The sequence below is a fragment of the Apus apus genome, chromosome 13 (genome assembly GCF_020740795.1).
Source record: "Apus apus isolate bApuApu2 chromosome 13, bApuApu2.pri.cur, whole genome shotgun sequence".
Lineage (NCBI taxonomy): Eukaryota > Metazoa > Chordata > Aves > Apodiformes > Apodidae > Apus > Apus apus.
In genome coordinates this window covers 11,753,387-11,897,565 of record NC_067294.1, presented here as the reverse complement: position 1 = coordinate 11,897,565, position 144,179 = coordinate 11,753,387, and the positions used below count along the sequence as shown (strand labels likewise).

At 38.7% G+C, this 144,179-nt stretch overlaps 1 protein-coding gene across 1 annotated transcript; it reads left to right on the top strand.

Moving 5' to 3' along the window:
• Nucleotides 1-94,404: 94,404 nt before the first annotated feature.
• ATP10B (ATPase phospholipid transporting 10B (putative)) lies at nucleotides 94,405-143,590 on the top strand. Its single transcript, XM_051631563.1, has 22 exons — nucleotides 94,405-94,679; nucleotides 95,665-95,859; nucleotides 106,494-106,698; nucleotides 108,687-108,772; nucleotides 111,302-111,408; nucleotides 115,978-116,109; nucleotides 118,067-118,194; nucleotides 119,338-119,590; nucleotides 120,522-120,757; nucleotides 126,188-126,367; nucleotides 126,900-127,482; nucleotides 128,004-128,107; nucleotides 128,846-128,972; nucleotides 130,449-130,633; nucleotides 133,918-134,230; nucleotides 135,390-135,466; nucleotides 136,002-136,127; nucleotides 137,470-137,670; nucleotides 139,069-139,149; nucleotides 139,259-139,363; nucleotides 139,813-140,000; nucleotides 143,095-143,590. Exons 1-22 carry the CDS (start codon nucleotides 94,405-94,407, stop codon nucleotides 143,588-143,590), a joined length of 4,383 nt encoding a protein of 1,460 aa, XP_051487523.1.
• Nucleotides 143,591-144,179: the final 589 nt, after the last annotated feature.

Sequence of the window (144,179 nt, the reverse complement as noted above, 5' to 3'; positions counted from 1 at the left end):
CCTTTTGTTCTCTGTAGCCTAAGAAAATTGATGGTTTGTGTGTTTGATACAATTTAACTTCTGTCAAATAGGCCTTACTCTTCACCAAGTAAGCACAGTACTTCAGCATTAAATATTTTCCTCTATGTAAAATAGAACATAGCTGAGTTCTGCTACAGAAATTCTACCTTGGAATAGCATCACCATTCTAGCTCAACCCTACAAAACCACAGGATTAGATGCTTCAATCTTAAACTCATGCTAGAAAGCAAAGTAAATGCTCTGAAGTCAGTGTGATCCCTTTCAGTCAAGACACATCACAGAGTTAACAAAGATTTTTTCATCTTTTGGCCATATTCGGGCAAAGCACTTTGGCATATGCCAAAGTCCTGTAGCAATGTCATGTCCAACACTCTTGATTATTTGTAGATAACTAGCTATAGTTTCACTTGTCTGAAATATTTTTTTCGCTCAAGGCTGATCACATCGAGCTGATTTATTTATTAAGTGATTAACCCTGGTAGGCTCTTAACTTGAACAAGAGCCATAGAAATACCTTCTCTTCCTCAAGATTTGCAACATACAGGTTGCAGGTTGTGTAAACGATGCAAGGCTGTATTGCATCTGTGTTATTTTCAGATCACAGATCTCCCTGTTGGACCCTGTTCCCTATATTGCCTATAATGAACGCACTGTGGCATTTGTTCAGGGAGCTGTTGTGGAATTGCATTTTAACAGATCAATATTTGCATACAGATTTGCAGAGTATGTCTTGTAGGGGCTAGCAGAATTGATGAGCTTCAAATTTGTTGTCAGTGCTCAGCTTAAGGTATCTTCTTTAAGTGACAAATCTAAGGTTCTTTCTAATTATGCTCAAATCAGGGAGTGAAGAGGAAGAGGGAAAAAACCACTATTTCCACTGTTTTTTTTCTTATTAGTCATTATATCCTAGTGAATTTTTAACTGTAAAATTTCCTTCTGTCACAGCATATTTGGACTTTCTTCTGCTATTTTAACAATTTCCTGTTTGAAAATAATGAGTTTGCTGTTTTATTCTGGGGTAAACATCACTATTTTCCTACCTGATGGGACAGGCAGTTTTCTTTATTGGCAGAGTTGCTATGAAACTTTCTCAATTTACTGTTTGTAGATAAGTCTGGAGTTGTAAAGCAGAACCTGGTAGGGAACAGCAAGGAACTGTCATTTTTTTTTAGACACTGTAGGAAAAAAATAATGGAAATGTTATTCTTTGCTCGTCTTGTTATGGTCAAATTTGCTGGGTTGTCTCCTGAATACTGCTTGAGATAGCAAAGCAAGCACATTAATTAAGGCTACAGTAAGTGATGAGTAAGTTATAAGTAATTATCTTGAAATTCTATGCCGTAGTTTATGAAAAGATGTCATATAGCATTTCTTCAAAACAAATAGCCTCAGTAACTATTTGTCCTTATTTTGCCAAGTTTGTTACATGGTTGAACAGCCTGATTCTGGCAGAACAAAGGAAATGCAACTAAAATGTAATAATATACTTATTCTACAGGTTTGGCCATGTTTCTGCATTTGTAGAGGATTTAATGCCCATTAAAAAGGATCCATCCTAATGCTGATGTAAACACCTGTGGCTTTTGTACAATTCTGAATGTTCTTGTTTGCCACAGTGCTGCGAAAATATGATGGAAACCCACCAAAATAGAAAGTTCTGTTCTCTAGTCCTCTGCCTGTTTTCCATTGATTCTCAAACTGTTTGGCTATTATAGACCAACAGGTACAACCACCATACTCTGTTTTAAAGGTGTTTATAGTCAGTAAATGTTTTTTTACAGGAAGCCATGGAAGCTAAAACTGTAATATTTTGTCTTTGTTATGAAGGATTTCCTTCCTTGTACATAGTACAAATACTACAGCACATGCAACATGCACATAGGGTTAACTGCCCTGACTGATCCAATCAGGCAGCCCTATCCATGTCTAAATCATGCACATAAGAATTTTTGTTTCATTAATAAAGGAAAATAACTTTTTCTGGCTTTTGAAAATCAAGCTGAATGGTCTACAGTAAGGATAACTTCACAAACCACCAATTTAAAATTGTGAAAGCTTAATTTTGTTTTTATAGAAACCCACTGATTTGGAGGTGTTTCTGACAGGAGGCTTTCAGTTCTTAAAACTGTCATTCTTCCTACAAGTCCCAGACTTTCTCCATCTTCTGGAACCAGATCTCCTTAAGAGTTCTTTCTCTTTCTTTTTCCTTTTCCCCCAAGCAAGTTAATAAAAGAAAACAATGTTTCCAGGATATTTTTTTTAAGCATTTACCATTTATTTGGTATTTAAGCATACCATTTACCAGCTCAGACTAACTGCCTACTTATTCAGGAAAACAAACAAACAAGCAAACCACAACAAAACATAACAAAAAACAAAAGAGCTCTTGATAAGTTTATTACAATACTAAAATGTATCTGTTATATGTAGTCTTCCATTTAGGGATGTTAGAACAGAACCATAGAATCACTGAATAGCTTGGGTTGCAAGGGACCTTAAAGATCATCTAGATCCAACCCCTCTGCGTGGGCAGGCACACCTTCCACTAGACCAGGTTGTTCAAAGCCCCATCCAACCTGCCCTTGAACATTTTCAGGGAGGGGGCAGCCACAGCTTCCCAATGTCTTGCCACCCTCATAGTGAAGAATTTCTTCCTAGTATCTAACCTAAATCTTTTCCAGTTTAAGGCCATTAACCCTTGTCCCATGATCTCATAAAAAGTCCCTTCCCATCATTCCTGTAGGCCCTTCAGGTACTGGAAGGCTGCTATAAGGTCTTCTGAGGGGAAAATTTTTCTTCTTTCAAGTACAATGTTGCTAAGATAGTTCTATCTAATAATATCAGAGACCAGGAGTGTTTGGGTATTACAACATTAACTAGGTGTTGTTAACAGTTAAATTCCTCAAAGCTCTGAGCAAATATTAACAAGTTCATGTGAGGAGTTTTAACAGCCACTTAGTATTTGTTTCTGCCTACTGCCTTTGGACTTGAAAACTCCAGTGTAATTTTTTTATTTCTTTTTAAATAAGGCCTTTTTTGGTGCAAAATTCCTGCTGAAGCCTACACATCATCTGATTCTTCTCTGACATATGGGAAAGCACAGCCAGGCTTTTGGTGGGGCTCTAAGTCATCACCTCCCTCTTCATCTCATTACTTCAGGCCAAGAATCCAGAGAGAAGAAATAGTAAAGAGAATCCTTTGAGCTTGTGTTTGACAAATGGGGAATTCCAGGAGATGCTTCGTTTATAGTCACAAAAAAAACACTTCAGTTCATGTAGCAGCTTTGATCTATTGGCTGCCAAGCATAGCAAGAAAAGAGGTTAAAGATATTAGAAGTTCCAAACTCCTCCTTTCTTCCCTCCTAGACACCACACACCACTTTATAAACAAGGGGAACTTTTGCAAAGTATGCTAAACTGCTTTTTTAGCTTCACAGTTACTTTTGAGCCTCCAGGGTGGAAAAAAGATCTCTTTCTTAGTTCTGAACAGCTAAGGAAGCTCTCCCCAGTCCTACTTTCATCCTGTATTCTAATGAAGTTGACAAGGCAGGAATAGGAATAACTTGTGCCTCTGACTCTGGCTGACCTGCCCTTGCTAATTGTGGATGGAGGTTCATCTTGTCATTCCAAGCTGTCAGCAGGTAAGACATTTCTTTTGTTCCAGTCTCATCCTTGTTTGTCCTAGGATTTAGCTATGAAACTGCCCGAGGAATGGGACTTTGTGAAACACATGAATCATTTCATGTCTTTTTTCCAGTTGGAACCAGAAAATTGACTATGAAGCTTTGCTTTGCATTTTGCAAAATGTTCTGGGCTTCCTTTTACTGAAACTGAGTTAGTGCAGCTGCTTAATTAACTGTTACTAAAATCCGAGAAACTATAAATCTTTATCCCAGCAGGAACTGCATTGAGATTAATATTCTCAGTGATGAAAGGGAGACAAGCTATTGTTCCACAGCAGGATGCCTCCTTCTATATGGACAGATATTGCACCTTGTTATTAATAGTAATGCTTTGCTGGAACTGGTATAAACAGATTTGTTTAAAAAAGTAAAATACAGATTTTCTAATTTTTAAAATGTATATCTTGCATATAACTTCAAATAGAGGATTGTTACAGATTGGAGAAAGTGATGGTGTCCCCATCCAAGGATATTATCATCTGAAAATGTGACCAAGCCAACACTGTCTGGGTTTGACTTGGTTCACAAAAGTAATTCTTTAATATCACATTTTAAAACAGGCTAGTAGTATATGGGCTTAAATTAAAAGATCACTGACACTTCTTTCCCAGACGTGTATTTGGACTGATGACATCAACTAAGAAGTCTTGAGGAGAGCATTATTGATTATTACACACTTCAAATAAGGTACCCAAATAAGCTGACACTGTCCATTCATTAAGAGTCTCCAGAACTTGCATTTGTAGGTGAAGCAGCAAGTTCCTTTTTAAAAAATTATTTAATTCATAGGACCATTGTATTAACTCAAATATCTTTTCCCAAAAATATCTTCTCTGGAACAATTCTACTGTTTAAGAAAAACAAATAATAAAAAAAAATAATAGGCTGTCACATTTTTTAGTTAAAAATAAGCCCCTGTATTCCAACTAAAATTTCTGCATTATTTTAGACTTGCAAGTTTAACTGTCTGCAATCCAATTTTCATCTACTTCAGTATTTTTAAAAAAATAATCACCAGAACTCAAATCATGCTTGCTGTTTTTCTACCTGGAACTGGTTGTCATTGTGCAAATCTTGAAAATGTAGGTCTGTAAGAATCCCACTGTAACAAGATTGCTTACTTGACTGTATAGCTTCCATTATTCTGAGCCAGTTTGTGCTGTGCTTTCAGATAGAAATTGGTATCTTAGGTTCTTTCTCATAATTCTTTCAAGAGATATGAGCATCTACGTGTCTTAAAACCAGAACCTGGCTGCATTAAGTTGTGTTCTTACATATGGCTCATATTATAAAAAGGTATAAGGGACTTTGTGGAAGACAGCTAGCTGCTTTCACACATAGTGTTATGAACTGTTCATTTCAAACATCTCTACTGCTCTGAGCTGGGCTGTTGTCAGAAGGCAGAGACCACATCTGTAACTGTCAAGTCTATGTATTAATATGAAAAGGAAATTCAGGGAAAAATACTGATATTCCATGCAATTTCAGATGTCAAGCTAGACTTTTTTATTTGTCTGATTTTGCAGAATGGTTCTATTATTGCTTTTGAATGCATTTTTAAATACACTGGAAATAAATAAACAACAAAGGAAAATATGCTGCTAACAGCAATGGTCCTAAGCCTAAAGTGAAGTCAATCTTAGCTTCACTTTCTTTTTAAAGTGGAAGGGACTGAGGTAAATCTGACACTGATTTTATCAGCAAACAGCTGGCATTAGCATTATGCACTTCAGGACAAGGCCAGGAGAGGAGACATGTTCCTTCAGTCAAATCACTGAATTATTTGCACCAATACTTAACTGTATCTTGTGGTGCTTCAGGCAATTACTTGTGAAAATATGACAGGAACATTCTGATCTGTGCATTCATGAGAAAAGTTTCCTGGTAGGTAAAAATTGGAGCCTACTAAGGCTGATGCAATAGACCGTATGTCCCCATGGTAGGTGTGTTAAAAAGTGTAAGTGCCTACTACAAAAAAGTTACTAATGACACAGCACTGTGTAAGTCTCTTGGCAAAATGTACTTGGGGGGAATGTGCCAATGAAATGCAGAATCTCTGCAGCTTAGGTGTATGGGGAAATAGGACAAATAAGCCTCTAGTCACTCAGCACATATCAAAATATGTTGTTTGGCTTGAAGTCCTCTCAGTTGACATGGTTGTCCGACAATACCTGAGAACATTTTCAAGATTCATTCTCTTTTATGCTGGCAATTATTTATCTTAATTTTATTTTTTGTAGATTTTTAATCTATTTTATTTTCATAAAGCTGATCCTTATTTCTTGCAATGTTTCTTGCAATGATAGGGGTCCATGGATCCTACTGTTAACCATAGATCTGAATGCTTTCCCTTTCTGCTATTATAAAAAGACAGACTGGTTCTTTCCATCTTCATTTCAGGCAGCCCTGGAAATCACGGGAATTCCCCTTTGCACCTTAGTGCATGCATATGTACTGACTTCTTTGAAGTGCATTATATTCACAGATTTCTGCATGAAGCAGATGAAGAAGCCCTTCATTTCATAGTGGAGGAAACGGAGGCATCTCACATAAGCTGTCCACCTTGCTACTTGCATGGTAGGCCTAAAGCTAGAGCATATGCATGTCTAGTTATTGTAGACCTATTCAAGACACCTGAGCTTGCCACCTTTAAAAATTATGGCAGGATGGTGAAGTACTACAGCAAAACATATAGTACTTATACTTTTTCATGCCCCAAGGTATCTTCCTTTTTATCACCAGTTTGTTATACTACTGGTTATCTCCAAGGTGAGTCTTTGGACATCTTGTCATTTTATACCATCTCGCTGATTAATGCTGATGGCAAGTAATATATTTTGGTTTGATTTGGCTTTTTCGAGGGGGAAATATGTGAATTCCAGTTTCATCAGCCAGAGAACATTTTGTATGGGCTTCAGGACACATCTACCTTTCAGCTTACTGGTATTAACTCTGCCCTTTTGAATTCAATTGGAATTGAATAAATGCATTAAGTAGTAAAAATCCTTACCTTAAAACATGCTTAAGGATGAGAGATAAAGGTCCCTGATTCTGCTGGTTATCTCTGGCACACTTGCTGGCATTTAACATTACCACTGTTCCAGACGAAAATCTTACAGACAGGAAGCAGAGTCAGTTTGCTCACCGTTCATAGATTAGGGGCTTGATTTTAAAAATGTAGATGTATAAGTTGTAACTTGAGGAACAGTTAAGAATAGCGTGCCCTGTAGAGAGGCTCTAAGCAGTTACAAAGGCACTAAATCAATTCTGATTCCAAAATAATTTCTTGTAAGTAGTGAGGTACACGGACTGCATTTCACCATGATTTCTTAACCGTAGGCTATAGTAACTAAAGCAACTTTTTAATAATATTAACCACTTACAAACAGAAATATAATTTAGCCTATTCTAAAATCACCTATTTGATGCACCACAGATGCTATTACACAACAAGCTCCATGCTAATGAGGTTTTTTTCAATTTCATCTTACAGAAATTATGAACTTGGTGGGGCTGAGAGTAAAGGAAATGACCAGAGGTGATTTTTGCTTTGCTGTTGTAGCCAGAAGTCAGTTTTCTAACAAAAAACTGGGCTCATACACAAAGGCATAATACAGGAAAGATTTGTATGCTGTAGAAGAAACACGAAGAGGGAAGAAAGATTGTATGGCATATAGATACTACACCTTGTAAGCACCAGACCTAGCAGTTCAGACATTGGGGGTGTTTTTTTAGTCCCTGTGTACAATTGAATGCTGAAAAAGCAATACAACTGTGCTGTAGTTTTCAAAGGTAAATTTGCTCACTGAGAACAAATTCATTTTAGAAATACTAATAGGTAGTTAATATTCAGCTGAATATGCAAATATTAATGAACAGTGCAACAGTATATGAAAATACACATAAACAATTGGCTATATCCTGAAGACAAGGAGGTTTTAATGTAACATGTATTTCCTAAGCATTGCAATTGAGAAATGCTGTCTAATAACTTTTAAAAGAACATCTCTGAAATCTTGGTGTTCACTAAGCAATGAAGAGGAGTATTTTTCCATAACAATGTCTAAGCAAGAAAGGGCAATGATATATTTCTCTGAGCATTATCAGCAGTCTGTACAGTTGACTCAAGCAGCAGTCAGTGTCTCAGAAAGACACTGTACCAATTATTTCTTTCAACAGTATCGATAATATATCCCATTTATTAACATTTCCCTAGGAATTCTGGCTTTCCTGAAAACTGGTTCCAGGATATTTAAAGCTGGATTTCCTAATGGAGTAGTATGTGGTCTTTCAGTTAGACATCCTGGGAATTTTAGTATGTGTAAGTGATCAACACCTTTTGTTGGAGAAAATTTCCGAGCACCATCAGGGAACCTGAATAAGAGTCCTCTCACCTATAAAAGACAAACTTCCTGATTCTGTTATTTATGCACATTCCTTTAGCTACTGAGGCATGGATTTTGGTGCAAATTAGTTGACTGAGAACTTACTTTAAATGTGTGGATAATTAAGACTATTTTGTGCATGTTTCAGTTCAACTTTCTGTGTGCTGGTTATGATGAAAATAGAGGATTATCCAGAAAATAATTTCCTGTTGGAATTTACCTGGCTAAATCAGGGAAATAAGATGTGATAGACTTTTTCAGTGGATAAACAAAATCAAGTGACTAAAATTTATTTAAGCAAAAAACACAGAAACAAATTCATAAGACACAAAACCCAAACAGGATTGTGGTTAGGCAGTATAAAATACAATCTGGGGATTGTTTTTCTTTTTTGTCCTTGTCAACAGAGTGATTAGCACTAAAAAAAAAAATAACACTGAGGTAATTTGGAATTACTGAAATACCAATTTCAGGTACTCCATGTGAATTCTAATTTTTGGAATTTTTAGACATTTAAACACAAGTATTTTTGATAATGAGTTTTCTTTCTTAGATGCAGTGGAATTTAAAAATCTATAGATCAACTTTTCAAATACTCAGATCTTTCTAAATTATTTTGTGCTTAGAAGTACACCTGGTAAACCACTCCAAAAAGTCTTCCAAATCTTGAGTCTTCATTAGACAATGTTGTCTTTGAGGGAGAATCTACCCTGATTGTAGAATCCTACTTAGGTAAACCATATTTTTTTGTTTTTGAAATGCCACTCCTAATCCTGCACTGATTCAGCAGCTAAGTGCATAGGATACATGTTACCATACAGACAATACGATATTGTCTATTTACTCTACCAGAGCTCTTGCCTCTCCTCTATTCTTGCTGTCTTTCAGTATGTCCCTAGCTCTGCTTCCCTCCCACACCTCTTTTTACTTAATCTCTGTTAATGTCCATGTCTTCAGAGCCGTGAGGATTTTTCTTATACTTGACAAGTTTTCCCAGGGGCCATGACTACAAGAAAAGACAAGAACCTAGACTGCTGGATTATTTCCAAAACTGTGCTTTAGTTGAATAAGTCATTTAATTGCTCTTCATCTTCCTTTAAAATGGGCATAACATTTTAACTTTGCAGAGAAGGTCAGAAGAGTTGCAGAAACTCTGTATGAATGTTTTGTACAAAGAAGATCTCAGCACAGTACAAAGAAATTCTATCTGAATGCTAGAAGCTGCTTTCTGTCCAGAGTTTAGCACAATATGATTTTTCATTTCATTTATATTAATGCAATGTTTTTGGTGGAAAGGAGGTAGTTGAATTGAAATGGTTTTAGAAATAGGAGAGCTATATTTGCTGCCACCACTTATGTGTTTCAAAGAGGAACAACCAGGAACAAAAGGGAATCTGGAAGTCAGTGGATAACTTGCCTTTATTCTGACTAGTTTGTAGGCAATACTTTTGTTCTGAAGTTGAGTTTTTCTGTGCTTTATTTTAGGTGGGGATTTCTTTGTTTGCTTAGGGGTTTTCTTTTGTTTGGTGGTTTTGGTTGTTTGTTTGTGGTTTTTTTTTTTTCATTTAAAAAATGAATGTGAAGTAGCACCCTACTTTCTTCAACAGCTTTTTAAAAATACTGGATTGAAATTTATTTGCACTCTGCTTTTCCAGACATATTATGTTTTGTCCAACTAGACATTCTTGGAATGTCTTAGAGAATTTTTTTCTCACATCAAATTATTCTTTGTGCTCTTCTGTGCTTGCAGAATGAAAAGATGGTGGTTTACTCTGACAGCATTGACAAGTATGTTATAGGGGTGATGAAATTTCCTCAGCAGCCTTCAGTGTAAATTGGTGTAAATTGCCTCCTTGAAGGAGGCAGGGCAGTTAATTTCAATAGAAGTGCAAAGTTAAATGAAACCCAACAGTTAGTCTACATTTATGCAATGATTTAAATTGTCTTATTGACAGAAGGTTGTATTTGTAGTTATTGCACTTGCTGTTAGAAGGAAAAAAAAAGCCTGCTTTTGTGCATATCAGAGCTCATTAAATTGAAAAGATTAATTAAGCAAGAAACTATAATGTCCCTTCAGAGAGTTTCCAAATTGCAGGAAGATTCAGAGCTGAGCTTTAGCCAAGACAACTTGATAACATTTTTTCTGAGTTTTTAAGCTTACAAATTACATTGGTGGCTGTATTTGACCTAAAATAGATCTGAAACTGGACTGTCTTTAATAGAACACTGGTCTGAAAGTTAAGACCCTTGGCTTTCATTTCTACTTTTTCACCTGTGACTTGATTGTTGCTTTCTCTGTGAGGTTTAGTTTTATTCTGCCATTGAATTCCTGATAATTGTCTGGAGTTTGTATGCAGTTTGTATACACTGACTTGTATGACCATATTATAAACAGTAGTGGCCCAGTTGTTGGGTTTGAGTGGTGGGTATCAAAGTTACAGTCTGAGCTGGACCCTGAATGAGCCACAAATGTGGCCTGTTTTCATGTATGTGCTGGTGTTGGTGTTTTCCTCCTATATTCTATGGAAGCCCAATGATATGAAAGTCCATGCTACTCAAATTCTGCATTGAGCTGAATTTGGAGATTTGGGCAATATAAAGAGCAGGTCATTGCATTTAATATTTTTAAGTTCTTTTTGGGAGGGTTTTTTTTCTTTTGCAAATACCTTTGCAAAAGCTATTAATTTCAGCATAGTATAGTAACAAGAAATTTAAAATATTAATAATTCATAACTAAATGTATTCTGCCCTACTTAGTATTTCTAGTACTGATTTGTTGAAGTTTGTATCCTGACAATATCCAAATCAAACCTTTGTTGTTATCTCCTTTTCCCCCACAACAGTGTTTATGAGTGTAGTGATGTTTCTTATTATCTTGCTTGTTTGAGTTCCTAATATTTATTTTGAAAAGCACTGCCAAAGGAAGCTAAAGTGTGTTTAGAGGGCTGGGGTAGGGCTGTTTCTTTCCATCTACTGATTTGTTTTATCCTGTCATCTTTATTTTTTCTGTGTATTTGGTAGGGAGCAGAAATTAATATGACAGTGTTCTGTTCAACAACCACCACTGCCTCAAGCTGTTTCAGCAACTCACCTTGCCAAAACATTTTTTCTTTCCAGTTTTGTCTCCTTGAACAAGGGAGGAGGTTTGGGCCAGCACTTACCACCTAACAGTTACTTTGAGAGTAGCTGGGTTAGTAACACAAGGTGAAATATATTGATCATCCTGAAGTGGGGCAAAAAATGTTCCCAAATTAATAAACAAAGAACCCTGCAAACACACAGACTTCACCAAAATATTTTGGTTTTATCTCTGCTGTGTCATCAGAGTGTACTTTAAGTTAAGTTGCAAATGTTGCTTAAAATTGAAATTTATCATTTAAATCAAGTCTGTATCTTATGATTCCATCTTTAATTTTTATTTAGTGATTGTACTGAACTTAGAAATGTGTCACAATGGATTTTACTTTGCAAACTGTTTCTATCTGAAAATTTCTCAGAAGTGGTAAAAGAAAAATGAGTGGAAAATATTAAAGCACCTGTAGTATGATTGAATCATAGAATGGTTTGGGTTGGAAGAAACCTTAAAAGATCATCTAGTTCCAACCCGCCTGGATGGGCCCCAACACCTTCCCAACGCCTCCCACTGGATCAGGTTGCTCCAAGCCCCATCCATCCTGGCCTTGAACACTTCCAGGCATTGGGGCATCTACAGCTTCTCTGGGCAACTTGTTCCAGTGTCTCATCACCCTCACAGGAAAGATAGTTTTTTTTCCTCATAGCTCATGTAAATCTCCCCTCTTTCAATTTGAAACCATCACCACTCATCCTCTCACTATAAACACCTGTAAAAAGTCCCTCCCCCGCTTTCCTGAAGGCCCTTCAGGTACAATATAAGGTCTATTTGGTGTCTTCTCTTCTCCAGGCTGAACAAGCCCAAGTCTCTTGGGCTGTCTTTGTAGGTTCTACAGCCCTGTGATCATCTTCATGGCCCTCCTCTGGGCTTGTTCCAACAGCTCCATGTCCTTCTTATATTGGGGTCCTCAGAACTGGACACGATACTCCAGATGGGGTCTCAAGAGCAGTGGAGTAGTGGAGAAGAATCACCTCCCTTAATCTGCTGGTCACGCTTCTTTTGATGCCACCCGGGACATCGTTGGCTTTCTGGGCTGCAAGTGCATGTTGCCAGCTTATGTTGAGCTTTTAATTGACCAGCACCCCAACATCCTTCTCCTCAAGTCTGTTCTCAATCCATTCTCTGCCTGGCCTCTATTTGTGCATGGGATTGCCCCAACTCAGGTGCAGAACCTTGCACTCAGCCTTGTTGACCCTCATGTGGTTTGCAAGGGTCCACATCTCAAGCTTGTCATGGTCCCTCTGGATGGCATCCGTTCCCTCCAGCATGTTGACCTCACCACACAGGTATCATCTGCAAACCTGCTGAGCGTGCACTTCACTCCACTGTCCGTGTCTCTGACGGGACGTGAAACAGCACTGGTCCCAGTACCAGCCCTTGGGGAATACCATTTGTCACAGGTCTCCATCTGGACATTGAGTCATTAACCACAACTCTTGGGTGCAACCCTCCCGGTAATTCCTAGTAGATGAATCCTTCCATATATTAGTAATTTTATAAAAATAAATACATAAGTAGCTATTTACTTTATCACTCAGGACTGGCTTGTACTTGTGTTGAAATCTTCTGTTTAAATATCATCTTGCTCCAGAGACCTCAAAATCCTGTTTTTCAGAGAGAGAGAAGTTGTTTCATACTGGTTAAGACGCAAGAGGTTTACAAGTGCAGCTGAAAATCTACAGTTATTTGCAACTATAAAATTATCTACTTTTATGTTGTAGAGCTTCTGACTCACACTTCCCCCAGCCTGTGCTGCAAAGGGAGAAATCTGCCCAAAGCGTGTCTGCTAGGATCCAGTGACAGTCTCATTCCTCCTGCTGTGTGATTTTTAATGTGAAGTCTGATGTGGCAGACATGGTTTAATGAGAATTCTGATAATTAATTCAAACTTAACTGTTGAAAACTAACATTTAGGTAATTAAGTGAATGTGATGACATGACTATTTGGTTGATGTAATAAAGAGCCAAAGTGCCTTTCATTTTTTTTAACTAAGTATTTGAATTGGAAATGTTATGCAATGCAAGCAATAATATTTTTTCAAATTTAATTTTTAATTGCAACCTGAGTTTACTAAAAAATACTTGCAATGCTTCTAAGCAGACACGTTTCAAGATCAGACTTAATTAAAGGTAGATTGTCTACAAGTAAGTCTTTGGCTATGGAGATAAAAACAGCTAATTTTTTTTTTTTTTCTGTTACTATATAGTTATTTTTAATTGTACAGTTCATTCCCTATCCACAGCATGAAGTCGCAAGTCATTAACAGATTTCAGTCTTTCCTTGAAGTGAACCACCATGGGTTTATTTAAAAGTTTAATCATGTTCTATCTCTTATTACAGTTTCCATAATTTTATATAGGAAAAAATGGATTAATGAAGTCATGATTAGCACCAATTGTTAACAAGTAGTACTTTAATGGTAGTCATTGTGCATTATAGAGGGTGGTGTTGGAAACCTTCTGCCTGGTGATTGTGAACAGCATTTAATTAGAATCTAGCCCTGGAGCACAAGGTGGACCTTTGCACTTAATTGCCTCCATTGGCAGCTCCTCCTGCCGGCCGTCTGGGGGCCAGGTGGGACATGCTGGGAACAGGGAGGGTAAGAGGTGCTGCTGCTTTGAGCAGAGCTGATCCTCCAGCTGAGGACTATTGAGCCAAGGGATCCAACAACCCTCGCTTGTTTGGTGTAACTTCGACAGTCCTCCTTCCTTCATCTCTCTAGTTGTATGAATACCATTGCTTAAGGTAAGCAAGGCCTGTAATAGAAGTGGAATTACTCTTTCCCCCCCCTATTACATTCTCCATCATTTTTCTTCACCAAAACAACTGTGTGGTTCCAGGAAGGAAAATAAAACTGCCAGTGATAGGTTACATTTTGTCTCCTAAAATCAAATTCCCTTTGTTTTAATGTAAGAACAGTTAGGGGTATGCTAAGCTGTCTTGTAACAACCCTTCTCTAACACCAGTATGCTGCTGAAAGAGAAGAACTGGAAACTGTTTTCCCAGGGACTCTTAAGCATGCTCTAAAAGAAATCTCAGGTTCTTATAGTAAACAGTCCTTTGGATAATTTGTCTTTTTTTTTTGGTCTTGGAATATTTCTGGAGCACAGATTTACAAGCCATATATGGTATAAACTTCATGCCTGTGTTAGTAGTGCTCATTTGAATAGGCAGGAACATTAGGAATACTCCTGACTTAGAAGTGGAGAATTTGGTGCAACTCTAAAGGCAAAGCCCACCTCATAAGTTGTTGGGTTCCTCACAGTTAAAAAGGAATTTTTACAGGTAAATCCAAAATAGAAATAATGATTTAGAGAGTAGAGGTCTTGGGTGATGGTAGGGACTTGAAAACAGAGCACTGCTTTTCAGATAGCATGTTTTTAACCTAAATGCTGGAGGAAATGCTCTGGTGGCAGAGCACTTTTGGTTAACATAAATGGAGACGTTTTGAGTTGTGTCTCTTGAAGCAAGAGAAATATTTCAGAAGTGAAAGGGATAGATGCTGAAGAAAAATGCCTCAATTAACAGGCTTAGTTGTTATGTTGTTAGATGGGGTGTGAACTATCCATTTAATTTTTCTCTGTTTTTATTGCTGTTACTGCACTGAAAACAACTACATGATGTTGTTAGCTGTTACTTGATTAGATTAAAAACAAAAAGATTTAGTGGGATAATAGTGCTAATTATAAGTGTGATTCTGGTAAATCTGGACCTAATCTTGAAAAAACAGTAATTGAAAACCAGAGATCCCTTCAGTCTGACAACCTGCCTCTTACAATGCCCAGTGCTGCAGGCAAAAGAGGCAGGCAAGACTACCTCAAGCACTGCCCTGGCCAGTATTTCACCCTGCCTAACAAATTCCTGGAGTCCTAAAATGTGTCCCGTTTAGAACTGCAACAACTACTAGAAACATCTATTATATCCATAAGTCATGAATTAATTATTTTAAAAAGTCAGTAGAAAACTTCTTCTTGGGGAAGGGTCAATCTAAATAATTCCAAGGCAAGTAGTTTGTGGGAAGTTTGTTCAGTGTAGTTCTCAGCAGCCAGTGCTGATGCTGCTGGCTGGCTTACCTGACTAATCCAGTTTGCAAATTCATCTTTGTCTCTAAGCATCTTTCAGTTTCTCTCTAAGGTGATACTAATCCTTCTGTGTCACTTTTGAATATTAAAATTATAAGAAGTTTTAAAGAAACCAGGGAAATGGGCCCCTCCCTCTTAGTTTGACTTCCCTTGTTCCTTCAGTGCAGTTTCTGCAGCAGGCCTGTCCCACGGGCAGGGTCACTCTGCCCCTGTAGCACAGCACAGTTTGCATATAATAGGCCTTGAGCTTCACTGAGTTGCACAGTGAGGGGTGCAAATTTCCTCAGAGAGTAATGAGCAGCAATTGGGCCAAGTGGATTCCCCTGCAGGCCCTTGCTCTGGACATCAGTAGGTATTATTCTAGTCCAGCAGTAGTCAAATATAACTTCAAAAACTAGAAGCATTCGTTACTGGGAGAAGAGGCAAAAGCATGGTAGGAAAAAGCAGTATTTACAGATGTAATCTCAAGTTACAAAAGATAGCAGATTGTATTCAGAAGAAATCTTACAGCTTGAAAGAGGGAGGTTAAAGGAATGGCTTGGAATAGAAATCAGAACTTCAAATCAGAATTTCTCCTGCTCTTTTATTTCTCTGTAATGAGCAGACTTTTTTCTTTTTTAAGATTATTTGTAACTGGGATACAGAATAGGTCCCTCAAATCAAAATCTTTGTGCAGGCACAAATGCTGAAGATCTTGGGGAAGGGAGGGTTGTGTCTGAGGCTTGTGCTAAATGTAAATGAATCGAATGAATATTTGCAGGCTGTTGTTCAAAAGCTGATCTGGAATTTGCTTTGAGTTCTCTTCCATGAAGAAATTAGCAGCTGCTTTATATCATCAAATTTAGATTCTTAAAAACCAAAAATAAGTTATATTTCCCTTTTGATGTTTCAAGCAAGGCTGAAAGAAATTCATACATTCACGGTTGCTCAGCCTTTCATTTGAGTTAATCCCAGACTGTTGTAATGCTGTTCAGTTTTGGAGACTGTGAATGTCTGGTTCTGATTCAACAGCAAATTCTATGTGGGTGTGGGATTCAGTGTCTCCCTTATCTCAGGTCAGAGCTTACTGAACCTGGGGCTGAATCCCAGCCTCTGCCCCTGTCAGTGTTCATGCTCACTGTTGCTTTCAAAAAGGGATGATGAATCGATGTTAGTGTTTAAAAAGTAGCATTTTGATAAAATTCTGTAATAGGAAAATCCTTTATTCTGTTTTCTTCTTGCTCTACTGGAGGAAAAAATAATAAGCTTAAATGTTCATCAAATATGGCATGCACATTGAGCTTAGTTTGTACTGTGTAGTTGGTTTCCAGCCATCTAGAGGGGAAAAAAAGCCCCAGAATATTTTTTTTGTCTTAGTTAATTCCTGTCATCTTTCATTTGTGGAATTTTGTCATCACCCTCTGGTGGCAAGTGTCTGAAATAACCATCACTCAGCTGCTTTAGACAGAGTGGGGGTAAGAAAGAAACCTTTGTCTACTCCAAGGTGAACGCTTGAAATCACCATAGTTCCTGTTACAAATATGTAAAGCAGAATAGACCTCTTCTGGAGCTTAACTTTGACATGAGAGAGAAGGAAACGTTGGTTGGCGTGAGAGCTGTGGTTTGCAGTATCCAGTTTGCAACAATGTCAGAAAAAGACAGCAAGAACACCAGCCCTTGCAGCAGTATCTGAAGGATGGGACTGCAAACTTTCATGCATCCCAACTAGCCTGCAAATTTAGCAGTGTCTCCAAAATCAAACACTACATATGAACTGTCAGGGAAGGAGGTGTTTTGTGCATAAGAAAATGAATTATATCAAAGGGTGATTTTTAACGTGCTTATTTTAAAATTTATTTGTAAGGTATAATACTGCACAGTCTGTTTTGTATAGCCTATATATATCAAGGAATTCATTGATAAATCAGAACCTACTTAGTTTTGTATTTTTCAAGACACAGTGGTACAGAACAGGACACATTGCTTCCTACCCAGTGAGGTTTGTATTTGAGCATTATTAGTGTCGTCTGTTAATAAGAATAATTTTGTGAAACTCATCTTTCAGTGAGAATCAGAGATAATAGCACAGTTTCACTTTTCCAGTCAGCTCACTCACTGCCTTTTCAGGTCTGTGCTAATACCAGAATATTTGAAACACTTATCCATTAAAACTGTTCAGCAAACAAGATAGAAACTTGGAAGGCCACCTTAAAATGTTGCAATTGATTAAAGGAATAAGTAATATCTTAATTATTACTGTCCTGGATAATTTAACAACTTCAGTTTTCTGGCTCCCAAAAATCATAACTTGAAACACTTGAGTAATCCTCTCAACCTGAATGTACCTTTTTTTACTCTGGTCCTATATATATATAGATATATATATAAATATATATCTATCTGAATGTGTTCTTTGGTCTGTGCATTAGTGCTCCATTTAGTCATCAGCCCTTTGTCATTACAGTTAATCTCCCTGTGTGTAGAATATAAGTAGGTGTTCTATATAAATACACTCTCAAATGGGAACCGGGTGATGAACTTTATAGCTGACTAATCAGAACCACTGAAAGGGGATAAGATATGTTTGACATCTGTGAGTCAGCATCAAGATGTGCTCCAAATGCTATTGCAAACAGTGAGTTTCTGGGCCTAAAAACTCAACGTGCTCTCATTAGCACTGTTGGAAATTGTTCCCAAGGGTTGTTCTCAATTTGTATCACTTATGTGATTTCAAACTATGAACTGTTCCAGGGAACTGCAATGTTCACTGATTTTTGCACTGCTTGATGAACTTTCCATTTAAAGGTTTCCTAGTGTCGAGGATGGTGATAATGCACTAAGTACTCCTGAAATGTTTAGATTAGAAAATTCTACTCATAAAATGCCCCCTGCCCTGCTTAATGATCTGAGGGAAAAAGCAGAGACATAAGCAGAGACAGTCTGATGGGTCAGGGCCCAGATTCACCTGCAACACTTATCTTCATTAATCGTGTTTATACTGCTGAAAAAAGTGCTACCTATGAAATGAGGTGGCTTCATAGGCAAGTTTGTTGCCTGATTCTCAGAGTACTTTAGATGGCTTCCTATGTGCAAATGGGTGAAGCCTCAATGATTAGAAAGTGGCTGGAGATGCAGCAGTGGATGTCTCCAAGTGCTGATGCTGTGCTTGGCTTAGCTAATGAGCTCTTCACAGCCTTCCCTACACGGAGCATTTGTTTTCTTGACAAGTGAGTTTCATGGAGCTTTCATCTGGGGCTGAATTCAGTATTTTAAGGAAACTTTCACAGAAGTCCTATTCTGTGTTGTCATTGTTACTAGCCACTGCTGAGTCATGCAGCTAATGACCAGCTCATCAGCTGACAGGCCATTCCTTGTTGCTTACAAATATAAAAGTCTAAATGGACAACAGAACTGAAGCTGAATTCAGCAGGGAGGCTGGCCACAGACAAATTGAGAAAGTTCAGTGGTGGGGTTTTTTGTAAACAAACTTCAAGCTAGAACAGGTGGTCTGCCTGTTGTCACTGGTTGCTCTTTCCTACAGATTAGTAAAAGAAAAATTATGGGTATACACAGAGCTTCAAAGGTGATATGCACTCATGTTTGGAGGTAACTGGCTGACTCTGTTCCTGAAGTGTAGGTGACTCCAGATCTCCCTCAGATAAAAATCAAGCCCCCATAGTGCTGCCCTTAGTCTTTTAGTCTCTTACTGGTTTAAATGACTGCTTTCCAGAAACGGAGATTTCCAAAAGACTAAGCTATGTAATGGATGGTTACAATTCCACCCATCATTTATTTGAACACACCTTGTGAGCAACATGAATAAAACATTTGCAGTTTTAAGCTCTGATGCACATTCTATGCAAATATTAAGTTTGTTGTTACTCTATGCATGCAGAGTAGCACCTTGCTTCATAGTGATACTCCCTGAAACAGATGGGTGATCATAAAATAAATATTTTCAAGCATAATAAGGGTATTTGGATGTAGCTACTGTGTTAGTGGAGCACTTGCCAAAATTTTTTAAGCAGCTGATCCTAAAATATGGAAATCCATGGCTTAGGTTTGTAGGGAGAATTTTTGGAGGTGCTGGGACTTTGTGGTTTGTTGGGGTTTTTTTTTATCGTGAATTTCTTGGGGGTTTTGTGGTGTTTGTTGTTGCTGGGTTTTTTACTAATTCAGGTAATAGCTGAAGCAGATAAAATATGTTCTTAGTTTTCAATTGGTTATTCCATTTCTGGACGCTGTTGTTCAGATGTGTTGCAATTAAAGATCCTGTTGGAGCGTGTCTCATTCTATGATGCGCTCTTAAAAGTACCATTAGTTTAATATTAATCTCATTGTTCGTTATTTAAAGTTGTGAAAAACAAAATGAACAAGTGCAGAGATAAAAATTAGATGTTTTTTTCTATTGTTGCCTTCTTTCAGCATAGTTTATAGGGAGGATGGGCAGGTGTGTCAGAGAAGAAGCTTAAAATTCATTCTTCTAAGGCAAGAAGCTGAAATAATAGTGACGATTTAACAAGCAAGTTTCAACACTAAGCTTGTCAGTGGTAGGAGAGCTTTGAGCAGAGCATGCTGCACAGGCTGGCTGCAATGCTGGCTTGCACAGGAGGGCAAACAGGTGCTTTGGAAAAGCTGGTGGGCAATTACGTGGGTGTGATAATGAGGTATTGTTTTGGTTGTCACTGTTCTTTTTCTGACCGCAAACTGTTGAGATTCACACTGTCAGAGGACAGTGATTGTGTAGCCAAAAAAACATGGGCATGATCAAATTTGGTGTAACTTGATTATGATATGCTGCTGAGTTTTTGATTAGCAGGTTATGCTTTTTCATTTCACTCCAAACAGCATACTAGTTGCAACAGCTTCATCATAAACATCCAAGAGTTATTTTTTTTATAACGAAAGCCAATGGTCTGTGTAATTTACATCATGGCTTTGCATTTCCTCCCTCTGTTGACAGTCAAGTACACAGGGCTTTACTAATCTCTTTACGGGGATTTATAAATGGTCTTCTGTCTTTCCTTGTTGCAGGTTTCCAAGCCACATGCTTGGCTTCAACCTGGGGGTTTGGATTTATCCAAAAGATCAAAGCAAAAGACATCTAATTCATGACAGTCAGTATGACTTGTAGCCAAAGTTTTATAATTTGGGAATTTCCATGGATACCAAAGGGATATAGCTTCCCAAATCTCCTTGACATTTTGTGTTTTGGACACATTTTAAGCTTCTTTCACAATCCTATGCTGAAATAGCCTAGCTCGGCTTTCCTTTCTAAGTAAATATACATTTCTTACTTGATTTGCTTATTTTCCCTTGTTATGAATTCTTTAAGACTTGCACCTCCCTGAGACATTCATCTGTCTTCTGTTTGACTCTGTTAGCAGTCCAGTATGATTATATGTGATAACAAATGACTACTTACGTGAACAGAAGTTAAAAGGTAGGTAATTTTCAGATGAATCCTATTCCTTCCAAAAGATATAAACAAAATGGTGGGTCACGGAAGTATGACCAGAAAATCTTAGGTTTCTGAAAACATTTTCAATTTTTTGGTCATGATGTAGTAGCTATGTAGCTAATAATTCATGTCCTACACCTAAGACAGAAGTTTGTCATCCTAAGAAACTGTGTGCTCTGAATGTATTGAGAAACATCTAGCACCTAAATATTCTCCTGTGAGAAGTGTCTGTGACAAGGTGGCAAAAGGATTCAAGAAGGGAATTTCTTTCAGATGTAGACTCTTCATTTTTAAAAGGGGCAGTCAGGGTTATTGTTTCATTGTTAGCAAGGTATGAACAGAAAGGACCAAAGTGCACACGTCAAGAATAGTAAAATAGGTTAAACTTCTCAGAAGCCTTGTGCTTTTAATTTTAAGTAAAGGAATGTAAAAAATGCTATTAAAATCTTCACTTAGAGATGGTTAAGACTGGAAATTGCAGTTGCCCCTCCTGTAACCTTTGGTGGTCTCTCCAATATTCTTCTTTGTCAAATGTACTCAATTTTATGAGCTCATTATTTTTCCTGTAATAATACATCTTCCTTATCTTCTAATTCACCACTGCTCATAGCATACTTATGATGCATGCTCACATCTGCTCTGGCTTCTCTCCCTTATTTCAGTGCAGGTCTCCTGCTGCAATTGACACACTTGATGCTTTGACACTATTCAACCAGCCTTCTAGTGCCTTTTGCTAACTTCCACAAGTCTACCTGGTTCAGGGAAATATTTCTTATAATGCCTCTGTTTTTTCTTGCTTCTGATTAATTTTCTCTCCTTCCTCTCCACAGTTGTTCTCAACAATCATCAGGCAACTGGTCCAAGGTGACAGGAGTAAACTTTTGCTTGAAAAAGCAGCAGTGATTGGGCACTTGATGCAGTTATCAGCAACAGCTGGTCTTGAAAGAGAACCATCCTGATAGACTTGGGCAATGCTTTTGACAATTTCTTCCCTTGTTTTCTCTTTCACTGACCTCAATAACCTTCAAAAAGGCCACAAAAATACCCACAAAAATGCAAAATTGGGTCAAATTAATGTTGTTATCTTGGTGTTCCTATTCTGCTCATTCCCACAATCTGAAGTATTTCACCTGTGGTGCTAGACAATTGGTAAGGCACTGGAAGGCAGGTTGTCTTGCTGGGCCAGGCAATGGCATGCCAACTCCTTTCTTTTTTACCTAGCACCCACTAGAAGAATCCTTTCAACCCCAGAATATGAACAATGCTCCTTTTCAAGTCAGCACATCTTGGACTGAAAGGTACAGGTGAACATCTGGTCAAGGTGAGGTCAGGTATCTGTGCAGGAGTGTCAGGGTGTGTAGCTGGCAGGGATCTGCATGACAGAAAAGCCAGCAGCAGCAGGCTGCTGGTAGAGCTTGTGCTTCCTTATGGGATTCTCCCTGGACTGTAGATACGTGGTACAGGTCCACATCCTTTGCATGGGCAAAAGGCTGTGGCTCTGTGGTTCGTCTGTACAAGGCAGAGGCCTGCAATGGGACTGCCATATAATGCCTGAATTGTGAGAAATGAGGGATCTGAAGGTGTTTATATTATAATGGTTTCACAGATGAGTGAGCTGAAAGCACTTCTTATTAGGTTCACATCTAATGTTTCTTGCCTCCAAGTAACCTTATCTTTGCCAGCCTCCTGCTGTCCAAATCTTGTTCTTGTTCTGGGAAGGGTGAAGTATTTTCCTGGATGCACCTTTCCTATATTGTCTCTCAGTTAACTCATGGCAATAAGACAGAGTTGACCAGCTTATCTTAATATCAATGTTTGCAGATATGTGTTTGTTTGAAGCAAATGGTTTCTCTCCAGAGTCATTTCATGAGCCTGATCTGAGCACACTCTCCTTCCTGTTAACATTGCAGACTGCTGATGCACAGCTCATTTCTTTCAAATGTCCTGTTGTAATGAAACGTGCAGGAGGTGAGTCTGCAAGCAGTCTTTGACTAGAAACTCCAGTTGTCCTTATTTTTTTAATAGTACACCTATTAGGCTTGTTCACACCTTTAGAAATGGAGAGAGGCAGGATTTTTCTTCCCAGAAGGCTGCAGAGATGACAGGGAGTACTTTCAGCAGTGACCTCTTATACCAGAGATGATAGTGTGATGTTTGTTAATTCACTGTTGTGATGCTTTAGGCAAAAGCGAGGGGTAGAGGGGCAAGGAATCTATTCAGTAGTGTCATCCTCTGTAAAAAAGATTATAGGAAATGCTTTATTATCATTGCTCACGATCATTGCTTGCTGGCTTTCAGAATATAAAAGTTACGTCAAATGCTTTCAGGAGACTTGTAAGAAACAGGTCTTTACTCAAATAATTTACAGTCATGGAAAGCTCTCATCTGCTGGTGTGCATGTGTATTTTCCATTTTTTATTGTCCTTTTTAACGGAGAGGCAAAAAGAAAATAATCAGAACATTCTTTGTTGTCAAACTAAGGGAAAATAAATGGGAGAGGAAGACTTCAACATGAGTAGGGAGTCATTATTTATTTGATTTGTTGAGGGGAAAGTTCAGATTATTATCTAGAGTGTTGCAAAGCTTTGCCTGTCAGCCTTGATAGATAATGAGAAGCTGGTAGACATCCAGAGGGAAAATTGCTTTGAATTCTTGCATTGAATTTTACAGTGTGCTCTTTCTGTTTGAATGACTGGAGGTTCAATGTGTGTGTGTATGGTGAGCTGTAACCAAAACTTGCCCAGTGCTTGGGCAACAAAATCTCTGCATCTGTGCCTGTGCAGAGAGCTGGCCATTGCAATAAGGTACCAGTCTGTCTTTCAGTCATCTCTCTGAAAACAATGGATTCCATCCAAAACCACAAGACTGGTTCTTGTGTCAGACTTAAATATTGCAGTAGAGTCCTCCTGTCGTGTGGGGTTTTTTTTGGGGGAAAGCTCCGACCTCTTAAATAATCTAATCTTGTCCGATTGTTTACTTTTGCCAGATTTTAACTCCTTTGTCACAGACTTTGAGCTGTTTGTGCTGAAGCTTTAGAGCTGTTTATTACAAAATAGAATAAACAGCTGCATTTCTTGCTGAAGATTGGTAGTATATTAATGGTGTGTTTTCCAAAGAAGTTAGAGAATTTCAGCTTCGCTCTTAATTGAAGCTTTACTTATCATTTATCAGAAATCATTTTGCTAAAAATAGAAACTAGTTCTCACTGGGTAAATTTCAACGGTTTCTAATGTTTTCTTCTAATTTCTTTATTGATTTGATTTAATTGTTATTCCAGGGATTGCAGGCTCTTCCCTATGACCATTTAATGACTTCTACCAATGCTTTATCACACTTGCTTTGAATTTTAATGATTCAGGAGATGGGGAGTTTGAACAGTCATTACTTTCTAGGAAGGAAATTGGTTTTCATTGGTTAAAATTTATTGAACATGCTGTTCTTCCTAACCCTCGAAGATCTGGATGTGCTGCTAGTGTTGTTTTTTTTAAGCTTTTCAGTGCCTTGACCAAGTTTCATTTAGGCTTGAGCACTATTCTGAAGGGTCTGAGAGATCTTGGTAAGAATCATTAACTGACATGGCTAGGTTACTGTATGCTTGATTTTTCTGGGTGACTATCCATACATACCTTCTATCTCCTCCTACCATAGAATCCAGGTTTTGATTGTCAAGCAGGAGGGGTGGCAAGGGGATGATAGCAGATTTTATCTTTTCATGTCTTGTAGCATGCTCTTCCCACTTGTGCTCTGTTGCTTGTCTAGCTTCAAGTCTAGCAGACAGAGAATAGCTTTAGTGTTCCATACAGACATGGCTTACCATAATAAGGTTGTTGTTTTCTGAAGTCTGTAAAGCAATAAAATACAACTTTCTGACACCATATAATCTCATTGCACAGTCAGCTGTCTTTGAGACAAGATTTTTTTCTACTAGTAGATAAAATAGTTAATTGCCATTCAGAAGTAAACAGCTTGTGGCTGGAGTGAATTCAGCCACTCAGCTGCATGTGTGGGTTGGATCTTGGTTTTTGTTTGTAAAATGGGAGCAGCATTCTTCTGACATGGCATGTTGTGAGAACTGATGACAAAATGTTGCAAGATCTTTTGAACAGAAGTGATGAGTTTAAAACAAACAAACAAAACAAACAACAAGAAAAAAAAAACATGAAACAACAGTCACTTAAGCACACTAATGCTTTCAGAAAGCCTGTAATGGAGGTCTTAAATTTATTAATTTATTTTCTTTTTCCTGAACAATTAATTGGGGCTTTTCTTATGGGCAAGCTCTGCTTGCTCACATAAAAGCACAGGCTAACTAAACCCCCATATTTCTTTCTCATAATGAACTAGATGAAGAAAAGAGGAAGGGAGGCAGTAAGAACGGATAGAGAAAACATGGTTAGCTCTGACACAAATGGATGGGAGGCCTGTTTGGGAAGACTGGGGTGGGTAGGACTCCATTTCTTCCAAGGCAGACTTAAGACTACTGTCTTAAGTACTGTGTTACATTTCACCAAAATTCAGGATTTCAGCTAATCACCTTTGGATGTCTATCTCCAAGTTTATCCTGCAGCTTCAAGAAAAAATGGGATTAGAGCTTAGGGAATAAAAGGAAATTTTTTCTCTTCTATTTCTGGGGTTTGCACAACCTGTTTGCATAGCAGAATGAAAATTGCCTAAGTGATTCTGTTTGTGGGAAAATTCCAGAGTATTTTGACATACTTTTCAAAACCAATGAATTCAGTGATGAGCTCTTCTTCATAGCAAGTTACAGATATCTCCTGGGTGACTCGGATAATCTAGATAAGTTATGAAGTAATTGTAATTTAAGTTTTTCATTCCAAAGAGTATCAGAGAATTGCTGTTGTATGCACAATTAAAGTAGGTACGGGTGATCTTCCAGGCATATATACTACCATTTAGTGCATTTCAGTGGTGTTTCCTTGCAGCCTTCTGATTAAGTTAGTGTAATTCTCTGTTTTTAGGACCAGCGATACGATGGTTTGTGTGCCAGTGTTGCACTGCCAGTGTGTTTGCTCTTGAGACAGATGACTGATGGTTTAAAATGACTTAAAATGTTTCTTCCATTTCTGTGTTCATTAACAGATTATACACAGAAACATCCTTAGATACATACAAATCAGATTCATCAGCAAACCTGTGAAATATACATTTAAACCCATTAACTTGATGTAGATGAATAAGCCATAAAGATGACTTATTACTCCAAATTGCCTTTTTATGATCGAACTAATAGTCAATAAGAGTGATTATTTTTCAGGTAAGAGATTTATAGGCCTCGGTTATGGTGTAATAGCCAATATGCATGTAAAAAAATCAGATTGAAAAGTCTTTACTTGTACATTCTTGTGTCCTTTAGGCATAGCTACTGAATTGGAATCCATATCACAAAACAAACAGGGCTATAATAATCATAAATCAAAGAAACTGGAGGGGAAAAACAGGTGTCACAATCTAGCAGTTGACTTATTTTCCACCCACATCATGCTGGAAATATGGCTGGTCTGCTTAGCTGAGCAAAATATTGCCTTCAGCATTTCTTCACTCAGGACCTCCTGTGCCTTAGTGGTTTAGCTCTTATTTTGTAATGGGTTAAAAGCAATAAGGGAGCTTGAAGACATTCTGCTGGGAGCAAGCTGATTCTATAACTCTGTAGGTTGTATTTATCCATTGTTGCAGTGATTTGTAGATGTTACAATACCAATTTGCAATTTGCCATCCATGTAGCAATTTACGAGTTTTTACAGTTTCTGTGACTTTGGCATTTGTCTTCTCTCAGTTTAAATAATAGTGAAGAAGCTCAACTTCCTAAATTAAAGTTGCCTGACTTTATAATTAAACACATAATGAAAAAATCTATTATTCTTGGGGCTATAATTTCAGCCTGTCTGCAGACTCAAGTTGATATTGTCATATCATTTACTCTATATTTATTTGCTAGCTGTTTTCATCATTTTAAAGGAATCTCCCTTCTGGTTTCCCAGCTGATCTCTGACTCTTAATATGTACAGTTGAGGAGAACCTCTGCAATAATAACAGTTAAAAATGGATTCCCACTTTCTCACTTTTCTTCACAAAAATATAAGCTATGGTTTAGCTTTGGATTCAAAGCTTGAAATGTAGGTAAGGGAGCTGGAAAAATCTGTAAATTTTCGAAGATAAGAGGTGCTCGAGCCACCCTGGTAAAGAGCAATTTTCATGCTCTTAAATACATTCTTAGCCCAGTATTATGCATTTTAATAAAACAACGTAAATTAAGGTTCATACAATGTTCCTGGAGTCTCCACTTTTCTCAACACTTTTTGACAGGTATGATGATGATCTGACATACTCTGTTGAAGTTTCATTTTGACTCCTCGGGAGAGAGGCAAGTACACCATGGAAGAATAGTCCTGATGTTTCCTTCCTTTTTGACACTCTGCAGTAGACTGTTGGCAAACTGCTGTTATAGTAATCTTTTCCTTGCACATAGTAAATGAAATTTAGAATTGTCTCTATGCAGTAGCAAGTGAATTGCATTCTGTCTAGGGGAAGAGTCATTGCATGGTGAGTGTGTGGTCAAGGCCATTATAAAGTCCTAATTTTTGTGGTCTTTTTATACAATAATTGCTAGCATTATATACTTGGATTTAAAGCTATAATTTGGCTCATCATTGTAACCTTAAAATGGAGATTTCTCTCTGAAATTTTAAGTACTTTTAAGTAACTTTTTTCAGGAGCATCTAGAAGTTTTCTGTAGATAAGAAGTTTAACATGTAGATGTCCAACCTTCCACTGTTCTCAAGTCTTGACATTATGCAGCCATGATTAACAAGTGATTCTAGGTTATTGATAAATGATCAACAACTTATCAGTCAAATAATTTATTTTGTTTTCTTTTTAAAATGTTATTGTAATTACCCATAATAGCATGCACTGAATGTTAATCTCATTTGAATTGACAGCCCTTTATTCCTTTTTATATATGCTTTTCTTCTGATTTGTAAATGTTTCTTCTTATTTTGCAACCTATTGCTTCATCAGAATGTGGTTACTAGATCTTTTATTTTTCCACTGATTTTATATCCTTTGGGATAGTGACTAAATGTTCCACTACTAGGGAAACAAAGAACTGAGTCTTAGTACACAGGGGGAAAGGAAGGTTTGAGATCCCTCTCCCACTCTGCACCTCATGTTCATAGAGTCGCCATGGGGAGTTGCTGTGGATTGTTCAGACTTCTCTATAGAAATACATCTCTTTAGTTTTACCTCCACTGGTGAATGAGACCTGCAACACCAATTGGAGGAAAGATGACAGACAAGATACTATTCCTGAATTTTGGTGTCTAAATAGAGATAAATTTGCTCCTTTCCAGGAGTAGGGTACTGAGAATTAATGGTTTGATTGTAGTGCCTTTCTGGACGGGCAACATAGCTGTGAAATTGCTGAGCAATCAGCTTACATATCTAAGAGTTGCAGCATGTTTCTACAGTCACTGATAGGACATGATAAAGTCTCACTACTCTGTCACTGCTTCTCATCTGATGAGAGATAAAGATCTGATTTTCAAGGTTCCAGAAGATTTGCTAAAATTCCACCTATCCCCAGAGACAACTCAGGCAACATTTTGTTTGGGAGCAGGTCAACAGCTGTTTAGTTTAACAGCTGAAGTTAATTGTAAATATGTATGTGGCAATTTCTAGGTGAAAAAATATCTTAAATAAAGTACTGATATGTGTTGGGTGTGGTGGTAAGTTGAATATCTGTAGCAATTGCTTCCCACCAGATGGGCTGTAAGGTTGGTGTGCTGGGGCTTGATATTTAGGACATGTAATCTGAAGAAAACAGGAAGGTAGAAAGCAAGGGGCAAACTGTAAAGTAGAAAAAACAGAGTAATGAAAACAGGAACCTTGTTACTGTTTTTCTGCAGTTCCTAAATAACTTTCCTGCAGGGGACGGATGCTTGTTCCACAACAGATGAGGGAGATATGAAGGGGAATATTTTCACTGGAGGGCCAGAGCTGTCCCTCTACAAAGAACATAATAGTTTAAGTGTGATAGATTCTCAGGTAAGAGGCACAATGAGTTTGCAGAAGCCAGCCAAAGTCCATGTCGGGAGCAACAGCTGTGTTAAACAAACTGCTTTCTGCAAGAGTAATACAGATTTCACATTATTAGTGTTTCATATCCCAGTGATATGATGTGTGTGTCTTAAGGGGCTTGCTGTCTAGTGTGCAGCTCTAGTTTGTTCCTTGTTTTTATTAATTCTTTTGATTATGTATGTTATAACAGACTCTGTCATCTACTGTACTGAAACCTTTGGAGCCTGGTAAAAAAGGGAATGTGCTTGTCACTGTGTTTCATGAATACAACTGGTTTCTTCATATTCTCCCGAGAATACAGAGAGGCAAGACTTCACTTTCAGCATCTGTCTGTTATTACTGGCATCTGGCCGTCCACGTGCACATTGCTGGTAATAAACAAGATGCAAACATACTGCTTCATTTGTAGAGTACTCTCCCTAGTTAGCTTCAAGCTTACTCTTCTACCAGCTGTCGCTGAATTTAATAGTAATGATTTGGCCTAAATGGACTGGTGATTGCTACCTGCCAGAGAAGCAGCTGGAAGAAATATCAATACTTCTTTTTCATTTTAATACATGTGCATTTTTTGCTAACCTGTTTTCTCGGGTCAAATATGTGATTGACTCATTACAGGGCTGCATGATCACAACTGGGGACTTCATCAGTCCTCAGCTGTTGTTTACTAGCTATACCATGTCAACAATATTGGATACCATTTGTTCCAATGGTTGCTGCTCTCTTCAGGTATAAATGCTCATTAATTGTGCTTTCATTACTATTTCCCTATTCTAGCTCTAAACCCATTATTTAAAATTAAGTTAGTTTTATTTTTCATGTTTTTTTTCTCTGTTTCTACTCCATCTGCCCAGGAAGCTGGACTTCTCTGAGCTTGAGATCGCTCTAACACGGTGTATCTAGACATGATTAGCAGTTTCACCAAGTCACAGATTTCTGACTGACTAGTGAAACAGGTAAATTCAGCCAGGCTCCTAAGAGCCTGTCTTCTTACTAAATCAATTACTGCTCATTATTTCCTAACAAGTCTTACACCCATTGTATTGTGAGTTTTGCCAGCACTCCATGTTTAAAGAATCCAAGGATTTCTAAGATACTTGGGGCTTAGTTTGTTTATAATATTAGATACAAAACACAAAAGAATCAGAGCGTAACAGCTTCCAACTCATACACACAGAATGTAATGTAAAGAACTTTACATGTAATCCAGTATTTCCTGTGTGGCTTCTCTCCAGCAAAGGCTGATTCAGTGGGTTAATCCCTGGCTCCACATGCTCCCCAGAGCAGCCTGCCTTGCAGCAGTACTCCTGTGTCTGCTTCTGTGGGAGTCTGGAACAATGACTCAGGTGGTGCGCTCTGCCTTCCTAAAATCTGCAAACCATAGAGGTACCATGTTAAAAATGTCATTGTGAGATTGGAAAATGATGTATGCTTTGGTGCTTCTTCATGTCATTACCCTTTGATCAGAAGTAAATTCGTTTGTATTTTAATCTTATCCTTCAAGTTTAAGGCTCTGTTGATGCTGTTGAATGATATGTCACCAGGGTTTTTTTTTGGCAGTGGTTTCTAATATCTGATACAAAATAAATTCAGCAGACCAGGTCTTTGTTACATCTTACTTTCTTCTTGAACTGTTGGTGCATTTCCTTACAGCATGAAAAAAGTGTTTTTCTTTTACTACCAAACAAATGTCTCATAATAACTGACCATTCTGAAAAAAATCAATCAAACATGAGTACATCACCAGGGAATACACAGACTATAACTCTGCAGGGGGCATATGTATAGCTGAGAAGGGAAAGGAGCAGGTGCAGAAAGAGAGAAAGGGCAGAGAGGACAGGCTTTTACTTAAAAAAAAATGGACCTTTTTTTCTTTTCCCCCACTTGAAGCTGTGTGCAAGATTTCTCTTTATATGTGTTGGTTGTTTTCCATAAAGAGATATTACACCTATGCCCAGTTATTTCCATTGAAAACCATTTTTTTTTCATAAAAACTTAAATTATTGTTACTGGAATAGCCCACTGAATATCTGATTATTTGCAGCCACTAAACCAAGACAAAATTTTGTTTAATCTCAAATTATCAGCTTGATAAAGGAATGACATTTTTGTATTTCATTCAGGATTTTAGACTAAAAATTTCTTCAGGTTCTGTATCTAGTAGCATATGAAGAATTAAATGGCTGACTTTCTGCTGGAGGTTCATGAATGGGGTGGTAGAACTAGAAAAAAATTGGTTTTGTGAAGAATTGCACAAAACATTTTTATCTAATGTGTATTTGGTTTCTGTCAGTACTCCAAAACTTGTGGAATTCAGGCAAATGACTCAATTTCTACCTTCAGTAGTAAAGTTGAGCTACTTTGTTTCTACTGTGATTTCTTTTCAAAAATGATCTGCTTTATGATGCATAGCACAGTAGGAGTTTTCTATTAGTTAGGGCCCTTAAGTAGGATTTCTAGTAATGATTTCTGTGCTCTTGTGTTACTGAAGTAAAGTAGGAGTGTAACCTGAAAATTGGAATTGAGAGCTGCATAGGAAGTTGTGAAATGAAACTTACATTGAAGCTTTCATGGAGGATTTGGAACAGGGACTCTGAATGGCTTTAGAAAAGTTTGTCAGGCTTTATTTCAGCCTCAAAATTTTTGCCAAGGTTTTTCTGATGGCTTTAGAAAAGTTTGTCATGCTTTATTTCAGCCTCAAAATTTTTGCCAAGGTTTTTTCTGATGGCTTTGCACGGCACATTGAGACCCACCATTTCCTGTTCAGTTCAGAACCCACTGCAGGGGTCCCTGGCATGGCTGGACCCGTTAACCTAGGTCAGTCCCCCTGGCAAGTACAGTGGCTGCTTGGCAGCCCATACTACCTGTGCCCTTGTTTACCACAGTCATGTACATTCACTGTTTGTTTGGTGTTTAGTGTAACAGAAGGTGTAGTTTCAACTTTTATTTTCAAACTTATTATAATGAAGGGGATGTTTCAGCCTTCAGCCAGACATCTGTGCCTAGTCCTTCACCTCAGCTCTAGGGTGGACATCTGCACATTCATTCTTCATCTTCACCAAAGGCACTTACTTTATCCTTATGGAGGTGAGATTTAGAGTACAATTCAGAGAGAGGACCTCCCCCACCTTTTCTAGTGAGGTGCTATTTTATTATCCTAATTCCCCATCTGTTCATTTATAACAGCTAAGATATGCCTTCCACTGGCAGTCTTGATTAGACTTACTCTTTGGTTTAATATAAAAGTTTCAACAAAACTGTTAATGGCACAGAATTTCTTACTGGTTTTTATTTTCTCTCTTGTTCAACTGCTGAATGCAAAGTGAAGGGGATTAATTCCTTGGATTTGGAGGGATTCGACGTGCACATTAACAGGAGAAAAAGAGATTTCTTATGCAATAGTTAAATTAAGGGCATCTTAACTTGTAAAATTCATGCCTGTCATTTTACTTTTCCTTTGACAAGATTTTTCCTTAGTCAGATTACACAGCCTGATATATTTTCCTTGTGTCCTATTTCCATTCTTCTCCAGCTTAGAGGAACATGATTATGAATGCATCGTGAAGTCCAAAATGAGAGGCAAGGAAGTCCTACACTTCCAGTTAATTTTCACTCCTTTTCTTTCCTTCTGGTCGTTTCACTCTCTCAACTGCATTCATACTGGTTTTCCAAGGATAGTCCTAGAGTTTCACACAGAGGGAAGGGAGTTCGCATTGTCTCTCAATGTAGGGAACCAGTGTGCTGAAAACACTTTCACAAATGTTGACATGTTGGCTATTTTTTATTATTATTTCCATGCAAAATAATAGCTAATACATGGCTAGTTTCCTTCAATACCATTAAAATGCTCAGAGAGGGAAGTGAGTTAAATGTCTGGTAGTCTGGGGAACCATTTTCAGCATCTTCACATGTGGATTTAGGCTCAGTATTCTCAGAGTCAGAATGCTCTGAGACTTCAGAAAAGATGTACAATTGAACAAGAGATGACAGATATTCTGGTTACAAATCATAAGGGAGTCCTTACAGAGACTTTAAATAGTCATAAAGGTTGGCTGGATGCAGGGCTATTGAAAATCTAATTGCTTCATACTATGGTGATGCTGATGGAAGCTGGAGACAGAGGTTAAGGGCAGTAGCTGGTCCTCAGGGCAAAATTCATAACTTTGCAGAACAAATCCCAAGTATGTCATGCCTTGTTCCATACATGGGATTTGCATTAGTCTCTGGATCTGATGGTTGGTTGGTTTGTGGGGTTTTGTTTTTAGGAATAATATCACTCTCCCTGAGCCAGTTAGGAGGCATATTATTTTGTAACTGTGCTAAATGGTAGAATCTGTAAAACCAGATGTTGAGTTTTGACATCTGTTCTAGGGAACGGGTACAGGAGACACTAAATCTCCAAAAATTTGTGTTGTGTTACTCCAGGGATAACTTCATGTCACCCAGAGCAGAATCTCTCAACATGTTAGAAAGAAATTAATGATGAAACATTGGTCTTTTACACTAACCTCAGAGGAACTAGCCAGTGTGACTGCAAGAAGCAACTTTGCAGGAAGAGTGCAACTCCTGCTAAGCCAAGACTTGCTGTTTATTTTGAAGACAGAGCAATAGCCTTCATAGTGCACTGTATACAGATTAATTTATGGATTTGGAGAAAAGTCTTTGCGAAAGTTTCACCTGACAGGCTTATGCTGAAGTTGAAAGCTGTAGCTAGCCAAGGGAGGACATAAGAGTGGATGCAGAGGACAAAGACTAGCTTAAAAAAACCAGGGAACAAGCAATTGCTTGTCAGAAATGCTGTTCTAAATTGGAGAGAAGTATTAAGCAGGTTTCCCAAAGGGGATAGTCCTTGAACATAGATGGTGTGTAATGTGTATACATAACTGGCGGAGAGAGAGGACTAGTTAGTTGCTGATGAAACTGAATTGGGAGCAGCAGAGGCTGTGAAACAAAAAATAAGGGAGACTTGGAAAGATTTCACACTGAAGTATGAGCCCTGGGGTATTAAATGGGCTTTAATACAGACAGTTGCATACCATGATAGAGCAAAAAGGAAAAGTGTTAGTAACATAAAGTTCATTTAAACTGTAAAAGGATAAAATCCAAGGGATATAACTTGAACAGCCTGTGCAGGATGATGCGAAGAGCAAACAGAAGGCTTGTCTTTACTTCTGTCCTTTTCTGTTGAACTGACTCGCATAAGTAGCACCAGATTGTTTTCTGTATTTACATACCTTATTACTTAGCCCACAGAGGATTATTCCCAGTCCTTTTCCTGAAACTATTTCCAAGTATTGGAGAACTGGTTGGTGAAGCAGTTCTAACCACAGATTTTCAAAGCAGTAAGAACTGGGGCAGTTAGGTGATAAAAACTGTCTTATAGTCCTTTTCTCCATTTGTAGGAGTCCAGTTCCATGGAAAAAAGTGACATTTTGCAATATCAGATTCAAAGTAAAGAAAAGTGTTTTGTTTTTTTTTCCAGGTACTTAGGTTTTTCAGCCAAGTTCATGTTATGTTTGTGCTTTCTGGCATTGTTCTGATATACAAGCACAATGTTCAGATGTTCTGATATACAGGTGTGCTGTTGGTGGTGGGGGTCTTCTTTAACTGCATCTGCAGAGAAAGTAAAGTGTCTCTCTATTACACTAGTGCACTATCTGATTCTCCTCTCTGTGGATATAATGTGAATGTATTGCTAAATGCTGCTTGTCCAGTTGTAGACCATGTGTTGAAAAAACCTGAACGTAAACAGGCCTGTTTGTACCAGAGTTGGTGGAAGAGTAAGGGACAGGAGTCTGGTCTGTCCAGCCCTTACTGCCATACCAGAGGTAGGCAGACCCTCTGCATGGTCTGTGACAGCATTTCCCAGCTCTGTCCTCAGCCATGCTTGTGTGTATGATTTATATGCAGCCTCATCCCTTCTTCTCATACAGATGCATGGGTAGTGTTGAGACTGTTCCCAGGGACAACAGAAAACAGGTGTTGGGGCAGTATGTATCACCCAAAAAGCTCTTCCCCGTCTCCCCTGATGAAAAGACAGAAAGCCAAATATAAGCTTCCTGGTGCCTGAATCTGACCAACAGAACACAACTGGCCCTTGGAGTCCTTTGTTGCTGAGATGAAAGAATCTGTAAATCCAAAGTCATTGTCCCTTTTGTTACAGCTGACTTTGGTGACTTTCAGGCCTGATTTTGCAGTATTTCATTTTTACACAACAACCCAGAGGAGCATTGTGCATGCCTGCACAAAGGTAGCCCATTTTTTCCATGATCCCCTTATAATCTTGCATAGAACTGTAGCCTTCCATGGCTGCTGGCCAGGTGAGACTCCAAAGAAATCAGTGCAGTGAAGCAAAGTATTTCATTACTCTTGGTAGTGCAGTTATATTTTATTGTTCTGTCTGTCTTGACTGTCACCTTGGACAGCTTTTCTGGCTCTGGTGGTTGTGGTTTAATCATGGCTGCTGGGACAGACACAGGGTTGTGTATAAATTAATGTGGTCAGCTTGGAGAAGGAAAAAAAATCAATAGTAACTTCAGATATTTTTATTTTGGCTTTTGAAATGGACTGGCAAGAGGTTTTGGTAATAATTTAAATTGCATCTTGGAATTATTTTTAATTATGATTAGGACGACTGCTAAATTTAGCAAGATACAATTAAATTCCAGTTTATTTCATTTGGATTTGTTGCTGATGATCAGTTATGCATGACGTGTGTTTTTAATATTCCTTAATCCTGAATTAATGGTTTGGATAATCAAATTGTATTTAACGTATTAATAATTTTTATCTCAAAATGCAAATAAAAGTATGCAGTTCTGAGCTGTGTGTTATAGTTGCCCCATCATTACAGATGATGAACCCTAACATTCTGCCATTTAAAGCAGCTTTGCAACAGTTGTAGAGCATAATTTCAGAAACTCACTGGAGTTTAAAGGCTGCTGTATGTCTTGGACATGTCTGTGTTTCAAAGAGAGGAGTGGTCACTCAGAGAAAAGGTGACTTTAACCTCTGTCCTGCCTTGGACTCTATGCTGAATGTAATTCAGCTTGGCCTGAATCTGGTACCTACACTGCTGCCACTTAATATCACATTTAAAAACTCTTGTCATCAAAACTGCTGCCATTAAGAACGTATGTAGTGCCTCCAGGAATGCCTCTTTTAATTTAGTAGCCAGGACAGTTACTAGACATCTGTTTGGTTTTCTGCATTCATGGAATATTTTTTTTTAAGTCATGTTTTGGAAAGCTATTGCTTGGAGCATAACAAGCTTATGTTTTCAATAATTAGTGTTCAACATATCACTTCTTCACAAGCTGTTCTTATCTATGTTACTTTCATGGTGGCTAAGAGCTTTTTTGGGGATGTACTTTGTCTATGCACAGAGCTTTCAGGGAGCAATTACTATGATAAGGCACTGTTATCTTAAATTCTGAATACTGATACAGTTTAACTTTCCAGTACATTTTGCAAATAAATACAGTAATCTGAAGTCCCAGTGCCTATGAAGCTCTTGTTTGGAATAACTGGGTGTTTCAACTGAATGAAGACTGATATTGTGCCTTGTGTCTTTACATAATGCAGACAGCAATAAGCATTACTATAAAGACATGCATTTGCAGATCTTTCTTTGCAGAGCAACAGAGATCTCACAAAACGACACAAATGAAGATTGCTACATCCACAGAAGCATCCTGCATGTTTGGCTTTTCAGTGTCTTCCTTTGCTGTCTTACTACGAAAAGCATCCTATCCCTGCAGTCCTTTTAACTGAACTATCTCAGTAATCAGAAAGAAACATTTGAGCTCTTCTCATGAGAGTCTGTTGAATGGCTAGACCTTGAACTTAAAGGGCCTCATCAAACTGCTGTGTTACTTATGTGCCCTTTGGGAAGTCTGACCTACCAGATGTCTTGAATGCATGTACTTCAGGTATTAGATTTTGGATGCCATGCAGAGCAGGAGCAGAGGGAACTCTGGAGCCCTCCAAGATCTGCTGCAGTCACAATCAAAAGTGCTTGTTCCCTGTGGCTCTGGTCTTCTTCCCAGGTTTTTTTCCTCATTACTTTTCTCAAGATTCAAGTCTCATAAAAACTTATTATCTGTCAAGTAGAACTAAGATATTAAAGTATTGCAGCACCCAGATTTAGCCCCCTGAGTAGTAAAAGAGTAAAAACAAGAATGCATGTGAAAAGAGAAAACAGCTAATAAATATATTCCAGTATTTTGACAGTCAGAAATAAGATTATCATATTGCTTTATTGACTAATTCTGCTCTAATAAAGGAAGCTCATTTCAGTTAACAATTGCATGCAAGTTTATCTATTTTTTTTCCCCTGCTCCATCAGTCGATCTAATAAAAAGTAAAGAACTTCCTGTAAACATGGCCTAATTTATTCTTAAGTCATGAACACTAGATGAGTACTGAAACTGTAGGTTTATTGAAAGTACTAGATGTTTTAGGGAAGTATATGATTTATGAGTGATGGAGCCTATATCAGCGGAATATCAAAACTTGTTTTTTAGTTGCGGGGTTTTGATTTTTGGTGTGGTTTGTTTGGTTTTTTTAAACCCTTTCCTTCATTAAAAAAAAAAGTACACAACCATAACAACAAAATACCCTGAGATTTATGGCTTGATTTTGAATTTAAAGAAACAAGCTAAATCTTTGGTCATTTCTCTGTTTTACTTGGTGTTTTTTTTTAAGGAAGTTTTTTAAAATCAGTGCTATGTAATATTTTTGATGCCTGCTTTGGAGAGAGGCTTAACATGGGCTTTTTTAGCATGCCAAAGTCAGAATGAAAAACCCAAGATGAATGACTGTTAGAAACTGAGGGACTTGACTTCCACAGATGAAGCCCTCTGGCACACACCCCCCAGTGCATGGTGTGGTGCTATCCTTGAACTGCACTGAGAAGGAGCCAAGAAGCCTTGGATGCAAAACTCAAGCACTTATTTAACCAGTAAGGCTATTTAGTTGTTTTGTAATGCAATCTCTATTTGGAGAAAATCTTTTGCTGTTTCTTAGGCAGACTGCCCAGAGCAGAGATATTTCTACAAAGAACAGCAGGTGGTATTTGGGGTTTTACTGTTTCTTTACATATTGTTCTTCCATGAATAATATACCATTCTTCTGAATAATACTAATTCAAAAATTTTATATACTAATACACTTTCTTTGAATGTTTATAAGCTCTTCAGTAATTGGCATTGTCAATCTGTTTATATTTCAAATGAAAAATGTTTGATCCTTTCTTTTAAGCTAATCAACTAAAGCTTACAGCCTCCTCAAAACTCTGTTTAGCTAAGAAGGGCAGAATCAAGTCCTGAGAGAGTCTATGTTAAGTCTGAGGTCCCTTTGCAACAGCTATAAAGGTAACTCCTTGAATGCTTTGCCCCCTCCTTGTGCCCTTTTCCCCTAATCCATATGAAGCAAGTGCCTTGGAAAAAAAAGATGGCAACCAGCACTAGGAGTCATCTTCTTTCATCAAGGCCAGGTGCTGCTTCTTGCCACACAAGCCTGTTTAAATTAATACACCTGAATAATTTCCAGGCTCATTTAGCTCAATCAAGCCATATCTCAATGTTGTATTCTGGTTTCGCAGAGCAATTATATTAGTCATTCATGAGGAGCTGTCATCTGAACTGATGCAAATGATGAACTGCATTATTGCTTGCATCTCTAGTTGTAGTTTTGCCACTTAATTTCGGATCTGTCTGTTGCCAACCTGGCTAGCTCAACTGTAAGGCACCAGTTAATGAAACAGAGATTTTAATGGAGAGACAGCTTGTGGCAGGGAGACTTTGGTACATCTTAAGTAGACAAAGCAATGGCAAGAAGCATTGAGACTAGGTCCTCTGAGGTCAGTGCACAAGACCAAGGCTCCAGAAAACTCGATCTGTTTTTCTTTCTGCTGTCATTTCAGAGCATCCCTTAATTTTGTCAGCCCTTTCCTTCTACCTTCCCTCATCCCCTGCTTTGTCTCTTGTAGGACAAGAATTGTCCCTTTTTGTACAGGGTGTCTGGACTTTATTGAGACCTCAAGGCACTGCTGCACCAGGAATAAGTAACAATCAGATGGGAGAGGTTTGTGCCTCGTAACCACTAATAGAAATGAACTTCTCATCCTTCTTTATCTTCTTTAACCAGTATATAGAATCTATTTTAGGCTACAAATTTTGTGACTCATTTGCATTTCTGAGGTCAAATTGCTCCAAACCTCTGCCATTTTTTGAATCCCAAACATCATTTAATATAATAAAAACATACTTCAAAAATAATTTAAGCTGTCTTTTAGCCACACTGCCTGAAGTGTTTCCACCAGATAATTAGATTAACATCCGAGCATTTTTGTCCTTATGGCTTTGAAAAGGCAGAAGCATGGCATTCCAGACAGATTGGATTTTATTACTGTTCTTAGGTTAGAGAGCAGCAAACCATAAGACAAGAAAACTCAAAATGGTAAAATTTCTATCAGTACTCCTGTCCTCTTTCTCAAATGATTCAATCCTGAGCTTATTGTTCTCTGAGAAAATTGTCTCTGATGTCAGAATCATTAAAATTACCATTAATGGCATTTAGTCACAAGACTAAGTTTGATATATTAAACCTCTTTTGCATATGTGGTTTTAGCAAAGGTTTTAGCCTCTGAAGAGAAGAATGTCTGCAGATGAAGGAAAATGGCTTTTGGGGTAGCTTTGGTTTGGATGTTCTTGAAATAATGGGATTCTCCCTTAATATAATCAAAAGCAAAAGCAATTACTGAATTACTAGGAACGTTTCTGAAAGCTGTTTGCCTATGAGATTGGTGCCTGTTTCCTGAAGAGAGCATGAGGGGTGGCGTGTTTAATACTCCTTGCACAGCACAGAATATGAGGAGTGCTTGACTGTAAGGGAACATAACCAAACCAGTCTGTTTTATTTATAAAATATGTTTGCCTGTTCCATTGCTCTGTGTAAGGTTTGTTAATGAAGAAAAACATATATTTAAAATTTTAAGAATCTTTTAAATACTCAACAGGAAATAGGTTTGAATAAAAGGGTATTTTGCAGCAGGGACAGATGAAACAGTCAGGGAAGCAGGAACAGACTTGACTCCTGTGCTTTTGCCTGACTCTTGTACATATGTGAAAGAAAGAGAAAACTGTTGTTGCTGCTGTTAGACTGGCAAAATAGAAGAAATTAACCTTTGTTTCATGTATTTTCTGTTGTGTAGGGAGACAGGCTCAATCCTAAACGTTCTGTGAAATAGATTTTAAAAGACAATCTTGGTAAAAGTCTAGGCTTTCTGCATACTATAAAACTGTATTAACTTATCTCCATCTTTCTCCCATCGTCATTTAGGAATAGCCCTAAAACCATTCCTTCTTTGCAGTTGTGTATGTTAGGTGCAAGTATTGCTTTCCTTATTGAAACAGACTGTAGTGAAATTTAAGCTTAAGCTTGTGATGGCTGGGGGGAAGCTTGCTGTCCTTAGATGTCTCAATACCTGTATTGCAGAGAAGGGAAGAATTTAGTAAAGGACTGTTAAATTTACCTTTCTTTTGCTTCTTTCTTTGAAACAATGAAATTGTATCATAAAAAGCTTTTTAAGGGAAAGTAATAAAGCCTTATGGTATTATTACACATTGTGCTCTTAACACAATATGGCTTTTTTTTCTTAATCTTCTATTCAGTGATCTTATCCAGGTTACCTATATTTTGTATCTCACAGAAAAGTATTTTGCTGATTTTCCATTAGTTTAGATGGATTGTTCGCTAAGATTCAGATCTTTGTTGTTACTTAGCCATATCAAACAGCCCTTTCTTTTTAAACAAAAAAAGGGTTTTCCTCACTTAGAAGATCCTATTTAATCATAGTTTCAATCACATGACTAACTAAAATCTAACATTGCCATCTAGTGTCCAAATACTGGATTATTTACACTTGTTTAGTTCAGTGGTGCCCAATAACCTTTCTGAATATCATTTGCAACTGCGAGATGCTCAATTGATAGAAATGTTGTTTGCTTCTAATGGTTTCATTTCAGTTGTCTTTTTTTTTTTTTCCAGAAGAATAACTTTGTGCCTAACATCATAATAACAGTGAGTATTTTACAATGAAGCCAAAAGTCTCAGCTTTTGGACAGTTTCAGAAGGGTTGTGATCAGTGTTGTGAAGAGTCAGCTGGGATGGGAAGTGCAGAGAAAAAATGGTGCTGTCTTTGCTCTTCCTCTTACTGTTTTGTTAGAAGCTGTTTGAAGAGTTGACATCAATTAGTGTTTTACCACACAGTCTGATTCAACTGGGGAAAAAATAAAAATCACTTGGAGAGGGTTCACTGGCACTTGTGTGACAGGAATGGTCAAAGTTACCCTAATGAAACAAGAAGAAAGGAAAAACATTAAAGAAAAAAAATATTTCTGTTTCTGTGGAAATAATGCGTTCAGGATACTGAGAAGAGTAAACTTCTGCCTCTACATGCAGCTTGTGTTAGAAGATTGCAGTCCCGTTACCCTGAGGGTGTATGTGCATTGAAATGAAAGTCAGAGCTTTGTAAGGGAAAACTTGGAAATTTTCATGCAGCTGTAGCTACCCAAAGGCTGGGTTACAAGTTCTTTTCTGAATACAATGAAGTATCATGGGGAAGGTCCATTTCTTAATAGTGACCTCAGCTTGCAGAACTCATTGCCTATGGCTCTGAGCATTCTGGCTGGTAGAATAAGCATGCTAAGTGTGCTGCCATTCCTAGTGTAGGTGCTTGTAACATAAGCAAATATAATGAATGGTAACGTACCTCTGAGAGATTCAGTTTAGAGCTGTTCACTTCTTCAGTGAAATGAACTGCTGCACTGAAAACTGCCTTCAGAATTGCAGCCTGATAGCCCCAAGCTGACTGTCAGACTGTACGTGTCTCTGCTGCTCCATTGCTCCCCCATGGTTTATTATCTTTTACGTATTCCTACCGTTAATTTTTCTTTTCCATCTTTCTTCAAAACAAAACATGAGCTGAGGTGCCTTAACCACCTTTTCAAGAGCACTTTCTTTAGGGTCTGTCTTCCCAGCCTGTGGCAAACAGGAGCCTTTAGCTCAGCCTTCCTCCAGCTGTGCACACCTGCACTGTGGCTTCAGCGGGGCTCAGCACAATGTTAATTGTGGACATCAGCTCCCCAAATATTACACTCTTTCAATGTAACTGCAGAATATTCCGCAGTCAAAATCTGTGGTGTGGTCATAAGTCATCGTTATAACTTCATTTTTGCTAGAGCTGAGCTTTATGGAAACCTGTTTTGCCTGTATTTTTAGAAGATTTCTTATTACTGCCATTTTCCCTTCATAAATATAGATCAATAGATGTGAAAAACAAAAGAGGCATCTCCCTTAATGAAGAGGTTGTATTTAATAGTGTCTCAATCTTTGAAATTTTATGTAAAAATTAAAAATTGGGAGGAAGTAATTCAGGCATGGTTGTTAACATCCCTATAGGCCTGTGCACTTGTTCAGTTAAGAGTAACTTCACTTCTCCGCAGTTTCGTGAGCGCTTATAAATTGCTCCAGTGGATGTTTTGTTTACTATTTTTTTATGTAGTGCTCATATGGTTCTTATTCCTGCCTAATGAGATAATACAAGATCTAAAAAGATACTCAAATTTGCTAAATCATATTGCAAGCTTTGCTTGCATGCATGACTAAAGCAATTTTGGTTTGTCTTTGTTTGGTTGGGTTTTGTTTGGTTTTCCTTCCCCTGAGTGTTTCATTCTCTGCTGTTCAGTCAAATCTTATGTAACTTTTTTAAGCAAGCATCATTTTGTGTGTTCTCATTGCTACAATATTTAATACTTAGTTGACATACAAGTTTGCTTATTTGTAATGTGTATATATTGTAGGAATGTAGACAAATTAGCTTTGCAAATTTCTAATCAAGAAAAACTATTTAATATAAGAAGTAAATGTTGCATTTACCTGAATTGGAAGCAACTTTTTATAAGCAATATTTTTTCATTGGCTTTCTTGCATATATTAGCAGTAAGTTTGCATTCCTCTGCACTTTAAGTTACTTCAAATACCCATGCCTTATGGTATGGAGAGTTCTGTTTTCCTCATTTCAGCAGCAGGCATTGGCACTAGGGAGGTGAATCTATTCCTCCAGAAGCAAAGATCTTGCAAACTCATTCTCAAAGTTAGGCAAGTTGCGAAATCACTGTAAGGTATAGACTTGTGCTGTGAGCTCAGATAAGGCTCATCATCCATACATAGCTACAACTGTCATGGGTTTTTATGGGAGAGAAAATCCCCTGGGTCACACTGGTTCACATTTTAGGTGGAAGAAAGGCATTTGTAATACGGGTGAAATCAGCCAGTAAAAAGTTTTGTATCAGAGGTCAGAGAAACATAACAGCAAGGGAGTTCACCCACTGACCAGCCATGCATGTGTTCTGCCGGGCACTAAATAACACCAGACTCTGACATTAGTCATCTAACGCATAAGTCAGCTGCTATCCCAAGACTTGTCAATTAACCAAAAGCAATGCCTTCAGCAGCTCTGCTGGGTGATCTGTGTGGGATGTAGCTGGAGCAAGATTAGTCCTTTGCATTCTGGTGCTCTCAAAGTTGCCATAAATAGCATGTGAATTAGCCCCGCATCCCTTGGCATAGCTACAGATTCTCATCCCAAACAAAATGATATTAGAATTGCAAATCATTATGAATACTATCAAGCAATCAAAACCTGATATAGAAATATATGCAGAGATAAAGCAGATATTGTATTATCCAAGTTTAATGAAAAATGCCTGTTACTTTTGTACTCATACATTCATTTGATCTATTTTTCAGGCTTTTTGTGATGAAAAATCTGAGCACAGTGACTCATGAAAAAAGACTATTCTCTGACCATTTTCCTTCATAAATATCGGTTGCATATTGGAGCCCATCTCTATTTAAAATCAATTTACAGAAAGAAAAGATATGCTGGAGTTACTTTTGTACTGTTTGTCTTGCAGACTTTATTAAACACCTCCAAATGTTTAATTTTCTTTTTGCTGGTAATATTTCCTGTGACTCTCAAAAGAGATTTCTACATGACAGTGACAAGAAGAGGATTTTTTAATATTATTTTTTTCTGAAATGGAACAAAACCCAAAACACTGTAGAGGTTGTTTGGTTTTTTTTTTGCAGAATCACAGAATGGTTTGGGTTGGAAGAGACCTTAAAGATCATTTTGTTCCAACTCCCTTGCACGGGCAGGGAAACCTCCCACTAGACCAGGTTGCTCAGAGCCCCATCCAATTTGGTCTTGAACACTTGCAGGGAAGGGGCATCCACAGCTTTCCTGGGCAACCTGTTCCAGTGTCTCGCCACCTTCACAGTGAAGAATTTCTTCCTAATGTCTAATCAAAATTTCCTCTCATCCAGTTTTAAGCCGTTACTTCTTGTCCTATTCCTCCATGCCCTGGTAAAAGGTCCCTCCCCAGCTTTTCTGTAGGCCCCTTCAGGTGCTGGAAGGTCAACCCCTGTAAGGTCCCCCCAGAGCCTTCTCTTCCCCAGGCCCATCTTTGTCAGCCTGTCCAATAAAGCCTATTTTAATATAGGTAAAGGCATTTAAAATTAGTAAGTCTCTAGGAAGCAACTGTTAGTGCCATTTGAGGAATGAGCAGCTTCTGTGCACCTGGCTAACTCTTAAAAAGTCAAAGATTTGTTATTTGTGAGGCTTATTGTTGTATACATTCATGTAAAAATTATTACAGCTATTTTAGGAACTGTTTTACCCTTTCACAACAGATAAAAGAAATATAGGTTGACACTCTGTATTATTAACCCTGAGTAACATTCCAGCAAGATACAATGTTAGCAGCTACCCATTTCTGTAGTTGAGAAAAAGGACTGCAAATATATGATTTCTCAATCTTTTAACAAAACTCTCAGGTGCACTGTTTCAATCAGCTAATCTGTCCAATTTGCATGTGTCTTTATAAGTACTTCTCATTTATTAGGTTCTTAACAATAACTTCCAAACAAGTTTTTCAGATAGTTACACTTGCATGACTCAAAGTCACAATATTTACAGCCCCTTGTCTCTTATGATGAGGACATTTACAGCTATAATAACTTAATTGCAAACATTTCAAAATAGCACATTATGTTCATTATTAGGTTAGTGCTCCTTTCACCAGCTTAGAAAATCATCCTCTCCTTTTACACATAAACGACCATATTTCTATTTCCAAGGTGGTATGAGTTTTGCCTCCTTTTTGAGTATTTCTGTTTCTTTAGTGAAAAGCACAACACATATCTAGGCCTTTCAAAAACCTTACTGATTTTTATTGGTAGACCTGTGTTAGAAATAACACCACAGTCTTTATATAACTGTATTCATCCTACTAACTCTAACATGCACTAACTGTGTTAGTATAGTTACCCCAGCACTATGGAGCTCTGTGGTATTGTCAGAGTTTGCATATTTTGCTGCTTTATACTAAGACTGTGATATTTTGCTTAAATAAATGTAAAGCTAAGCTGCTTTCATTTTCAGCTGTTTTACATTTGACTGCCTTTTGAGGTCCTTGATACTGTCTTAGTGGGGCTGCCTGCTAAGCATCCTTGGGGAGCTTTGACTCCTCCTTTTTGGAGTGTAGGGCTAAACCAGTTGTTTTGCTTAACCAGACTGGTTAGGTGTTTATTTCTTTAAAAGATGAGTCAGAAATTAATAGACAATATGAAGGTAATCATAGGAGATACTGATATTTCACAAGGCTTGATCACTTCAAAATACTCCTGAACCAGTAGACAATAGCTAGGCCAAGTAATTTCCATGGGGGAAAATATATCTTAAGGTTGTGTTGAAAATTAACATACGAGAGTATTGGCTTACATGAGTTTTGGTCTTTGTCTTTGGGGTGCTGTGTTAGACACCCAGGCCTGGAAGGGTAAATAGTCCTGACTCTTCAGGGAAGCAAAGGCTCTGACCAAGGAGCTCTGACAGGAGTGAATTCTGGTCAAGGCACTAGTCTGTGAACTTGCCAACTGAGGCAGGAGGTTGTGTTCCCCTCTTACAGCAGCTGAACATCATCAGAGAGATGACACCAAGCAGGTGGAAGTGGCAAGGTGTGGATGGGGTATGAAGCTTGTATGGGGAAAGACTGGGAAAATACAGACAAAACATCTATTTTAGCAAGATCAAACTGTAAGATAAAAAATATATAAAAAGCATCAGTGAAATAACTTGAATTAAAATTAGTGTATTTCAATTATGGTTCTTCCCCAGCTGGTTCAAGTCAAAACTTTTTCTTCTCTCTATGTCCATCCATCACTGGGTTTCATCTTCTCAGCCTTTAAGAGTTATCCTTTAGTTATTTTCCCTCAGGCTATATCTCAGTACATAACACTGTCATTTATTCTTTTCTAAAGTGTTCTATGGAGCTTTCCTGCTGCCTAAACCCACTGATATGACTAGTTAAGCACTGTTTGCTTAGCAGTTGACTAGACAACAATCTTCTAAGTGACACTTTAAAAGGTATGACTGATGTGAGTGGTTTTCTTTAATGGCAAACAATGACTGGAAGATCACAGAATCACAAAAGTACCTTGGTTGGAAAAGACCTTAAACATCACCAAGTCCAACCAATCAAGATATTTAATGCACAAATAGCAATAGGTATTAAATATCTGGTTTAGTTAATGTGATCACTGAATTCCAAGGAAAAATTATAAGAAATTCTATACCAGCTCTATTTCACTGTAGCACCTAGCATACAGGTGAGAAATGGTTAAATCTGTGCAGATGGGACTGAGGAATTTCCATTAAAAAGAATAAAGGTGATCTGTTACTTAGCATCTGGACTTGTATTCTAGATTTCTCAAGAGTCTCTTCTTTTAATGTTGAACAAATAATTTCTCACTGTAGTTCTATATTCTTATTGTCTCATTCTCTTGTTACTTTGTTCAGTGAAATCATGTATTCATTCAAGGAGGAGCTTTTACATATTTTGATGTTACCTTTCTTCGCACAAGAAAGGTCTTACTGTTTTAAGTAGTTTCTTGAGGTCTTACAAAGAAACAACTGGTGTGGTGACATCTTGCATGTTCAGTATTAGACCTTGCAAATCTGTAGCAGAAGTGTCATCTTTACTGGCAGATGAACAAACAGTCATCCAGAAGGCAAGTAGATATAAAAGATGTGCAATCTGACCAAAACAAATTATGTTCAATTTGTTAAACATAAACTGTGTTGGTAAGTTAAGATTAACCTTAATTATAAACTGAAAGAAAGAGAGAAAAGGAAAAGGAAGAGAGGCAGGCATTGCTGGCATTGGCAGGCTTTTATTTTTTTTACCAGAGTTTTGTCCACTCCAGTCAGAACACAGTGATGGTGATGTTGTTTGATGCCAGTGAGTCAGGCTGGTCAAACATCTTTTCTCCCATAATAGCTGGAGAGCACAAGAACTCCTGGAGTGGCTAATTATGAAATTATCTGTCTCTAAGGAAAATTTCTCCTTAACTGCATGAGCTGGCTTATTCCCTGAAGGAGGAATGTTTTATATTCCTCATATAATTATGCAAGGGAACTTAGTGCTGAAAGAGATTTCTCTTTTTTTTATAAAAGTAGGTTGATGTAAAAAAATTAAAATCCATTTTCAGAAGAACTGTAGGCACAAAATAAGTAATGTGGAAAGGAGACAAAAGGTGGGGAAAAAAAAATATATTCTCTTCCAGATTTTTAACTTTTATTTCAAAGGGTGGCTGTGCGTTGAATATATTTTCTTTCAGAAATGGCTAATAAGAGTGTATTTCATATTGACTGTGGGGGGAAAAGGAGAAATCGAGACTGGAATTGCATAGCTTCTCTCATGCCTAAAATCTAGACTTGCTAGGTCTAACCCACTATAGGCTTGAACCAGCAGGGTAAAAACCATTTTCGGCTAATCTCAAACATGACAGCTAGGAAAAAAAGTCACTGATTTCTTCTAGCCATAAAAACTCTATTAAGTTTGTAGACAGTAATAGAAGTTAATTGAGTCTTGCTGTCCCACAGAGACCATATAAAAGCATAACCAGAGCTGAATCAAGACCTTTGTGGTTTTGAGTGTATCAGTTTGCATAGCATGGTCTACACCCTGAGGATGGGCTGAAGTTAATAATTGGTCTAATTAATTAATCAGATGTCTGCAGAAGGGGCACAAGCCAGTGTTGCCTGTGGTCCTGAGAGGTTGTTGTTAACATTAAAATAGGAAATCCCACTTCTCTGGTCAGCATTGGTGACTCCCAAAAGAGAGTGAGCACTGTCTTGCCACAGCACTGAGCAGCAGTGTTGAAGAGAGTAGAAGTTTCCAGCTTTTTTTATGCTTAACTTGATGCTGCTTCTGTGATTCTTCTGTGAGAAACCCCTGGGACACAGGAATGAGCCAAGTGCTGCTGCAGGGATGACCACTTCAGCTTGGGGTGTTTAGACAGGCTTTACCTTAGGGCAGAGGGAGGATCTTGTAGCAAAGCCAAAGAAACCTTACTCATAAGCACTGATACAGGATGTAAGATTCACAAGGTTGTGACAGATCCAGTCATAGCTGGGAACATCAGAAGAGTTTGATCACTGCCTATACTTGTCCATAGGGTTAGGTCATCACTTCTGTTTGGCTTTCAGGGGCCTGGATGGTATTTTAAGAAGGTGATTGTGTGGATCAGCATTTCAGAGAGGGTAGAATGTTTGAACAGAACAATGGAGGCTTGGCTGGTTGTTGGGCCCTGCTGGCCCACCTCTCAAGACTACCATTCTGCTATCATGTGTTATGACCAGACACCAGGAGCAACATAGGCACATCCACTCATAACTGCCTTGCTCCAGCAGGTGAGAATGATGTATGTGTTTGGAAACAGGATTAGGAAACAGTCGATTAGTGACTACACCCAGGATAATTATGGCATTAAGGAGGCATGCAGTGTCTTAAGCAATAGAGTACATGTAAGAAAATTTTATTTGTAAAAAAACCAACCACCACTTAACTGTCATACATGCAGCTCAGAACAGCTTTCACAAGAAGTTGTAACTATAATGAGAACAATTGCACTTCTAAAGAAAGGGGTGAAAGTCTCTTCAAAAGGTTTCAGCAACTACAGGGCTATCAAAATGCTGCTTTGCTTTGCAAAATGTTAAGTTGGCACACATACATTATTTAAGCAATTTCTGAAAGCCAAATGTCTGCAAAGGCACTGAGATTGCATATAAATTCTGAGGTGCTGGGGATAGTGCTGGAGACAGGTACAGAGCAGTGGAGCATAAGAAACGCAAACTGAATTGCAGAGCATACAAGCAGCATTAAAGAAACGTACCTCAGCTTCTAGTCAGTGAATCCAAACGTGTTGTACGTTATGCAGACTGCTTAGCAATTTGCATAATTATAAACTCCCCTTGAAACAGTAAACATTACTGCAGTATTCAGTAATACAAAAAACAACATTAATATGCATTGGTGATTTGATTTTTTAATTTTACCAGGGTCTTTAAAAGCACTCAGGATTTGGAACAGGCAAAGTAGAGACCGTTTCAATAACAAATAATCCATATTAGAAAGAAACAGAGCATGAAAAAACTTCCTGTTCTAATATAAAATAGTTGTCTTGTTGACTTTTGAAGCTGTTTCTGGTAAAGTTTTATTTAACACTTCAGATATATTCTTAAACTCCTCCAAAGAGTAATCCATTAAACCATAGACTGCCAATATGTGAGCGGGTTCAGAAAAGATTATTGCTCCAGATAGCAGACAGTATGATTATGTTAAGGTACTGTGCTGTGTGGCTGTGGAGCAGAGGAGCTGAATTAGCAGCAGAATACTAATGTGGATGGTACTTCATGGAGGACTGCAGAAGAGCTCTTTCCAGGGAGATTCAGGGAAGAAATATAGTTTAAATATGAAAATGAAAGAGTACTCAAGGAGACAGGAATAAAAAATTAAGCATTATATTAACAAAACAAATCAGAATACTGATTTGGGAACTTTTGTCAGCTTTATGCCTGGTTCATATTTCTAAGGAATGCTTGGTTTGGGAAACAGCTGGGGAGTGAAGTGAAACAGTGAAAACTGTTGTCTCGTATTTCCTCAGGTAACTTTTGTAATAGCTTCAGGTAGATTTGAAATGTTTTGTGGAAACAAGGTGGAGGGTAAGTGACCACACTAATGTAAAGGTTGCAGAGGAAATTCAGTGCCAATGTTAGGTACTAAGAGGTGTACCTGGCAGGCAGCCACAGGAGACACAGCTTTATAGTCATGGAGCTCAGAGCAGTGTTTCTCAGAGGTTGCCTGTGGATTCCCCTTCAAGTACTGAAAGATGAAATAAGGAAAAAATAATGCAAAGATGGACTGCTTACAATGTCTAAAAAAAGGGGTTCAAAGGGATGCATGGCAGTTAGTAATGCTGGTGAGTCAGTTCTCTGCTTTTGCCCTAAGCTGTTAATTGCAGGGCTATTGTGTGAATATTGAGAAAAGCACTGATGTGTTTGCATTTGCCTCTGTGAGGGTTTTGAGTCACACTTCGCCATTCCCTGTTTCAGAGGAGTTGAAATTCCTTAATTCCAGTCTTTAAAAAAAGCTTTTAGAAATCAAATAAATAAAGCAAGCATCAAGCATACAAACAACTATCAAGGAAACAAAACAGAAACTGAGTTTCTATGCAAAAGAAAAAATTGCCCTAGCAGAGAAAACTACCTCTTTTTTTTTCAACAAGAAAATTGACGTAACAAGAAGTAATATGTAATCTTGCTTGCTTTCTGTTCCCAGCAAACAGAAAAGCTGCTAGCTCAGGCAGTGAGGATCCAGTTAATTTCCTACATCCTCAGGCCAATTAGACAAGTTGAAAAATCAATCTTTGTCAGTCTTGTCCATGGGTATGAGTTGGGCGGGGGGGAGTGGTTGTGATGGCTAAGAGCAGTTTGCTTCAGAAAGATAAGAAAGTTAATGCTGTATTTTCCTTCATCTGTGCAGTGATATTATTAAGATTTCCAAAAGGTTCATTTAAAATACTCTTTTTACAAAATATAGAAGACTCAAGTCTCCTCTTTATTTTTCTTATCTATTTGCAATCTTCTTATTAGTGTAACCCTTAATGAGGTTTACCTGCAAGTGATCACTAACTGACTAAATCCACAGTGACACCTTATTTGTATGGTAATTTCAGGAGGATTAGGAGGGTGTGGACTAGGAAGATGTACCAATATTTGAGTTCTATTGTATTTCTGATGCTTAGTTTGGACAATAGCTCAGTTTCTTGTTCTTACCATCTTTTGTGGATGAAGTTCTGTGCAAATCTTACATGAATTTAAACTTCTGAGCTATTGAGCACTAGTTAATGCAGATAGTGAAGCTGTAGGGCAAGGGCTACCAAACTTCCTGACCCTCAGACCCATTTTCTAGATTGTTTGCTGTTGCTGATGTCCATATCCTTTTGTAAGTTTCTTTGTGTCCCTGTATTTTACAGACCAAGACCTTATATACCCCATTGTCCCTATAGCCATCACTGTTCTCAAACAAAGGTAATTTTGGCGGATTCCTGCTATTATGGTTAATAATTGAAGACCTCTGGGCTCTACGGAAGGGTAAGGTTTTGTTTGCTCATTAATAAGCACACGTATCTGTGTTTCCATGTTATTTTCTACCAATCGACTTTATCTTCCCTTCTCAGAGATGTGTCAATATTTAGATAACATTGTTCTGGGAATTGCCTGTTCCTGTTTCCTCAGCTTTTGCCAACCTCTGGTTCAGCAGCCAGTGCTCACTGTCCTGCCCTCCCTCACCTCTGATTACCAACACCCTTGAGTTATTTTGCACTTGGGCAGATTTTTCTCCGGTGTTGTGTATGAGACAGATACCTCCAAACAAATGCAGTAATTTGAGGTTATCTAATTCTAAATGGTCTCAGTCATTCTGAGAACACTCTTTTAATAGTTTCTCCACCAACTACAAAACTGAAGATAATCCAGCATTCATTTTTTTCAGTTTACAAGGGCTAACAAAGGTAGGTGAAATTTTACTGGTGCTATACACATGTAAGCAAATAGTACAACCTTTACATTTGCAGAATAGCACACGTGTTATGTTTGCTCTCGGGCTGCACCACTACTATTCCTGCCTGGAGTTCTTTGAAGCATCAGTTAGAAGCCAATCAGCACTAGGTTTTCTCCCTGCTTCTTGTTTTCAGTAAGCTTTTTAATTATTTGAGTTGACATCCTGATAGAGTGGGCCTGTTTTTTGGAAGTGCAGACCTGGACCTGCCTCTCTGTGTGCAGGTTGGGCTTGTGTGTGTCTGTGCTGCTCTCAGAAAAAATCTTTGGAAAAGTTGAGAGTCTTTGCTAGGCACCTAGAAGTCTCATCTTGAAATAAACTTTAGGTAATGAGTAAACCAGGGAGGTTGTTTTCAGTGGTTTAATAGAGTTTATATGCCCAGATCAAGCAATGTAAGTAAGAAACAATTAAAGAAAAACTGATGTTTTCTTGAGTGTTCTCCAGGGTGCCATCAACAACCATATTTTGCTGCCTGCAGTTGGTCTGTTACCAATTGTTACCTTTTACCACAGGTATTCTTTTATTTCCCTTCCCATTGTTTTAGTTAGTTCATGAATAAGGAGAATTTAATTTGCCTCAATCTTAGTGCTATTGCATTTTTAAGTAATTGCAGCTGATATGGGACTATCAGAGCTTAGCATATTGTAATATGTATTAGCTGCTCCAGCTGGCTCTTGTAAACAACCTCTTTCAGTAATATTTCATTTCTATGCAGCTGGAGGTTTGCCTGAGCATGCAGCATCCACGTTTTGGCCTATAATAGTTAAAACTACCTTTGAAAAGCAGAAATTCAGGAAGATAATATTTGCATATACTGGGCAGTGTTCATGGTCCTGTCACACTGAAACAATTTTACAGCCTCTTATTTAAAATTAATTTGTGGATTTGTGTCTGTTCTGGATTGAACAGCAAACTGCCAGCACTTGCTTAAGAAGCATCTGTGGAGCAGGTAAGGATGGAGTTTTTCTCCGAAGCCATCCTCCCCTATCCTCCATCTCTCTGCCTCTCCTCCTCCCTGTGTGCACAGTGAAACTTGATTAGCATCTGTCAGAAGATTATACATTGCTGTCCTCAGAACTGGCCTTTCTATACTAAGTGTACAGCTTGCTGTTTGCAAAGTGAAGTGTGGGTGGATGCTCTTTATTATTACTTTTGACTAAGTCATTATATTCTTTATACCAAAAGGCTGCTCAGATAGTTCCACTAGGAATTGCTCATAAAACCAGCCAGCACAGAAAGTGGAGAGCTAATACAGTAATTTTCTACCTGGTCTGGAATTTAATTAGCCAGAGAGAGGTTTGGGGAGCTCTGAGGCTTCCTGAGCAACGTGGCCAGTAGAGTGTGGGCCTCCTGTGTGTGTGTGTGTGCGCGCACGCGCTTCCAGGCCAAACTCCCCTCTGATTTAAGCCTAGTCAGAATTTTTTTCTGGTTAGAAAGAAGGGAGTTGGCAGGTTTTGCATATATCAAGGCCAAATATCCTATTAAGTACATGCACTTCTTCTCTCTTAATTAGCCTATTGGCACATTGAGTAAGCTTCTATCAAAGCATTTGAGGACATGAATCACTGCTTTCAAGCACCTTCGGCAACAGACGTACTCAGAGCTGGAAATTTGACCTAAAATAGTCCTTAAATTACATAAATCAAACAGATATAGAAGCTGTAGGTCGTCTACTTGTAGTTTTGCAGGATCACAGGTTTTATGACTTACCATTGATCATATATTCTTTGTGCTTACATGGTGTCTTGTCAAAGCCTCTCAATCATTTACAAGCATTAAACTGTTCACTTGTTGTAAGGTAGGTGGAGTTTTATTTGTTTTGTAGAAAAATGGACAAAACAGGAAAAAAATAACATGATAATATGTAAGCTTATTCATGTTGAAAGGTTCAGATGCTGTATATACTTCAAAATCACTCCTCTTCAGTGCCTTTTTGAGTTCTGCCTTTTCTCTGTTCCTGTGTCAGACCTGCCCAGGACAAAAAACTGGTATGTGAAGGTCTTTCCTGCACTGGTCTCTTCTCCTTGATTGTCTCCCTCTGTTATATCTGCTGAAGTTGACTGGCAGCTGGCATGGCCACCAATTTAAAATCACAGAATGGTTTAGTTTGGAAGGGGCTTTTAAAGGTTATCTAGACCAACCCACCAGCATTGAGCAGGGATGTCTTCAACTAGATCAGGTTGCTCAGAGCCCCGACCAACCTGGCCTTGAACATTTCCAGGGACAGGGCTTCTAAATTTACCCAGATTTTAGAAAACATGTAGGTGGTGTGACAGCTATGGTTACTACCACCAGCGGTGTGATAGTGCTAGGAAATTAAGCAAGATGTAGACACAAAAAGTGAGAATACAAGAAAAGCAGTTATATTTACTAAGTAGAAAGTGCTGTAAAAGTAAAAGCACTTGTGAAGAAGCATGTTTTCCCTCTTTTGTTTCATTGTATTGTGATAGTCTCAGAAGACACAGGATCTATAACAAGAAATTTCATATTTTGACTATATTTATGAGGAAAAGCAGTAGTCTAGTCCTAATCTTTTTTCAGTGCTTATTGTCTGCAAGTTGTTGAGAGTGACCAAAGCAATAGCAGGCAAAATGGTTAGTTTAATAAAGTATGTAGGAAATCTCTGGTAGTGTAATCTGACCCTGAGGATTGTTGGAGGACTGTCTTTCCTAGAAAAGCATCCTTTACATCTTGTGCTTGATAGCTTATACTGTTTCATGAGTTGGTTAGTGATTTTGTCTACCTCCAAGACTAAAATACCAAATAGCTCAAGTTGTTGTACAATGTGTTTTATTTGCTGTTTTGGTTAGCAGCAACTCGTGTGTCTAATCATCATAATGATAGGGGAAAATTATTTTTTTTACTCTGTACTGTGATAAGGGAACATGAGTATTGAAGCTGTTGTGGTTTGTGCATAAGAGCTGCAAACAAGATGGTTTGAAGTAATGTCTGTGTTGCCCTTGCTGTTGCAATCTGCAAAGACTGGTCAGTTACTACTACTCTAGAACTGACTAATAGTATTTCACCTTAAAACTCACCACAGTCAAAATAAATGTTTTTCAGTACAAAAGCAAGTAGGGATTGTCTTCTTTGGTAATAGGTGGAGTTAAATGAAGTTTAGATCAGCTCCTGCAGTAGCACTGGTCATTTACAAGCTGATGAAAACTGTAACACAACCTTTAACCAGCTCCCATTTTAACTTGGAGCTACATGCATATCCTTTCTGCCTCTCTGCAACTGAAGCTCTTAAAAGCTAAAGGCACTCCTATTTGACATGAAAAACAGGTTTTTCAGTACAGTGTTTGTCCTTAGCACCTGCCTTTGCTACCTGTGATGCTCTTCAAGTAACAGTGGACAGGTTTCTAAAGATTCAATTCCTGAGCAAAGATGGATTCTCAGTGCTGTCCATAGCAACCAAGTAATTCAGATGTAATTTAAATGCACAGCCTCTTTAGCCCACTGCTGCACAGAGTTTTGCAGTTACACTTGATAGGTGAGGGGGAGTGAGCCTTGGTACAGCAGTTTTAGAAGTTGCTAACCTCAGCTCTAGGTTGCTGCCATGAAGAGGAATCAGCAGGAAGGTTCAGAGATGCTGCCACAGAGCAGTGTCCTGGTCGGAGCTGAGCCATGAGCTGGTGCCCTGAGGAGCTGGAGGTTTGTGCACAGGCATGTGTTCGGAGAGGAGGGGTGGTGACCTCTGGCAGAGGAGCCAGGCAGAGAGCTCAGGGACATGACCTGCTGAGTTACCACTGCAAGATTTGCCAGTTGTTTTCAATCAGTCCTGAGCCAAGAAACGTGAGCAGAAGTATCAAAAGTACCTGTGTGATTTGGGAGTTTTTCTCTATTAAACCAACAGCACAGGCTGGTAAGGGGATGCTGATATGCCTTTGCTGGCAGACTTTGCTCCACCTACTCAACTCAAGTCTCATCTGAGGCAGAGGCTGCACGGTAGCCATGTCAGCAGACACAGAGTCCAGGCTGTTAAATCTTGTGTCTCAAAGGGGCTCATTAGCTGGGACTCAGATTTTTTTGTACACATACCCAGCTTTCTGCTTTGAGTTGATTCACATCTAGTGAGCTCAGTATATGGGTTGGGTGAACTTTTATCTGCAGAAGAAAATAAGTAGGCAAAGCACAGTCATGGAGTCACACTGACATGTGTGATGGTGCTCATCTTTGAGCCTGTGATGTTCTGCTGACTGCAGCAAGGGAAAGAGAAAAAACACATTTAAGATTACATTCTTGTACATGGAAGATTTACAATTGAAAATTACCAAATGAACAGGACAAGTTGCTGTAATAATCCTAATGATCTGGTAATTCACTGCTGCTCTCTTATCTCATCAAAAGTTAATTCTAGAAGTAAGAAACTGTTTAAGGAGTATTTCTTTGTATTTCCTAGCTCTAAGAGTACTTAGCTCACACTAAAGAACCAAACAGAAGGCTGGTGCTTCTTGGCTTTTTAGCTTGAAAACTGTTCCCAAAATATTTATTGTCTGAGACCATAGTAATAAGACCACAGCTAGGAAAGCTTAAAGATTCAAACTTTTCTAATGTCCTTTTACAGCTTTTTTAATGCCTTCTCCAGTAGTACTGGAGTGGGTCAGAATGCTGTTTAGAAGATTAACAATGACATTTCTTTTCTTAGAAAACCTTATCTTTTTCACTCGTAATTCATTGTCCTATTTGTTTCTGTGGGCCTAACCATGAGCAATACACTCAAAAGTTGTGGGTTTTTAAAGGAAGAATAAAGTTAAACTTGCATTTAGTGTCTGGCACTGGGATTCTGCAGGGGGAAAATCAGATTTTATTTGCTCTGTACTGATGACTACTGTCAATTCTTATAAAATACAGGTTGCATTTGGCATTTAGTCTCAGAAAAGAAAACCAAATATTTTAACTATCTCTATTGCTCTACTCTTAATTTTCACTTACCAAATTTTATTAATGGGAAAAAAATAGTTGTCACGAAAGAAACATTTCTGAACTTTTTGCGTTTATTCTTTCCAACAAGCTCCTTCTTACAGAGCTGAGATATTTTTTTTTTTCAGATTGTCTTATTTGCTGCTCTTTGTGTTGATAAAAAAACTGCACTTATTTTATCTAATTAATAAAATGTTGATTGCAAGGGGGAAAAATACTCTGCAAGAAAAGATATCAGTGATGCTCTTTTCGATACTGATTTCTTATGACAAAAGTGAGAGAGAGCAAGCCTGTATATCCATTTAGATTATTAATTACTCTCCATTAAATAACCTTCACATTTGATGGCTTTTTTCAACTACAGCTGTGAAACTCTGCAGGTTTTAATCACTGTTTCAACCACTTGGATCAGAACAGAAAGGAAAATTCTCTTCCTGTGAAAATTTTTCCATTTCCAGTCTTCCTGTGAGTCTTTATTATAAACAAAGAAATGTTTTTAAATGCTGAGAGTCCAATCACGAGCAACTGAGACATATTTTTTTTTATCCTTTACAAAATGAACTTTAATGAATTTTTAATGTTTTATCTTGTTGTCTTATCAAACGTCATTCCCGTTTTATTTTAACTCATTTATTTTCTATAGCACAGCATGCATTCAAGACTGCTTATCTAGAAATGGACAACATTAATTTTCAGAGTTTCTTAATCCTGCAGCCATATGATATCCATTTTAGTGCTGATCTTTCAACCTCAGTATTTGTGGCATAAAGACTTGACCCAAAGTGAAGCTGGCTGTGAAGACAGAACTCACACTTTCAGTCCAAGTGTCTGGATGGCAATCTGAAAGGTGTGCTTGGCCACTGCCTTGGTCCAGCCATGAGTGGAGAGATGGAGAGGGAGGGGTGGGGGTTGGTGGTGTCTGGTTGCTAGTCGGAAGACAATTTCTGCTGTCTTTTCCATGCTTGCCACTGTATGGCCATTGAGAACAACTAATCTTGAGAGTAGTCGAGTTCCGTCACGGGGACATCTCTGGGCCTGGTTATTCAAAAGAAGACAGAGACTTTTGGTTTGGAACTATAACTTATGGTCACATCTCAAATGTATGAAAACATGCTCTTGTTTTCATGTTTCAAGGCTCAGAAGAAAAAAAAAGTACAATTAAAAACTGTGGGAGATTTTATGCATGTGTGCAAACATATCAACACACTTACTGTTTTTCTTATGGAAGGTCTTACGAGGACCTGAATTCTAGTGGAGTCCAGTTTTGATTGGCAATATGTTTTTTTTTAATAATATTATTATTAATTCATATGGAGCATTCTCTGGCGACAGAATTACATTTAGTGTTACTTAAGGCATTTCTCTGTGGTCTAGATGGATTTAGCGGTTTCCTTGTGGTCTCCCAAGACAGCCTGAGACTGATGAACCCCTTGGCTTTACTTCAAGGCTAACATAATCCTAATGATATTTATTCAAGGTCTGATGGTTCCATTGAATATGGCATATCAGTCAACATAATGGAGAAATCAGGAAAATATTAAAATGAGAAGATCCTTTTCTATTCCTATCCTGACATTTGGATGATTCTTCATCCACCAGACTCTGTCGTAGTCCTTCGGTAACGCGCTCTGCTGTTTTTCCTCGTTTTCCATCTCAACCTGAGCATTTCCAATTTTGCAGCTAGTTTCCCATGCCTAATTTCCGAAACATTCTGGAGCCTTTGAGTGTATAATGTATCTTTCAGTTCACAATATCTGTTCTGCCAGGCTGCTTTATAACCTGGTACTTTGTAAATTTTGTAAATTTTATTCACTGTCTTACTCGAGATTATTACCACAGTGAGCAGTTTCTTCCACCACCTTCTGTCACAGGTTTTGTGCTAACTTCTTAAGAGTTTCTGTTGTATTTTTCCACGTAAGTTGTTAAAGGATAAAGAAAATAGATAAGCTGTCACATTGTATACTGTGTCAAGATGTCCTCATTTAAAATATCTGACTGCATAGTACTTGGAACATTATTACTGAATGTATTCAGAATGGTGCTTTTGAAAAAAAATCAATAATGTAAAGTATTTTAAAACTATAAAATCAATAATGTAAAGTATTTTAAAACTATCATGGATAGTTTAAATGCAGCTTCATAGACGGCTGTCAGAAAGGAGTAAAATAATGATGCTGACCACTAAAACCACAAAAAATAGGGAAGCCATGAGGCATACTAACTATCCTATAGTAAACCTAGTTCCTTAAAAACTATTTCATAGTGATCTTGCTGTTCTATTTTAATAAATAATTGAATTTCCAGAAGGTGATGACAGATACAGAATTTTAGAAAAATACTAAATGTGTTTTAAACATCACGTGACAGTGAAGAGATATTTGGCACAGTATGGAACAGAAGAGCTGAAGTCTTTGTGAGAAACACCCAGGGCATGTCCTTTGGGTGAGAGAATAGGAATGAAGTTGTACTGTCAACGCAAGGAAACCAATTTAAAGGAAAATAAACTATTGAAAAGCTGCAAGCAAAGCTTGACAATGAATGGTTACAATGAGAGAAGTTCAGGACTGTTGTGGGCAGTATAAGTGGTAGAATGTATCCTAAAGGGGAAGCAAGACAAGGTTGTAAAAAAGTTCAGGTAAGGCTACAGGCTCTTTCTTACTGTCACACTTTCTGTTTACTGGAATGTTTTGCAGTCATTCCGTCAGGTACCCTGTACTTCAGTGCTTCCTACAAGTGCTATGAATTACTGAAGATGAGGTAAAACAGATGTAAAGTTCTCAGCACAGAGAATGTGAAGCTTTTCCTTTTTCGAGTGGCTTCCAAAGCAGTATTACCTTAAATGTCATAGCTAGATCGTGTGACTGCAGATCAATACAGAACAAAATCACTGCTCATAGACAAGGTTTCTCTTCTGTTTTCCAAACTGAAATTAGGAAAATAATCTATTTCGTCCTTCATGGCTTATTGCTCTGGTTGACTAGTTGGGTCACATTATGTTTAGCACAGGAAGCTTAATGACCCATGGTTCTAATTTATAAGCAAGAAATTAGGTTTTTAAAAAGGCTGTCTGCGGAGTACTCTTTAGATTTGCCTGCCTAGACCTTCTGCCGGTCAGATCATGGTGGCACATTTTGATATCGCTTGTCACTGCTTATTTGTTTATGCAGTAGAAACACAGTCCCTAGAATTAATACCCTTATAAACAAAAGTGCAGAAATGCTTGTATTCGTTTCTGGCTCATGTGAAATCTGTCCTTTAGTTGGGTACATACACGTATTTTTTCCAAGGGGGAAAAAAGACGACTTCTTAAATGCTTATTGACCCAGTATTTGATGTGTAAATAGGAGATGGAAAATTCTGCTCCAGTGGAAAAAACAAAACAAACAAAAAGCATTTAAAACATCATGGTTATAGGTAGCCAGAATCCATTCTGTGCCATCATATTGCCTTTTGATTGCTTTTAGCCTTCGTATTTTAAATGGTATTAATACCTCTTAATACCTCAAGTGTGTTTACTATGCAATGGAGGAGCTGGTACCCAAAGCTTAACACCGTGACTGCATTTTGTATTGAATTTCTCATTAGTATTTTCTTTTTGCTGAAGTCAAATTTTAAACAGCCTCCTTGTAACAAAAATGAATGGGCTTTGGTGCTTGCGGTTTCATACACCTAAAGAATACATTTTACAATTGTATAGTAATGATAATGAGTCCTCATTAGCTGTGGGTTTTGGTTGTGTGTTTTGTTTGGCTTTTTGAAACTACATAGATATAGGAGATGTTTTCAAAATGCTCAATCCCTATGTTACTCTTGAAGACAAACTGCTAAGGTCATAACAGTGTTTCCTCTTGCCAGATGGAACCTAAAAAGGACTAAGCAAAGATACAGGTAAACAAGGCAAGTTTTATGTAAGCCATGTCCTCCTCACTTTGAACATGAATGTATGAGTCACAGACTATAACAGAAGTGAGATCTGAAAGAAAGGCATTTAAATAGTTCCAACTCTAAAATATTGAAGAATTTCTCAGTCTTTGTGTTGCTTTATCTACTTGTTTTAACTAAACTCTATAGCTAGTTTAAAAATTACCGAAGAAATATAAATCCCTGATTTGAAACTTGCAAAAGAAGGAGAAAAAGTAGAATACTAAGGCCCCAGGTCCTGTTGTTTTATGAAGTAGCTCCTCTGCAGTACTCTCAGTGCTTAGGCTATATTCAATAAGTCTTGCATGTGTCTTTGAAAGTTATTTATATTGTAAAGACAGGATCGTAGATTTAGTATTGTCTTCGATATCTGCACTGACACTTGAGACTGTTGTCCTCCCCTGATATCTAGATAAAACTTTGATTAACACACATGCATTAAGGATGAGTTTCCCTCTGTAAAATGAGGATAGATCTAGAGTTCTAAGGCAATTCCAGCTTGGGTATCTGCAGGCTGTTGTACGTTTCAGTGCTCAGCACTTGCTCAGAGATCTTTATTTTTCTAATCTTTTTTATAAAGAAGAAATTGCGACTGAAATCTAGAATGTTGCCTTAGGGGCAAACGTGACTAGAGTTCCTGTATTAAGGATGGAGAGGAGGGCTCTTCTCCTAGGCTGCTGTTTTTCTTGAGTTTGCAAGACTGTTTACTCATTACTTGTTTGGAAAATAATGAACAGTGATTTTCCTCTTCATGTGCTAAGTGATGCTATATTAAAGCACCCCTCTCTGCCCTATCCCCCCCCGCCCCGACATTTATGTTGAGGATGTAACTATTTTTAACATTAGAATTTTCATAAATCTCTGTTGATACACAACTCTGTAGGACCAGTCCGTCAGAAGTGGAAAATCCAGACTGATGCAGCTTCCTCTTGTCCCACTGTCCATGATAGTGGTCATCCTCTTCATTGCGTGCATGAGCTAGTTATTAATTGGTCTTGCATTTTTCACAACAGGAGAAGATAGACAACAAAACAACTTTTAGCTTTGTTTGGTACTTGAGGAAGTAGCAGCAATCTTTGGATCCAATTTAATTCTTTCGTAGTATTTCTGTATATAAATTTCTATATAGAATTTGGTTTGTTAGTAATTGCATTGTGTGTTTCACCAGTTTCTGTCCATGTCTTTGTGTTCCATGCTGATAGAGGAGAGCAACAATATGCTGTACAGAAAATCACAGATAGCATCAAGAACATACCCTATAAAATTATGCATGTTGATTAGGCATTGACTTCTGCTATGGACTATGAATGCTCATAGTTGTTTGCATACCTGCAGGCTATTGATATGCAGAAACCCAAAGTATCTTGAGAATTTCTTTGCAGATGGAATTTAATGATCTAAATTAATATAGCAATTGTGCAGAATTTATTGAATTTGAGTGTTGTAAAATTTGTAAGCTACATAGGTTCTATGTACTTAAAAGCTGCTCGTTACATAAATAACACTTTCCCATTCTCTTGATTTTCATAATCAATTGAAAGGTGAAGGGATAATCTTGACAATATTATAATCTTTGAGAGTGGAAAAGATTTCCTTGAAACCCACCTTGATTTATTATAATGTTTAAGATTTACAAGGGACTGAAATGGTTATACATTAAGAAAATATATTGTACAGCAAACTCATTTTGGTTAAGGTGCACATGAGGAAAGTCACATCAAACAGAGGAGAGTGAAGTTCACTCGAAGTTCATAATTACTGTAATGAATTTGTTTGGTTTAGAGTTCAGTTTTATTCACAGACTCCAAGCTAAGATGCATTCCCACATCTTTGTAAACTAACTGGTTTGTCCTGCCTCTAAGTACTAAAATAAGATCACTGCAGAATCCTGAAGTCAAGCATCACTTTGACAATTTTCCGTAGTAATGTTGAAATTTCATGTTCCAGGATGTATGATCCACTGTCATTCTATATTGCTCTCCCTTATCAGTAAAGCCCTCTTTAGGGAAATGAGCATTGGGAACAAGACCTGTGTTTTGTGTTAGTGGCTTCTCCTGTCTAAGTTACATCCATGTGTTCTCATTTTTTCTCATTTTTCTTTTGCTTTCAGGTACACTAAAGGGCTGATTTAAAAAAAAAAAAAGTGAGAGAGATAATTTAATTATGTATGGGGGAAAAGATTAAAAAGTTATTTTATTCCCAGAAATGCTACGTGCTCTGCTGCTTAAACTATACATCCTCTTTGAGGTACTGATTGTCCTTGCTAAGGACAGCTTCCTTTTTGCATCCACTGATCTCAAGGGTGCCGCGTGAAGTCACTGATTCCTCCCCTTCATCTTCTCCAGCAACAGATGAGGAAGGGATTCATTTGTGTAAGCTGCAGAGCTGCAGCCAGTGTTAGAGCTGTGTCATTGATACTACAAGACCCTTTCTGTTGTGGCATGCAAAATCTGACACATTGCTGCTGAGAGGGAGGGAGGCTGAAACCTTTCTGCTTTAGAGTTTTATTTAAGTCTTGATATCTGGTCTTGACTGTGAATGTTTATTTGTTCACCTATAGGCATCTGACATAACGATTTGCAGGACACCAGAAGGTGTATCTGGAGATGTGGCATACAGCCTGTTTTATAGATTGGCATTGTCTGGAAGAAATTACACCTTGTGATTCATACCTGCTTCCCAGTTCTTTTGCTTTCATTGTCTCTATCAGAAAAAATTCATTCCACTCAGAGACTCTAATTGTTTGCTTGAAAAAAACCCCACACAGCACACGCTGCAGTGAGTTTGTCATGGGTTTGTCACTCCTGAAATAATTTGGCTAAGCAGGTGAGATGAATCAAAAAATGAAGCCAGCATCAGTATATACAGATTTCTACTGGTTAGAGAAATAAAAGTGGGATTAGAATAGGAGCAAATGCTTTACCTGACCGGAGTCAATTCCATGCAAACCGCAGAGGAAATGTTTGGAGGGGTCAGAGCACATCTCTCACTGAAGAAATTAGTAGCCTGCTAGCTGTGAGCTGTTTTTACAGCTGGCCAAAAGCATTGACTGTAAACCCTGCTTCTTAATTGCTCATTTGGCAACACTATCACTGTGAGATATTGTACAACCTTCACTATAATAATAGTTAATCACATGCATAAATGCTACATAATTAGTGCCTGGTATTAAGGAAATCCTGCCATACTGTGTGACCACCAGACATGATTGAGTGACATTGCACTTGCTCTGCTAATTTTCTTTGGCTACAGAAAACTCTTAACAGCAGAAAAGATGGATTACACCAGATTTTTTTTTGATTTTTTTTTTTTAAAGGTGGTGGGGTTTTTTGGCCCCTGTGCAGTCTCTGACATTCTGCTCAATTTCTGAATAGTAAAGATTCCTTTTCAGTTCTGGCCTCTTTGTTAAGAGGATGAGACATTGAGTTTACTCTAAGTGTATTAATGTATCATGATCAGGCTTTTTCTCAGTGGCCTGGAAATCTTGAAGACCACCAAAGCAGCTGTAGTAACAGAGTGTGTTACATCACATCCTTGGCTGATGTGATGAGAGGCTTCTTCTGTGCTGTGAGTCCACTGTGTTCTGCTGCCTTTGTTTGTTGAGCTGCTGGAAATCAGCATAACTCAATTTTGTCCATCGTCTTGAACAAGTTGTCTTGCTTTTATTTCTGTATTTTCACAATTTTCTCCTCTGCCACCTTGAGGTTACGCCTGTTTGTCCCTAAGGATAATAATAGGAAATAAAAGATGTGTCTTCATTTTCCTAGTGACATAGAAGGTGCTACCATTTGGCAAATAACCTTCTTAAGTGTATTGCTGAGAAATTTAGTATTTTGTTAGTGACAATATGAAAAAAATAATTTATATGAACTCTGGTTTTGGTTTTGCCAAACTGGTTTCCCAGTTAGTGTATTTCATAAGAGCATCAGAAAAAAAGTGTTGGCCTTTCTTCTTCGGGAATGGGTACAGACTGTCTCACCCATAGGAAAATAACACATGCTTCATTGTTTATGTTTCCTGTATCTGCAAGGAGTAAGAGTAACAGGATTAGAAACTTAAGTCTGGTCTCATCATAAGTAGGGTGATCCTCTCCAGTCCCAGGAGAGTCCCGGACAGCTCCCTCCCTCAAGCATTGCTCTTTTACAATTTCTTCAGTGCTGTGTCATTCATTCAGCTAATTGGACAGTTTTAACTAGGTCAGTCAACTCATACTCTGGATCTGTCTGGCAAAAGCAATGATAGATGTAGGAGTGCAAACTGAAACATGTCTGATTCTGGCTTTACCCTTTGATTTATTGTCTGTTAATGCAGAATTTGGCTTCAGTTTCTGTCAAACCAAGTGCTGTAAGCCAGAGCCATACATGCACAAGCAAAGAAGGGTTTCAGAAACAACGGTGCAAATTTTGTCTTTCTGTCAGTTGTAGCTCCTCCTTGGCATGTGACATACTTATTGTTTGAACAATTGATTAATAAAGAGAAACAGCTGTTGTTTGATCTAGAAATGCAGAATACTCTTGCCAAAGCAAGTAATGTGCTACTGAGAAAAAGGGAAGCGCTCTGTGATCACTGGATATTGCAGCATAAAACTGTCTACAATAATAGAATATGAATTGCAAAATTCATAGTGCACAAAAGGAGAATCTTGTTATAGGTCAGGATAAATTCAGAACAGATGCCCAGCAGTGTGCAATTAATTAAATGTTATTATTTTAAAATTTTGAGTTTCTTATTAGTCCCTGATGACATAATTGGAGTAAGAAGTAAAGCCCCAAAGATCTTGCAGTCTAGATAACTAGTTTAAAAAGTATCAGTACGGGCTGCAAGTCCCTTGATAAGCCTGTGACAGAATGACAACTAGGAAAGGTCTCTCAAAATACAACTCGGTGCAGGCATCACAGTTTTATACAAACTTTCCCACTACTGGCAGCAGGCTGTTAACAAAAAAAAAAGGGCCCATGTCTTCATCATTAGATCACAGCCTTGGGAACAGAAAAGAAAGAAACATATATTCATTTTCAGATCTTATAGACTTACTCCTTTTCTTCATATTATGTTAATAAAAATCTAACTAGAAATGTATTGCTCTTCCCTCCCATTGAACTGGAACTATTTCATGGAAAAAAATGAGCCAGGAAAGGGAACCCAGAGTTAAAAAATTACGTTAAAGTACAAAGGTTTTGGGAGGAGAAAGCAAGTCAATTCTTTGCTCATGTTTCATATCTTGATCTTTCTGATCTCCCCTTTTCTGTTGTTGTTTTTGGGAAGTTTTTGTATTGTAGTTGTTTTGGGTTTTTTTTAAGCTTCCTGTTCCAAACTATCAGTTCTGCTCAGCACAACTTCATTAATACATTTAGCGTTCCGTTTCAAAGACTAGACTTATACCTTCCGTGTCACTGTGACTCCCCTGAGGGATTCTGCCTTTCCCAGGCTAAATGCAGATTTGTAACTAGTGTCAGCTTCTCCATCACTAGAAACTTTGATGGTCTCTGCTTTCCATCAGTTCCTGTAACAGTGTATTTCTTTTACCCTTAGGGTGTGTGGTAGCTCTGAAGTGTCATGGTAGCTGTAAAGCAACTGACCAGCCCACCGAGTGCCTGGGGACAGTGATATCTCTACAAGACCCATGACTTATGCTGTACACTAATATGAGAATGTGCTAAATCTCTGGCTACCAGTAATGATAAATTCACTTATTTAATTGGCCAACGGAACATACCTTGTGTTGCTGTAAACCTGCCTTTGACTTGGGATCTACTGTCCTTGTCATACTGAAGTTCAGCTTGTCTGACATACTCATGTGCTATACCTGAGCGTTATTATATCTGTGTTAATATTTGTCAGCTTGTGCTTTGGAGGAGCTACATTTAACAGTTAAAATGCTTAACTCTTCCTCATCTGAAGGCTTGTTTTAAAATCCTGGTTGGATGGCAAAGGAACACTAGCTTGACTGACCCCACAAGTCTGTCATCTTATCTCATGTGTGTTCACCAAACAGTTCAAGGTCTCCAGCTCTTTGAATAGAGTTGGGCAGATATGCAGCCTGCACCATGAGTGTTTTTGTAGGTCCTGTGCAAAGCTGGGTGCAGCATTGGAGAGGAAAGTAGCAGGAGATGGCACAGCCTCCTGTGTTACTGCTTGCAGTGTTGTCAATCCCATGAGTAAATGCACTCCAGCTTTCTAGCTGATACCGCGCTTTGAATGAGTTATTCTGTGTCACTGAGTGACATTTCAGGAGGCAAGTCAAATGTGGTAAAAATAACTATCTCCTGTCATTTAGGTTTATGAATTTGTATTATTTTTGGCAGCAAAAAGATGATTATTTTACTGTAGGATGGGTAATGCTGTATACAGTTCTAAAGGTAGGGTGTCCCCATGCATCAGCTCTTGATTTGGAGCAAATATTTTTGCACTGTAAAACTTTTCTCCTGTTGTAAATAATTTCTCAGATGATCCCACCAATCAAATTTTAAAGATTTGCATTTCATTTCAGAGAAATGCTATACTTAATTTAAGAAGGAAGAAGATTTCCTCTTTTTTTTTTTTTTTTTCTTTTGGATGGGCAGAAATGCATGCAGTACATGCAGAATCATAGAATGGTTTGGGTTGGAAGAGACCTTTAAGATCATCAAGTTCCAACCTTCCTGCATGGGCAGGGACACCTCCCAGTAGACCAAGTTGCTCCAAGCCCCATCCAACCTGCCCTTGAACACTTCCAGGGAACGGGCCTCTTCAGCCTCCCTGGGTGACCTGTTCCAGTGTCTCACCACTCTCACACTAAGGAATTTCCTCCTAATGCCTAAGGTAAATTTCCGCTCTTCCAGTTTTGATCTATTACATCTTGTACTCTCACTCCATGTCCTTGTAGAAAGTCCCTCCCCAGCTTTCCTGGAGCCCCTTCAGGTGCTGGAAGGCTGCTATAGGGTGTCCTCAGAGCCTTCTCTTCTCTAGGCTGAACAGCCCCAACTCTCTCAGCCTGTCTTCATAGTAGAGGTGCTCCAGCCCTCTGATCATCTTTGTGGCCCTTCTCTGGACTCACTCCAAGAGCTCTGTGTCCTTCCTGTGTTGAGGGCTCCAGAACTGGACACATTCTCCAGGTGGGGTCTCACAAGTGCAGAGTAGAGGGGCAGAATCTCCTCCTTTGACCTGCTGGCCATTCTTCTTGTAAATGCATAAGCAAATGGCTTGATTCACATCTGATCTAAACACAGAAGAAGAGTGCACCAGATGGTAAAAACCTTCTGCTTTGCAGAAAAGCAGCTGCAATTCATCCTTCATGTTCCTGAGGATACTAGTTTGTAGAGCTAAAGCCACGTCAAAAGTGAGTGGAATTGGCCCCAGAGAGGGTGCAGCCAGCATGCGGAAAGGAATATGAATCAGCTTTTTCTAGTGGAAGTTGTCTTCTCTGAATCATTTAAGTTTTTGCAGAAGCAAGTGTTTACCCATAGGTGTTCTGTGCAAATATAGTCTATGGGGTTAGCATCAACTGAAAAAGCATTGAGAAGCTGGCAGAAGAGATGACAAACCTAACAAGGTGTGCAGCTTTAGGCAATGCACAGCAGCAATCACAGCCGTTCGTTTGTTCATATCCATGCAGATGATAACAAGTACTTCTTATTTGTCTTTATTAACAGGGAGCTTTCATCTCTTTCCTGCAGAGTGAACCATTATTTTCTAACTCTAGATGTATGGTTTAATAAACTTTTACTTCACTTGGACACTACAGTGGCATCTAATGTGTTTTCTAAACCATCCTCTTTGAAAGGCTTTTAAAACTTACTTTATATTTGTTCTTTGACATAAAAGACTTTTTTTTCCACCTAGCTCATAATACATGAAAGGCAGAAAAAGCATAGGTACCATAATAATAGCCAACTGAGAAGTTTTGACAGGAGATGACAGGTTCTTTCCACTGAAAGAGCACAAAGGTCTTCATAGGGATTTATACTAATCTTGTTTAACAAGTTGATCTTATATTAAAGACTTCACAGCTTATACATGTGTGGTATCCGAAAACGCTCTCAGAGACTTTGAAAGATCCTCATCAAGTTATCATCAATTTATGAAAATGAATAAAGAAAACCTTTTTTTGTCTTTAAAAGTATTTCATAAAAATGTCCACCTTGATAAATATATAGAAAGTATATATATATATATAAAAATATATAGAGAAAGTATATAGTCGTATAAGATAATAGTGACTGACTTCTGTTACAGTCACTCCAAATGACAGACAAAAAGTGGAGAAATAGTTGGCAGTGCCCTGGCTAATACTCTCCAGAGATGATATTCCTTTTTTTCTTCTGTTATGTCTATTCTTGTTTTATATACGTTGTCTTATTTTCACAAGATCTCCTAAGGTGTCTTTATTCCAAACAGTGAAAATCCACACTTGTCCTTATTTTTGGGCCATCCAAAAATAGTCTTAATAATTTGCAATGTTGTCTTTCAAGCCTTTTCTGTATAATGAATTGATGTTGGTAGACCTCACTGTACCTTAATTTTATTGCTTCTTTTTGCAGTAGAGGAACTGAAGTAGATTATCAACATCTAACTTTAACAAAATATTTTGTATTTATCAATATCCATTCTTTTCAAAACAGTTGTAATAGTCGTCTTGAAAATAACAGTGCATCACTACCAGAATATGGTGCAGTAGTGGAGGTTTTGGTTTGTTTTTTTTTCATTTGCTGAGATTTTTCATGTGAAGTTATCCAGCCAGGGCAGTCCATATGTGCTTTTTTTGAATACTGTATTTTTACTGAAATTTGTCTACAGTATTTGAGCAGAGTAAATAATGTAGATATTTTTTCCATCTCTGCCAGAGAGGGGAATAAAAGACAACACCAAAGTTTTGTTAAAGTCAAGTAGTCCTGGAATATAGCAAGGAATAGATAACTGCAAGTCATAGAGTCTAAGTGCCTCCTACAGCCCACAGAACTTCTGAATTGTGTCTGCTCTAGTGCCTGGTTAACTTTGTCCAACTTAGGTGCTTGTTCACAGCTTTACTTTAAATCCTTGTTAATTTAGCTCCCTTAGCATCTAGTGTTCAAAGTGCTTAATTTTCAGGTGTTACAAGCTGCAGTGCAACTATTACACTTAGCCTCAAAGAACAATTTTTCCTTTACATTTGGGCCTGTTTCTTTAGCTGACCTCAGGCTGTCCATTGCTCTCTTACCTCCATATTGCAAAAAGTGAGGAGAAGGCCTCTCTTAACTGTTTTACTTCTGAAGTGCCTAAGCAGATACTTAGGGGTTGAGGGAAAACCAGGAATGCTTGTAGTGCAGGGTAGGTGGACAGGTGAGGATGTTGAAGGCAGTGCCAGATCCCTGGCTCTAAAGTTCCTGAGTGAAACTACTGAGATGTGTGATTTATTACAGCCCTTTTTTTGCCCAATTCAGACAATGCATATTGAATCTGTCAGTATGACTCAAAGTGCTTTATTTGTCTTACCTAAAAAAACAGTTATAGAAGGGAGTTGATAATATTTTTTTCTGAACTCAGCTCTGCTTCGTCTTCCAGTAAATACACTCATCAGTTAACCACTACTAAGAAAAAATGTCCAGTGTATTATACATAACAGAAAAGACTTATCAACTGTTTTGTGGTGAAAGACTTGCTCTCTCTCATCAGCATGATGCCATCTCTCCTGAGAAGATCTGACTACCACGCTTTTGTATTTTTTGCCATCTTTAAAACATTCTTTTAGACTTCCATCAACTCGAGAGTGCGTGTGATGGCAGCAGCCTGTTCTCCCGCTTCTCCTTTGAAGTCTGTTTAGTTACAGTCTTTACAGACATTGCATATTTTCACTGTTCTGGAAGGTTCTTTCCTTTTCAGCTCCTCAGCAAGGGAGGGATGGGGCATGCTTTGTGCCAGCATCTCCAGGTGAAAACCTAAACTTTTTTCCCCCCTCAAACAGTTACCTGTGTGCCATACCTTCGCATCCACTGACTGTCTCATTTTACACCTGGAGACTCCTTCTCTAAATACCGTTTTGATGGGTCTACCCGGACCATTTAGCTAGTTTTTTAAACTCTAAAGACATTTGACTCCAGCTCCCAGTGTGGGTGTGATAATTGCTTCCCCATTGCTGTACTGAAAACTTTCTGAGCATAAGATTTGTGGCAGTGTGTTTGCAGAAGTCAGGCTCAGAGAGGAACCTCTTCCATCATAACTCTTCCTGCCTACACGCCCTCCCTGTCTAGTGCATGCTCCAAGCTGTCTTGCTCTTTGTAAAAAGCCTTGGGCAAGTGGAATCCCAGGAGACTGAGCTGCCCAGATTAAGGTTATACTGATTGCCTAGTTTGCCAAGTTGTCTATAATAATTACGTTCTTAAACTGGTGCATTTTCATGGTTAATTTGGCTGGCAGAAAATGAAGAAGCTATTTTTGCAGCATATATGCACCATATGAATATAATTACTTGGAAGTACTGCAGACTCCAGGATTGGTTTTTACTTTTTTTTTTTTGTTAAATTCCTAATGAGCCTGAGCAGGCTGTGCTGTTGCTGTTGCCTGGGTAACAGATCAGACCTTTACCTGGCTCGTTCTGTTACACATGGAGGAATACATGCTATTTCTGATATTTGGCCTCTACCGTAACGTATTTTATGGAGATAGGAAAAGTCAGAGATTGTCTTTAAGCCTGACCCTACTGCATGCATCAGGCAAAGTGACCAAGCAATTGATTCCTTACACAGAAGAGCTGTGTTTCTCTTGCTCCTCCATCTAATTGCAAATTATGTCCTGTGATAACAAGCGTGAGTACAGCATCATGGGTGTCTACACTGAGTCTGACTGGACTTTCAGAAGCAGTTCTGAACCACAAGCATGGGAATTGCATATTCTTTCCATCCACACAGTCTAGAAGTCTGCAGGGACCTCACAGAGGTCAACCAAGGCATTTGTGGCCCCTGCCTGCCTTGCTGAATAGGGCTGACTCTGCAGAGCCCTCAGAAATTTCACTTAATGCAGACAATGTCTATCTGCTTTCAGTGTTGCTTCCTGCAGGCAACATATCTTCTCTGTGCAATTCAATGAGCTGCTTGAAATTTCTAAATTGCTTGTCCCAGTAACCTTGGAGACTACATTCCTCCTACTGCTACAACAAAATTGTTGGAACTAAAGTTTAGTGGCCTTTGGAGCAGCTGCAAGGCTGGTTTCTCTGAATGTTTGAAAAAGGGAGGAGATTTGAAGGTGAAAATGGCACGGTACATCAGTAGCTCCTAGGCATGGTAAATAGGAAGGGCAATCCAGTCCCCAGTGATGAATTATATTGCATATGGCTTGTACAAATACAGGAGAGAGGTACTAGACTATACAGAGGGGGGATTATTGGAAAACCCCACTTTTATCAGAAGGTAGAAAAGATGGATACCCATGTTAGGAAATGTTAATTTAAATTTTACTTTAGCTTGCTCCTAACTTACAAGTTTTGGCTGAAATAAAGGCTAGAATATTAACAAGTACTGTTGTTTTTTTTCCTGTGGAATAGTCAAAGAAAATCATTATGCAATAATTATGCCAGAATAGGTTATGCAGCTAGAGCCCTAATGGTAAATCTCCTTGTGTTGACAAGTTCACTGGCTGCCAAATAGACACAGAGACCTAAAGTTATTGCTGCCTCTTTTTGCTGCAGGATGTCTCACAGAGGGTTTTCATAGATGAGGACTGAGAATATGAAGTGGATTTTGAAATGCTTAATTTTTTAAACAGTGGGAGGTGTGATCAAAGAGCTGAAATTTTTCTTCCAATTCAATCCACAAGATTTCAATCTGCTACTTAAGGATAAAATCCCTTTCCTCTAAAAAAAAATTTAAAAATAATTTAAAAAAAATTAAGAGAACTGTAACTCTGAAACAGCTTTATCTGCAGCTTCTCCCAACTGCTTGATCTGTCATTTAACCTGGCATTTTTGTTAAGTGCTGTTTTCCAGCTGTACGTGTAAAACTGTGATTGTGTTTTTTAAGTTATTTCAGTCAGTGAGCTTGAGGACAATTGTATTAGATTACATGTACAAAAGATTTTTTCTTTTTCCCAGGAGGATGAACAAAGTGTCCACACATGACATAAATCCACTGAGACACAAAACTTCACGTCAGAATAACAAATGGGCATCCTTGCTGTCATCTTCCCTTTTACTCAGGGCTGTGCAATGAAATCTTTGTTTAAAGGGCCGTTACTGAGCCTTGTGTTAACATGTTTCAAAGCAAAAAAAAAAGTTCTGTGCAGCAGAGTACCACAGGTGAATATGTTGACAGATGCCCAGGGTAAATGAAGTGGCAGCAGCTCAGAAGATGAGTCTGCCTGCAAGTTTGCTTTCATCACTCAGCAGTGAGGCACCTTCTTCCTCTAGTCTTTGGGAGAGCTTGAGAACTAAAAGGACTGTTAGGGAGCAAAGGTTTCACAGAGAAAACAGGAAAAGGTCTAGAAAGCTGCTATTCTGTATCTTGGTTTCTCATATCTATTCAATTTTCTCAACTCTGGAGAAAACAGGAGGAGTGTATTTTGAATAATCCCTAACAGGTTTCTGCAACACATTACCTAGAAACATTGATGAAAACTCAGCGTCTTCCCTTTAAGTTTCTTCTAACCATATTTGCTCTGTCAGGTCACTTATGGTGACTGACTAATCTATGACAGATCTCTTCAGAAAATCTACCTTCCTGGGCAAGGTAGCAGATTGTCAGGAACATACTCAAGACTCCATTCTGGGCTCTGTTGCAGATCTGCCTAGGAGTTTCTCAGCAAGTGCCAAGAACACTTGGAAATAGGGCATATGGCTTCAGTGATAGTTTCATGATCTCCTGAAAGGCCTGGCAGTAAACTCTGCAGTATACTCTCACCACAACCTGTAGAGCAGCCAGACAGGCTTACAGATGTCCTGTGAGCTTCCCATGCAGCTTGGAGGCTGACCTGTAACATCTGCAGCTCATTGTTAGCACAGATTGCCAGCCATGCCAAAAGCTGCTGCCATTTTTAGGCAGAGGCTCCTATTCCCCTGGTACTTAAAGCAAAGCTCCTGTCCAGTCACGTTCCCTGGGCCACTTCTAGGTGGCAAGGTTTAATGTAGTGCTTTGTCTAGGAGTTTTCTCTTGCAGTGCCACTAGCAATCTTTTGTTCCTTTCCTTTTGAAAGCCCACATAAAATCTAAAATGTTTAAACTGACTTCTCTGGCTGTGTTGCCAGCTGAAAGAGTATCTTCCTTTGCAACCAGGAGCCGGAAAATGAAAATATCCTAGAATGTTTTGCTTCCTTGCCACTTAGCCTGTTCAAACCCTTATGCCATCCTTCAAATAAAATCTAATAATAAATCACAGCTGGAATAATTGTTGCAGAAAATCACACAATATAGTGTTCTGTATTTGTTGCTTGTATTTTAGTGGCATGGACACTGTTAGTTTTAGTGGACTTTATAGCAGTTCTTCCAAGTAACGATGATGGGTAGCATCCAGGCCCATTGACATTTATGGGTCAAGCTCCTGCAATAGTTGACACACCAACTTTTCCTTCACTGACAGTGGGTCAGTGACTGCATCAACCTGGACTTTTGTCCCTATGGCCCAGGATCCAACAGCACTGGTAAAGACAGAGTCATAGTCTTGATTTTTGCTGATAATTTTTTTGTCAGTTTTGTCACACTTTGTTTGAAGCCTGCTCCAAGCTGATGTGGATCATATCGTGACCTGAGTATACAATTTCAGATTGGTTCTGTCCCTTAACTGAGCTTTCAGTTAAACTTGTAATCAAAAATGTAGCAGTTTGCTTCATAAAAGGCTGGTTTTAGTTAAACATAATGAAAATGGTTTTGTCAAAGGAGTTGCATTAAAGACATTATTGCAGCTGATTTCTGAATGAAAACAAGTATCATACTTTGCTGGATGTTCAACTTTGAGTAAATCCTTGAATCCAACAAAACTGCACTGAATCATTCTCCCATAGATTAACTACTTTGTGTTGGAAAGAACATAGGTGTCCCACTTCTGATGCAGTACCTAATTAAAGACATTCTGTTGAGGTTAACAGTCCTAAAACATGTATTGCACTAATAATTAAAAATAAGGGCACCTTACCCATAATAAACTAGTGGCTTATTGCAATTCAGCTCTGGAAATATTTGCCTTTTAATCTGAAATTCTGCCTTGTCCAATTTCAGGTAGCTCTAATAAAAGAGTTAAGTTACTTGAGTAAAAAGATAGTAGCTCTCAGATCATGCCCACCTCGTCCAAATAATCTGTATTTTGCAGTTTATATTGTGTGTCACTGGCTTGGTTGTTTGAAGCATGGAGAGCAAGGTGAAATTGATGAGACTTCTAAATGTTTTAATCTGTGCCATCTCTGGACAACCATAGTGCTACAATAATAGTGGATGGTGCTGTTTTTTCTAGGTCTTCCTGATATTTAGGAAAGTGTTATTTATCCTTTGTTGGATACTTACACCTTCTAAATGTATATACTTAATTTTAAGTGTTGAGTTGATAGGCTTATTTCCCTAGACAATTTACATAATTAGAAGAGACAGGCCCTTTGTATAACCTCAGATTCTCTCAAATGAGCCCTTGCAGGACTCTCACCTTTTTTTTTTTTTTAGCTGAAGAAATATTAGAATTTGAATATAGATATTAGGCTGTATTTCCATAGAGCTATTACAATCACAGGCAAGAATTGCTATCCCTCTCAGACCCCTGGTCTGCATGTTTCTAAAGTTCTTAAGTAAGTATCTGTGGTGGTTCTGTCCTCGGAGATATGAAGAACTTGAGTGGACAAGGCCCTGAGCAAGCTGGTATAACTCTGAAGTTGATCCTCTTCTTGTGTGGGGGTTTGGATCTTTAGGGGTCTAATGTAAATTATTTTGTGATTCTAAACTCAACAGCTCACAGTACAATCTCACAACAGTTTCTTTTAAATCTCAGTTCAGAAATAGGTTCATCCCCTGAAGCAGGTAAATTAAGGAGAATCTCTAAATCTTGTCTGTTTATAAATGACATAATTATTCTGATCTTGATAGCAGGAAATGTGCTTTCAGTGTCTCATACATTTTCCTTTATGAATCTTTTTCACTACTGCTTTTCAATCTCTAACCATTCCTTGAGAGAGACAGAGCTGAGAAACCAGCAAAAATCACTTAAGCTCTGTCTAGTAAATCCATAGGGAAAAGAGTTCAGGAGCTGGGGAGAGGTTTACTTGCTCTACTATTTAGTATGCAGCTATATTGAAAAGGGCATCACAGACCACAGCACTAACTAGGAGATGTGTTCTGGATGAACTCAGGCCTTCTTTCCAACAACCAGTGCTGCTAACATGGGTAATATGCTTGTCTCCTCAAATGAGTAGCACAGTGTGGAGAATCCAGTAGTAACACGAAAACGGGAAGAGACCGTGTGCTTAGAGGGTTGCAGATGGCCTGTTAAGTGCAGAGAGCACACCTTTTGTGGGTCTTGGTGCAAAGATCCAGTTGGGTTGGTGCTTGTTACCAGTTTCAGCAGCATGTCTGGAAACAGAAAGTTACTATGAGCCAAAGCACAGATGTAGGCAGATAGGAACAGAGAGGGGAAGTACCCTTCTGCTGGAGCTGTCAGAGCTGTGTGAGGTTCCCCAGGGACTGTATAAGTAAAGGCGCTGGCTGGGTGGGAGGTTTGAAAGAAAGCCAGATGGCTGCAATTGCTTGCAAGAAGGTTGATATGGCAAATGACTTTTTGTATCTCTAATGTGTGAAAAAGGTTTTGCCCTTGACTTGAAAGTAGTAGAGATTTTGTCATGCTGCCCGATACTTTTCTGGCTCTTTTTCTGGCTTTTTTCTTCCCATACAGCAGGGTTTGCTGTAAGCATCATGCAGATAGCTCATGAGGTACCTAGAGCTTAATCTGTGATCTGCCTAGCAATCCTGCCACTGCAGATTGCAGGGATGTGGAGTTATTTAGATTGGCAGCAAATGCAGAGTTTAGAGAGTTGTGTCTATCTGGCTGAATTCCAAATGGATAATTACATTCTGCCTACCTAAGTTCCCCTTATGGCTTTTCAAAATCCCTTGCTTTAAGCTGTTAATATGGTGTTGCTATCTGCTCTTAATTGGTAACTACCTTCCCCTCTACAGGCAGCTGCATCTCAGTGACAAGTGAGGTGACCTGGTATGTATTGTGATGTCCCCATCATTAAATTCCAAGTCCATGTAGTTTTTCATGCACACCTGATCCCAGCTGCTCTCACCCCGATGACAGATTTCTGCAAAACATACTTGTGCAGTAGTCACCTCTGGTTTACCTAGAAATAGCCATTTTTTCAGAGTTCTTTTGTCATACATTTACTTTCTGCTGTTTTGGCAGTAAGTCATTGTTGCCTTTTTCTTCTTTTTATCATTTTTTACTATGTGCAAGGCATCGCTTGCTTGTGTCCCCTTTGGTTAAGGTGACCTGAAACTCAGCAACGAGAAGAGATTATTCAGGAGCTGGAGAAGCTTCCTCGCTTCCAGAGTCTGGCTGTAGTGATGAGCCATAACAAAATCAGGCACGGTCAAGTAGTACACAAGTAGGTAGATCAGTATCAGCACTGTCAGTATTGTAGGGAATTTTGTCCACCCAGTGGCTGGATCATCCACTTCATGCGTGAATCCCATTTCTAGGGTCATTTGAAACCTGATGCTCAGAGTACTTATCATACAAAGCTCTGAAGTGGTTCATGCCAGGTGCAGGTATTGAAGGCTGAAATTATACATGTTCTCCTATATTTAAGTGTATTTTGGCAGGAACCTGAGTATACATTCATGTGTTTTATGCTTTTTTAGGCTTGCCACCAGTCAGGAGACAGATTGTTCTTTATTCCTCACATAAGGTAATGCATGGAAGCGATGAAAAATGTTAACCTGTGCAAGGCAGACCACATTATTCTTGTGGAAAATGTGTTTTGAAGCCATTTGCATCCTGTCTCTCCCGTAGCTTCCCCTAAAAAAGAAGGAAAACATATCCAGTTTAGGAGAATGTGTTGCTCATTGGCAAAGAAAAGAAAGTGGAACAAAGCCTGTGGAGTACATGGGTGAGTTGCAGATTTGTTCTCACATTTTGAAAACAACACCATAATGAGCCTCCCACTTAAAGATCTGTAGTAAAAAAAAAATAGAATCTGTAACGTTTCTGCTAATAACACAACATTCCAGTCACCTTGATAATACCTTCATAATGTTTATGCTCTGCAGACTTCATGAAAAGAGGTAGTTGCTTGAGCAGCACAACTTCAAAAGCCTGGTTCAGGAGAGGAGTAAATCTGCTAGTTGTATCAGCCAGTGCACAACAGCATGACTGCACTTACACCACAGCCCCTCATTCGGGGGAGGATACCTCGGGTGTCTCTTCATAGTCTGGCTGCTTGTTTTCACAAAAGTTGTGGAGTGTAAACATTTCTGAATTGGAGCTAAGTTGATACAGAATTTCTTGTGAGGGAGGGAAAAAGAGGAACTATGTACAGTCTGATGCCATAACTGCACATTTCCCTTTGCATCCAGGCTAAAAAGAAATGTCTCCAATAGCCTAGTCTTGCAATGCTGAGCAGTAAAGCTGGTTTTGTTCGCTCCTAAACTTGTTAAGAGGTGAGTCCCTCTGCCTCTGGCCCCTTTAAAATGCAGTTTAGTTCACAAGCACACCTGACTTTCCTTTAACAGTGACAAATACTCAAAGTTCTGAAATTGTAGTGTCAGAAGAGATGAGAAATCACCACTGCACCTATATTTATTTTTGAAAAGCAGCTCTGTTATATTTAATGTATCCTAAACTATTTTTCGGACACTTAAGTCATGCACTTGGCTCATGAATTGGTTCAGCTTCAGTTTGAATTTTCTTTAGACAAGCTGCAAAAGACAACGGCAGTGCTGTTCCTAGCCCCTGACACAGCAGGTTGTGTCAGTCATTCCATATCTGCAAAGCACACATACTGATAACCACCCACAGGCCTTTGATCTGACTCTTTCAGCTCTGCCGTTAGGACAGTGGTACAGCTGCTAAGGGATTTATTGGTGTTTAAATGTGAAGGGTTCAGCTAATTTCCCCTAGTGATGAAACAGCTACATCGAAGCTAGTTCAGCTACAAGCAGATAACCACTGCTTTGATCTTCCTGTGGTTCTTGTAGTACTTAGAGCATCTGGTTGTTTTTATGTTGCTAGCATCAAAGCACTTTTATGGAATGGTAAATATTGTCACCATGCTACAGATAGGGAAAATTATCCATCAGGAAAGGAACAGTGTAAGTTATACCTCCCAGTAATATGTATTATTGAGATCTGTACTCTGGTCCAGTGCTACAACACTATTGTCATTATTGTCATTCTAGTTTTCAGTTTCAGGTTATGTTCACATTTCTTTTTCTCTTCCCCATTTGTTTATCCTACTGCCCTCCTCAGGACCATTGGAATTGTATTTGAGTGTGGGGAGAAGTGCTGGTGCTCAGCCTCCCATGTTACTTAACTTGTTCTCTGAGAGTGCCTTTCTGGCAGCAGGCAGTCCTCTAAACCTGATTACGTGATTGAATATTTTACAGGACCTTTAATAATGAGACCAGTAGAATTGGCCAAAACGGTGCATCTTCCATTTTGACTAGTGGGTGAAGCTAAGATTTATTGGATAGAAATACAGCCTTCCTGCCATTAATAAAACTAAAGGTTTATCAGTAGTGGTGCATGGCTGTTTCTCCGTGTGAATTTATGAGGGCATTTGGGAAGAGTTGTTTTTCTTCACCTGGTTCCTGTTTCGTCAGAGTGAATGATGGTCATGCTGCTGCTGGCTGCAAGGCAAGCAGAGAGCAAACAGTTCATCAATGTACTGCCTGCAGGAGAGCTCTTCATGTGCAGAGCCAAGAGCTCTAATAGAGGGAGCAGACAGGCAGGGTGGGCAGGCTGTAAAATAAATACATTGCTACTTAAACAGTTTTCTTCACTCTGTTTATACCTCAGTGGCTGTCTGGTACAGTCTGAGTGAAGATATTTTCAGCAGAGGTGTCTGAGCTTTTTCTTAGGCAGTTCTGCTCATCTTCAATGTGTCATGTCAGTCATCTGCAGCCTTGGCATCTGTTCTTCTGTTAACCTCTGCAGTGCTGCATAATGAGAAAAAAAAAATAAATCTGGGCTGTGAGCAACTAATCAACTTACACAACACATACCTAATTTTACTTCTACTCTTGCACACTGTATGAGAGGAAAGATTCTTACTATTTTTTTTCTTTGTTTCTTAACACCATATATGTCAGTCAGGAAACTAGTTTAGTTTCTCTAGTTCAGAAAAGGCCACTTCTAGTTCCATTAAAAAAATAGGGAAGAGTGTCATAAATTTACATTTGAACCCTGAGCAGTGATTTCTTCTTTCTATAAAAATCTGTAGGATTTTCCCCTAGGTACAAGACACGGGAATATCTCTTTGCATTAAAATATTAATTTATTTCTAAGAAATGGCATCAGTCTAATTTAGTGTTGTTACATGTGTAGCTGGAACAAAATAATTTAAGTCTTTCTTTAAAAATAGGAGTGGCCTTCAAAGTCAAAACATGTAAACACTGAAAAAAAAAATAGGAAACAGAGCTTTGAATCCACATTGTCTGCCTGATATATGGCTTTAAGTTATTGTGCCTGTTAGAAACATGGCTGTGAATTTGCCAGGCTCTATGGTTTATAAGTTAACCAGCTGATCTGGGTTAACCCACCATAGTCTGCACAATACTACAGTTATACAGGCAATTGCTTTGGATCTCTGTGTGGTGAAATCCTGTTGGGATGGACTGCCAGGATCAGAAAGTTGTTCCTGACCTGAATTTTTGTCCTTGCTGTGACACTTACAATGATTTTCCTGTTTACAAAATGGGTGGTTCATTTCGGTCGTCTAATCTTTACGACGGTTACTCCGTTAATGATTGCAAAACAGAGGGCTTTAAAATAGGTGGTAGACTAATTCTTATCCTGTTCTTATGCCCATCAAAGCCAGGATCCGTTGTTTAAAATTTGAATACTCTGCCTGTTCATTGTATCTGTCACTAGTTATCAGTTCAGCTGTGGACTTTTAGCTCTTCTGCAGTAACAGGGTCTCAGGGGCTTTGAACAGAGACAGCTGAAAGCACTTCCCAGCTGTGCAGGTGGAGGGCAAAGCAGACTTGACTGTATATTGTGGTTTCTGTTAGAAGGAAATCTAGTCAAGGGAGCGTGGATGGAGCCAAGATATACTTTGTTACATCCAGGGTCTGGGAAACTGAAGATCCACATCTGCAAAACCTCTCCCAGGTGTGACAAAGATCCTCAATGATCAGTTAGGGTTGTGCAAACCTCTTCCCATGCCTCTTCACTGATAAATCTCTAAAATACATTTATTTGCGTATTCTCATCATTAGTGCTGCTGTTCTGTGGGAAACATCTACATACAGCATAGTGTATGATAGATCTCTTAAGGAGGACTGCCTCGTGTTCCACCACTGATCCCAAGAACCAAAAGTTGGCAAAGCTCTTTGCTTGTTCTCTGCAAAAGGTGGAGCTTCTTTATACGATAGTCTTGGAATTTTCTTCCTTTCAAATAACTGTAAGAAATCACCCTAAAGGTGTCTGTATTTGCTTTATACCTGTATTTTATGAAATTAAGGAAAACATATTTTAAGAGAGACCCCTACTTTATCTCTTGGTGTCACCAAATCAATAATTCCATCAAGCACAAGCTTATACTCAATACAGAAACAGTTTAATAAAATAATTGGTCAGTGTTAATAGAAAATCAGCCTATGCAATCTGTGTCCCTGGCAGCTACAAAACTAGTAACCTCGACACTTCAGTTTTAAAAACAGCTCACTTTTCTCTTACCAATAGAAATACAGCTCCTTGGTAAAGACTGCAGCACCAGCTCCCATAGACAAGATTGCTAGGATGCATGTATTTCCTTTTTAAGAAATAGAAAAGGAGGATGAACGCAGTTTAAGGGTTTTTAATCTGGCTCTCTGAATTTAGAGGAAATTAAATTCCCCTGTTTTCAGCAGGTCAGCTAGGCTTACATAAGATAACTAATAAATGAGCAAAATTCCAGGAAGCTAGACTGACTGCTTCACAGGCTCATAGTGTTGCCTGTTCAAAACAAAGCTGTTAATTACACTTTCCATCTTCCACTTCAGGGTTAGAGCTAAACCTAGCTCAGCTAATAACTGGAGAAGGTGGCTGAGTCAAGTACCACATGTAACAGCAGGTTGTAATCAACTTCAGTGTGAAGATATAAATTACAATCAGGTGCGTTTAAAAACAAAACCCATCAGTTTGAATTCACTGCACAAGTGGATTGCTCTGACAAAAACACAACCCTTGGATGCAGTGGTAAAGAAGCTCTTTCACGTGCCCTGTGGGACCCATTGCAACACTTCAGGTTTTGGTAGGAGGGGTTGGCTGCAAGTCTTTTATGCCAACAGTATGAGCAAGAAGAGGATGATAAGAACTTTTTGTCCTTTGGCTCATGATCTAATGCAATTTCGCTGGAAACTATTGTGTGTTAAAAGTCAGTCTAGAAATATAGTAATTTAAACATCAGACTCAAAGAGCATTTATGCTTACTAACACTTTCTGTTGTGTTTAACTTCAAATGTCATCTCCTTTGAGTTATAATGAAATTGAGTACTTTGAATAACTAGTCTTTCAATTTGCCTCAGAAATCAGCCACCATCATGCTTTAAAGGCAAGGAAAAAAATAGTTGTCTTTTTTGTTGAAAACAAGCCTTGGCTACAAATCACCAGAGTGACTGTATGCTTCATGTTCTGCTTTTTAATTAGTTTCAACTTGATTTTGTGCCAGTCTTTATGGTAGTATTAAGTTCTCATATACCACAATCAAAAATAGCACTCAGGATGGGGGAGCAAATCAGATTTACATGTGTTAGAATTTAGGTTCTGAAACTGTTTCTTGGATATTTTAGAAATTAAGATCACACTATCAGAAACATTTTAATTTTTTCTCATTTCAGGCATTTCTTTAGAATGTTTTCACACTCTGTTACTTACCATCCTGCTTTAAAGGTACACTTCAGACCTAAGCAACCTCTATCAGAATTAAAAATTCCTTATTTCCATTTGTTAGGTAAAAATTAAGAGCCCAGGTTTTGATAATATTGATCTCAGATATTGCAACTAGTATTGAGTGAAGCTGAGGTTTAGAATTAGATTTCTTAAATTTCTTTTGGCTTCGTTTGCTGGTCTGATATAATTTGTATTTCATTCTGCCTCTCGTTTTTTTGGAGTCAGTCAAATGATTGCTCATTATTATGATGTTTTGCATTCACATAAATGACTGCACAAGATGCAAAGCAAAAAAAAAAAAAGCCCAGGGAATCTTCAGGAGGACAGATGTATATGTTGGCTTTTTACCTTAGGGTTTCATATGAGGTTTCAGACCAGTAAAAAGAATTTTCCAAATGTACTGTTCGTTACCTTATAACAGATTCTGTGTTAAATCTTGTAAAATGTGATATAGACAGAACAGAGAAAATGTGATATGGATAGAATAAGTTAGTTGGATACCTTTTTAGGAAGACTAGCCTTAACTTGGCGTATTGTACGTTTTGGTCTTTTAGATTTTATTAACACAATGTTGTGGAGAAACATCTTGTCAATAAGTCAGATTTTCTACTATATTTTTTTGTGGTCTTATAAAACAATTTCTGTTATATCATTCTTTTTTATCGATCTAGTTTAATCAAATACAAAAATGTGCTTCCCAGTTACATTTGCCTGGAGGAGAAAGACAGAGTACAGAAGGAAAATGAGATGGGATTGAAAGGAATCTTACTACTGCTTTTAAAAAGGAATAAATGCTTCCAAGGAGCATTTCACAGTATAGTGCTGTTAATGCATTTTTGTGTTCAAATTCTTATATGGAAATCTATGGTCACCAAGGAAAGGTGTGGTTGAGCAGGAAAGGGAGATTAGTTTCCTGTAACTTAACCTATCTCCATCCTCCACAAGCTGACATGGTCCTCTCGGCTCTGGTGCTCTCTGCCAGAAGGACCTGTCTGGACTGAAGGAATTTTCATGTCATTACTCCAAAAAGGTACCTGACCAAACCAGAACAGCTTTATGCTGTGTACATACCTGGTTCACCAGCCCAGATGTTACTGGACATTCCTTCAACAATACTGTGTGATTAGGTCCCAATTAAGCTTTCCCTTGATCTTTGATTGACATGGAGCTGTGCCCTACTGAATTGACAGTTATTTTAGCCTCTCTATTTTTTCATTCCATTTCTTATTAATAAGTAACTATTCTCTTTGAGGTACTTCAGTTTAATATTCAGAGAACTGAAATTAGAGCCAGCACATTCTGACAAAAAACTAGTTGCATAAAAGGTTTTTACATATAAAGGATCTTCTGGTCAGTTTCCAGATTATTTTCAAATTTTCTGCTTCCTTTTGGACTTTTTCAGCATTGCTGAGTTCCCACATGAACATCTGCAACATAATTTTGATCATAAGTGCTTTATAATCATACACTCTATAAATATTAGATTGTCTTTTAAAGGCCACTTCACTTTGATTTTGAATATTAAGTGGAAAACAAACAAACAAAAAAAATTATTATTCAGACAATTGCTCTAATTTTGGTGTCCTCATTTCTGGGCTAAAATTCAACTAAATTCTGCCATTGCTGGAGTTTTCAATACATGATCTTGTAATTAAGCAGTCTGGATTGAAACAGATACTAGTCTCCTTTGCAATAGCTGACTCAAAAGATTTCTGAGTAGCCAGATGAGAACACAAGGGAAAATTTCCCCAACCTGCAGTAATGAAAATGCTTCTCATGTGATATATTAAAAAAAAAAAAACTCCACACAAAAAAAACAACCAAGAGACAGCTCTGCAAAAAGTCATCCATCCTTCCCCCTCAGACTACAATACTGGGCTGGTGATGCATAACACCAGTTTACCAGGAAAACCTTTTCTGACTAAGTGCGCTTCCAATACAGTGGGTCTCCAATTTGCCTCAGTTTACCTAGCCTTATCCTTGACTTGCCTCCCTGACCTGGCCTACCTATCTCTCTCTGCTTGCTTTTTCTCCAGGATCTGGCTGGAGATGGCTTAGAGAATGCCTGTGCTGGTTGCCCCCTGGGCTGTGTGTGCTGGGGAAGTTACTTTCCTCAAGCAGGGTTGCTGAAGGTATATTTTATTTCTGTTTTGGAGGGCTTATTGCAGTCCATTACTCCACTTATGTTTTTAGACTGAATGGTTTAGGCCCAACCAGAAAATTAATTATTGGGCCTAAAATTCTTTAATATTTTTTAAATCCTTAAAGGTGGAGTTTTCTCCGCAGTGGAGAGATGTCAGTGTTGTAGCACCCTGGTGACATCAGTTGCTGCTGTTTGGCTGATTCCTCGTGTCTTAAGTGCTTTTATAGATAAACGAGGCAGAGTCCTCAGATGCAGAACTTGCTGTCTACCAATAATTAGAGGTGACATGTCAAAAGAATGAGTGAGAGGCAGTGTAGCATATGCATCTTTTAATTTTTTTTTTAATCTGGGTTTTATTTTCTGATAACCAGGTAAGGGAAAGAATGGAGATGTAGTTTTCTAGAGGTCAAGAAGGAGGTAGGTCTGCAACGGTTTTAATTTTACTTTATTTTTATTGTCTTTATCGATTGCCCTTTCTTTGGTGAACAAAAAAAGAATTAAATGTCTGCCTGTATGTAAGAACTTAAATGGAGGCTGTTTCCAAAGGCCAGTGATACCTACCTTGCTATTGTATATAGTTTCATTTAGGTCACTGTATGTTCATGTAACACAGAATTTATTTATTTTTTAAGTGAAGTGTAAATGTGAATAAGAGTTCCTATATTATGGCTCATATATTTTCCTGATTAAGAGGAATAAAGGCCTGGTTTCAGGAAATATCTGTATCCAGGAGAGTACCTTCATGTATAGCCTCAAACCTACACACATGCCTAGATGTGTAGTTCTAACTATTTCTTACAATGACCAGTCTTGCTTTGGCACTGCCCCATAGCCTGTAGGCTCATGTGTGGAGCTGTGCTTACTTGTTTGAAAAGACATATGCACATTAAACACTTTTAAGATACATAGTGGATTTCACGGCTCACATCTGGGCACTAAACTTGTAAAAGCAACCTGAAGAACATCTCAGTCAAAGTTATGAAAACCACAGATGTGGCTGCCATTTCAGGCTGATGTCTCCAAGTACCATCTTACATTTTGGACTTTGTAAAAGCTCTGTGCAAGTGTCTCTTCCCAGCATCTCTTCAGCTGAGGATGTGAGAGAAGATAATGCAATTACTGAGTTGGAAGATGGTAAAGATGTAGTAGCTATCTCTGCCTACACTTGTGAGAAGTGCAGTGGGCCCAAATGTAGTGAGAATAGATGACTGTAGTGTTTGGGCATGCTGACAGCAATGGCACTCACTGCAGCCAGCCAGGTAATTTTAGTTCAGCTCTTCCTTTAAATGAGTGTGTGGTATGGGAGACCAGAGCAAATTCCCTGTGCACAGGATGAAGCTAAACACAGCATCCAGATCTACTGTTTGCAAGTTGGCAACTTCCTTCTTGAATAACATCTGATAATCATCCTTGTCTGTATGACCTGTATGTCAGCATGTGCTGAGAGCACATCTATTTTGAAACCAGCCATAATAACACAGCTGCAGCTCTGCAGATGAGTGTGCTGCCTGAACATGCCTCTGCACTGCTCAAGCTAAAGGAAAGTTCTGCATCAGGCACTGAAATCTAGTCTGTCCTTGGAAAAAAGTCTTATAATTAACCTATTATTGCATTATTTTATTTATTCCCCAAGGAAAGAAAATCTAGTTGAGACATGAAAAATGTGTCAATCTAATATAATAATAGAATAGTGAAGCCCTGTGGTCTAATGACATATTAGGTTTATGAAAAGCTCTTTTCTGTTTATCCCACAGAAACACAAACTTGCACTCAAAAGATTATGTAATTGTTAATCCATAATACATTTCTCCTGTCAGTTCAATGACAACAGTCTGCAATGACCAGCCTATTTTGAATGAAGCAGTTCTTTGGAACACTTTTTTTTTTATTTCTAGCAACTTTTTTCATACTGCAAGTATTCTCTCTATAATATAGTTAGAGCATAATTTTAGGCTGTGGTTTGTATCCTGCTAATCAATGTAATTGCCTTCCTCCTTCTTACCAATCTTCTTTCCTTTTTCCACTAATCTTCGCTGCAAAGTATTTTCTCTGAACTGATGTTACTGAAGAGGAATTTCTGTACGGTATCATCAAAAAATGAAAGAGCTTCCAGGCAGATAATTGCAAAGCAGATAAAGAAGTTTGTGGCTGAAATTTCTATAATGCTCAACTCACTTAGTAATGTTTATCTCTCCTGCCAAAACCTCTGGAATGGCTCTTTTGAAGGGATGCCACATCATCCATACAGGACAACAAGAATAAAAATTGTTGCTTCTTTCAATTACAAAATACAAGAGTTTTGGATTAATAGAATTAAGTATTAGAGGGGACTTGAGTTATTTAATGCCTTCTTGCCTTAGAGGCTATGTAGAAATGAAAATATCAGGTGAAATCTTAGAAGGACGTTTTCTCAGTTGCAGTGTTTGATAATGCAAACATCCCTAAGTGCTACCACTGCGTTTTCTCACAGTACTGATTTTCAAAAATAAGTTCCACCCTGTCTGAAATTTAGCCCTGAAGTCAAATTTTCAAAAATAGCCAACCAACATTTGAAAACAAGATACAGACCTTGTCTTTCTTTGATATCTCTGAAAGTTGCTGCTTCTGAAGTTGCTTTTGCATATGCCTATGAGCAGGTTTTTTTTTTAGTGTAGATCTATCATCTTCTTTAATAAACAGCACAGGAGGCATGGTTGTGTAAAGGCTTTTTTGCATATACAGGAAAGGCAGGATTTCTCTTTCCAGCTTCTGAAGTCCGGGATGCAGAGATCTGCAGCTGAGCCTGTCATTTGGCAAGAATGAAGCAACCTCAAAAAAAGAACAAGTTGTTCTCTTGCCGACTTTCTGATGAGCTTTTTCTCTACAGTCAACAATACCTTTGTTGAACAGTAGAATCTTCAGAAAAGAGGTAGCATTTTAAAAGAATAGTTGTAAAGTACATGTTACAACTATTCCTTCATTGCTAAGAACTTTGGCATGGCTCTCGAATGCAGTCTGTTTTTATTATCATCTAAAGAGAAGTTTTCCTTTATTGTTGGATGAGATTAAGCAGCCAGGAGCATGCTAGTCTTATGGGCTACCTATGAAAAATGGAGAGGGGCTCTTCTCGTTGTCAATATAAGGCTGCAAGAGGAAAACACTCAGTGGGCTGTTGCAGACGACCTTTTCCCATAAAGGGAAATATTTCCCAGGTGCTTCTGCTGGCTTACAATGCAGTACTCACAAAAGAAGACAGGCTTAAAACATTTGAAGATAAAAATCCAAATTGTACTAGCTGCATGCTGGATTTTATAGTGCTATCATCCCTCTGGCTTGTTTCTTGTCCAAGATACGTCTTTTAACAAGAAAGTTCACCTCTTGATTACGAATGCCTACATATTCTCACTTCAGTATCATAGATATAAAATAATAATAATAAAAAAAGAAATATGGGGCCTTCCTGAGAGGGCTTGAGACAGGTAAGTGTACAGGAGTTCATCTCTTATCTGCTGAACCATCATAACGTGTTGAAATCCTCGCTGGGAAAGGACTCAGCATCATTCCTTCTGTCTCTGCTGACCCAGTGTGCCTTTCAGCTCTTCTCCCAACAAAAGGAATAAATAATTATCCTGTTTCTTTCTAGCTTCAAAATGTGTACACATCCCCTCAAAACCTAATGTTTTGGACACGGGCAAGGGTGCCTGTGACAGCTTATCAAAGCATGGGCTAAACCATGAGCACACTTTGACTTTGCAGGTGATGTTTAGCGCTGAAATGTAGCACTAATCTTAACTGTGGTTCATTCACTGGTGAAATGCAGCAATAAGAAAATAAATGAGGCTTTCAAAAGATATATGGTGGCCTTAGGGTTCATGAGATATAACTGCTGGTTTCTTACTGCAATAACTACATTCCTGTTGCATTTATTGCATATGCAAAACAGGGTTTCACAAACAGTGTCTTTTTCAGAGTACCATTGCAAAACTGGTAGGCAAAATGTGTATCTTTTCCAAAAATAACATAATGCACTTCTTTTAGTTAATAGAAGCTGGATATTTTAATCCATGTGCAAGTGGCAAAGAGAACATTCTTTAATGACATTGTCCCTCTGAATTGCCTGACAATAGAAGTTATTAAATTGCACCTCAGACTCTACAAAACGAGTGTGATGTCAGTCTTCCTTTTGTTGCAGATAGTTCTGATTTTTCAAGAGCTTCCTGATGATACTGTGAAGGATGCCATTTTAATTTACAGCATATTGTTCACTTCACTCTTCATCAAACATCAGAAATCTTGAAAACTTTCTTGGTCTTAGATTCTTCCATAATCTGTGGGAGAGGTGTGAAGGTTTTCACGATTTAGTTGTTGCCTCACATTTCAGACATTCTGATGCAGGATTGTGAAGTAGTGTGACAACGGCATCTAACCTCCTGTACTAACACCAGCTTACACATTTCTTCTCATCTCACATCTCAGTGTAAATGGATGTCTAGCTAACACATTCCTGTATGGTTAAGTTATTTTTGCTATAAATATGAGTTTAATTACTTAAGTTGCTTGTCTTGTTTTTTTCCAACAGCAGTAGTTTGGGAATTGAGATATCTCAATATGTTGTAGCTTTTTCCTGTCTCTGATCTTGCAGTGAAGATACTGTGGTCTCCTAGGACTGACAAAAATTTGGACTGTGGGAAGGAGTGCCTTTCCTAAAAGGAAGAATAAGATCAGTTATAATTTCATATAATTATGGTTTCATATAATGAATATACGTCTGCTCTTGAGAACCTTGAGGGGCATCTACACAAGGAGAACAAGGACTTGTCCTAGGCTAGATTGCCTGATGTTTTCTTCCTGGAAAACCATGTGGGAGTTCAGATGGGAAAAATGTGTCTAGCTTGTTGAGAGCTGCCCACAGGTACATCTATGAATAATGGAATAGAAAGAAAGAGGGGGAAATACTTTCTTAAAACTGGGGCTTTTTAGGCTATTGAGTGGTACTCCATGGGAATGCTAGTAAAAGCATTAATGACTGCAGCTTCAAAAAAGTCGGGGCAATAAGATACTAAAAGCTTATGTTGTCATGATTATATAGCAATAAAGGGAAATTGTCATCGATATGCCTCTGTATGACTTACCTGAATCATTTATCCAGACTCCCTCCCAATTACTAGATTTTGTGGTTTTAAAAACACATAGGAGTTTTTTTTGTCCCCTAGTTTCCAAGTCTTGACACTTGAGCTGAAGTGCAGCCACCTGCTTTCCTTCTGTTTCTCATCACCTTGTGCCTTGAGCAGTTACAGAGTAACTGAGAATAACTCAGCTTTCTACAGCCCTGGCTGGTGCTTCATGTCAAGTCTCAAAATTCCCACCAGAAGTAAAGGAGACCACTGGATCTTGCTGACTCCTGGTAATGGCAAGGGTTTCTGAAGTGGCTGTCAAAGGGGAGTTCAGACAAAACAACCACATCTCTTATGTACCAGCACTGGAATTAGCACTTGTAATCTCTATGCTGAAGTGGAATGGATGACAAATCCCAAACATAATGATGTTGGAAATGTCTGCATCACCTTGATTTTTCTCTTTCAGCATCTGTATTGCTGTACTGAAGCCTCACTAGCTAGATGGAAAGAAAACAGTCACTGAAGTACAAGTATGCTGAAAAAAATCAGCACTTCAACTGTTCTTCCAGTGACAGGTCAGTAGAAACATAAATGGCTGTGAACATGCAAAATGTTGTAGAATTGCAAGAAAGGGATTTTGTGAAGCTTTTTTGGAAAGAGTTGAGACAGACACGTTAGATATAGTGCCAGATATATAGTGCAGTATTTTAATGCATTTTCTAGCATACAGAAAGTAACTGGCACAACGCATCAAAGTGCCAGTAAATATGAAGTTTCTTGTAAGGAGTTGGCTGAATTGTAGAAAATTGTCATTTTTATAGAAGAATACATCTTTGAGTTTTCTTTTTTTCCTGCTTGTTTATCTCCTAATGTTGATGAGAAGTTTAGGCTCCTTTTTATTCTTACTGATACAAAATAATAATTATGTTTGCTTCTTCTATCTTTTAATTGCCAGCACTGAAATTCATGTCAAAGCCATTAGTTTGCTGCTTTGATTATTTATCCAGCTATATAATTTACCCCCATATAACAGTTACTAATTTTTGCACAGTTTATGTTAGGAAATCTCTGCATCTCCTGTGACTCACTTAATTGTATGGTGGCACCAACTGACCTTTTTCTTCATGGATGCTTATGACCACTGTCTTTTGAAGAAAGCTAGGAGGTAAAGAATTAATTTCCAAACTGATTAAAACTAAGTCATTCTTTCATTTATTTATATACTCAGTAAATAAAGATGAGGTCAGGAGGGCCCTGTCTTGATTGTGAAGCAGACTAGTGATTTGTGAACCTGCAGAAAAAGTTTCCCAGAGGAAATTGTGGAAGACACACTACTATTTACGTGTAAAATAACCTTAATCAATCTTGTCTCCTTTTATTTTTAGTAATATGTCTGAAACTCTAGGGTTTTGTCATTTTTAATATCTAAGGAATTTCAACCTATCTTGATGTATCTAGGGTACAGAAATAATTTGATGCTCTGGTAGGTTGTGTATAACTCATGCATGTAGCTCTGTAACATGCAACATTATGTGTATATATATATATATGTCATTGAAGACACATGTAGTACAGTGTGTATCTGAGCCACCAAAGGCTGTCACTCTTTCATCCACTGTTCATATCTTAATTTATGATGTAACTGAAATCAACCAGAGAGCTTGTTGCTCAGAACGAGGTGGCAAAATTATCTAGTCTTTAGCTAGCAAACATGACCTCAATTATTTAACTATAGCATGTTCACTGAGCAATCACTGTGCCTTTTTTTAGTAACTGCCAGTGATTGAATTGTTGCTTTTTCATTGCAAAATCTTTCAGCACCACAGAGTAAAAATTATAGTGCAGGGAAATGCAAGCTCTAAGGTAGTTCAGGTCGAACATCATTTTTACTTCTGTCAAAATACTCATTCATCTGGGCCCTGGCAATTTGATTAAAATGGATTGTAGGAGGTCCAGTCTACGGATTAACCAGCAAGTTTATTCAGTTCTGCATGAAGCCATTCAGACCTTAAGATTGTGTTTGTTAAGGTAACACCTTCAAATAATTGATTTTCCTCAGTAAACAACCACCAAGTCTGCTAGAATCCAGACACAAGAAAGTGTGTCATAATGTCTGTGTTTTGGGTCCTCTTATGTTAGTAGTTTAATTCTGGTATCTTATAGAGAAAAGGTTCCTGAGTTCCAAGTTTTTAAAAAACAAAGGCTTTCCATCAGTTCTCCAAGCCAGTACTCCATACTTCTCATTGTGCCTGCCTGTCTTTTTTTCATGGCTCACATGCAGTAAAACACAAAAACCCCTCTGTCATTACATACTGCGAAGAGACAGCTGCTTGTTGGCGTCTTGTCCTGAGGCTCTCTCTAGTCCTAAATGAAGCTTTCATTTTCTCTCCTGCCTACCAGCACAACTCTCCTATGGATTCTTTAGGACCACCCAGGAGCACAGCACAAAAACAGAGTGAAGGAGAGTCTGATGCTCAAGTTTAGGTTCAGCACATCTTCACGAAATCTTTCTCCCCCTCCCATGTAGACCATCTCTCTCTTGCGACATGTTGCCTAAGGTTCATCTGTGGCATGAGATCCTGCTGTTGTGCTGCTTTTCTTGACACTTGGCAAACACTGGAGATCAGTCTTGTTCATTGTCTGACTGTCCTTGTGGTCCTGCATGAACTTTCAGGGATCAAGCATAGTCCACGAGGGAATTTTTAATTTTTTTAAAGTACACATGAACCTGTTATCACAATGGCAGCTGCTTAGCTTGCATCTTTCAACAGGTGAATAAAGTGACTGCAAACACAGAGGAGGCATCTGAAACCAAGGGATTAATGATGGCATTCCAGTCTGTGGAGCATAGCACAAGTAATGGCAAGTGCTGTGAAAAACTTTCACTTGCTTGTTGGGATATTTGCTTTCCCCTGCAACTTGTAGTTTCAGTATAACATGACATGATATTGAATCTAGATTCATTATACTGGGTTTTTAGCTTGTATCAACTGAGACAGTATTTCCAAGTGCCTGGTAGGCAAGATAGCCATTCTCAACATTGCAGAGGCTCCTCAAGCAACCTGAACTCTGAACTAATGGTAGTGAATTATAGTGCATAGACAATACTTGCTGTTTGCTGATGAAACGTCGTACTTCAGATGTTTCGGTGAGACTCTTTACAGTATATTTTTCCCCTTTCAGTACTTAATCATGTACATATTCTAAAATTTGCTTAAGTTATTTTCAAAAAGAAATCACATATTGTGTACAGTAAAGGTAGGCTTTTTGGAAGAGAAAGCTGAAAAGCAAAGATAGACAAAGGACTCATTTGTAGTAAAGGTATCAACCATTTCAAAGGTTTAATATATTTGAAATGTGTTTATTTAAACTTGTACAAACATGTACAGGTATTCTCAGTCTGTTTCAAATAAGTCTGCTACTAAATAAGCATTAAACAAATTGTTCAATGAATAAATCTAAATTGCCATTGTCCAAGTTTAAATAGTGTTTTTCTGTTTCCCTCAATCACAGTGAGGTGGGTTCAGTTCAAGCATTTCATTCAGTGAAACTTTGAAGTTGCACACGGCCAGTTTTTTTTGTTCGCTTTTTCACATTGAGTGCCTCATTGTTGTAAGGCAGCTTCCAGTCCTCAAAGTCCTACTGTTGGATTGTGACTTTACTGTGCTTAAATTAAGTGTAATAGCACATTCACCTACCCTGCTGGAGCCTGAGCATCCTGCAGCCTGGATCCCAATCACAGCTGCAGATGTGTGAACAAACCAGAAGACAAGTGTTCAGTGACAACAGGATTAGTATTGGGAGATTTAATTCCTTTATCTCTCCAACCAATAAAACATTCATTGTTTTAGTGCTAACCGGCATTTTGCATCCAAATCAGATTTTCTGTGGAGACTCTGGAAAAGTGCTTCTGAGTGTAAATGAGATTAAGCTGATGCTGCAGCTCTTTATTATCTGAGCTATTGAGATTTAACTCCTGAACTTGTTTTTTTGTAAGTAAGTGTGAATAGAAAAGGTATTGTAAGAAAGTCTGAAACATTTGAAGAAAAATAACTTAATAGATTTGGTGGCAGTTTATGACTGAGGAAAATTACACAGAACTTGTAGAGGAAAAGCTATTGTTCATCTCAGTTAAATCGGTTCTATCTATGTTATTTTGCTGTTATAACACAGAGAAAATAGATTTGGGATTTTATTATTATTTTTTTTTCCCAGAGATAAAAATAGATGTTCATTCTTGAAGATTTTGTTGTATCTTTTATTCTGTGCATTCTCTGTAGAGAGTGCTGAACTCAAAGACCAAACATGTAATGCACTGAAGAGTGGTATTGTTTGCTGCTTTAGAAACCTCTGCTAGCAAGACATGAAGTGAATTTTCTACAAGAAAGGAATTGATTTTCATTCCTTGTCATGCATTTGTCTTTCAGGCTGACATCTCTGCTGTGAATGGCTGTGTCTGTAGACTCTGCTTTGTACCGTTGGCAGCGACTAGGAGCTGCAAGTCCTTCCCAGACTCTATCAGAATCGACACCGCTGCTGTTCCCTGTCAGAGACAAACCAAAACTCAACTTAAACAAATGGAGGATTGTATTTCCCAACAAAGGGAGGCAGCAGAAAGACTGGAAACAAGCTTCAACACTTTATTCTGGAAACAGGATACAGACCACGAAATACACGTGGTTGAATTTTTTGCCCCACAATCTTTTTGAGCAGTTTCACAGGTAAAATCATTCAGTGATACATCAGATTCAAGAAGTCTCTCTGAAACAGTGTTCATGGGTGATGGAGAAGGGCTGCTTTTGTAGTTGCCACATTGATAAAATTTATGTGATGATGATTTGTAATCAAATGTGACTCATTTCACTCTGAAATGGAGGTTTAAAGCAAGGAAATGCTAGGTGTGCTTAAGCTGGTGCTGAGGCCAGCTTTCTTGTTTGAATGCTGGAAGTTTTCTATCTAGAAATGTCAAGGTTTTCTTTAAAGATTCCTCTATTTTTGTGCTGAATAAACCTCTAATTTTTAAGAACATGAAAAGATGTTCATTGGCTGCGTTGAGACACCTATGAAATTCTGTAGATTTCAGAGACTTATAGATTAGTTTTAGTACATTTTTAATGGCAGGCACGTGACTTTGCTGACTTATTTTAGTGAAGATTTTATTAATAGACTAGTTGACAGCAAATGTTACCTCAGGTGACTTTCCAAGTGATGGATTGAAATTATGTAACCCCCAGCATAACAAATAATTTCAATAAGACACCCAGGGAAATATTGTTATAAAAAAAAATTAAAATTGTATAGCAATTTGTAGATTGGAAATTTTTATTCTGTGTATTAGATTTATACATTCATTATTTGACCTTCCAAGTGTGGAATCCTGCATGGGTTTCTGATGAGGACATTTCCATAATTCTGAATATGTGAGTTTTTACACCTATTCTGTTACGTTGGTTTGGTTATTTAAGAGGTTTTTTGCTTTTGTTTGATTTTGTGCTTATTTTCAAGACTGAGGTAGTGAGGGATCACTAAAGGAGCTTTAGCTCCTAGAGATAAATAGTTAAGTAACTGATAAATTCCTTCAGGGAAAGGAAGAGGAGGGTAGAGGTGTGAAATGGTTACTGTTCCTTTGACACAAAATGTGGGATGTTCATTCAGAAAAGCGCACATTCTAATTTCTGACAACTACATTTTTTTATACCTTTTCAGGCTGGGTAATCTTTATTTCTTCTTTCTGGTGGTTCTGAACTGGTTCCCACAAGTGGAAGTCTTCCACAGAGAGATTACTATGCTGCCTCTGATTGTGCTGCTACTTGCCAGTATGATTAAGGATGCTATTGAAGACTATAGGAAATACCAACTTGATAAGATGTTAAACTTCTCTAAAACCAGAGTATATGACAAGTAAGTGAACTATACCAATTATTTTTCTTTGTGTTTGATGTGGTGGAAACTGCTCATATGATTTTGCAGTAGTTCCCTCACTGAGCCTTTGGAGTATAGTAAGTTTGGAAATCTGTTATAAAGAGTTTTGTTCTGCCTTTTAAAATGCCTCATTTATCTCACTTAAGACATCCTGATATGACTGATGTTTTGTTAGATACCACAGCAGTGTATGCTGACATACAAGTTTTCGTTCCAAATTTCCAGCCAGCTTGCCAACACACTCAACAGCCTCTTCAGGTAGCAGAACGGTCTGGAAGAAAAATGAAACACATCCAAGCCTGAAAAGGATTAGTGGGGCTACTTAACAAATTGGAGCAATGTCTTTCAGATGTTGCATGCTAAAAACAATTAAAACAAAAATTAATAATAAACTACGTTCAAGGTGAAGTGTTACCAGGAACTAAAAAAATTATTATAGGACTTCTAGTAAACACAGTTGATCAGTACAGCTTGGTGTATGATGATACAACACTTGCAGTAAACTGAGACGTTTGCTCAATACTGACTCAGAGAGAAGAAATACTTTCATGTGCAATTCTTATTGCAACATTTTGATTTCATCAGAGTTTCTTGTCCAAGTCCTACCTTGACTTGAGACTACTTAGCTTGTCACTATGTAATAGACAGGAGTTTTCATTTAAAACAAGTTTAAATGTTTGTGTTTCTTCCTTTTTTACCTATCATTAATCACAGGCCATAGAAGAAAAATTACTATGGTTTGTACAAATCTCATTAGCTGTCTTGGCTGTTAACTCATGTATGCGACATAGTTACGTGTCAAAGGCACAAGGACCAATGGGGAAAAAGAAATGAGGGTGGAAGGAGTTACTGGATGAGTGAGGGGCACTTTGGGTGTCCAGAAGGAGGAGAACCATCAGAGGAGAAGGATCAGGCTGAGTGGCAATCTAGGTAAACTGCCCTTCAGGCATCTGTGTCTGTGTATCATACTTACATCTACCAAACCATGTGTTTGCTTGGTCTGGGAGGATAGGGGTTGTTTGGTTTTTTTTAATAATGCATATTATGGTCATGAAAATAAATAATTGGTAGAGGAAGTAAAGGGAGCAATACTGCCTGTACTGAAGCTTATAGCAGTTCTCTGTTGACTTCTGGGACACGGAGCTCTGCCCATTACCTTTGAACTTCCTGGCAACTCCCAGGCTTATAAAGTGATTCCGAAGCTCAAGCTGTGAACCATAAAAATGGTGTGACGTTCTTTGCTTTGCCTCTGCTCCGTGCTAGCTGAGAGACACTTCAGTGAGCGGGTAGTCCATGCCAGGGAAATGCTCTGAGCAAGGCCTCCAGGCGTATGCTAACAGGAAAAACAAAACGTTCTGGGTGCTTTTGTTACATGTGAGGTGCAGCCTCCACAGCAGGCTCCAGTACCTGGTGCGGCTGAGTCAGGATGATACCTGTGTCTGGGCAGGTGGAGGCTGGAATTGAATGAGAGGTGGCCCTGAGCTTCAGACATCTTGAATCTTCTCTCCAGCACTTGGGAGATTATCTGGATTATTGAACTCTTCTAGCTTTGTTGTTATCCAACTTCAGGCTAGTTTTTCAGAAGAAAGCAAGATGTCAAGGAAAAGTGTTCAAGGCTGCTTCTCTAGAATGATATGGAAAAGACATTTCTTTAAGGAAACTTGCTGTCGATGTGGTTCTCCAGACACTGAAATACAAAATGAAGAGCTGGAGAAGAGACAAAAAGTGAAGAAAAGAAAGAAGAAAAATGAAAATAAACGAGTGATAGTCTCCAATTTGCCCTTTGGAATTAAGAAGTGGAAGGAAAATCCAAACAGATACTATGACTCCAATAAAATTAAGACCACAAAATATACCATCTTGACTTTCCTTCCTAAAAATATCTACGAGCAGTTTCATCGCTTTGCCAATATTTATTTTGTGGTTATTGCATTGCTGAATTTTGTGCCAGTGGTGAATGCTTTCCAACCAGAAGTTTCTGTGATCCCAGTTTGTGTCATAATGGCCATTACAGCCATTAAAGATGCTTGGGAAGATTTTCGGCGGTATAAATTAGACAAAGAAATCAATCATATGGGATGCTACATTTACAGCAGGTTAGTTTCATATGATTATTTTTTTTTAACAAAAAAATGTTGGCTTGAGATCTTTTATGAATTGTGAGGTTTCTGTTTAAACAAAAATTAATAGATAAGTAAAAGAGGGGGAAATCACAGTGATTACATAACACTTGGTGTTTGTTCTGACATGAAAAGGGTTTTTTTAAACCTCATGTTCAGACTATGAAGGAAAGTTTGAGTTTAATGGTATTGGGGTGGCTATTGTCTGCTTAGACATAGAGTGCAATGAAAGTAGGTGCTTAAATAGCTACTGAGCACCTGGATTTCTAAGGAATTTTCAAGAAGGCTTAATTCTATCAATACAAGGTGGCACAGAACAAGATCCATCATAGGAGCTATTTGCATCCTTGAATGCCAAGAATGCCTTTTAAAATTGTAGCACTTTGAATTTTATACTATAAACTGTAGACCAGCTTTCAGTTGTATTTAGTTTACTAGGTTGTATCTAAAATAAATCTGAGTAAAAATGTAGTTTAAAAATGGGAGATAGTAATGTATACCTCTTCTGAGTAATCTCTAAATGAATTAACTACATGTGTCTGTGCTCACCTCTTCAAAATGTTTCCTGACCTCTTGCTATTAGGACTTTCAGAAGTTTGGAAATTGTGTTTTATTGTATCAAAACTGTTCTCTCAACAAGGCAGAAAACTACTTCTCCCTTTTAAAATATCACATCTGGGACTCGGAGGAGCAAAACTTTCCATCTTTCTGAATGTTGCTTGTCATCCCTTAAATTAATCAGCTGTGCTTTATATCGTGTTCTTTCACAAGCAAGATCTTGCAGAACTCTGGCTTTTATCACACAGTGCTGTCATTTCTGTTTTTTTTCTTTTGCATGTGTATGTCAGATTTTTATTTTTATATCCTGCTGGTTAAACAGGAAAACAATGGGTTTGCTTCTTTGGGGGCTGAATTTATCTCCACGTATAGATAACGACTTGTTAGAGACAAATTGGCACTGCTCTCCTTGCCGGCTTGTCCTAAAAAGCAATCATTTTACAAGTCTCTAAATATTGTTCATTTAAGATTTCATCTGTTTTCTACCATGAAGACTGGCAATAATTGCAGCTCTTTGGGTAGGCGGCAGTTACCTCTTCTACCTCTCTTTGAAATTGCAGCCTGGCTGGGTTTCTTAATCTTTTCAATGTTGCTTTAACGTACGAGGCAATGGATTATTTGTTAACACTGGTTAAATCCAATATGGAAGAGAATAGGTGGTACAGTAGGTATCAACTAATGCATCTGCATGGAAATCTTATTTCCTCTTTATGTAAAGGAAACTTGTTAATTTATCTCTAAAAGCCTTTTGCCATGGGAACATGAAAGCAACAAAACTTGTTTTGTGTAAGAGGAAAATGTCCTTCATGGAATTACAACATACACACAGATCCATGTTCGAGTTCTAGTCATGAGACTTGACACGAGCCTGTCTTCAAACTGGTTATCCTGTTCTATAAAAACAACTTTGATCTATGAATAAATCTTGTCTGTAATCTTGTCTTTCACCAAAGTTTTGTGATCCAAAAGGGGAAAGGAAAATGAGGACTTCAGACTAGAGCATTCATCCTGTCTGGAAAAATTGTGGGTAATTGCAATTGCCATCAGATCAGTAGCTACAGCTTATTGTGTCATGAATAATTTTAATCAGGCTTCTGTAGTACTTTGGGAAGCTGGTATTTCTTGTTCTTCTTGCTAGCTGCAACGTCATGGAACAGTGTGATGTCTTCTAATTTTCTTGCTTGTAAATCATCTCCTGTAGGAGGTGAAAGTCTTTTGCAATACACTGCAAATTTTGTTAATCTTGTGGCAGCGAAGCGTTCTTTTTAATAGAGCAACTGATCTGCTATCCTAAGATGAAAAATTGCTTACATTTAAGAGTCAATCTTGGAAAGTATAGTGTCTTCATTTCAGAGTCCAATAACGACAACTCTAGTACCTGTTCAAAAAGAAATACAAAGGCAGAAATATCTTTTCCAAGTGCTGAATGATCTTCAAAACTTTCTGAAAGACTGAGGGAAATGCAGTAACTTGTCTTATTTCAGCACAGAGCAAGGGAAATTGACTTTAAACAGGCTGCTCTGTAAACACATTTCTTCTAATTTTCTTTTCACTGAGATCAGCTGAAATGGATAATCTAGTCTGCTAGTAAAGTGAAGGAAAAGACACTAGAAGTAATGTATTTAACAGATGTTTAATTGAGAAAATGGGAGACAATTAATAAGCATTAAAGTGTCTTGGGAAGATGTAATAACTTAGCTCTGGTGTTTGATTGTGGAGATTTTAATTTCTGAACCAAACTTTAGAAATAGTAATAATTGTGTACAAACTGTTGTACTGTTAGAACAAATTACACAACACCAAAAGAAGAGAACAAAAAATTCAATTGAAGATGGTACAGACTTATAATTAGTTGCCTCCTTTCTCCTGGTATTCTTTAAAATACATTCTGTCTGCTTTTAAATTTTCCAAGAAAGGGGGTTTCCATTACTACAAAATGTGACTGTCAAAGCATTTTCTATTATATTCTGCTTTGTTTTGCCTTCTTGATTGCATTCAATTTCCGCAAGTCACCTGGTTTCATGCAACCCTAATTAGCTATTCTTCATTCATAACGTTTAATTATAATCTTCAAATATGTGTGATTTTCCTCATGCTTGTTTTGCCATGCCCAGACACCTTTTAGTCAAGATCTGTATATAGATCGCTCTTTTCATCTTTCTTGTCAGGCAGCCTCTCCACACCTACTGTGGTTACTTTTCTCTCAACAATCTCCAGTTTGTCATTAACCTACTAACAACAGGGGCTGGCACTGAATGTTGAACTTGTAAGTGAACATCAACCCAACAGTTGCTAAAAGTTGCTATTTAATTTTCTTGAACTTCTATAATGTTGAAGAAACTACTTGATATGTAATTAAAGCATGGCCTGGATTTGATATTTCCCTAGGATTAGGCTATAAAGGTTTCTAAATAATCTGTAGCACCCAGACAGGTTTTGACATCAATTTCACACTTTTGAAAGATTTAACCTAATTTTTTCTCTGTCTCAGTAGACACAGTGATACAAACACAAGGACTGTGCACAGTTTGAGATGGCACAGCAGCACATTTGCCTGAATGCACGTACATCAGGTAGCAGCAGCCATAAATGCATTCATATTATTTGAGCTATTAATATTGCTTAATTTAAGCACCTGAGCTCAGATATCTGAAATACTGACTCGGAGAAGCCTGGTTTATATGCTCTGACTCATCCTCACCTTTGGATAACTAGGGAAGTCAACAGGGATCCTAAATGAGAGCCTGATCACTCTTTCAACAGAAAGTTCTTCTGTAATGCTTTCAGGCCCTGTGTTTTTCAAGTAGTTCCTGCAAGCATCAGTCTCTTCTTCCTTTGTAGGTCCACTGTGATACAAAAAAAAGTCAGGTTGGCCTTTGCTGTGATTTTTATCTGCTTAGTGTAAGGTTTTAGAATATTTAAAGAGTTCTGTATCAGCACTAGCTCTGGGGTGGTCGGAGAGCAGTGCTGTAGAAATAAAGGAAAAAACAAATAACTCCTCTTCATGTTGCACAAAGTCAGAACTGCCAACAGCTAAAGAACTGGAAATGGCCTAAGCTAGACTCTCTAGTTTGAAAGAAAATTACTGTATTCCAGGTAATTAAAGTGTTGTAATTCAGTGTTGTAATTTCTGAGAGAAACGTAGATTAAGAAATCTCTATGACAGCAAAGGAGATCTGCTTGCCTACAGCTCACTGTACATATAATACATATTTTCTTAAAATCAGAGCTGTTTTTCTGTTTCAGTCTCCTTCATATGCTCTGATCATCTCAACCTTCTGAAGGAAGGAGACATTGCACCTTCCCTGAGGCTCCCATGTCTGGGAGAGCAGCTGGTGTTGGCCAGAGGCATAATGACTGGCAGAGGTGTCTGTGGCACCTGGAAATAGCAGAGAAGGGTAGGGAGCATGCTTGAGAACTTGAGTTGACCTACTGTTGAATTTCAGAAGCAAAGTCAAAAAGCTTTTCTCTGGACCCAGGAAGCGTACGCAATTCATTCATTCCAGGGTGAACCTGGCAGTTGGTGGAGTAGAAGTAGGATAAGAGGAAAATAATATCCTGCCACAGACATAATCAGCAAAAAGAGATCTGCCGTTGCTTCCATTTAAAGTCTTGTTCAGCAGCATTGAGTTTTAACTTGTTACAGAACCTTTTATTTTTATTTATTTTTTGTTTTGTTTCCTAACAAAGCGTAACTTCAAAGACAAGGAGTCTGCTGGATGCTCTAGTGGTTTAATCATTTACCCTCAAAAAAGAGAGGGTCTCAGTTCTGTTGCCTACTTCAAGTCCCACTGCATTCTCTCATGCAAAATGCTACATCACTTTTCTTGGGCATAGCAGTATCAAGGCTTCTACGTCTCAGTGGTACCTTCTCTGAATGTTGCATGAATTTCATCAGGAGGAGGCTGCAGTTCTCCAGCTCTTTGCATGGCTGAAGGTGCATCCCTGTGACACCCCAAATCACAAATTTTGCTCTGTTGAAACACGAATTATTTCTGATAAAAGTAGCAATATGGATAGGTTACAACCGCTACAGGATTATTGTATCCTATGATATCATTACAACTCACTGTCCATCAGGAAAGAGTCAATACCCATTCCTTGCTTAAAGTCAAACATGACTATATTGTTCTGTATGGGACTATCACTGGCAGGGGGCATTGTCTGTTCTTTTATACACACACACATATATATATATACATATATATATATATATATAGTCTGCTCTTTCAAGACAGCATTTAAAAAAAATAGATTCCCAAGCTGAATATAGGTTTATTTTATCATTGGGAAAATAACTTCCTTGGTAGGAAGTTGTAAAGACCTTCAGCACATGAAAAGATAGGATCTCTTTAATGGCATCAAAGAGGTATTTTCTTACATTTTAGAAAAAATTCATTCTCGTTATCTTTAAAAGATGTTAATTGCTGTCTTAAAGTGTTACTCAAATCCTCACAGAGTTTGGGGCTGCTGGGAAAAGCCATAGCTGCTTGTTAATGAGGGATGTGACAGGATCGACCACTGCTAACTGACATCATTCTTGGATGCTGCTGGGCTGATGTCCACGTCACAAAAAACCCTTCCCAGCTACTGTAATAGTAACATGGTAGAAGCTGGTTATTAATTAACACAGATGATACACTACTTCCTGAAGTTAAGGTAATATCTGTAGCTCAGGAATACTATCAGCCAAATTGTGCTGTACTCTGACCTACAGACAGGTTTCAGAATCAATTCCTTCCTCAAGTCCTAAATCTACTCCTTTGTTGCCAGTTTTCCTAAGTTTTATGGCAGTGGTGCATAACGCTGAGGTCATGGCCATAAAGTGGTCTTTGAAAACATTTTGTGAGGGTTTTCCATATAGAAGCTGGTGTAATCCTTGATCGCATTAAAAAGTGTGGGATTTCTGTTTGCAGAACTAGACTGTAAAGTGTAAGTAGCTGTGTGATTCTACCTGCTGTCTGTGTAGAACTGAGAATCGCAGAACAGGAGCATTTTCTATAAAGCAGCTGATGTTTAAGGAGTGCCATTTTCACATCTAATATTCTAGCACATTTACATACAATAACATACGAACATTTGGTTTTATCTGTTCGTGACACTGATATTATTTTTTTCTAAGTGTTATAACCTGGTGGCAATTTAGGGGATGAAAGGCAGAGCGAACAATGTCTCTGATTCAAGCTGCACAGGATCCTGAGATGGAACTTGCAGTAATTCAAGGAAATACAACTCACTGAACTCATTGCTTGATACAATACTTGTAGGTGATCAAAATTTCTGGACATCGTTCTCAAAGACAAGCTAGGACTCAAACATGCTGTGGACTGCCCATGAAAAGCTATTTTTATTTAATATTCTCTGGGGAGCAGAAAAACAATTTTTATTTGATCCCATTCACCACCCATTTTGACCCAGTTTTTGTTTGAAATTTATCTTTATTGAACCCAAGCATGTGAAATGAAGTTGTTGACACAAAGTCAATAATTTATTCATGTTTCCCCTCAATCTCCAATCACAGCAAGACTTTTTCATGATCCTTTCTTCCCAGAAATGACTTCATAAAGTCTATTTAGTTCAGGCCTTCTGGTCAGACATGATGAATACAATTGCCAATTCCGGCAGACTTCACTTCGACTGTTTAAAGATAACTGCCTCCTTTGTCTGCTCTGTCCTCTGATGGGTATTACTGTGCTACTCATCATCCCAGAACACCAAGGGAACAGTTTTTAAGTGTACTGTTGATAAATTGACTGGCAAGGGAGAAAAGGTACTGAGGAACTTTGATCTTAGATCATGCCTATGATGTGTCACAGCCCTTATGCCACGTGCTACAAGAATCAGATTTCCAGCTTTCCACCTATTGGAAATCACCACATCTTGTTTATTTTATTGTATAAATGTGTTTGCCCTTTTTATGTTTCTTGTCAGACCATCATAGACTTACAAAGCTCCTCTGTATATTTAGCAACCGGAGCTTGTGTTATGAACTTTAATCACTGAACAGAAAATGGGCAGTGTTCCCAGGTACAGGAATCTCTACAAGGAAACTGCTTAATTTGAAAAACCTCACTGGGCAGCTGCGCCAGGGCTGCTATGAGGTGGGCCAGGTTCCTTGTGAAGTCCTTTTCTTCCTTTCATCCACTGGTAATTTTCTACAAAGTTGTAGAAAACCTTTGTAGTGTAGGAAGTTGTTCATCTTACAGGTCCAGCTGAGTATTTCTTTCAGGAAAGGAATGTGGTTTTCTTTACCAAATTCATTGCTCTTTGGGAGACAGGAACAGCCTATTCACCTGATCACAGGTTTGGGATTCTAGCAATTCCTGAACTCTAGTCCCTGTGCTAAATAAGACTTTTCCTCTAACCTGAATGAAGTAATTTGGCTTTTCTGACTCACGATCTCCTCTGTAATAAGTCAATGAGCAGAACCTGAAGCTTTGTCTGTAATGTGTTTCATTGGGAATTCTTGAAAAAATCCTGCAAATCTATTATTTCTGTGGATTACTTTTGCTAACCTTGTTTATTAAGGCTGGTGTGGAAGGCAGCCAGCTGGACAAGGCCCTTCTATAGCATTTTATGAGAAGAAAAAAAATCAGAAGCGTGTTCTATAAACATCATTATTATGCAAGAGTTGACATAAAGAGGTAGGATTGTCCTGAACGAGTCATAGCAAACATCATATGCAAGGTATACACGGCATCCAAATGTCTAGGATAGCAAGACCAGCCATCTGCTTGCTCTAAAATGCTTCTTTACTCTCACTTTTATGTTTTAAGCAAACAAATTAATACGTTCTGCCCAGAAAACATTTGACATGGGAAGGATTCATAGTTACGTCGTTATTTTGCTGGATTAACATTAGTGTCTACTTTGTAGAGCAAGAAATATTCAACTTGCACCTGCTTAAATACTTTTCAAATATAAATTGTTCTGGAATTTTGTTTTTAAATGTGCAACAACATCAAATTAACTTACAAAAAGCCTGTGTTCTTCAGTGTGGTCTTTTATGTCTGTTGTTGAGCAAAAGAATAAAGGACATGCAGATAAGTAGAGTCAGACAAAAGAAAAAAAAAAAGAAATACAAATTCAGGAAGACAAAAATAATGCAATAAGAAACAATTATTGCCACAATACCAGTATTTATTAAGTACCTCACATCTACCATTAAAAGGATTTAAATAGTTAGGATTATTTTTTTTTAATAAAATGTAGATACCATTGGAAAATGCACAGGATTTAACTGTGTGTATAACCTTTGCAGGAAGCTGTTATTTCATGTTGCTTTGCAGATAAGGATATTGTCCAAGTGCAAGGGTTTGCCTGACAGCATCAGGCTGGGTCTCCCTTGCAGAAGTCCAGGAAAGCAGGTTTGCAGGAAGTGCCTTTGGCCTGACTAGGGAGCGATGCTTGGATGTGTGCTTTGAACTGTAGCAAAACACTTTATCTGCTGTATCGCTGCTCCCCTTCCCATGATACAGACACTTAAAGACAGCATTCTTCAGGCAATAGATGAGGACGATTAAAAACTTAAGTGAAAATGAGACTCTGAGTCATTACAAAAAGCCTTTTACTGTCTGTGAGCTAAAATATCATGAGCGTTTTCCCTCTTACAGAGCAAGACACAAGAGGATTCAATTATTCATTTTGAAAAAAAAAATCTCCTCTCAGAGAATTAGAATAACTGGGCCATTGTTGCCTGTGCAGTTTTCCCATTAACTAATTTTAAATCTTATTGTGTTGTTTTCAGTTGTCTAAGATAATTAAGAGCAGTTAAAGATCAATTGTTGAAAAGGTAATGTCAAAAAAAGTTCTCTATTTCCTGAACTGTTGAGCGTCGGTTTGTGATGGAATAGTGATTTATTTTCCTTGAAACCCAAGGCACTCTTTCCTTTCTTTTTTATATTTTTTTCTCCTGACATGTTTTTAATGTAACAGGGAAGAACATGCATATGTTGAGAAGTGCTGGAAAGATGTCCGAGTGGGGGACTTTGTGCAGCTGCAGTGTAACGAGACCATCCCAGCTGACATCCTACTGCTGTATTCCTCTGATCAGAATGGGATCTGTCACTTGGAAACTGCCAACCTTGATGGGGAGACCAATCTTAAACAACGACAAGTTGTGATGGGGTTCTCCAGCCAGGTAAGTCTACTGAAAATGCAGCCCATGAAGGGCACCAGTTCTGACAGGCTGGCTGTGCTGAGACACCTAATGTAAGTGTTTTGCTGTTGGAGATAATGCCCTGTACAGAAAGCAGCAGTCTGTCCCAGAAGATTTTCATTATTCAGGCACAGGGAAGGCTGTATAAAAAGGAAGATTATCTCAGACAGTCATTACTTGTAGCAAACTGCATCAACAAATGCTAACGAACAATGCACAGGACCACCATTGTGTCAGCAGCAAGTCCTTCCTATGTACAGGTCACCCAGGTCACAGCACATCACACTGCAAAGCTGCTGCTACCACTGAGTTAATTATTTCTGCATGAAAATTAGAAGGCAGTTCATGGCTGCCCTTCCAAACTGGCTGCAGGCTTCCCTATGGATTTTGCTTCTCTGCTGCAGCTGAAGGACCATGCTCATTTGCTAGGCAGGTAGAGCTATGGCACTCTAGGAACTGCTCTGAGGCACCCTAAGTAGTAATGATATAATGGAATCTTCTGTAGGAGTATAATATGCAATTGAACTCAAGGTAAATTAAACTGTGAATAGTTAAATAAAACTGCTGTGTTTGACATCAATTTGTTAGCAGAGATTCAGTTTGAATGCTTAAAGCCACCTTTTTTTTTTTCCTTAGGCTATATAATTTGCTTTTTACAATCACTTTAGTGATATATCCTCTTGTGTTTGATAAACCTGAAATAAACAACAAAATATGGCTTAGGGACATTTGTACTAGTTACATTTTTTAAAATATTCTCAGAGCAGGGCAGTTTTTCTAATAACACAGAACAAATTTGAGTTGTAGCATGTGAAGAGGAATATTTTGTTCCATTGGAATCACTCCAATAGACAGGAAATCCAAAAACCTGGCAGGTAAATCTAGGAATTACATTTATTTATTTAGCCATTAGCAGCAGAGCCATTAGGAAGATATTTTGGTGTTATTGGTGGGTGGGACACGACTGCCAGTGAGCAACCAAATTGATTAAATAGAAGTACACCATTTCCATGGCCAGTGTGACCAGGTACTGTACCCCAGTGTTACTGGCTCTTTGTTCAAATGGAAATCACTTTGCAAGCAGAATAAAGGCTTCCTCAGGCTGCAGATGCCTTAGCGTAATGAACCTTTACCAGTGCTTTCCAGTGATTATTAGGGAGAGATTTTTTTTTACTGAGAAACAATGAAAATTTGCAATATGTAGAGACTTAGAACAAATAACAAAACCAAACAAAAATAACACCCAACAATAAACTAGCTACTTCAATAGAAAAAAAATAAAATGCTGTTTTGTGTTATATCGTCAAAGTTTACAAATTAGGGTTTGTATTTTTTTTCTTTTAGAGGAAAACAGAGTGAGTGCCCTGCTAGCATACAAAATGCAAAATTTCCTTCAGTCATTTATAATATACGGAAGTCTGTCTCTAAATCAGAAAATCCCCACATGCTGAATTACACTTCAGACCTGCCTATTCATGGTGACCTTCTTTAGACTTTGTGTTGTTATTTAGATAAACTGGGTTCCCCTTACGAAAGCCAGTGCTCAGGAAGGTCAGTGCTTAAACAGGCAACTCTATTACCCTGTTATTTATTGCATTAGCGCAAACAGTGCATTGGTTAAAAGAAAACTCAGTGCACTAAATACTATACTTACAGGTTTTAGTGTGCCAGCTTCTTCCTTGTTCTTGGAGTTGTGTTTAGCCCTGTGATTTATGAGCTGCATAAAACTTACTCAGATTTAATTGTGCCTATAAAGTGTGACTCTTTAAAGAGGGAGAAAACAGTATCAACTAGGGTTAGTTATATGTTTTAAGATCTGCTTAGGATATTGAATTCACCTATCTGTGAAAGACTGAGAGGGAGGATTTATTTTTTTTTTTCATTTTATGCCATTTTTTAACTTCTTAGGGTTTAACATTTCAAGTACTCATTGGATGTGACACTGATTCTCAGTGTGTTTCCTCTTGCAGAACACATTGTTTGAACCTGAACTTTTCCAAAACACCATCGTCTGTGAAATGCCTAACAATGATCTCAACAAATTCAAAGGGTACATGTAAGTAATTTTTATCCATACATGTATTTTGTATCTGAACTTTAATATTTCTTGGAGGAACTGGATGAAAGAAAAATATTTTGAAGAAATTGATAGACATCACTATTGGATATTCCTGGACTCAGAAGCCAGTATAGAATGTGGGGCTGAATCTGCATTTTAAAGCAAGGCAGAACCAAGGCAAGATACTGAATTTGTGGTTGTTTCACACAAGCTGTTCTCCCAAGGCTTTAGCTCTTTTCAGAATTCAGACATAAGCCCATCTGCATTTGACCTAAAGGTTAGGCTAGGCTAGATTTTCAATCTAAAACCTTCCTGAAGTTTAAAGTTGTTCAACTGCATGGCTCTAGTTTCTTCATAATTCTGGCCACAGGATCTAACAAACAAATTTTCTTCTTACAGCTAGAAGCAAGCAAGCAAGACAAACCCTATTGAACCCATGTGTTAGACTAGTGTAAAAAAGTGCTTGCTTTTTTGTTTTTTCCTTAGTGTAAACCTATGTATGTGAGAAAAAAGCCACATCCTCTGTACCTTATGTTCCTTTTTCATGAAATAATTCTTGCACAGGCATAACAGGGAAATCTCTACTTGCAAAGTCAGCAGATTTAAGCCCATTCCCTGGCAATAAGGCAAATTTGTCTGGCATGGTTTATGTCCTAAAATTCTCTTATCCTCCAATATAGGGCAGCTGTTTCCCAAGGCCCTCTTCAGAGCAGCCGCTGCTCCGTGCTAATTCCTACACCACACCAGAGAATTGTTTGAAATATCAGCTACCCCAGGCCAAATGCATGCCCCATGTTACATAAATAATGTAATTGTATGAATGTGCCAGCCTTCCTATCTGTGCCTCAGCATTGTTAAATTCACTGGTTGCTACACTAGGAGCTAATGTCTCTGTGAAAAGGCAAAGTATTGCACCTGGAGTAGCTGCAAACGGCCAAATCCTCTGACATGAGTAAGCCAGAGGGTTCTTGCCCATACTAGCACTCTCTGTGAGAAGAATGATGCCTCTACTAGCAATGGCATTTCCCTTCTACCATGATATCATGAAGGGGAAAAGAGGTCAAGTTTGTATTGATCACTGGCTGTGGTTGCTGGCTTTGAGGACTATAATCCAAATGGAAGCAATCCTTCCCATTAGCCTGCTGGAAGATGGCACAAGAGCACTAAGATTATGGAAATGTAGGTGAATTGTCACAAGAAAACACACAGAAATACACACCCTCAGGACTGGCTTCAAAATCTCCAAATCTTTATTGAAAGCCTGTGACAGAAATCTCTTGGGGAAATGCTAATTATCTCACCTGCTTGGCGGAACATGAAATTAGTTGCTTTTCTTTTGCCACTCCGAGGGTAGAGGAAATACTTTGCAGTGGAAATTAACAGCTGACATTTCATGGAGTTTCTGTCTTTGGTCTGCTGTTGTTTGAGCTATTTTGTAAACACAAATTACTTGGATCAGTTACATTTTTCTTCAAGAACTCTTAATAAATTATTGAGTCTCTAGTAGCAATACTCCCTCTACCAAAAATGATAAGAAAGAACTTAGTGACATTCATCTGACATTCCTGATCACAGCAAATTCTGCTCAGGGGGATGCAAGAAGGTTTATATTAAGTGAGTTCACCAAGACTGAATCTAGATTCCCAGAAAAACTGCTTTTTGACACTGGTTTTTACAGCTGTACCAGTTGTATATTGTTGCCCTCCATTTAAGTGAGGCTGCAGTTTGCTTGTAAACGTAAAGTCTAATAGAAAGTAGTGAAAGATACATATTGTAAGGGGAAAAAAAAAGTATTTTCTCATGCTGATATTCACATAACCAAACCAGATGGAGTGACTTAAATGAAAAATCTCAGCTTTGGTAAAGATCTCAGGAGGGCCCTATGAAAGTGTATAATAAAAAACTGTGAGCAAAAGTAGTTTTATGCTTTGATTTTCAGAGGCAAGAAACAAATTGCCTGCCTGATAGACCACTGACCTTTTACTTTTCATTAAGTTTTCACCAGTCTGTTCTGCTAGCAGAGGATCTGTTGCATGTTGGGACATCTTCAGACAGAATGAAAAGTTTTCCATCTGGTGTAAAATTGAGGAAGAGACCCTCAAGCTAGAGACTGTCCAAGTGAACTCAGGTTCACAAAGATGAAAAGCTTTTGGAGGCTGACAGAGAGACAGATGCTCTTGCAGGTTGCAGATGGTTTGTAAGGAATTTTACATGACTGAAGTCACATAACCTATTTGGCTTCATTTATGAGATACTGAATCTGGCAGGTCAGGTACCAGGTAAAAGCCAAACTTGGTTCGTATTGACATCAGGGTGCACATACCATGCAAGTGGTCTTTAAAAGAGATACCTGGACTTCTCTGCCACTGTTTACTGGAGTCTTTATTGAAGCTGAGTGAACTACAGGCAAAGCAGGGCCTTCACAGTTCCTTGATTTCGACATAAAACAAAGATGCACAAAAAATTTGGTTAATGCTGTATTAGAAGAGAAGAACACTTTGCTTTATTTCAATTTCTTTCTTCTAGGGAGCAACCAAATCATGAACGGATTGGTTTTAACATTGAAAGTCTCTTGCTTCGTGGATGTACAATCAGAAATACTGAGGCTGCAATAGGAATTGTTATATATGCAGGTAAGATGTACTTTCTATCAAGCTAAACATAGAATTTCTCTGTAAATATCCTTAAGTAAATATGTGTAGTCTAATATTGCACAGCAACTTGACCTTTTGTTTTAAGAATCAGTAGGGCATGGGAAAATTACCAAAACTTTTTGAAGTCAAGGTATTACTCATCCATCTCCAAAGCCCAGAGTCCTTCACTGGATCCTGGCAAGTGACAATGTCCTTGTGTATGTCAAACATCTTGCTGTCTTAGCAATATCTTGCAAAAATATCCAGTCAAGTATTTAACTCTCAGCTCTGCAGCTCTGATTATAATGCTAATCGCATATGGCATCAAATCTACAAGGTGGCTCTAAGGGAGGTCTCACTGGCTCCTCAGGGCAGAAACTCAGGCAGCTGAAGATCTACCCAGTTAAAAAAAAAAAAAAAAAAAAAAGCCAAGGAAAATCATCACCAAGCCAAGCTGTGCCAGTGCCAGCCCTCAGGAGGCAGGGAACAGCATCTGGGTGTGACAGAAGAGGCAGCAGCAGCACAGGTTTGTGCTGACATAGACATAATGTGTCCATGCAACCATTAATTTCATGCAGTAGAGACATGAACCAAGCAAGTGTCAGTGCCCAGATAAATGCAGCAGTGCCAGGTTCAGCAGTGGGTCAGATCATCTTTCTCTCAACATCTCTTCCCTTTGGAGTGTTACCTCTGCTTTTATTCAGTGAGCATCATTTATCATTGGTTTTGCCAGCTGTGCCCTCTTCTGCTTCAGATAAAATGTATCAGATACCTTCTTTATTTGTAGATTAAATGAAAGTCAAATTAAACCTAATCAATTCCATTATTGGTTATTTTTATCTTTCCAGTACAATCACGTCACCTGTTTTATGTCTAATCAGCAGCAAGGGGTTCAAGGCTGAGCCAGCTAAGAGAAAATAGAAGTCACCATCTTTGCATGAGTTGTTTAGTTTAGATTAATCTCCACAATCCAGATTATTTTACCTGACAATTTGCCATTTTATTTCGCTACTGCAGAAGAGGAGTCCAAATTACTACAGTTCCCAGATGTTCCCAAAGTAGCCTCAACTTTGTGGGTTTTTCATTGCCTGTCTCTCTGAACATCACATGTAGGGATGTTGCCAGACAGAGGAGAAGAGCTAGAGCCAAACCCATCACCCATTTCTTTGGAAGTAACTGCTGTAGATCCTCTGTATAGATCATTCTCTATAGAACTGGAGTAACTCATCTTCCCTTCTCTTATTAGGATTCCTATTTTTCTTCTCTTTTTGTCAAGATTTCCCAGCATGATCCTTTGCTAACCAGCACAGATCCTAGTGTGGATCTCTGTTAATGTTGCTTAAGATGCTAGTAGCAAAGAATGGAGTTTTAAAGTAATTTTCAAGATAGAATCATAGAATGGTTTGAGTTGGAAGGGACCTTAAAGACCATTTCCAACCCCCTGCCATGGGCAGGGACACCTCCCACTAGACCAGGTTGCTTAAACCCCCATCCGACTTGGCCTTGAACACTTCCAGGGATAGAATATACACAATTTCCTTGGGCAATATGGGCCAGTGTCTCACCACCATCACAGTGAAGAGTTTATTCCTCGTGTCTAACTTAAATGTCTCCTCTTCCAGTTTAAGGCCATTATACCTTATCCTATTTCTACATGTCTTTGTAAAAGCCCCTCCCCAGCTTTCCTGTAGCCCCTTCAGGTACTGGAAGGCCACTATAAGGTCTCCTCAGAATCTTCTCTTCTCCAGACTGAACAGCTCCAACTCTCTTCATCCTGTCTATGTAGAAGAGGTGATCCAGCCCTCTTATTTCTTCACCATGAGGGTAGTAAGGTGCTGGAACAGGTTGCCTAGTGAAGTTGTAAATGCCCCCTCCCTGGAGGTGTGTAATGCCAGGTTGGATGAGACTTTGTGCATTCTGGTGTCTTCTCTAGTGTGAGGTGCCCCTGCTCATAGCAGGGAGGTTGGAACATGATGATCTTTAAGGTCCCTTCCAATCCTAACCATTCTATGATTCTGTATGATTATCATCTTCATGGCCCTCCTCTGGACTTTCTCCAAGATCTCCATGTCCTTCTTGTGTTGGGAACTCCAGAAGTGGATGTAAGACTTCAGATGGGGTCTCACAAGAAGGGAGCAGAGGGGCAGAATCATCTCTCTTGACCTGCTGGCCACCCTTCTTTTGATGCAGCCCAGGACACGGTGGCTTTCTGGGCTGCACATGCACATTGACGGCTCATGTTGAGCTTCTCATCAACCAATGCCACCAAGTCCATCTCTTCAGGGCTGTTCTCAGTCCATTCCCTGCCTAACCTCTATTTGTGCTTGTGATTGCCCCAGCCCAGGTGCAGGATCTGAGTAAGTTTTCAGTTTCAACTGACATATTACCGCAAATGTCAGTATAAAAATTTATTCCTTCTAAAATTAGACTCCTTTGAGCCAGAACCAGATTCATTTCTAGGGTTCTTTGACATTGATTATACTCTGGCTCTTAATCATGGTCTGTGACCTTTTCACAACAATCAGGATCAGTCATATTATAAGATGGCATATTCTCTATTTTTATAACCCTATTACTCCTCAAACCTATTTTCTGATGGAAGTCTCTGTGAAGAGTGGAGCTGTCAGGTAATGTCATTGTTTAGCCTCTGCGGTTTCCATCTGACCCAAGTATGGTTACACTTTTCATGGCTACCCAAATGGTTCTCCACAAAGCAATTAGACTAATGCACAAAAACCTCATCACAGAGTATCAGCCAACTTCATTTTCTCATTGTAATAGGGACAGCAGCAAGAATTACATGCTTTTCAAATAGTAAAGTACCAGAAATGAGTTTTAGGTAAGTCTGTCAGCACCCACAAGGTACTAGAAGGGTGGTAGGTGGGGTGCTGTGTTGCACAGAATATGAAATGGTGAAGATTAGGGGAGAACCAAGTTGTTTATTCCTCTTATTTCTGATATTCTGTCTCTTGCAAGGTGATATCTGTATTACAGATGTTTTCTTTTTCTTTTGGTCAGCTGAAGTAGAAGGAAATGATAGAGCTGATATTTGGAAAGAAATCTCTTTAACATTTTCTTACTGAAATAAATCCAGCATTTCCATGAGGGTTTTCTGAGAGAGATTAGAGGTTTTAGTCTTGTTTTGTTTTCACCACAAAACATTCCATTAAGCCTGACACAAAAGAAAAGTGAGGAACAAGATTCACACAGCTGCTGGAGGAAGAGAAGAGCAGGCAGCAGCACCCTCCTTTTCTGTGTCACTTGGTGGTTAGAGCATATGTTCACTGAGGGCAAGACTTGGGTTTTGTTCCCAGTTCTGCCTGTGTGGGAGTGAACATACATTTCCTGCTTCACAAGTTGTACCCTGAACACCTGCCTGTGTGGAACAAGTGGGTATGTACACAAACAGGAGTTGGAGAGGAAGGAGCGGTGATCGTATAAGCTGGTCCCACTGACGTAGCTCCGGGTTGTGTAAATAATTATATATTCATTGGAACGGGAAGCCAAGAGTCTCAGTTCTTGGGTGAATGTCCTGAACATAAGGCTGGAGAGTAATTTTCTCTCTTGCTTTCTGCCTCAATTAATAACATTTGATGTAAACCTGGAATGAATCCAGCAGGCATGATTGAATTGCACCTAACTTCCAGCTTTTGTTTCAAATCACCTCCCAGGAGAACACTGCAAGATAGCTCAGAAAACAGTCCCTCTCATGCACGTCATGCACATACAAATGAAAACTAAATACAAGTCTGCAGGGTCTGTGTTTTCAGGGAAAAGGACTGCAGAAATAAACATAAAAGTTTCCATTCAATATAGCAATAGATGGTACCCAGATATCCCAATTGTGGAACCACAGTTTAGGTAATATTAATAGTACAGAAAAAGCAATTTCTGCTTGTTGGCTTCTTGCAGTACTCCTCTTTTTCCATTACAAATATACCACCCTAATTCTAATTCAGTAAATTTTTAAGGATTGCAAGGTTTTTTTATGTCTTGTCTTGCTGTTTTGTTAGCACTTCATAACCACATATCAGAAAACTAAATAACATTAGTGTCTTTCACCTCTGGATCTGACATGTTGGATCTTATTTAAGTTAATACTTGAAATGTGTCTAGCTGCTTTTAAATATCTTCTGAAAAATATTCAAATGTAAGTTTCAGGAATCTGTAACACCTAATCAAGTTGTTTGTAAAATACAAAAATATAATATTATTAATGTTTTTCCTCTTATTCTCAACAAGATTTCCCTTTTGAATATTTATATATACCTTATGATCCTACTGAATCTGCTCTTTGGGAAAGTAGAATGTATATAACAGCTGAAATGTGTGAGGTAATGGAGGTGTCCTGTAAATCTCTAGATCTAGTCTCTAATATATTCTCCTATTAAGTCTAATGAGAAGACAAGCAATAAAATTACTGAATGAAAGTAGGGTCAAATTAACATTACTCGTGAGCATCCTGCTCTTTTATTGTAATAGAAATACTTAAAAAAAAAACAAACAAACAAAAAAAAAAACTCTACAAAATACTGCATAAACATGATGAGATCCATTTGTGTTTTGAAGGTCATGAAACCAAGGCCATGCTAAATAACAATGGTCCTCGCTACAAGCGCAGCAAGATAGAGCGACGGATGAATACGGATATATTCTTATGTGTGGGACTCCTATTCGTGATGTGTCTTGTTGGAGCTGTAGGTATGAAGCACTGACAAAAATCTTATGTTTCATTGCTTTTTTTTTCTAAATGGTGGCTAAAATTGATCTTAAAGGTATAAGCGAGATCAGATCTAGAGCTGAAAGCTCTAGGGGTCTTTAGGCTCTTCGGTCTTTTCAATCAACTGAGTCTAGTTCTGGGCTCCCCAGTTCAAGAGAGACAGGGAACTGCTGGAGAGAGTCCAGCAGAGGGCAAGAAAGATGACTGGGGGATTGGAGCATCTCTCTTATGAGGAAAGGCTGAGAGCTGGGACTCTTAAGCCTACAGACTTTTGAATGTGTCACTTCTCTAAGGAGGCAACAGAAGCTCTCATGAGTGCTCGGTGTTCAAAGCCCCTTTTCTTTTTAAATTATTCCACCTTGGTGGTAACTTGCATAGTGCTTCTGCTCTGAATAAGTTTTGTAGTCACAAAATTAAATCGTGGCCCTGTCAGGTTTTCCTGAACCTGCCCTGGAGGCATGTGATGTGACACACCAGCCAGTCACCAGTGTAATACCGTTAGAAGAAAGGGTCATCTAAAAAAGATGAACAATCGAACTGACTTAATCACTTTTTAAATTTTACTGCTTCATCTTGCAGTGGGCTTTTTTGGCACAGAAATGGGATTTCAGTCTGACAACTGAGCTCTGTGTGAGGGAGAGAGAGACTTTATTTGTGGTGGCTGTCATGTAGATTTAGAGACTTGTATTTGTCTGGTGTGTAGGGGCCCTTGAGTAATAAAGTCCTTTAATTTAAGGTTTAATGTGGTCTCAGATGAAAAAATCAGCATTTAAAAACAATTTATCTGCTCAGGTTTGAAATATATATATAAAATATTCATAGTCTAAGTGAAACATGTAAAACAGTAACAAGTCCATTAGTTTTCATCCATTCTAAACATCTCATAGCTCTACCATGATTTCTTGCTTTGCAACCTTGTCTGAATATGGGGTTCTAGGAAGAAATATCACTGGTGGCTCCATTATAAGGACCTTTCCTGCACACAGTGAAAAACTGGGTTAAGAAGTGGCTTGTAGAGCATAGTTGTCCTTGTTCAGATGTCACTGTGGTCTCTGGCAGCCAGAAAGTATTGCTGAAAAAATTTAATTCCTTTGGCAGCATTTTAGTGGGCAGATGCTGCAAAACAACTGCTTGCTTAACTGGTGCTAACAGAAGTTTTATCAGAGCTGGATATGGGAAGTGGACTAACAGAGGGTTTTGGTGTCTGGAGCAGTGATGCAGGAAAGGAAACCGAGTTGTTTGTCACACCTCTGTGTGAAGATTCTGATGCTGTGAATTTAGTAACATCCTTGAGCAAAGTTTATTTCAGTAAGGGGTGTATGAAAGGTGGTAAAGAAATGGGACGTTTTTAAGTCCGGAAATAGAGACTTTGTTGTAGTAGTGCAATGATATCGACTGATATTTAAGACACAGAAGAAGCAGCTTTTGGTAATGACTTAATTGAAGGGAATGTAAAAATGAACTACCCAAACTGAATTATAGTGTGTTTGTCAACTCTAACAAAGACAGATTGAAATCAAGAATGATCAGAAAGGAGAAGCAAGATTTTGGTTTGTCTAGAAAAAGGTTTTAAGTTTTCTTTTGATTAGAGGAATGACAGTCTTCTGCACTGAGGATTTTCAAAGATAGGTCATAGAAATGGAGTCATCCAGCAGCAAGACATAGAATGAGGAAAGATCTTTGCAGAGCAAAAAGCCTTGGGGGACACCAGCTGAAGGAGAGGTGAATAAAAATATCCATGACTTCTCATTTCTTACAAGCATATCATTTATATTCTTGTGCTGCAGAGCTCTGCAGATACTTTGCATTCTCCCATAGATTTACAGCATTGCTCAGGGACTGTTGGTTTACCATGGCAGTCCATATCTGCAAATTTCAGAAGCTTTGCCAGTTGTCTTACTGCTCAGTGTATTTCAATATTGTATGTGATTCCTACAGGGCATGGCATTTGGACTGGAAGCTTCTCTGAGCATCCACCTTATGAAGTCCCAGATGAGAATGGCAATTTTCTGTCTCCAGTTCTTGCCGGTGTCTACATGTTCTTGACAATGATAATCCTGTTGCAGGTAAAAGACAAAAACCTCTCTGTTACCTCCGAAGAAAAGCTACTCAAAACTGAGTATAATCACTAATGAACAATTAATATGAACTCATAACCATGCAGTACCCTCTTAATCCTATTTGAAAATATTGCTAGGAGTGTTTAAATTCATCCAAATGTGAAATAATGTAGCTTTTTTTTTTTTCTTTCTCACTGCAGAATTTCCTTTCTTGCTGTTGAAACCCCCCAAGGATGTAGATAGGAAGAATGTGCATCATATCTTTAAATAACTCTAGAATCTCTAGCATATGAGGGTGTTCACATCCTCAAATAAAGAGGATGTTCACATCCAAATGTCAGCTTTTCTTTTTTTTCTGCCTATGTCCAGAATTCCGTAATAAAAATGACACTTAATATCTCAGGAAAAAAGTGAAACAAAAATTGTCAGGTTTGCCAGTGGGGAATTGTAACTAGGTATGGATAAGCTGGTGTAGGAAGGAAGCTAAATTAGAAGTAGGTTGCTTGTGTATCTGAGTCTGATTAAGCCTAATTGGGAGAGAATATTTTATGGGATGGGAGAAAAAATTCACATTTACTTTTCAGATTTCTTGTTGTAGCTGCTGAGATTTAAGTGGATAGAATTGCTTTAATATGAATGAAATCTGAAGATAAATTCCTGAGCTGCTCAGAGATTCCTTGGGTGATTATTCTTCATTACTGAAACACAATATTTGTGTATCTTAAGAATTTGTTATTATTTCAGGGCAGGGAAGCTAGTGGGTAGGAAGTGTTGCTCACAAAGTAATTGGTTTTGAAACTTTTTTGCATTAAGAGTCAGTTTGTGCCAGTGGATCCATTCAGAGTTTCTGGAGGGGTGAGAGCAAGCATGGTCCTCTGTCCAGAAAATGTGCTTTGTAAGAGCTTCCTCTGAAAGACCCATCTTTGCATTTGGTGTTCTAGGAATTTTGTCTTAAATTTGTCACTTACTGCCTCTGTATATCCATTGCTGTTTTGTGCTAGATTTTTTTTTTCTCCCCCACACTATTATTATTCAATCACTAGGGAGAAACTTTACTCTGAAGATTGCTAGTGTATCTGTGCCAGGACATTGCTGACAGAAAGCGATAAGACTTGTCTCACCCCTCACTGAGAATTTAATCTGTTTCAGGTTTTAATCCCCGTTTCTCTTTATGTGTCCATTGAGTTTGTTAAGTTGGGCCAAGTCTTCTTAATTCACAATGACATTGACCTGTACGATGAAGAGGCAGATCTGCCCATACAGTGCCGCGCCCTGAATATTACTGAAGATCTTGGACAAATCCAGTATATCTTCTCAGACAAAACTGGGACACTAACAGAAAACAAAATGGTGTTTCGACGCTGTACTGTCGATGGAATTGAATTTTCACATCAGGAAAATGGTGAGTGATGCTTTTTTATACTAGCTTTTCTCTCCAAACAACTAAATGTTATTAATTTAAGTATTAATATTTAAACCTACTGAGCCCTTGACAACATAGAGCTTTGTGGATTTGTCTCCCTTTCGTGAGGGACTCCTGTTACAGAGAGTCATAAAAGTGAAGGTGTTTTAAATTATTCAGAAGTCAGATGGGAAAGGTTTGCCTGTTCCCTCTGCAGGCATCTCAGGCTTTGCCCTGCATTCAGTGCCCACTGGAGAGTGCAAAGAGAACATTTTCTCTTTCATTTCTAAATGAATGCCAGCCAACCTTTTAAAAGCTCAGAAAGTGAGATTAGTTTGTAATTAAACTCAGTGGGCCCAAAAGTAATTACCATAGTCTTCTGTGTTATAGGAAAGGTACAGCTGCGTGTTTTCTGGAGCCGACCCTCGCTCAGCCCGGATCTGCAGTCTCGTGGCATTTGGTGCTCTGGATCTGGGGGTTTGAGTCAGGCCCATTCTTGGGCTCTACTTTCTCCCTCTACATAGTTCAAAGGATGTTATTAAGTTGGCAAGCAGCTGCCAAAAATGTGTTTGTGCTCTGTGACTGAAAACATTAGCAAACTTGTGAATTACCATATTTTACTCTCCTGTGAACACTCCTGATTGTTCCAGTCAACTGCAAAGTGCAGCTAAAGAGACCAAGCACAAGCAGAGGTCCATAAAAGTGACTGATCATTTTGAAAACTCATTTTTCGTTTTCTTGCTATAATAAACACTGGAGAGTGGGAGTTGCCAGAAACTGAAGAGGATAGTGAAGTTTTTCTGCTGCTGGCTCTTGAGATGTTTTGGCTTTGATTTAGTTTGTTCCAATCTTTTTAACCAATCAAGGAATTCCTCCCTTGCAATGCAAAAATACAGAATTAGAGGTAAGGTTTGATTTTCTCCTTTTGCAGCCCGGCGCCTGGAAAACCACAAAGAGTTGGATTTAGATGTTGAGGACTTTGCAAAACTTCAGCACTTTACTCTTCCTCCCATGAATATTGAGAGACCAGCCACTTATAAGCAGAGGACCATAAGACCTTTGAGGAGGTGCCAGAGTGCTAGAGCTCGTTTTCAGGGACATACAAGGAACAGGTCTCTTGGTCGTCGTGACAGCAATCAGTCTCAAGTGGCATTCAGCAGTCCCATCGTGAGTAGAGCAGACTAAGCTAACACTTTTTGGTTACATTTTGTCCTGGGAAGTCAACAGGTGGACAGGAAAAAGCCAAGCCTGGTAGAGCTAAGAGACAGAAGGGGGAGACAATGCATTGGGGTCTTCATACGGAGTGTGTGGCAGCCTGGGTCCTTGTGTGAAAGTCTGCAGCAGAAGAATGGGGACACACGGGTGAGGATTGGTGATGTTTGCTTGATAGGAGGAGGAGACATGAATTTGGTGTTCAGAGATTGAGTCTGTGGTTCATAACAGCAAGAGGAACTTTGCATAGAGAAGAATGAGCTTTTTGTACTCTTCTAGTACATTAAAATGCCAGCAAAAATGAGGTGGAGATTCTGAGCTGGGATTGTGTAAGAGGAGCTAGGGATGTGAGTCTGGGGCCTGGCTTTGCAGAAATAGGAGGCATAGGTCCTCCTGGGAGATGGTGGTTGGGAAGACAGCATGGGTTTAAAGTCCCAGTCTGAGCATAGCTCAGGAAGCCACAAGCTACTTCTGCTACTAGCACTGAGATGGATCAACTCTGTTAAACAAAGTTCAGCCACCCCTGCAGTGTACATGCCAAATGCCTAAGCTGCACTTTCCAGAGCAGTTCTGGGAGTTTGTTAGTGTGTCAAAAGATAGATATTGCAATTTTCAAGGGAAAAAAAAAGCCTTAGCTGCAGATAGGCAACACTCTATCTGGATAAATTGTTTAACCTCTGTGACAAGTATGAAGATGTAGTAAAAATGGAAATAATTAGATGTTGCCCAGAGTCTGTCCTGTATGTTGATATTCTTCAAACGATGCATAGCAGTAGCAATTTGTAGCAGCCAAGCCAATTCCCTATTAATAAAATGGGGGTAGTAAAATTTTCAATGTGTTTCTGTGATTCCTGCCCTTCAGAACTTCTATCACCTTTTCTGATGCACTTGTCGTTTGCCACAAATCTTAAGCATTTTGTGTGCTCTGGTTTTACAGATAGCTCTGTGAGCTTGAATGTAACTCAGGAGTAAAAGCTCCTTTAGAAAAATCCATCTTTGAACAATGTGTGAGTGAAGACACAAAGACTGCTGTTTAGCTTGATTAATTTAAGGCTACAGGGTGCTTCTGGGTGAATAACTCTGCTAAAATGAAAACATCCATTAAAGCATTCAGTGGCAGTCAATGATTCTCAAGCACAGGTGAGACTCAGCTTCTTCAGATAAACAAAATGCAAGAGAAAAAAGAAATCTTGTTTTATATAATGAACAATGTGAAGTCCAATGGCCAGTAGCTGGCAGTGTACAATTTATTGTGGTTTTTTTTTTCTTAATAGATGACAGGTTTCCATGTGCCAGGCTTATGGAAAATACTCATCAAAACTGGTAGCTTTAGGTAACAGTAAAATCAAAGAACTTTGCACTGCTGAGAAGACACAGTGGTTTTTGGGTAAGGGTTAGCACAGCATCTGCTGTGAGCACCTGCATATCAGAACTGTTGCCAAGAGAAGCATTTTAAAGCAAGAGGGCCATTAACATCACAGTATCCCACAAAATATAAAGAGTTTAATTGGAAAGTAACTGTGCCAAACAAAATATAAAAATTTACAAATGCCAGATTTGTATGTGAACAGTTTTTAAAGTAAAATTATCTATTCATTGATCACAAAATTTACTTACTCTCAATCAGCCTTACATGAATCAGTGATAAGCAGGTTGCGTATGGTAATTTAAGTGCATTTGTAGAGTGGTAATTGATTGTGCCTGCAAATCAGCAGGTTTGAACTTTGTGTCAGTATTCTGAGCAGTTCTGCAATTAGGAAGCTCTGGAGCTACAGAACGTATTTCAGTCTGCCTGTTTGAAAGAGTGTTCTCTGCCTGACAAGTTTTGATGTTTTGCTGAAATCCATGAAGCTCTTATCAATTAATACGTTCAGTTTAGTGTGTCTCTGAGATAGAGTATTTCCATGTCATTTGATACAGTTAATTAAACTGGAGACTGCAGATCCTAGAAGAATAATGAAATAGTATTGCTTGTCTTTTTTGGAGTCAAAGTAACACAGGTGTGATGCAGAGCCTTAGGCCCCTATTTCTTCAGCCTGTTGAGGTCTCTCTGGAGGGCAGCATCACCCTGTGGTGTATCTGCCATTTCTCCTGTGTTGAACAGGACCAGACCCAGTGTTCATCCCTGGGATAGATCACTTGTCACTGGCCTCTAACGAGACTTTGCACTGCTGATCATCATCCCCTGGGCCCGGCCATTTAACCAGTTTAAAGTCCATCTCATTTGCATGCTTACCCAGCCCACACCTCAACAGCTTGTCTATCTGGATCTCACAGGGGACAGGGTCAAAGGCCTTACTGAAGTCCAGGTAGAAAATATCTACTACTCGTGGACATGTATATATCTGAAAAATCTAATGAAATTAGGAAAAGAACAAAGTTACCTGTTTTGTCACACCTTCTGTGAAAACAGAAATTGATGTTTCATACTGCCTGACTGGCCCTCTGGAGAAACAGGCTTCAGCCTAACTAGAGGACACCATCTCATTTTAGAACCTCCAAGGTGGCACTGGCCTACTTACTGGTTTCTCTGGGTACCTCAAAAGAAGACAATGCCAGTATACTTTATTAATTTGCTTCCTTGTGGCTGCTGCAACTTCCCAGAGGGGAAAGTCAAAAAATGTATTATAAAACAACAGAGCTGTGGTTGACAGAAGGACTTAAGGGAACTTTAAAAAGAGTAGGAAAAATATAAAATTGTAAGCAAATTTGGAACAGCATAGAGAATTAACGTTTTCTCTGTCTACCTTTAGGTGTTCTTGCGAATTATGATTGGGACAGCACATTTCTTCTAGATTTAATAATTCCAATAAATAGTGTCTTGCTATTAAAGGCATTTAGTGAAGATTTCAGTTGTCCCATTGCCATCAAGTTTTAGTGCCATCAGGTAGCAAAAATACTACCAAATTAATGAGGAAATCTTAGAAACTGAATGACACCAACCAGCCATTTTATAACATCAGCATTTTCACTAACAAAACCATTAACATTGAAAAGATGGCAAATTTATCTGCCATCATTGCTAGTGCTGTTTTAGTTCATTTTCTTTTTTTGTTTGCTTGGTTGGGTTTATATATGTTCAGGCTGGTCAATGAACATATTTGTTTTTCTGAACTTTTTTTTATGTCCTGAATTTCCATAAGGCTGGAAATTCCTGTCAGCTGTTTTCACTGAATGTGAAAAAGAAAAGGGGAAAAACTTTTTTTTAAAAAAATACAGATCTTTGTATTATTTTGTTTTTAAAACCTGAGGTCTGGGAAATTAATGGTGCTTGTATGGCATAAAGAGAAATGGCAGAAAAAGCTGAAGATTGCTAAAGAGAACCCTAATTTTCATGGATGGATACCTTCTCACCAAACTAATTTAAAAGATGAGGCTAGTAAGTGGAATAACTATGTTGATGAACTAACCAGAATCAATGTGAAGGAAATCCAATCAGTTATCACAGGAGGAGAAATTCAGGAGTGGGAAAGATTACTTGAATGGTTTCACTGTAAAAGAGGTCATTCAGGAATCTTTGACTTATACAAAGAGGCACAAGCCTGTGGGTGGCCTGTCACCCATGAGCAGTGCAAGACAGTCATTTCTTTATGTGATCTTTGCACCTGGTCTCTGAGGCCAAAACTGACCTGATGATTTTCTGTCTGCCAGAAAGGAAATGTTGAGTTCAGAAAGTTCCTGCTGAAGTCAAATATCCACCAGTGCATTGTTATTTCTGATGTGAACTAGAGGCAGATATTGAGGATATTGATGCAAAAAAAATTCTGGAGAATGATGTTGGATAGGAGAGGCTACAATCCATGTATGATAATTTGTGGTTCATGAGACTCATTCCAATTGTGGCAAAGCATGGGGAAATTATATAAATAGCTGGGCATACAGGCAGTGAGTTTTCATGTTTTGAATTTAAGATAATTCCCAACACTACTGTTTTGACAGTTGTGTCTGCTCAGATGTGTTCTTCATTGGAATTGCCCAGTTCAGCTTTTTGGGATTGCTGAGTGTACAAAGCACAGGACTGGCAACAGACACACCCACAGAAACTGCCTGCTGCAGTGCAATGCTGTGAAAGGGTTTCTAATGAATCACAGCTTTAACTTTTCAGCCTCTGGCTCCATTTAAAAGACCTGAGAAGATAACTACAAAACTGGGCTTATCCTCGGTGTGCATCGGTTTTCTAGAGAAAGGATGCATCTATGCTTAAAACCTGTCCCATATTTGAAACAAAAAATTGTGAACACACTGAGCCAGAGAAAGCAGAGCCTCCTGCAGCAGAGAAAGTGCAAAACCTCGTTACATCTTTGGATTTTAATTGAGCTCTGTGCTGCAAAATGAGCAGTAGATTTATTTGCAATTATTAGGATGTTTTAAGAACTGCTATTCACTTTATCAAGCAGGAGCTACAAAGCAACAAATTCAGCTCAGTGTAAAACAGCTGTGAGGGTGGTTGGTTGACTTCTGTTGCTTATTTAGGGAATTTAAGGAAACTGCCAGATTGGAGGAGGAGAAGGTAAGAGCTGAGGTCAACTAGAAAGCAGTTAAGTTACTTTGGCAGCTCCTTAAAGAACGCACCCAAAAGTGTTGGCCCCCAGTAAGGTGTCTTCTAAATTTGGAAGATCTTGTTAAATACGATCCTGAATTAAATACAATCCTGAATTAAATCCAATCCTGAATTAAATCCAAACCAGGCTCTGCTGACATGAAATTTCCATTAAAAGTAATACTCCCATAGCCCTACATCAGATTAAATTGTAGGTAAGTGACATTGTTAAGTGGTTTGGCTTGTAAATTAAGGTTTGATTAGAAAGATTATGGTAGTAAAATTACAGTAACATTTCAGGAACAAATAAAGTATGTATGTATGTGTTTATTTATTTATTTATTGTAAAAACTGAGGAAGAACAGTTTGAGAGAGCTTCTTTTTCTGGGTGCACAACGAAATAGTTATAGAAACAACCAGCAGTATTGCAGTTACCAAGCCATAGGCACAATACAGTCTCTGTTGAAATAACTATCAGCTCCCACATTGAAACGGGAGCTTCCGAGTCCACTTTATTCTGGTATGGCCTTTAAATCAGCAGTTAGCAGTTCCAAAGTTGAGGGATACAGTAGAGATTATTCTTGATTTCTAGTAAATATCAAAAGAAATAGAATTCTGAAATCACCTTTTTCAGGATGCATTTCCTTCTAATTATCTGCTTATGCAGCTTTTAGAAAGTATTTCTTTTCCCTAGATGTTGAGTACAAAAGGCACATTTACATAATTCTAGGTGTAAATTTGATAAGAGGCAAGAAGAAGCAAGCAACTTGATAGTTGTTTGGGTTTTTTTTCCTTGGGCACAAGGATAAATGGGAATAATTCTCATTTAGTGATTTCTCTTCCAGGAAAAGGATGTGACTCCCGATAGCAGGCTGTTGAGGCGAGTGAGAGAAGCTTCACTGCAGACTGAAAATCTTTCTCCTTTTATACATATGAAGACTTCCACATCTCTTACTGACTTTTTCCTTGCCCTTGCCATCTGTAATACAGTCCTGGTCTCCACAGCTACTGAGCCAAGACAAAGGGTAATTTGATTTTAAGTATATGAGGAAAATTGATTGTACTTCCGTTTAACAACATAGAGCAGTGTTCAGTGAAACCTGAAATGGTGAAAAATAGTTTGTCTGGGAGTTGTCCTCTAGTTCTTTTACCTTCTGTGTAATTTCTATTGCTTCCCTGCCTGGGTATATCTCTTCCCAATGTGGCTTTTAATGTTTGATGAATAGCTATGGCTAGCACAGTATCCACATTTTAGATTTTGTATTATATATACTCTAAGAAGTATATGGAATATGCTGGGTTTCCTCTGATCTCCCAGGTCATTGACAGAACTGCAAGGGGCTTGATCTCTGCTTTAGAGGTAGAGATAAAAATCACCATCATATTTGGATGCCAACTCACCTATGGGTCCTATACAGAATTCCCTCTCACAAGTAAATAGAAAAAAATTGCTTTTCCAATTATAATTTAGATACAGAAAAATATATTGAGGTTTTGAAAAGTGTCTTGTAGTTCGCATTCATTTATTTTTAACTATGGATTTTCTCCTATTTCTAGATCACAGTCCCACCACCAATCAAACCTTCAGGAATCACCCTGGAGAAGATTCATCAGATATTTCAGCGGCTAAAATTAGCAAGCCTTAGTCAGTCTTTCTCATCATGTCACTCTGGTTCAGACCTGGGTGCTAGTTTCAGTGCACAGAGCACCCAGGAGCACCTTGCTGCCTTGGGTTGCTGTGACAATGACAACTGCGGCGCCAGGGGCAGAGGTGATGGGCTCCAGGGCCAGAGCAGCACAGATATTGGTAGTGCTTCCTTGGATGAGGTTTTTAAATCCATGACTGACAGTTCCTTGCCAACAGACTTGTGTTATGAGGCTGAGAGCCCAGATGAGGCAGCGCTTGTCTATGCTGCCCAGGCATATAGCTTTACCTTAGTGTCCCGAACTCCTGAGCAGGTGACTGTACGGTTGCCACAAGGCACACTCCTGACTTTTGATATTCTCTACACTTTGGGCTTTGACTCAGTAAGGAAAAGGATGTCTGTAGTGGTGAGACACCCTCTAACCAATGAGATTGTTGTCTACACAAAAGGAGCTGACTCCGTTATAATGGACTTGCTGGAAGACTCTGCTGAAGGTAATCAGCCAATCAGCTCTTTCTGTTCTGTGTCCTATAAAGAAGAAGTTTGCAGCAATTTTTATCTACAAGAAATAGTCTATGTAGACATTAGAAGTATAAAAAAATAATAAGCTTTCTCAAGTGTTACCCTTGCAGATCAGAACTGAGGTATTTATTTAACCTGAGTAGTGCTCAGAATACGGAACTGGCTCATTAAAATTCACTGGCAGCGCTAACCCATGTGGATTGTGTACTCTGCATTAATACTGTCATAAGGGTCTGACCACTGTATTTTAGCTTGTCAGCAAGAGTGCTGCAACTCTAGCAAACAAACAAACCCACAAGTAATGTTATCTTAAAGGAAACAAGGATCTTCAGCAAGCTTTAACTTATGTAAAGCCAACACTTTGAAGCTTTTAAGGAATTGCTGTTATACTGAAATCCAATTTTCTGTAATGTCCACTCTTTTTGAATCTTAGGCCACTATGTTTTAAATTATCTGTGCTTAAAATACAGACTCTCTTCTTTGTATTTCACAGCTGACATGAGTGCAAAGAGAATGAGAAGAATAAAAGAAAAAACACAGAAGCATCTGGACTATTATGCCCATGATGGCCTACGAACTCTGTGCATAGCTAAGAAGGTAAGAGGACATTAGCTTAATATTGTTTACAGCTTTGCTCTGTACATATAAATAGATTTATTCATCAAATGTAAAGTTTATAATTCTTTCTGCTTCAGAAAACAAGCCAGATACAGCCCATCTTTCTGTCATTCTATTTGATTGCTCTGCAGTCTCTTTTTCTTCTGTATCCTTGGTCTGAGCAGATGATGGAATTTTGGTCAGTCTCAAAACACTCATTTGTGTGTCTCTTACGGTAACTCTGATTGACCTTCTCTACAGTGATTCCAAGCAAGAAACAAAAAGCCTGCAGAGGAGCCCAAGCTTTTTCTGTTTTCCTTGGCATTTAGCTTTTAAAAATCCTGACCTCAGCCTGGGTTAGTACATCTTAGCCTGGTGCTTTAATACAGAATTTGTCTATGTGCAACCAACAGGTCATATTCAAGCTCTGGAGAAATGTAGAGCAGCCTACAGGAACTGTGTGTTCCATTTCAGAGTCCCAACTCTAAAGGCTACCTGATCAAGACTTTCTCTGGGTCATGTTTTTAAGTTTTAGCTGTAGGCCACTATACAAGGAAGGTCTTCTTTTTCTTGTTACTGCTATTTCTAGTAGTTCTTGCTAATTCAAGTTTGTGTTATTTTAAAGGCAACACAGTAGTTTACCAGCTTGGATATGAGTTAAGTCTCTGTGATCCTGAATGTTGGCGTTCTTCTCTTATTTAAATTTCCAATGAGCTCTGTTTAAATTGTGTTATGCAGGTCTTGAATGAAGATGACTTTCAAAAATGGGCCAATTTTCGTCGGGAGGCAGAAACTGCAATTGACAACAGAGATGAGCTGTTAATGGAGACAGCACAGCATCTGGAGACCAAACTCACCTTGCTGGGTAGCTAAAAATAAGAATTGTCATTGCGTGAAGTATCACTTGCTCTCCTGTGATATTCTTGGCAATCAGACAGGCAACAGCTTATACTAATTTATATCAAAAAGCCTTCCTCTGAGATTTGGAAATCTCAGGGCTAGGGTATACAGTCCAATGACAGCGTCTAAACAAGTTCTTGTGCATTTTGAGCAGCAAAAAGTGTACGGAAACTATCATGTGCCAGGAGCAAAGAACATGAACATCAGCTGTTACTGTGGCTCAGATGACACAGTAAACAAGCAATTGTGTGTTTGTGTCCTTAGATAAACCTACAAAAATTGTAAATTAACTTCACTTTTGAGCACAAATTCAAGGCAATTTTGGTAATTAAACTATATTGTTAAAAAAGGTATCTTAAATTGCTCTCCACCTAAGCATTTCTCCAAGTTCCTGCTGTTGTTGCATTGTCATGTTTGCTTTCTGCACTTTGTAAAAGCATATTTCATGTTAAAACTTACATTCATTGGCACTTGTGTATCATCCATCACCATCTTATTTAACATTATTCTGTTAAATTGCAGAGCACTTCAGTGATTTCTCTTCTTGTTGTTTCCAAACATTTTGTTCTTTAAGACTTTGATTTTCAGTGTTGTCTCTGTCTCATCATTCTGTGAATACAATCTGTGCCCATATTTCATTATCCTGAATTTCTGTGATTGCAAGCTATTAGCATAATGGCTTCCCATAATCTCTGCAGTGATTTAAAAAATTAGAGTAATAACAGTAAATGCCATAAGCAGAACCACATGAGAAGTAATGTAGATCTTGTCAGAATCTGTTACCTTTGCCAACTCTTAGGGCTCTGTGTGCTTTCATACTTAATTTCACAAAAAGTGTTCTTTTAGCTCAAATCAATACCTATCTTTAACATATCACAGTTACAGCATCTTCAAACTGACCCCTAGTGGAAGAGATAAGAAAAGGAGCATTGTAACATTCAGATAGTGATTTACCATCAGGATGAGTGTTGGCATCTCTTCTAAATTTGTGCATTTTTAAAAAGAAAACTTACTGTACTGTTTTTCTCCCTTTGAAGGGTGAAGCATCTAACTTGACAGTAGTGATAACATTCATTTAAATAGTCAAAGTTCATCTTTTCTGGTTGCTTTGATGGGACTTAATGCAGTGTTTTGAATGTGCATATGTTGTAATTCCTCTGCCAGTACATTGTCATTTTGGATTATTACGAAGGAATGAAATGCATTGTTCTAGCAAAGAGTAAAATGAAGAGCTAGAACATGATTGCTGAGACATTCAGCTCTTAATCCAAATGCAGATCTTGTGCCTGGGTGTTTGTTTGCTGGACACTACCTTGGATCAGCTCTTGATAAATTCAGGATCACAGTTGGAAGTTAAAGACCTTTTCTTAAAAACGCAAGTAACAACATGATTTCTAAATGAAAGAAAACTAGATTGCTACTTCTTTTTCTGTTTGCTCAGGAGCAACAGGGATTGAAGATCGGCTGCAGGATGGAGTGCCTGACACTATTGCAGCTCTGCGAGAAGCTGGGATACAAATCTGGGTGTTGACAGGAGACAAACAGGAAACTGCAGTTAACATTGCCTATTCCTGTAAACTGCTGAAGCAGAGAGACACAGTTTTCACCATTAACACTGAAAATAAGGTGAGTACAGAGAGATCCACAGAATTTGCTCTTTCCTTTTCTTCGTGTCCTGCAGCTTGGCACTGTTTTGCTTTAAGCTACCTTCAACACAAGGAAACCAAAAACCCACATAGCAGCATCAGGCCAGAACCTCTCCAGACCACATGTAACAGGATGAATTGGAATGTGAGGCTGTTATGCAGAGTTCGAATCAATCAATGTACAATAATTTTTCCAAATGAAAATACATTTTTTTAAAAAGTTACCTGAATAGTAAGCTTTAGCAAGAAGGTAATGTACAGTTTAAGTGCCTGATTCCTTAATAATACTGATATCTGGCTTTTCGCCTTGCAATGGAAACTTCAACTGCAATGATATTTTAATCCCAGGTGACATCTCTAGGAAGACATTTGGAAAGTACGTATGATTTGGTGTATAAAAAGTATGCAGGTGTAGATTTCATTACATTCAGAGCTTTCTAGAAAGCCTAAGGCCTGACAGGATTAGGCTTCATCAGAAATTTATTAGTGAACACTTTCATCCAGTATCTTTTTGTGTAAGCAGCATTTCACCTTCTTGGAAATCTAAATACAGTTCTTGTGGACCAGTTAAGAAGACAGTCACTTTCTTGACATTTCCTGGTGGCACATGTAGCTGCTGATGTGCACAGATATTCCCTAAACTTCCACAGGCAATGAGAAGGTCAGGCAGTAGGCAGTGCAAACATACTCCAAAGCGAGGATAATCATTTCAAGGGCACGTCTGTCAGCTCCTGTGACTCACAAAAACACAGTGAACAGTCTGTGGTGCCATCTATGACTGTTCCTGAAACCGTCTGAATGGAAGTGAGAAAATAGAGTCCTAACATTTGGAGGTGATAGATGCCACTAAGGCATGAGAGGCTTTAGAACAGCAGCCTTGGTTTTTGCAGATTGTGAAGCAACGTAAGCATGAAAACCATGCCTTGCTCTCAGAAAGCAGGATGGCCACTGCCATGCACAGCCTGGTGTCCATCCCTTCAGGCATCCTGGTGGGACAGATGGCTTTGTGGATGGGTTTAGGGGAGAGTGAGTTCAGGCATTATGGCTAAACCAGACCCATTTGCTCAGGAGAAGTGAGCCCTGATCATTTCTAAAGCCCCAAAACAGGGTCCAAAATGTCAGCTGTGCCACGCTCCTTTATTTTGTTGCAAAGTACACGTGCCACTCTCTTCTTTTTTTTCCCTTTTGCACCTAGAGGTGCCCCAGGCAGCAGCCACTGCCCTTTTCCCAGTGTGCAGCTCTGTCCTTAGATGCAGTGAGCACCTTTGGCCCATGCTCAGCTGTAGCAGTAGTTACGAGAGAAACCTTTCCATTGGTAGACAGGATGCTGAGGAGGGAATGCAGGGCTTCTTTCTGCAACTAGGCAAGTCACTTGTTTTGGTTGCCTCAGTTCATCTCCCCACAGCAGAGCGGTTACCAGTACAAGCTTGCTTTTCTCTGTAAAGCTGTTGTGAGGATTAATTACATACAGTTAAAATACTGACTGGTTTTCTTGTGATAGGCAATTGTACAGAGCAGCTAGATGGCCTACTTTCTAACTGCTTTTGCCTGCAGTTAGTAGCTTTCCAAACAAGAATAAAATCCTATGCAAATGTCTCTCTCTTTTAGTGTCACAGAAATAGGGAAACATGTGAAAACGATACGGAATTTGGCACGGAATGCATTCCTTGCTTCAATGTGTAATTTCATTTGATACACATATCTGCTTTAACGGAAGGCAGAATGAGTATATTTAGGATGGAAATTAGAAGATGGTTTCTGTTAGAGGAGTGATGCTGCAGGCAGGACTGCTCTAGCTACATAGACATAGGCATGTGCATTTACCTGTAGCACCCTAGATGGCCCTTGACCTAGGCTCAGATGCGACTGCACACTTACAGATGCTTGTGTGAATACGGGTGGCCCAGTGGAAGCTGCTCCACAAAAGGATTTAGCTCCCTCCCTTTCAAATTGAGGCCGGAGGACCCAGGTTCTGAAAATGTCTCCCAGAGGCAGCAGAGGGGGAAAACAAACATTACATACAAAGTGCTTCTGCTTTCACAGTGACCTATTAACTTTGTCAAAGTTAGCCCTTAAACTGACTTCAGTGGGAAGGGACTCTCTTCCCACCCCTAAACCCAGCTGCTTATTCAAACACTGGAAATTAAATATCTTCCAGGGATTAAGCAACACAAGTAAGTTGTTTGGGAGATTTATTTAAAGAGCCAAGCCAAACCAGGAATTCCCACTACAATTTTTGGTTGGTTCTCAGAAAGGTGATGCTGCTTCAATATTTTTTAGAGGTTTTCGGTGTGCAGGCTGTATGCAGCTTTTTATTAGATGTCAGAGGTACATTTGATTGCAGAACCTCCCACTTAAGTGTAATTTAAATCTTGCAAACATCCTACACATGTACCTTATGCAACATAAAGTGAAAATAACATTTTGGAACTGAATCATTACTCAATAAAGCTGACAGAAAAGGGAGTGATTAGCTCTTCAGGTATTCAGTGCCATGCCACTGAAGGAGGACTTTTAGTGCTAAGAGGCAGCAAAATAACTTTCAGATCATGCTGGGTTTTCACTGTTAGTGGTGAACCAATTTAGATCTCTATGGAAAAGATACAAGTGCTCCTCTATAATCTGTTTGTATTTGATACTAAGTAAATTCCAGTTGCTTGCAACTGAAAGGGAACTTTGGTCCAAAAGGAGGTAAGTTTCATGAGGGAAAGACGTTGGTGTTTGAGGCACAGTGCTGGGCAATATGAAGCTTTATTTCTGTCCAGGTGACACACACCTGATTAGTGACCTAGAAAAGACCTAGAAAAAACTGTCAAAGTTACTATTTCTGAAAATCTGAACCTGTTGTTTCTCTGCTGCAGTTTATTTCTGAGGGAAGCACATGCTGCAACATCTCACATCATCCAGATAAAAAATAAATTATTTTTTTAATCTCCTTTAAAAAAAATATTTTTTTTTGTACTCTCAGAACTGCAAATACAAATATGTCTTCCTGATGTGAAGATTCTTTTCTTTTACAACAATCTCTTATTGCTATCAAGCAGCTGATAAGATGTGCAGTGTTTTCACTGAAGGATTTGATGACATCATTGAAATAATCTAGAGTCTGATGAATCAGTGCATTTCTCAGTCAGTTTCCCCTAATGTTTATCTGATAGGCTTAAACCTACTGGCATGATTATACAGACATAAGCTTTGTAAGGTGCTGTGCTGTAAAGGGAGATGGAGATAACTATTGCTAGAACCACTTCTGTTTTCTCACAGGAAACTTGTGAATCTCTCCTGAATTTAACCTTGGAAGAGGTGAGGAAGAATTCTGAGGTTGAACAACCACCTAGGAGACTTTTTGGCATCATCCCAACATGTTTCTCAGCCTCTGAGGCCCCCAGTTCTGAGTTCGGGCTGGTGATTGACGGACGGACACTGAACATCATCTTCCAGGGGGGCCTGGAGGAGAAGTTCCTGGCGCTGACCAAGCACTGCCGCTCCGTGCTCTGCTGCTGTTCCACCCCTCTCCAGAAGAGCATGGTGGTCAAGCTTGTCCGCAGGCAGCTTCAAGTGATGACCCTGTCAATAGGTACCTCCACTCTGAATCTCATCAGAGAAAGGGGGAAGCAGGTTCTTTCCTGATGAGCTATGGAAAAGTATGGAATGTGTTGTATGAACTGTTTCTTGTTTCTTTCGGATAGATACAGGGAGGAAATAGCACTGAATGGTCTTTCCTGATCAACATTCATACAAAAGTCCTTCTTCAGCTCTCAGAGAGCAAATCTGGCCCCCATTTACACAAGATGAAGGCACTACAAAGTCAGACTCTGCCAGCAGTCCCATCCATGCACAGCGACACAAACATTGTGTACACATTCCCTCAAGTAGGCCCTCTCTTTGGGCCCTCTCTTTTCCTACCACATTTTCCCAGCTTGTGGAAACAGTGTTATCCCCAGAATGAGATTAAGCACTGACTCCTTTGCTTTTTACATCCCAATAATGCTTTGAGTTTCCTGCTCTCCTTTTGATACGTTATCGCACTAAAAATCCTTGCAGAATTGATTTTTGTTACTTTAAAATTTAAAAATACATCTCTGTGGGCCAAACAGAAAAGAGTAAATCTGATGTATTTTAAAATTTCTTTCTTTGCCTTAAAGTTCAAAGCACAAGCTTTCAGCCCTCTGCTTCATTTAGTTTGCTTTACCAGCTAGCTTAATTTAAAATCTCCCTGTTGCAGGGAACAGCCATGGCTGTTGCTTCCACCTGATTATGTATTTAATGTATTGCTGCAAGTTGAACTTGCAGCAGAACAACTCCTGAAATTAGCTTGTTACATTGTCAAGTGCAATCAAATTTTTTCTTATAATTTGGAGAATTCAGTGTAGTGGGGTGCTGCAGAGCATGTTGCTGAGCATCTGGAGTTCACCAAGCAGAACCACACAAAACAATGTAAATAGATGTAGATGGTGTCAGGATGTCCATGCCACCACCCAGCCAGTCCAAATGTCAGACTTAGTCCTGAAGTATCCCTGTCTCTGGGCAAGGAGAATGTTCCAACCAACATCAGAGCCTAGAGGTCATGATTGCTTGATGCTGAATATCAGTTACCCTAATTAAGATGCATGATAGAGCAGAATAGCCTTTATCAGCACAGGTGAGTGCTGGGGTTTTTTTGTTCTGATATAGGCACTTTGTATTAAGCACCCTTTCTTGCACCCTTATTGTTCCATCCTGCCATTCCATTCTAGGTGATGGTGCAAACGATGTAAGTATGATTCAGGCAGCAGATGTTGGAATTGGAATATCTGGACAAGAAGGCATGCAGGTATCCCATTTATTTCATTTCTTCTTTTGTCACATAATCCCCTGCTGCTTAATAAGTTTCATAGCAACTCTGTACTCTTGAGTGTCATCTTAGAGATGCAAGTTGGCATCATCACTGTTGTTAATTAATATGCAGTTCATAAATAGGGTCCATCCAAAAAAAGAGTGTTTTGAGCCAACAATTAGCACGCCTGGAGAAATGTGTGTTTGCTCAGAAGACTGGAAAATTAGCAGATGCCCATCCAGTGTTAGGTTAGCATCTGGTTTCTGGACCATCTCTGCTATAACATTTTCAGATTTTATTGATTTTAGTTCAGTGGGTTTTGCCCCTAATTCTTTCCCATACACCCCTCTTCCTCATTCTCCTAGGATGGAGAGTTCTGAAGTGATAGAAAGTTCCAACTATCTCCTCAAGTGGGTTTTTTTTCTTACAATATCCAATAGAAGGAGATAATTTCAGTGTCCACCTTAAAAAGTCATCATATCGGGTGGGAAAAAGGTGAATTGTAAACTAACTTCTATTCTTTTTTCCAAAGGCTGTGATGGCAAGTGACTTCGCAATATCCCGATTTAAGCATCTCAAAAAACTGCTTCTTGTCCATGGACACTGGTGTTATGCTCGCCTGGCTAAGATGGTGATTTATTTTTTCTACAAAAATGTGGTAAGCTTGTTAAAATTCTGGAAGTTCTCATCCTAGGAAAGGTTAAGTCCATGGCTGGGGAGGGAATTGGATTTGGTTTTGTAGTTATACTCTTTTTATGAAGCTACAGTTCCTGTTTCTTCACTTTGCAGGCATGTAGTGTGCTGCCTCTTTCTTAATAATGGGCTGCATGAAGCCTTGGGGCTATAAGGGCTCTAAATTTATCTTGAAACAGCATTATTCCAGAAGGAAAAAGGATTCAAGGCTTTGTAACTTCTATATGGTGGTTCAAGAAACTTTATTAATAATACCCATGAGCCTCCCAGTAAAATTTATGTAAGCAAGAGCAGATGAGTAGTGCTGGAACGTATAAGATGACTCTTCACTAATAAGTGGCTGCCTGTGAAACTTCTGAATTTTTGCATTTAATTTGGTAGTACTTTGCAAGTAATGATGCAGTCATATCTGGCATTTTTATTAAAAATTTAATGTATATGCAAATGAGCTGTGCATTGAAGAATAATGTAGAGTGGAAAAAGCTGATAGTAATACAGTTTCTACAAGACTGTGCAAACAAGTTCATTTGACATGAAATACACTGTGAGCATGAAAGGATATTAGAATTCAAAGTATCTGGTGGTTTTTTTAAACATGATTTTGAATAACGATTACTTCTTGTCAGTGTTAAAATTTGTAGTGGAAATGGAAACTTTTTTTCCCTTGATTGGGCACCCTTTCAGAGTTCAAAGGCTATTTATTTGCAAGGTGAAATAGCTCTCCAGACTGGGATGTGGTTGTTCTATTATCTCCCCAGTTCCATTAGGGAGCGGGAGGCCTTTGATTCCACACGGATAACCAGTTTGTAAAAAAAAAAAAAATCTGGTGCTTAGAGCTGTGAACAGTTTACTTAATCATTCTCTAGTATTTTCTTAAAGAAATCTAAAGGCTTTTAAAGAGATGTATCACAGTAGATGGGTGTGAAGTAGTCCCTAAAGATATATTGCTTTATGGAATAAAGTGCAGAGCTGTCTACTGACAGTGCCTTGAACCAAAATAACGTCTTCTTGGGAGACTGCTGAAAAACACTGTAAAACCTTGTAGATGGACGTATGAGAGACACAGACCATCTAGGCATTGCAAACTAAAGGGTCCAGATCAGCTGTAAAAGAGAACAGTGAGAGGGAAGGAAGAGGATGTAAAGGAGAGGCCACAGGAAATCTGCAACTTCTTGACTCCCACCATGTAAAGAGAAATGAAATCACATCAGGATGAGTGATGTGCTTCTATACATCACGTGTAGGAATGCGGGGAGCCAAAGTTCAGCTTCTAACAAGATGTTGTGTTTGCATTTGCATCTTCACAGAGCTATGTCAACCTGCTCTTCTGGTACCAGTTCTTCTGTGGGTTCTCAGGCAGCACAATGATAGATTACTGGCAGATGATTTTTTTCAATCTCTTCTTCACCTCCGTACCCCCTCTTCTCTTTGGCATCCTGGATAGAGATGTTTCTGCAGAAACACTTCTAGGTTTACCTGAGTTGTACAAGAATGGACAAAATTCAGAGGTATGTCTTGATGGCTGAAATAAGTGCTTGATAAGCCAAAGGGCCACAGGGTTTTTTGGTTTGTGAGGAAGAAGATAAGAGTTTCTGGGTTACTTGGAGCCAAATGATCCATTTATAGTTTCAACTTTACTGATGTCCATTAAAGTAAGATGTACTTGTAGCTGTCAGAAAAACCAGTAAGGAATATATATTTCAATTTGCTTCCTGAAAGTGAGGCTGGGTGCTTGGTCATAGGTGAAAGATGTACATGGGAAGCTTTCTTCTGCCATTAAATATATGGAGTGATCCAGCTAGGTTCCAGCATGCTGCACTATAATCAGTAAAGTGATGGGCTAGCGAATCAGCCCTGTGTTTGGTGTTTCTGATCTGAAGAGCTGATGATGAACCAAATGTGTGTATGGACATGCCAAATATATAGAAAATTTCTCAGTTAAGCCATACAGAGATACAGATATAACAGGATGGCAAATGACTGAGGGTAAAATACTTTAACTGGTACATGATTAAACTCTGCTCAGATTTGGTGGTACAGTCTTAACCTACTGAAGAAGAAAATATTGTAAAGATGACAGCAAAAAGTGAATTCAAAAATGAAGGCAAAAAGAAAATGCAAACTCTTAAATCAATAAGCAACCTGACATTTTTTTCTGCTCTCAGGAATACACCTGTTCATACACACAGGATTTTGTCAGGGTTCAGTGTCTAGGCTGGTCCAGGCATACATTGTTTATTTACTTCTTTTAGTGACATTTTGAAAAATCTGGGTAAGGGAGTGCAGAATGTGAGGACTTTCTGTAGGCCCCTTTCATTAGGAGCTCTTTGACCTCATGTACATGCAAAATACACGTTCTTTACCATTTTGAAGAGGTCATTGTTGTTGCTTAGGAATTTTGTCTGCATTGAAAGAAACAACAGGAGTCCAGCCTTCTGTCACTCCAACAACGCATCCCACTTCATGGGAGCTGTGGCCCCACAGGTCACTAGATAAGTTCAAATGTGACAAGTAGTCAAATTAAAATGGCACAAGGTAGACGTTTCAATGGAAGGAACCATAACAGGAAGGATTTTCTACTAATTCCTTCACTCTTTGGAGGAGCTCTGTTTGAAAAAGTATTTGAGGAATGAGTCCTTTGGCGTGGGATGGGAGGCTCAGTTTTTAAGACCCTTGGTTGACTATCTAAACTTCCTAAAGTCTGTCTTTAGTTATAAAAGTGAAAAATGCCTGTTCAGAGATAAGCCTTTTGTCTAAATCAGCTGTTCAAGAGGCATTTGCTCATGAAGACATACCAGTTAGCTATAACCAGGAGACTGAATAGTAGGAAAACAGCAATTCTGTCTGCCGGACAGCCTAGGAATATATGTCCCATCATAATGACTGTTATCTATAAACTCCTGCAGATATACAAGCTGTCAACTTTTATTATTACAATGGTGGATGCCTTCTATCAAAGCTTAATTTGCTTCTTTGTCCCCTATTTGGTAAGTAGCATGGTCATTAATTCCCTCATTTTCTTACCCGCCTTAAAAAATAGAAAAAATCACTTCTGAATAGTCAAGATTCATCACAGTCTGTCTGCCTGTTTTCTAGACATACAAGGACTCTGACATAGATGTGTTTTCCTTTGGGAACCCCATCAATACCATCTCCCTCCTGACCATTCTCTTGCACCAGGCTCTGGAAATGAAAACTTGGGTATGTGTTTGACCTGTCCTAGTCTCATGACTATTTTTCTTTCCTGAACACAGCATACTGTGTACACATGGCATTGTCTTTCAGAGTCATTTCCCTTGATTCTGCATCACAGAAAGTGCGTAGCAGGGGCACTGAGATTTCACGATGTGCCAGAATTGATAATTAACTTCAGGAAAACACCTCAATGTGCACAATGACAGAATTTGCTTCTGTTGTGCCTTTGGACAGAACGATTTGTACTCATCATATGAGGACATGTTTCTTAAAAAATGGTATTCAGTGTCACTGTTGCTTTGTGAGTTGATTTCCAGGTATTTCTCCTGCTGCACTTTCCAGTAGCATGGCTGTATTGGACATGTTCTTTCTAACCCTTCTCTGTACCCCCTGCCTTACACCTCGAGTCAGAGTCTCACAAGCATCACTGTCATCTTGTGCAATTCTGCTTACAGACCCTGTTCCACTGGATCACAATGATTGGCAGTGTGGTGTTTTACCTCGTCTTCTCCTTGATCTACAATGCCACCTGTGTGGTCTGCAACCCTCCCACCAACCCCTACTGGGTCATGGAGAAGCAGCTGTCAGACCCCACCTTCTACTTACTCTGCCTCATTACCCCAGTCATCGCGCTCTTGCCAAGGTTGGAATGATGCACTGTTGTCCTCGCAGATTGCATTTTGTGGATTTGTAGGCATTTAAGTGGAATAAAAATAATGATGCATATAGAATCATAGGGGTGGGAAGGGACCTCTGAAGATCAAGTTCAACTACCTTGCTGCAGCAGGAACACCTAGGGCAGGTCACACAGGAATGTCCAAACAGGTCCTGAAAGTCTCCAGAGAAGGAGACTCCACAAGCTCTCTGGGCAGCCTGTTCCAGTGCTCTGTAACCCTCACAGTAAAGGTTTTCTTCATGTTGAGGTGGAACTTCCTGTGTTGTAGCTTGATGCCCTTTCCCCTCATCCTATTACAGGGCACCACTGGAAAGAGATTGGCCCCTCCTTCTTGACACCCACCTGTCAGATCTTTATATACATTAATAAGATCCCTTCTGAGTCTTCTCTTCTCTAGACTAAACAGCCCCAGGTCTCTCAGCCTTTCCTCATATGACAGGTGTTCCAGATACGAGACATGTCAGCCACGGTGTTGCACAGGGACAGGTGGTCAGTCTGGAAGTCAGATGCCTGGGTTCAACTTTTTGGTTTATGAAGCATTAATTTATTCAGATGTATAAGCCCTGATAAGTCACTATATCTCTACTGATTTTGTTTTCCCATTAGGAAAGCTGACCTTTCTGGAGTGCTTCAAAGATTACTGGTACAAATCTGCTACGTAATTGTTCACTATTATAAACACAATATTGTAGAGCTGGTCAAGACTAGAAAGCAAGTTTTTGAAATATCCCTGTATGCTTTGAGAGTTACAAAATACATTCTGTTTCCTTAGTTATTATATATATTATATATATTTCCTTCCATTATTAACCCAAATTTAAGAACATATTTCTATATAAATTATTTTTCTGCATCCAGAATCTTAGTTTTACCCTGTGCAACAAATCAGGTCTCTTAAAGATATCTTTAAATGAGGCTGAATAATATTTGGAGAGGGATCATTATTTTGATAGGTTGTTGATAAAATCTGGTTTGAAAAATAGGACAATTTTGTTCTCATTTCTGTATATGGGAACCTTACTACTTCTGATGCTTAATATCTTAATCTTTCTTTAAGCAGATATGCTTTGTCTGAGTTGCACCACAATATTTTTATTTCTGCTTGGACAATGAAAAATATTGGGATTTTTTACTATCCTGCTAGTAACCTCATCCTAATTGTCACGAGGCACTGCAGCACACTGATATTGCAAGAATCAGGAAAATATTTGTGTCTGATTTTGTAAATGCTTTAAGGCATTAGAATCTGAGCCCTAACTTTGTCTAAAAAGGAACCTTTAAGGCTACATAATATCCATCTTCAAAGTATTATTATTTCCCCATTTGAGTTGAGATGCTATTGTGATTTCATGTTACATTATATAACTTCAGGTCAGGATAAACAATGCACAGTTCAGTAAGGTCTCATGCCTTCTAGGCAGGGCATCCTTTTCCAGTCTCTTTTGCTCCTGTGTGATACTTGTTTTCCTATCAGCCCTCATTCACCATGTCATTTTTGACCCTGAGCTTTCTACTGAGAGCTGCACCAAACACCTGGTTAGAGAACTCGGATCTCCAGCTTGGGAATTCAGCAAGGTCAAGCTCATTGCTGCCTCAGCAGGATACTGAGCTTACAGATTTGATTCTTGCTACCTTCAGAGTTGGAGAATTGCTGTTTCTTCATGTAGGTACCCCAGATTCTTTTCTACAGAGCCCTCAGTTCACAGAATATCCAACCCACAGTTTCTGCCACGACTTAGCTGGGTCAGCAAACCACAGCAGTGGTGAAACCAACCTGCGCTAAAATGCACTTAATTTTAAGTTTCAGTTGGTTCATCTCACCACGCTGCCTGCTCCTTATCTCCTTCAGAAACCAGCTGGATCCTTGAGATTCTGGTTTCTTTCTAAGAGGTTTCTTGGAGGATTCCAGCATAGGAGCTGGATATACTTCTTCAGCTGTGGAAGGCAGGCTGAGGGCTGCCAGGAAACCCTGCAGAGACACCACAGTAATTGAGTCTTATACTCTGCAGGGCTGTGGGACTTGCAGGAGCAAGTGAAAGCAGTTCATGAGACAGAAGACACAGTTCATAGAATGCCAGGTTGGAAGTTCTCCCCTTTTCTGTCCTCATGTCTGGTCTGCCTGCAAGTTGCACAGAAGACACAAAGGCGTACCTGAGGGCAAAGACAGAGGACAGCTCTGTGAGTCAGACCCGGGCTTTCTGTAGTTGTGCTCTCAGCTGCCCAACCATAACTAGCAACTGTCTGGGTCCCAAACTGGAGATGCTGTAGGACTGAAGAGGCTGAGCACAGGCACACCAAATGTGTGCTCATCCACTCCTACTTCTGCAGATGAGCCTCGGAAATCCATTGCCTTTAAAGCCCTTTCTGTACTTGGTCTAGCCTGTTGGACTTTTGATCTTTTATTTATGCATACATTTAGCAGCAGGATGTGAAGACAGCAGCTTTATTAAGGCAATTTCAGAGTCCCCATGTTTGTTTTAAAATGCATATTGAGACCATGTATGTGAAAGTTGAATCCTACTAGAAAGAAGCTTTGAAAGAGATTCTTGTTTTCAGACAAAACTGATATGACATGCAGAGAGAGAGGATTGTGCTCTTTTACTGCATGTAACAGACAGCTGTACAAGTTCTCTGTCCTGCAAAGAGTGGGTAGGAGACTTTCCTGAGCAAATCCACAAGCTGAAGTTTTTTAATTTCTGGTTTTATGTTACATACCAAATTAAGATCCTTTCTTTGGCTTTTTTAGCATTATAAATATAATCTCAGTCTCCTCAAACACTGCATTTCTTGGTGAGCTTCTGTGTATCTGTCTTGCACTGTTCAGCTATCAAATGGTTCTATTATAATTTATTTAGTATTTATATACATGTAGTTGACTCTGTACAGGTCAAGGTAAGTTACATGCATTAAGATTCAGGAGTCAACTTTCATCTACCAGGTATAAAGTATCTACCAGCTACTTTTAGAACGATGGAAAATTATCCACTGGATTTTGTTATGTGATGCAGATTAAGGAAGGAACCCCCTGGTAAAACAGTCCATTCTCTTCCTCTTTCATCAGGTTCTTTATTTTTACTCTACGAGGAACCTTTGGAGCAACTCTGATTCTGAAAGCACAGCAACTAGATAAGCTTCCCAGAGGGCAACAGGATCTTGAAATCCAGAAATTGAGATCCAGAAAGCAAACTCCTTCTGGTGCTCCTGTAGCATCACCTGCATCTAATGATGACCTTGAGCAAAACATCAGCCACTTATGTGTGTCACCGTTTCTACATCCAGCAGCAGCAGTGTCTCATGGGGACACAGAAAGTCAGGGACTTTCTGCCTCTGAAGTGAATCCTCTCAGCAAACTGACACTTGAAGAGGGCTACTATTTCTTCAATAGGTGGGCAGAGGAAGACTCTACTGCTACAGACCCTTCAGCAGAACCTTTATCTGGCCATTACCCCAGCAGAGTAACAACTCCTGGGCAGGACAGTGGCAAAGTGACTAAAGACAATGCTGAGAGGTTGAACCACGGAAGCCATCGGCGATCTGTCAGTGCAGTGACACTGTGAAGAAACATCCAGAAACAGGATCCACTGCCCATCTGGAGGAGGATACCAGAGGAAAATAAAAAGTCTATTTATACTTGACCCTGCTGCTCACTACTAAAAGAGAAAGAGGCGTGTGCAGTTACAAGCCTGCTGGATTAGTGCAATAACATCTCTAACGTGCAACTTTTTCAAAGTGCATATATAGTTTGGGTTTGCCATTACATGACTTCTTGATCTTCCTGGGTTTGTCTCATGGCACAGGAGCATTACACAGTTGCTGAGAAATGTGCAATTACTTTCTTTCATCAAGGAATATTTTTATTTCAAAGTAATAAGGAATAATTGTACTAGTGTTATGATGCTATTGACGTAATAGACAGAGAAACCATCCTATATGAAGCCAAGTCTTAGAGCAACACGTCCCACTCTAGCTTTTATTATAAAAGTCTTAAAAACACCTTGCTAACTTAAAAATTACAGTTCTACTTGGAAAAAAAAAAGTTACCTCCTGATAATAAAAAGGTATTTTCAGAATAGCAGCCTCAGAAAGAGATTAGAGAATGTTCCAGTTTTTAATGTATGGATTTTATACATATCAAAATATCAGACC

What these genes read in the sequence shown, in the direction of transcription:
- ATP10B (XM_051631563.1), top strand. Translation starts at nt 94,405, where the DNA reads ATGGCTGTGTCTGTAGACTCTGCTTTGTACCGTTGGCAGCGACTAGGA. An exon ending in AGGAATTGTTATATATGCAG is followed by an intron (nt 111,409 to 115,977) that starts GTAAGATGTACT and finishes TGTGTTTTGAAG; the next exon opens with GTCATGAAACCAAGGCCATG. An exon ending in CTACTGAGCCAAGACAAAGG is followed by an intron (nt 126,368 to 126,899) that starts GTAATTTGATTT and finishes TCCTATTTCTAG; the next exon opens with ATCACAGTCCCACCACCAAT.